The sequence below is a fragment of the Helianthus annuus genome, chromosome 15, assembly GCF_002127325.2.
Source record: "Helianthus annuus cultivar XRQ/B chromosome 15, HanXRQr2.0-SUNRISE, whole genome shotgun sequence".
NCBI lineage: Eukaryota > Viridiplantae > Streptophyta > Magnoliopsida > Asterales > Asteraceae > Helianthus > Helianthus annuus.
The window spans coordinates 23,737,149-23,864,324 of NC_035447.2; the positions used below are offsets into that span (position 1 = coordinate 23,737,149).

The 127,176-nt window shown below is 34.9% G+C and overlaps 8 protein-coding genes and 4 long non-coding RNA genes across 12 annotated transcripts; 5 read left to right on the plus strand and 7 right to left on the minus strand.

Moving 5' to 3' along the window:
* Positions 1-20,019: 20,019 nt before the first annotated feature.
* On the plus strand, positions 20,020-23,619 carry LOC110892503 (protein FAR1-RELATED SEQUENCE 5-like). The gene is made up of 7 exons (XM_035984273.1): positions 20,020-20,218; positions 20,387-20,467; positions 21,053-21,181; positions 21,754-21,853; positions 21,927-22,185; positions 22,276-22,845; positions 22,945-23,619. The coding sequence occupies exons 1-7, from the start codon at positions 20,020-20,022 to the stop codon at positions 23,617-23,619; spliced, it is 2,013 nt and encodes a 670-aa protein (XP_035840166.1).
* A 4,542-nt stretch (positions 23,620-28,161) lies between these two features.
* LOC110896426 lies at positions 28,162-30,375 on the minus strand. Its single transcript, XM_022143781.2, has 8 exons — positions 30,292-30,375; positions 30,093-30,173; positions 29,964-30,002; positions 29,684-29,867; positions 29,456-29,518; positions 29,180-29,360; positions 28,751-29,017; positions 28,162-28,659 (listed from the first exon to the last, which is right to left on the minus strand). The coding sequence occupies exons 2-8, from the start codon at positions 30,148-30,150 to the stop codon at positions 28,348-28,350; spliced, it is 1,104 nt and encodes a 367-aa protein (XP_021999473.2). The 5' UTR covers positions 30,151-30,173; positions 30,292-30,375; the 3' UTR covers positions 28,162-28,347.
* Positions 30,376-30,681: 306 nt separating this feature from the next.
* LOC110892504 lies at positions 30,682-32,766 on the minus strand. Its single transcript, XM_022139663.2, has 8 exons — positions 32,569-32,766; positions 32,264-32,473; positions 31,919-32,177; positions 31,775-31,822; positions 31,148-31,210; positions 31,007-31,069; positions 30,865-30,927; positions 30,682-30,785 (listed from the first exon to the last, which is right to left on the minus strand). Exons 1-8 carry the CDS (start codon positions 32,749-32,751, stop codon positions 30,682-30,684), a joined length of 993 nt encoding a protein of 330 aa, XP_021995355.1. The 5' UTR covers positions 32,752-32,766.
* A 1,257-nt stretch (positions 32,767-34,023) lies between these two features.
* On the minus strand, positions 34,024-34,474 carry LOC118487157. Its single transcript, XR_004880505.1, has 4 exons — positions 34,417-34,474; positions 34,283-34,339; positions 34,148-34,195; positions 34,024-34,066 (listed from the first exon to the last, which is right to left on the minus strand). It is a non-coding gene; the product is annotated as an uncharacterized LOC118487157 (long non-coding RNA).
* Positions 34,475-50,436: 15,962 nt separating this feature from the next.
* On the minus strand, positions 50,437-51,537 carry LOC110892505 (ATP-dependent DNA helicase pif1-like). Its single transcript, XM_022139664.1, has one exon. The coding sequence runs from the start codon at positions 51,535-51,537 to the stop codon at positions 50,437-50,439; it is 1,101 nt and encodes a 366-aa protein (XP_021995356.1).
* A 21-nt stretch (positions 51,538-51,558) lies between these two features.
* Positions 51,559-56,212, minus strand: LOC110892506. The gene is made up of 9 exons (XM_035984274.1): positions 55,972-56,212; positions 55,653-55,811; positions 55,417-55,566; positions 55,142-55,300; positions 54,804-55,046; positions 54,262-54,688; positions 53,205-54,145; positions 51,910-53,130; positions 51,559-51,785 (listed from the first exon to the last, which is right to left on the minus strand). Exons 1-9 carry the CDS (start codon positions 56,210-56,212, stop codon positions 51,559-51,561), a joined length of 3,768 nt encoding a protein of 1,255 aa, XP_035840167.1.
* Positions 56,213-66,407: 10,195 nt separating this feature from the next.
* Positions 66,408-67,475, minus strand: LOC110892507 (F-box/kelch-repeat protein At3g23880-like). The gene has a single exon (XM_022139666.2). It carries the CDS (start codon positions 67,473-67,475, stop codon positions 66,408-66,410), a length of 1,068 nt encoding a protein of 355 aa, XP_021995358.2.
* Positions 67,476-70,708: 3,233 nt separating this feature from the next.
* On the plus strand, positions 70,709-72,556 carry LOC110894247. The gene is made up of 4 exons (XR_002566225.2): positions 70,709-70,882; positions 70,972-71,093; positions 71,553-71,659; positions 71,757-72,556. It is a non-coding gene; the product is annotated as an uncharacterized LOC110894247 (long non-coding RNA).
* Positions 72,557-76,020: 3,464 nt separating this feature from the next.
* Positions 76,021-76,681, minus strand: LOC118487433. Its single transcript, XM_035984275.1, has 4 exons — positions 76,669-76,681; positions 76,458-76,560; positions 76,233-76,360; positions 76,021-76,139 (listed from the first exon to the last, which is right to left on the minus strand). Exons 1-4 carry the CDS (start codon positions 76,679-76,681, stop codon positions 76,021-76,023), a joined length of 363 nt encoding a protein of 120 aa, XP_035840168.1.
* Positions 76,682-82,919: 6,238 nt separating this feature from the next.
* On the plus strand, positions 82,920-96,964 carry LOC118487158 (wall-associated receptor kinase-like 14). Its single transcript, XM_035983715.1, has 3 exons — positions 82,920-83,790; positions 95,315-95,353; positions 95,436-96,964. The coding sequence occupies exons 1-3, from the start codon at positions 82,998-83,000 to the stop codon at positions 96,728-96,730; spliced, it is 2,127 nt and encodes a 708-aa protein (XP_035839608.1). The 5' UTR covers positions 82,920-82,997; the 3' UTR covers positions 96,731-96,964.
* Positions 96,965-98,113: 1,149 nt separating this feature from the next.
* LOC118487159 lies at positions 98,114-98,655 on the plus strand. Its single transcript, XR_004880506.1, has 2 exons — positions 98,114-98,319; positions 98,406-98,655. It is a non-coding gene; the product is annotated as an uncharacterized LOC118487159 (long non-coding RNA).
* Positions 98,656-104,923: 6,268 nt separating this feature from the next.
* LOC118487160 lies at positions 104,924-115,718 on the plus strand. Its single transcript, XR_004880507.1, has 3 exons — positions 104,924-105,110; positions 114,949-115,295; positions 115,461-115,718. It is a non-coding gene; the product is annotated as an uncharacterized LOC118487160 (long non-coding RNA).
* The last annotated feature ends 11,458 nt before the right edge of the window (positions 115,719-127,176 follow it).

Sequence of the window (127,176 nt, forward strand, 5' to 3'; positions counted from 1 at the left end):
TTCCATTATACATATTAATAAGTTGTGATGAATAGTGTTTCAAATTTTTTAAGTATTTAGTTTTTTATTTTTAGTAATATTTTATTTATTATTAATTTAATTTTTAGTAATAAATAGTAATTGATAATTCGCATTTGTTTTTTGTTTTTTGTTTTTTATTAGTAGTAAATCTAAAGTTGTGATGAATAGCGTTCCAAATTTTTTAAGTATTTGGTTTTTTATTTTTAGTAATATTTTATGTATTATTTATTTAATTTTTAGTAATAAATAGTAGTTGACAATTCTTAGGCATTTGTTTTTTGTTTTTTATTAGTAATATTTTATTTGGATTTCAATTTGATTTTTTAGTAATGACTACGATTGTAAAATTTTTAAAAATTCTAAATTTGCATCTATGTTTGTTTTTTTTTAATATACATATATTCTAATTCTAATTCTAATTAATATAAAGTTGTGATGAATAGTGTTCCAAATAGTATTTGGTCTTTTATTTTTTAGTAATAGTAATACTTTATATATTCCAATGATGTTGTAGTCTAGTGGTTGTAATGGAGGTGGGAAGGTTTACCACCTTGTGGGTTCCTGCCTGGGAGTGTTCAGGTTCGAATCCTACTTCAACCGAGCTTTGGTCATGTATAGCCCTGATCGAGATGCTGTTAAAAAAAGTAATACTTTATTTATTATTTATTTAATTTTTAGTAATAAATAGTAATTGATAATTCTTAGGTATTTGTTTTTTTTATTAGTAGTATTTCTTTTGGAATTCAATTTGATTTTTTAGTAATAACTACGATCGTAAAATTTTAAAAAATTCTAAATTTGCATCTATGTTTGTTTTTTTAATATTCAAAGTTATTTGACTGCGCAGTGTGATGGTACGTTATTGCGGGCATCGGATTGTTATCAGTTCGATTAATTATAGTATCGATATGATTTATGCAATCAGTATAGAAATCAACATTTATATTATATTATATTAATAGAAAGTTTTAATGAACAGTGATATGATTTTTGAAAATATATTTTTTTTTATTATAATTTTTGAGCATATACTTATTTCTTGATTTTATTTTTGGAGTATTTTTTTAGTAATATGTATTCATTATTTATTTTGACTTTTTTTAATAAGTTGCATTTATTAACATTAAAAAAAAAACTAACTTCACGACTACGTTTATTTGATATAAAATCTTTTTAAGTATTTGTTTATTTTTGGATTCTAATTTTAAACCTGCTTAGTTTTTCTTTTATAACTTTTAATATACGATATTTTATAAACTAGCATCGTTTACCTTCATTTATTATTTTAATAATATAGTATACTGCTTTATAAAACTTTAAATATACTGTTGTGACATGCTTATTTAATATGCATTTCGATAAAAGCTTTGTTTAAATTTGAATGAGTCAAATATAATTGATTTTTTTTTTGTTTATGACCGTGACAAATTGGACCGATATTGTCTAAACCCCTTTGGTTGCAGTACAAGGTACCTTTTATATCATAAGCTATAACCAGTGTCAGTGAAGAACAAAACTGATAGGTCTGAACAACATTGGTACTACGTCAATTTCAACCAAACATCGGTACCGGCATTTATACTTTTGAAACCTTTATCGGTATTTATTTATATAGTTTTTTATCCATGTAAATTTATACTTTTGAAACCTTTATCGGTATTTATTTTTATCGATGTAAAATATGTGTCGATATATTTTTGAGCATATCATGACTTTATTGTTTGGGTTTTATATTTCGGTCGCTATACAAAGTGTCGATTATGGTACCAATAATTTTCTGAATTGAACCGATACCAATTGACTTCCCGCCGCAACGCACGAGGGAAGTTCACTAGTTAACCCTTATTTGGGAGTACTTCATTCAAATAGCTTCATTGTTTAAAAAATAAACTTTTCTTTTGAGATATTTTTATTTTGATTATATATATATATAAGGGAAGGTTCTATGTAGAACACTAAATATTGCGAGAACACGCAGAACAAAATGAATCATCCATTTTTTTCAATCCTAAAAACCTAAAAAGTAAAGGGAAATGTTACAAATGGAAGATTTATTGTTTCTCACACTAGAATTTAAAAAAATATGAAAAATTTTCATTTTTTATATAGCCTACACATATGTGCATTCTGTGTAGGTTAAATTACCTACATGTATGTAGGCTAAGTATAGGTAAAAATAAAAGGTTTTCCATGCATATATAATATACATACGAATGTAGGAAATATAAAATTTAAAAATATGAACTTTAAATCATAAAATCTAGTGATTTAGAGTTGTTCTTTTTGTTCTCGCAATAATTAGTGTTCTATAATGATAAATATTGCGAGAACGTGAGAACGAATGAAAAACCAATCAAAACCAATTTTTTTTAATACAAACCTCATTGTAATTAAAATACAACATCAAAAAAAAAGAATTTACAAATGGCAAACTTAGACATGTGTAAATTTTTTTTATTTACGAATTCAAGTTAATTTAAACGTGTAAATTAAATTTCTAACATTGTATTCGAATAATAATGATAAGTGTAGAAATTTTTTTTAATTTGAATTATTTTTTACCAAGTTCTCCCGATTTTTTCATTTGTTCTCACGGTTCTCACAATATTTAGCGTTCTCATTTAAACCTTCCCTTATATATATATATATATATATATATATATATATATATATATAGGGTCACGATTTAGAGAAAACGGTGCAAAGTGTGAGAATGGTGAGAACGCTTATGAATCGTCCGATCAAAACAATCTATGGACTAGATTGGCGCAGTGGCGTTTTCGTAAATAACATCAATTTTATTACGTGGACGAGCTTCATTAAGGGTAAAAAAGTCTTTTGACTTTTCTACACAAAATGCCATCTCATGAAATAAAACGCCAAGCAAAAATCACACACCAGTCTAACTAAAAACGCCATTAGATATAAAAGGGCAAACTTAATTATAATAAAATCCCGCCTAAAAAACCGCCAAAAAAATCATAGGATTACAACATGTCAGACCTTCAATTAAAAACACACACAAAACTCCAAACGTCATATTTAATATATACCATTCGTCTTAGAAACGCCAAAAAACCCAAACAACAAATATCTTCTAAACCATCTAAACCAAAACGTTTATTTGAAATTCAGTTTGGTTGTGTGTAAGCTTTCGCTCAATGTAATCGACAAAATCCTTAAGTAAGGATATTGTCCATTTCATTGAGTAAAATTTTATTGATTTTATCCTTAACTTCCATCCAATTTTTAACGCCAAAGTATACAAAAACATTATTGAGGTTTGTTTGTCAATAAAGTTTAGCTATATATAGGGGTGTGAATTTCTAACACGATCCGAAAACATGACACGAACCTAACACGAAATTCGTAGGTTTAGGTTTAGTCTAAACGGGTTCAGGTCAGTTTCAGGTTGAACCCACGAACCCGTTTAGCTAAACGGGTCGGGTTCGGGTCAACCTGGTCGGATTGGTGGGTTGACCCGTTTAACCCCTTTATATTATATAATATTTCTTTACAATATCTTTTATGTTATAAATTAAATTGGGTATGTATTTTATGCTATAATTGTAACTTACAAAAAGAAATTCACATAAGATTTTATAATTTAAATGTAATTGTATTATATACATTTTTGTTTTTTAAGTAAACTTTAAATTTAATATATTAATTTGTGTAAAAGAATTAAAAAATAAAAGTTTTCGGGTTGAACGGGTCGTGTTCGGGTCAACCCATGAATATTCGGGCCGGGTTCGGGTTCATTGGTATGATACAATTTTCGGGTTCGGGTCGGGTTCGTATAAAATTTTCGGGTTCGGGTTGGGTTGAACCCGCCAACCCGCGAACACGACTCGTTTAGCACCCCTATCTGTATAGGATGGACAACATTGCCAGACATCTTTCTTAGCTGAGGATTACCAATGTTGTCATCACCATACAACAAAACATTATTGATTTCAGCATGATCAATTTTAGAGTTTTAAGGTGGTTTAATTAGTGGCGTTCTTTTTCTCGGTAAAACGCCAAAAAAGTTAAAAAATCAAACATCGTTCATTGGAAATTCAAGGATTGTTGGCTTAAAGGGTGTAAACTCAATAACATTTTGCTGCATGAGATGGACACATATTATAGAAAAAGAGGCTGATTTCAGACTTTGTGCTTCCACACGGCGACAAAAAACTACTTCGAAAAACAAAAATAAAAAAAATCATACGAAAGTCAAAACAGCCAGTGAAGATGCTTCAAAAGAAGAAAGAGACTGGTGACAGTGAAGATTTGAAAGATCAATATATATTTTTTTTAATTTTATTTTTCAGTTGATTGTTATATAATAACAACACCATATCTAATAAAAACGCCACACAGCCAAATGCTTATCAAAACGCCAACATGCCATAAAACGCCCCAAAAACTACCAAACCATAACAAAATTACTTTGGACAAGTATTATAAATAACCCAAAAAAATAAAAAAAAATAAATAAAAACCAAACTTGAAAATGTAACTAGAAACAGTAACTACAAATCAGTAAAACTCAAGAGAGGGAAAATTTATTATATTAGAATCTAAAACGCCAAACTTGAAAAATGGGATGTGTTACAGACTTCAGAGATAAAGCTTATCAAAAACAATAATTACAAACACTAACTGAAACAACGAATACTTTATTATAATAATACACCGCCTAACCTACGCACCAAAAAGACATCCTATAAAATGATACGTCTCAGCAACTTCCATTTGACCAAACCAAAAAAAACAAACGCCAATACTACTAAATACCACTCATTGTAAAACGCCAAAAAATTAAAAAATCAAAGATTGCTAATATGCTTTCTTGGATATTCAGTATTGTTCTTCGTGAAGTTTCACTGAATGAATTGTTAGCTGAGGGGAGTAACTCAGTAAGATTTTGCTGCAGGAGATGGACAAAAGTTCAAGAAAAAGATACTGATGACAGTCATATGTCATTTTGTATTCTTTGTTCTTGAAGAAGGCTTGGATGAGGAGAAGAGATCAATGACACTGAAGAGTGGGATGATTACAAAGATGAAGATCGAGATGAAGAAAAAGCGAAAAACCCACCCACACGTCATAGATCTATGTCCCAAACATCCACAAAAAGCCACTTCAACAAACGAGTAGGCAAAATAATCAAACCGATGGGTTTGTTAAGTTTTACATAAAACGCCATATATTTGGTGACAGTTCTTGTACTATTAAAGAAGAGAGAGACTGATGACAGTGAAGATTGTGAAGAGAGATCCGATTAGGATTTTTAATTTATTTTCCTCGCTTCTATTTTTTCCCTGTGGTTGTAATATAATCTTACAATTGTAAAACGACAAGACACCACAAACGCCAAAATATATATAAAAATAATAGAACAATGGGCCATCTTGTTTAAAACGACTTGAAAAACGCCATTAAGATAGATTTCCTGACCCCTGGGTTCCAACGACATACGATTTGCGTAAACGCCATAAACGCCAAAATGTTAATACAATGAAACCATTAAACACCATTAATTATTGAATTTGGTTAACGCCAAAATCTTAAACCCCAAAAATAAAACAATATTGTGAAAAGCAGAACTGGAAAAGCAGAAGATAAAAGGACAAAAAAGCCCCTCCGCCCTTCTCTATGCCGTGTGACACGTGTTAGGCCAGGATGCGTTCTCACCGTTCTCACACTTTTAAGCGTTTTTCCTGGTCCCGTATATATATATATATATATATATATATATATATAGTAGGAGTTGGGTGGAAAGTCTATTTTTCCTAGAAAGTCTAGGAAGGAATAAGAATTGGACATGTGTCATTGAGGGATTTTAAGTAGAAGGGCTATCATGTAATTTCACATTTTAATTTTATTTTTAGAATGTATCTTCATTAACTAAAATTCCATGATTTTCGTAATTTTTATTACTTTCGAATTCAAATCTGGAAGGCAATGTGTTCATTAACTAAAATTCCATGTCACATTACATCGCATATTCCATTATTTAGAAGATTACTGGAATTTATCAGCATGTTCTTGGTGCTGTGTTTTAACAGTTTACAGGGCTAAAGTCAATTTTTTATAGATCCCACAATATAAAGATGGTAAAACACAGTGTATGAATCTGATTGCTGTAAAAACACAACTGTATGAATCTGAATGCTAAAACACAACTGTATGAATCGGATTGCTGTTAAAACACAACTGTATGAATCTGAATGCTAAAACACAAGTGTATGAATCTGCTTGCTGTTAAAACACAACTGTATGAATCTGTTTGCTGTTAAAACACAACTGTATGAATCTGAATGCTAAAACACAACTGTATGAATCTGCTTGCTGTTAAAACACATCTGTATGAATCTGGATGCTAAAACACAACTGTATGAATCTGAATGCTAAAACACAACTGTATGAATCTGCTTGCTGTTAAAACACATTTGTATGAATCTGCTTGCTGTTAAAACACAACTGTATAAATCTGTTTGCTGTTAAAACACATCTGTATGAATCTGAATGCTAAAACACGACTGTATGAATCTGCTTGCTGTTAAAACACATCTGTATGAATCTGGATGCTAAACCATAACTATATGAATCTGCTTGCTGCTAAAACACAACTGTATTAATTTGCTTGCTGTTAAAACACATCGTCAAGAAACGGAGATGATAAGAACAATATTTGAATGGTGATGATGAACTCGGAGATGGTGGAGATGGAGAAGTGTTTTAATTTGATCCGGTGCTCTCCATCGTTTCTGAAGTTATCTTCTTCCATGATTGTAGTTATTTTTGGTAGGGATTGGGGTTTCCAAGATGGGTTTGGAGAGAGAGAGAGAGAGAGGGAAAATCGCTTGAATTTAGGAACTGGGCGGTTATCTAATTGATTTAAAACACGGCCATTGACAAAATTGCCCCTACTCATTTAAAACAATCAATTAATTAAACTCAAATATTACAAGATTGCCATTGATTTAATCTCAACCCTTAAACACACCAATTGGATGGACCAGATCACTTCCTAGACTTTCTAGGAAAAACACACTTTCCGTGCGAACCCTACTATATATATATATATATATATATATATATATATATATATATAGTCTTAGGATCCTGTAAAAAGGACATGTTTCGTGAGAAGTGTGAGAAGGCATAAGAATTGACATGTAGTCATCATGTTTTGGACTTGGGCATAATGTTTTGGGTTGTTTTAGCAAGAAAAACACCAAACATAACAATTTAAGACACGATGCAATGAATTCTAGGCTTAAAACTTAAAACACTATGCCAATAACGTTAAGTAGTGTGTTTTAAGTGTTAAGCAGTGTGTTTTAAATTTCACGCCCATAATACGTTGCGTTGTGTTTTAAATTGTTATGTTTGGTGTTTTTCTTGCCAAAACAACCCAAAACATCATGCCTAAGTGCAAAACATGATGCATACATGTCAATTTCTATGCCTTCTCACACTTCTCACGAAAAAGGTCATTTTTACAGGAACCTCACCCTATATATATATATAGAGAGAGAGAGAAAGAGAGAGAGCGAGAGAGAGAGAGGAAGTGTAGAATACAAATTCCCTAATCATACATTACGTATGCGATCATAATAGCCCTACATGTGTCCTAGATTCAGTTTTCCTACATAAGGGTATATTAGACAAACCATTCAATCAGCAGAGGGCAAATTAGACAATTCCTTCAATAAGCAGATCACGAGTTCGTTACACCACTATCCCGGTAATTATGAATCGTATCAACTTAATCGTTTGTTGTTTTCAATGGATCCATAGAGCAACATTGGACGAAATATAGATGTTGATTTTGAAGACGTTGAATTCGTCAGTGAGCATTCCAATAGAAATTAATTTCGCATGTTATTATTTAAACAAATCGCATGTTATGAAAAGCATGAAATACATTTTCGCATGTTATACAATTTCACATGTTTATAATGTCGCATGTTATACAATTTAGCATGTTATACAAGTTAGCATGTTATACAATGTACCATGTTATACAATTTAGCATGTTATACAATTTACCGTGTTATACAGTGTAGCATATTATACAATTTAGCATGTTATACAATTAATTTCGCATGTTATTTTTTAAACAAATTGCATGTTATGAAAAGCATGAAATACAATTTCGCATGTTATACAATTTCACATGTTTTAATGTCGCATGTTATACAATTTCACATGTTTATAATGTCGCATGTTATACAATTTAGCATGTTATACAATTTTGCATGTTATACAATTTAGCATGTTATACAATTTAGCATGTTATACGATGTAGCATATTATACAATTTAGCACGTTATACAATTTAGCACGTTATACAATTTAGCATGTTATACAATGTAGCATGTTATACAATTTAGCATGTTATACAATTTAGCATGTTATACAATTTCATGTTATACATTTTCGCATGTTGTTCGCATGTTATACAATTTTGTATGTTGTTATGGAAACCCAAATTCGCATGTTAGTTACATGTATTCACATGTTAGTCACAGATTCGCATGTTATACATTTTGTACGTTAGTTACAAGTATTCGCATGTTCGATTTGTGGTCAGTCGTTGTTTTTCTTGCTATGTTGCTCTCGCACAACTGACAAGAACAATCACATCAAAATTTTTATTATTCTAGTAAACATTGCTGTCGATTGGAGATATAATACCTCCCAAAGCTACTATAGTTGTCATAATCGTCGGATGAACAATCGATTGGATGAAATCGCACCGGCGGACGTCGATTGCAGAAGATTCGGTTGGAGAAGAAGAAGGTACTGAACGAAATTACCGGGATTTTGATAGAGGAATTGTCAATTTTATCCTTCGCGGTTGGTTTTATGTATATTAATTTGATTAATTTAATTATATAAATTAATTTCGCAATGTGCATTAGATAGAAGATCGGACGGCTGGGCTTATCGCGTACATAATGTAGGATAAGAGGTATTGTACGTTAACCGGCCTATATATCTATATATATAGGGTAAGGTTCATTTGAGAACCACCATTATTGCGAGAACCGCGAGAACCAATGTGAATACAAAAAAATACCTAAAAAATCCAAAAAACCCACAAATTTTTTTTTTAGTATTTCTCTAGTAAAAACCGCTATATTTTGTTACAAAAAAAACGTTATTTTTTTTCGAGTAACAGTTATGGATGCGCATGTGCATATGTATTATTTCTTAGACAAATTCCATAATATATTACCAGTAGTAGAAAAATGCACTTTCATTTACACTACCATATGTAATACACTACTTTTTACATTACTAATATTAGGAATGCACATGTGCATCTATATGTATCAACATGAAATAAGGTGTTTTGGTACAAAAAGTTTGTGATTTTAAATGATGAACTGGGCCCATATACATGTGTTTTGGTTAGTTATATCTAGTGGTTGATGGTTTGATTATATTTGTCACTTTTTGATGAAATATGTTGTTTGGATGGTATAAAGGGTGTTGATGTACATATAATAAAGTGAAATATTGGTAATAATATTGTATTATGGATGGTAAAAAGCAATGGTATTGCATTACAGATGGTATGAGGTAATGGTAGTGTAGTATGGATGGTATGATAGATGAAAGGGAATGTGTATTTAAAGTAGTGTACTAAAACACGTTATAACATGTTCATATATATAGATGCACATGTGCATTTCTAGTGTTGTTAATGTTATAACAAGTTTATACATATAGATGCACATGTGTATTTCTATTATTGTTAATGTAAAAAGTAGTATATTATGAATGGCAGTGTAAATGAAAGTGCAATTGTCAGATATTTGTAATGAATTACGGAATTTGTCAAATAAATGATACAAATGCACATGTGCATGGATAACTGTTACTCGATTTTTTTTTTTTGAAAATTTTTTTATTGACGAAATATAGCGATTTTTCCAAAAAAAAATACTAAATTTTTTTTTTTGATTTTTTTAGATTTTTTAGATATTTTTTGGTTGTATTCACATTGGTCTCGCGGTTTTCCCAATAAAGGGTGGTTCCTAACGGATCATTCTCCTATATATATATATATATATATATAGGGTCAGGATTTAGGGAAAACGGTGAAAAGTTTGAGAACAGTGAGAACGCTTATGGATCGTCAGATCAAAACAATCTATGGACAAGATTGGTGCGGTGGCGTTTTTGTAAATAACATCAATTTTATTACTTGGAACGTGCTTCATTAAGGGTAAAAGGGTAAACATCGTTTCTTACCTAAACACCATTAAATATAAAACGCCAACTAAATACAAAAAACCAAATAATAAAAAATATTTTTCATGCATAGTTTTTTCTATGTTTTAGTTAGTGTATTTTTATCATCTTGGCCTACAAAAACACCATTAAATACAAAACGCCAAATTTGAAAGATGAGATGTGTTATAGACTTAATAGATAAAGCTGAATAAAACAGTAAATACAAACAGTAACTGAAACGACGGTTACTTTATTAATTGCATTTATTATAATAATATCCCGCCTAAACTACGTGCCAAAGACATCTTATAAAGAGAAACGTCTCAGCACCTTGCATTGATCACACCAAAAAACAAACGCCATGTTTCCTAAATACCACTCACTGTAAAACGCCAAAAAAGTTAAAAAAAATCAAAGATGACAAACATCGTTTCTTGGATATTCAGTATAGTTCTGCGTGAAGTTTCACTGAATGGATTGTTACGTGAGGGGGTAACTCAATATGATTTTGCTGCATGAGATGGACAAATCTTCAAGAAAAAGAGACTGATGACAGTCATATGTCATTTTATGTTCTTTGTTCTTAAAGAAGGATTGGATGAGAAGAAGAGACCGATCCTAGTGTAAATGCTATTTTGGACTCCATGATGATAATGAAGATTATGAGCAAATATCATCCACCCACACGACGTCAATCTATGTCTCCAACATCCACAAAAGCCACTTCAACATCATCATCATACTTAGTAAATCCCACCAATAGCAAAGCTAAGGTAGGGTCTGAGGAGAGTAAGATGTAGACAGCCTTACCTCTACCCCATGGGAATAGAGAGGCTGCTTTCAGTGAGACCCCCCGGCTCGATGGTAGTTTACATCAAACCTTGGACATAAGGCACATAACACTCGGCAATTAAGACAAAGGCCAATTAGTGCAAGTACTCCCTTGTCTTTCGGCTATCAACGCCACCACATGATGCATGATTAACCATCCCCTCTATTAACATTATTTTCACGAAATTAGTAAAATAACGTTAAAATTAGTGCACTTTCACTTTTGCCCCCCGAGCGCCCACACATATATACATTATATGCGCATATCGCAGCCGGGGCGCAACAAAAGCCACTTCAACAACGAACAACAATAAAATCACGCCAAAAGGAAAACACCATGTATTTGTGACAGTTCTTGTAGTTTCAAAAGAAGAAAGAGACTGATGACAATGAAGATTTGGGAGATAAATTGGATTGGGATTTTTAATTTATTTTTTTTTTGCTTCTATTTTTTTCTGTGGTTTGTTATCTAATTTTCCGATAAAAAATACATTATTTCTCTACAAAAATGCTTGTAAAACGGCAAGATGCCACAAACGCCAAACTCCAAAACAATAATAAAATTACTTTGGACAAGTATTATTAAAAACTCCAAAAAAATGTATAAAACAATGTGCAAGAGAATAGAACATTGTGCCATCTTTATCTAAATGCCATTAAAAGTATAAAACGCCAAAATCTAAAAGATGGGACGTGTTACATCCATAACATATGAAGCTGAACAAACAGTGAACTGAAACGACGTAAACTTTATTACTACTACTACCTCCGTCCCATTAAATGTGTCTTATTTTTAATTTTCAAAGTCTTTATTTATAAACTTTGACTTTAATTATATATTTTTGTGTTATATAAAACTTGATGAAAATTAACCCGATAAAAACACTTGTAAAACACCCTCAAATCATATAACTTTCATCAAGTATTATCTAACACAAACAAAATTATTTAAGGTCAAAGTTTACAAATAAAGACTTTGAAAATTCAAAATAGGACACTTTTAATGGGACGGATGGAGTAACATTTATTATATTAAAAGCCACTATATGGGTACTTGAATTTATTTGTCTTTTCAAAACGCCATAATTACCTGTCATATTATAGGACTACATCCTACATGGCGGCAAAAAAAATCATTATATAAGTAGAACAGGGAAACAAAACTTAACATTCCACACATTCTCTAACACACCACACGTTGTCTAAAACGCCATACAACTTAAAAAAAGGGCTCAGGTTATTGCATGGAGGTTTGAGAGGTCGGAGAGACGTTTCGTCCTAAAGTTCTCTGATAGGAGAAGGATGAAGGTCAAGACAATCAAGGCCAAACTTAGTATGGATGAAGACGTTCAGAGTGATATTCTGGCTCTTGGGATTCCAAGGGCAGACGATTGTGAAAGGACTCGAAAGGTAACAAGAAGATTGAAGAGAAAATTTCCAGCAGATGATGATGATGATGATGATGATATTGACGATACTGCTCTACCAATAGTTACTAGTTGGGGTTTGGATGAACAAGCAAGAACGGTTAAAGTGACTTATCGACACGGGGTGGAATATTCATTGTCGATGGACGAAATGCTGAAGACAGAGAGACTACATCTTCTTGAACAAATCTGTGATTTAGCACCTTCGAACGATGCAAGATCCAGGGTTATGATGATATTTAAGTATAGGTTGCAGCAAAGACGAGACGAGATAATGGCGTTATACGCCAATGCACAACATGATGATGATGAATCTGAAGAAAGTGATGAACAAAGAGATGGGTACATCTCTGATGTAATCCCGTACACAGAAGACTATTAGTTTGTTTTAATTTCGTCTTGTTTTAATCTTTTAAATTATTAATGAATTATAATGAATTTTTAAGAACACCATGAACGCCAAAAAATTTACCTTTAGAACATATATGGGATTAATTCAAATGGTAAAATCTACAAAACGCCAAAAAAATTGTAAGGTTTGAATTGTTAAAGGTATATAATGAATTTGGTAACACCATAGACGCTAAGATGTTAGAATTATTAATTAATTTTAATGAATTTGGAAACGGCATAAACGCCAAAATATTATCCATGTGACACAAAAACGATTAATTCAACAAGACAGATCTAGAAAAGACTAATAAAATGCCAGATAGTTATTGAATCTAGCTAAATGCCAAAAAAATCTTAGACGCCAAAAATGAAGCAGTATTGTGACATACGCATTGGAAAAAAAGAAGATTAAAAAGACAAAAAAACCCCTCCGCCCTGATTATATCGCGCGTCACGTGTTCGAACAGGATCCGTTCTCACACTTTTAAGTGTTTTCTCCTGATCCTGTTTATATATATATATATATATATATATATATATATATATAGGGAGAAGATATATATATATAGGGAGAAGATCATGCGAGAACCACCTCTTATTGCGAGAACCGCGAGAACCAATGTGAACACAACCAAAAATGCCTAAAAATAGCTAAAAATCACACAATTTTTTTTAATATTTTTTATATAAAAATCGCTACTTTTCGAAGCCAAAAAAAAAAAATTTGGCCACTAAAACTAGCGATTTGAGCATAAAAAATATAAAAAAAATTTAGATTTTTTTTTTATTTTTTTAGATTTTTTAAAGATTTTTTTAGGTTTTTTGTGGGTTTAGTTTTTAGCATTTTAGCTTTGGGGGGGGGGGTTGGGAGGGGGGTTTAGGTTTTTTTTTTGGGTGGGGGGGGGGGTAAGATTTTTTTTAGGTTTTTTGGGGGTTTTAGTTTTTAGCATTTAGCTTTGGGGGGGGGGGGGTTAGGTTTTTTTTTTTTTTTTTTTTTTGGGGGGGGGGTGGGGGTTAGGGTTTTTTAGCTATTTTAGGTTGTGTTCACATTGGTTCTCAAGGTTCTCACAATAAGAATGGTTCTCGCATGAGCCCCTCCCTATATATACAAAACCAATGCTCAGGATAAGTTCATTTTGTTCAAAAATACATCATTGTTCACTCATGAACCCTATATATATATATATATATATATATATATATATATATATATATATATATATATATATATATAGGATTAGGTTCAAACGTGAACATTTTCTCCAGCGTGAACTGCGTGAACTTATCTGGGCCCTTAATTTTTATGATCTTAAGATTTTTAGTGAATGGCAAGATGGTAATTATTTGGTTATTTGTTACTATTTAATTAAGTGAATAAGGGTATATGTGTAATTTACTTTTTAACTTGATTGCATAAATCTCGTTTATCTACATATTTAGTTTTCAAAATCCCACGAAAATCTCACTCTCACATATCATTGACATAAAGAAAAGCAGAGGAGACAATCGATCCCTAAACAAAAAAACAAACCCTAAATCGATCCTCGCCGTCTGCCCAGGTTCTTTCTTCATCATCACAGCAGTTTTGCTGAACCGAGTTGAGCCTGGGCCCTGGTTCTTTCTTCATCATCACAACAGTCAACAGAGGAGTGTAAGGTCGAAATCGAGCGAGTAAACAAGCCGATATCATCATCATCATCAACGCAGGAGGACATTATCATCATTAAGGTAAAAAATTCTTGTTTTATTTTTTGGTTTTCGGCCTAGTAAACCTGGTATGTAATTTTCAATTGAACTAGAAAGCTTATTTTCATTTTTCATGATATGATTTCAAGCTTACTCCCTATAGGATAGGAGGATTTTGTTACTTACTGTAATCAGTAATCTCCAATTTCTTGGTAACTAATTGTTTCCTTCAAGGTGTTTGATGAAATGCCTCAGAGAATTTGAACTTTGAGAAACACACGTGAGTGTTTCCAATTGTGTCTTGTTGGGTAACTTGATTTTGGATATCTGGTTTGTACACACCCCTTTTACTATTTTGATTAAAATGTGAATAAAACATAGTTTTCCAAGGGTGAGCCACATAGCATAAATAATCAGTTTTCTTGCAGCAATTTTTCAGCTACTTCTCTCCGTCTAAATAATCAGGAATGAGCATTTTAGACGCACATCCAAACACTCCTTATGGCTGTATATATCAAACATATATAACATCTATTATATGCGAGCTATGTGACTAACGTTGTGGATATATGTAGATGCAAACACTGAATTAAAATTCATTGTTCATAGGATTTTATGGGTTGTTTATTCATTTATAATGTGTCAAATTTTTAACAAGAAAGTGGTTTGACTTCACCTATAAAATTACTCAGACACTAATATCAATTGCACACGGCTGACACCCCTGTTTCCAGACACATCCTTGATGCGCTACAGTTATCGTCCTCAAAATTACTCAGACACTAATATCAACTTTCATTTGTTGCAGGGTTGTAATGATTTCAGTTTCTTTTCAAGTCGAAACATTAAGGTTGCAATGCCTGTTGGGAACTATACTACATCGAGCATGAAATTCAGGTACTAGTCTATTTCTAACTAGAACTACAGTTTTGATGTGTTATTTGAATGGACTATAACTATACACCGTCATTATTAGATGTGTCATTAGTTTTTTCACTGCTTTAAGGTGATGTACACATGTGTATTCTGATTTTGCTTGTTTTTAAGGCGTTGTACACATGTGTATTCTGATTTTTGCTCTGGTTTTAAGGCGTTGTACACATGTGTATTCTGATTTTGCTCTGTTTTTAAGGCGTTGTACACATGTGTATTCTGATTTTTTGCTATGTTTTTAATGCGATGTACACATGTGTATAGCGTCTGTTTTTGTGATATCTCATATTTTTTTTGTATTGCATGTGTAAAGTTGTTGATGTACACTTGTGAATTATGCAAAGTACTAATTGCTGAGTTTTTTGTATTATTATAGGAGACGTCGTAAACGAGGAAAGTGGAGATGGAAGGTCGATAAGGATGATTCACGTATGAGGTCGATAAGGATGATTCACGTATGTTTGTTTGCTTGGTCGATAAGGATGATTCAGCATACAACACAGCGAATAGTTGTAAAAGACTATGTCTTTTTTATTTTTCCTATTATGTTGCGTTTATTGTTTTCACGAAACTGGAACTTGTAATTGTATGTTTTTTTTGTTTGGCAAACATTATGGAAATTGTTATTTGTTTAATATAAAATAGGTTTACAAGTTTTGTTTATATGTATGTAGTATGTAGCTAATTACACATATGTACCATGTTGAGTACACATGTGTACTGTTCAATTCATATCAAAGTACACATGTGTATACCGTTGAAATATGAAGGTTACGTGAATCTTAAAAATCATAATCCGAATTCTGGTGGTGAAATCTAAAAAATAAAAATGAAATAAAAGATAATGTGGATAATGAATTTAAAATAGGAAAGATGTAACTTAATTCAATTATTAAAATAATGATTTAAATCTAATTTTTTATATAATTACAATCATACCCTTAACAACTAAAAAAGAAATCAAAGGTCCAGATCAGTTCACACATGGGATTAGGTTCACGCTGGAACCCTACCCTATATATATATATATATATATATATATATATATATATATATATATATATATATATATATATATATATATATATATATATATATATATATATATATATAGGTTCATGAGTGAACAATGATGTATTTTTGATCAAAATGAACTTATCCTGAGCATTGGTTTTGTAGATATAGATTTTATCTTTAGTGACAAGATTGTAATTATCTTTTGTAACTTACATGTATTTTAATAGACACAAAGGTATAATTGTATTTTTCTCTCTTCATTTAATTAATCGATTTTTTTCTCTCTCCTGATTTTTCTTTCCAATTAAAAGAATATTTAATTACATTCTTTATACTTTTTCTCTCACAAATTACCTAACTTAATATTTGATAATTTAAAAAAAATACAAATATTATCAAATATTGTTCCATCTAGAACACGATTAAAAATATTTAATTACATTCTCTATACATATATGTATTAGTTGAATATTTGATGAAAAGATGCATAGTGGAAACAAGATGTAATAAAACACAGGTGTATAAGTCTGGTATATACCGACGTGTATGCACTATGCATTTGAATAATACACAGGTGTATACGTCTGGTATATACCGACCTGTATACAAATATGTACTTGAATAATACATAGGTGTATAAATCTTGTTTATACTGACCTGTGGGAACAAAATGTAAAAAACATAATTTAATTAGGTTTAATATTTAATTTTAAAAAGAACATAAGAGTTTATTTAAAAAGAACATTAGCCCTTCAATCTCTTATAATTAAAATAATAGAGAAATAATTAAAAGTGAGAAAGAAAGAGTTAAGAGGTGAGAAAATTAAGGTATTTTAATTAAAAGTACTTGACTAATATCAATCTTATATTTTTAATCTAAAAAAATGATCAAGGACGAAGATTAGTTCACTTAGTTCACTCTCAAGAAGTTGTTTATAAATAAACCTAATTCTATATTTAGGAACCACCTTTTATTGCGAGAACTGCGAAAATCAATGTGAACACAACCATAAATACCTAAAAAATGCTTAAAAACACACAAATTATTTTTTTAATATTTTTATTGAAAAATCGATGGTTTTCGTTAAAAAAAAAATTAGATTTGAAAAAGTAGCGATTTAAACATAAAAAATATTAAAAAAATTAATTTTTTTTGTGTGGTTTTTAGATTTTTTAAGATTGTTTTAGGTTTTTTGGGAGGTTTAGTTTTTAGCATTTAGCTTGGGGGGGGGGGGGGGGTTCGGTTTAGATTTTTTTTTTTTTGGTGGGGGGGGGGGGGGTTAGCTTTTAACATTTAGCTGGGGGTGGGGGGAGGTTAGGTTTTTTTTTGGGTTGTGGGGGGGGGGGTTAGCTTTTTTTAGGTTTTTGGTGGTGTAGTGGGTTTATTTTGTTGTGTTCACATTGGTTCTCGTGGTTATCGCAATAAAGGTGGTTCTCGCATGAACACTATATATATATATATATATATATATATATATAGGGAGGGGCTCATGCGAGAACTCCATTTATTGCGAGAACCGCGAGAACCAATGTGAACACAACCTAAAATAGCTAAAAAAACCTAAAAAAACGTAACCCCCCCCCCCCCAAAAAAAAACCTAACCCCCCCAAGCTAAATGCTAAAAACTAAAACCCCCAAAAAACCTAACCCCCCCCCCCCCACAAAAAAAAAACTTAAACCCTCCTTACCCACCCCCCAAAAACCTAAACCCCCCACCCCCAAAGCTAAAATGCTAAAAACTAAACCCCCAAAAAACCTAAAAAATCTAAAAAATCTAAATATTTTTTATGCCCAAATCGCTACTTTTTAGTGGCCAAAAAAATTTTTTTTTTTTAATTTTGTTTTTTTTTTGCTTCGAAAAGTAGCGATTTTTATATAAAAAATATTAAAAAAAAATTTGTGTGATTTTTAGCTATTTTTTGGCATTTTTGGTTGTGTTTACATTGGTTCTCGCAATAAGAGGTGGTTCTCGCATGATCTTCTCCCTATATATATATATATATATATATATATATATATATATATATATATATATATAGTGGAAGATTCAAATGAAAACCACTAGTTATTGTGAAAACTTGAAAACTAATTAAAAAAAGCCAAAAAAACATACAATTTTTTTTTTAATTTTTTTTTGCAATCCAAATTTCGCAGGTTTTTTAATATAAAAAAAAATTTTCAAAAAAAAAAAAATTTTTTTGTGTAGTGCACATGTGTAATACTGCACATATGTATGTGTACTACACATGTGTATTATTACACATGTGCACTACACAAATTTTTTTTTTTTTTGAAAAAAAGTTTTTTTTATATATAAAAACTAGCGATTTTTATAAAAAATTGAAAAAAATTTTTTTTTTTGTGTGTGTTTTAGGCTTTTTTTAGTTAGTTTTCGAGTTTTCACAATAAAAGTGGTTTTCATTTGAACCATCCCCTATATATATATATATATATATATATATATATATATATATATATATAGTGGAAGGTTCAAATGAGAAGAATTTTTTTGTAACAAGAAAAAAGAAGAAATTTCAACTAATAAGAATCCTTCATTTTATTTCATTCAATATTTGCATTTAATTTTACTATAAGGGTATATTGGTAAACTTACATAAATCATTTATTTATATTCTTCTCCTTTAATAACTAACTAAATTAAATTTATAACTCCATTTTAAAATATATACCTTTTAAAAATTAAAAAAACAACTTAATTTAAAGTGTAGAATAAATTAGTAGCTGCGTAGGATAAATTACGAGTTGTGTAGGATATATTTCGAGGTGTGTAGAATAAATTTCGATTGTGTAGAATAAAATTCTATAATGTGTAGGGTATATGTAGGAAAATTTTGATATGTGTAGGTTTTTTAGATTATATGTGGGATAATTAATGATTAGTTGACTAATTAATTAAAGAGAGAAAAATTAATGATATTAGTTATAAATGAAATAGTATTTTGCTAATATGCCCTTTCTTCTTTTTTCTTCTTAAATTAAATTTCTTCTCAAATGAACCTTCACCTATATATATATATATATATATATATATATATATATATATAGGCTAACTATAATGAGAAAACTCAGTCCAGTTGACTAAACCCTGAAAACTCTAATATGTGGCTAGGATTGATCCACGTTTAATTTGTTGTTTGAAGAAGGAGGGGCATGATAGTAATTTTGCATGTTTCACTTTTGACATCTATAGATGGCGATGGTGATGTCTGCACACGCAGACTTCTCTCCTTGTATCAAACCTTCATCTTGTCATGCTTTTAATAAATGCTTGTACTTGGAGACTTTCTTCTTCTCTCCTTTCTTAATATCACAACCTTCCAATATCATAAAGAATGTGTTAAAGAGAATCCTTTCTTCTCATCAGTTTCTTTCTCTTCATTTATTCACACCATAGAGAATGTGTTAAAGAGAATCCTTACTCACCATTGAAGAGACTTTGCATTTAACATGGCTGATCTGAACAACCAACAACATCTAACTGTTGCTGGCGGTACGGAGGTAGCCAACCTCAATGATGATCCCGGTTCACCATTAAATGTTGTCCCACATAATCTTTCACTTCATTTTGCATTTAATGAAGATGAAGATGCTTTGGTTGAGGGTAGAGTTTCTCTAGATCCTGAACCTATTTCTTCAGAGATTACACGTGAGTGATTTTTTTTTCTGTTTCATTAAATGTACAACTTTAAATGCTTGTGTAGATATTCGTTCGATTCATGTTGGTTCCTTTATTTTTTCTGTTGTGTAAAATAAGGATTTATTTGTTTAGTTGTACATTGGATTGTTGTTGCTTATTTTTTTTTTTTATGTGTAGCCTCAATTCTGAATCAAAATGGACTAGATGATGATGAAGATGGTGTTCAAGATTGTACTTTTACTCAGTTGTTATCAACAGGTCATTGTTTTTATCTATAGTTTAATTGTTGTTTGTAGTTTATTATTATTATTATTATTATTATTATTATTATTATTATTATTATTATTATTATTATTATTATTATTAAACAGATGATGTTTTGGGTAGTTTGGTTGAAAATGTGGTATTTTTTTTCCAAGGCAAAAAACAAGTGTAACCATTTTTTTTAAGAAACAAGCTTTTAGAAAACATGTCGTTAGACTTGTATTAAGTTTTTATATTTTTTTGGAAACAAAGGTATTGAACTTGGTACTATGGTTAGGTTATATATCATAGTATGTATTGAAAAGGTGACACTATCGCATACCATAATAATAATTTAGTAAGGATACGTTAACAAAGTATGACATATGGTCACCATTAAAAAAATGCAATAGCATCTACACTTTTTGGCGTCATCAATAAAATGTACTTCCACGTTTTATTTGATTTTTTTTTGGAAAAGGTATTAATGTTGTATTTTTGGAAACTATAGTATCAGTTTGTTATGTTTTCATGTTACAAGTAAATTTGTGTTTTAACCTATACGTGTTATGATTTATTTAATCAATACACTTTTTCTAGGTGTTCATGCGGACGAGGAATTTTATGTTCACCACACACCCAATGGGACTAGAATGTGGTGTCCTAATGTTCCTATTGTTTTAAAGCCTGTTGTTGGTTCTGTTTATGAAACGTGGAAGGATGTGTTCAGTATGTACAAGGATTATGCTGTGTATTCTGGGTTTTCTATTCGTAAGGGGCAAACCAAGAGATGGAAGGGGGTTGTCACTCACCAGTACATAAGGTGTACTAAATATTCAAAACCACGGATTAAGCGTAAAACTGATACTTTGGAGCATTCAAGCTTGACTATTAGGCAAAGTAATTTCACAGTGACAGATTGCAAGGCTAGTATACTGGTTAAGTTTTGTGAGGGCAACTCTACGTGCACAGTGGTAGGGTTCAATGAGCACCATAATCATCCGTTTGTTGAGCGTTTCAATCGTGACCTAAGTAGGACTTCAAGGAAACTACCATTTGCATCCAAATAGTTTATCCATAACATGAATTTGAACAGAATTGGTCCGATTGTTTCTCACAGAGTTTTAGTGTCCCTGATGGGTGGACATCACAATGTACGTGGCACGCCAACTGATTTTAAGAACTGGAGCCAGTCGGTTAGGCTTTATATTGGCGATCGTGATGCGCAACTTGTTATAGATCGTCTCAAAGAAAGATCCGAGAGCTTACCAGACTTTTACTATGAGTTTGTTGTTGAGAAGGGCAATTGAGATCGATTTTTTGGGCAGACGAAATATCCAAGATAAACTACGAGGTGTTTGGGGATGTGTTAGCTTTTGATGCGACTTATCACACTAACAAGTAAGGTTTTTGATAGTTGCACTTTTTTTCCCTTTAACATATTATTTAACTTTTTTTTTTCTTTGTTGCACAGGTACAACATGATTTTTGTTCCTTTCACAGGCGTTGATAATCATAAACAATGTGTGACATTCGGTGCTGGCTTGTTATTCAACGAAACCACTGAGTCTTACAAGTGGTTACTTGAATCATTTCTGAAGGCACACAAGAAGCAACCAAAGCTAGTTCTGACGGACCAGGATCCTTCAATGAAAGCTGCCATTTCAGAGGTTTTCACAGACTCTCGGCACCGCCTTTGCATGTGGCATATTATGAAGAAACTTCCCACCAAGGTTTTATTAATTTATGAATCTATTTTGAGAAGTTTTTTTTTTTTTTTTGTTTCATTTATTTTAACAGTTTTTGTGTTTTCATTTGTATAGATTGCTGGAGACTTGTTACAAAACTCTGAGCTAAGAGCATTGATGCATCGTTTGGTGTGGAGTATTCACATGAAGCCATCTACATTTGAGACGCGGTGGCAACTTTTGATGGAGGAATATGGGTTACAAGATCACGACTGGTTGAAGGACATGTACTCAATTAGGGACCAATGGGTACCTGCCTACTTCCGTGACATCCCAATGTGTTGTTTGATGAAGACTACATCAAGATGTGAAAGCTCTAACTCAAGCTTCAAGGTCAACTCTTCTAGCGCTAACACACTAGTTCAGTTCATGCTATGTTACGAGACTAGGATAGACAATCAGCGTTACAGGCAACGCGTTGCAGAGTTTAAAACTTCATCTAGTGTATTCATGGACAGTACTGGCCTAGCTATTGAGAAGCATGCTTTTGAGTTGTATACACATGCAATTTCTACGGAAGTAAGAAAAGAGATATACAAGGGGAAGCTGTTTTGTTACATTGTAAACACGGAGGATTGTGATGAAGGTTGTGTTTACTATGTGAATCAATTGGACAAACGTAACAATGCAACCAACACATTTACGGTAATTTTGATGTATCCTTATAGTTGCATTTTTTGTTTTAAGTTATTCATTATGCTTTTTTTCATAGAAGCTTAATTATGTGTTTTGGTGTTTTTATAGGTTATACTTGAGTTGAGTAACCAGTCGGTATCCTGTTCATGCAACAACTTCATCCGTATTGGATATTTGTGTAGGCACATTTTTTGTGTTTACCGGGTAAACAATATTGAAAGAATCCCGGCCCAGTATGTTGTTAAGCGTTGGTCTAGGGACGTGCTTCCTAAAAGTTTATTTTCTATTGAGAGTCGATATGGCGTTGACACTCGTCCACAAGCTGCTGCGAGAAGTCAGATCCTTGAGATCGTAACTGAATGTGTGGACGCATTAAGAAGCGATGTTGGAGGACTTTCCTCTTTCGCTGAGCAGATAAAGGAACTGAAATGCAAGTTACTAAATGGAGGACCAGTTGATGACGAAGCCAACAATGATAACTATGCTGCTGTTGAAGAATTGCTTGGTGTTTCTTTAGATGGGGACGTAACTCTCGACAACCCAGACGGGATCAGGAACAAAGGACGCGGCAAACGCCGGCGATTGTCTAGAGCACCTCAGGATGGAACGAGCAACTCTGCTGTCAAACCTCCCAAAACACCCAGGCTTTGCCGAACCTGTATGAAGTACGTGACTGGGCATGATTCAAGAAATTGCAAGAAAAAGAAGAACAAGAATAAGAATAAATCGGGTAACGAGGACGAGGACGAAGACTCAAGCTCTGCGAGCCAGGAGTCCACTTGAGTTGGTATTTTTATGTTGATGTGTGTGATGTGCGTGTTTTGAAAACTTTTATGACGCCAGCTTTTTGGTCTCCATTTTAGTGGAGCGCAAGTAAACTTTGATCACCCCTTTTGGACATGCACATGTTTGCATGTGTAGATTATCTGAAAGTCAATGCACATGCATATGTTTGCATGTTAGGATGTATGTGGTTTTGGTATGTCGTATGGTTTTAAGTTTAATGACTATGTTTTAACTGATCAGTTGCATTATGAAATGATATCCCTAATGTTTTGTGTTAGAAGTAAGTTGCATTGTTTGTTGAGATTAAGAAATGGGTGGTACTTAGTTGGATTTATCTTTTGTTAGTATGCTAATGATATTTTCGTTAGTATGTACCTGTTTATGCTATGTATTTTTTAGTTTTTTTTTACTATGTTACATTTTTTTTACCATGAGTATTTTTGTAGATTCTTTGCTGTGTTTGAATCTGAGATTTTTCAATCTTATGGATTTTTTTTTATACCATGTTACATATTTTGGTCGTTACATCCATTTTATGTATATAATTAGCTAGAAAATGTCCCTTTTCGTTACAAAAGCCAGTAACAAAAAAAAAAAAGATGTATCTTTTTGTTACTTTTTCCCTTTTTTACCTGGCGATGCATTTAATTTGTCATTTACTTTCATATCTAATCACCACCATCCTTTTTCATTATACATAAGTTTCAGCACCCCCCAATGTGTATATCCCCAAAGCATTGTTACCTACTTATCACACACAAAGCATAACAATGCACAAGAGGCCATGTTTGGTTTCCAAAGTTCCGGATGTTGAGGCGATCGATCTCAAGCCTGAAAAAAATGAGTTCATTAATGTTGGCAAGAGACTTCGAAAGTATGCATCGCATCCAGTCGGCGTTGGCGATATTCCTGAAACAACCCCTCTACCCGCTATGCCCATACGTACGCTTAGGGAGATTTTTACCAGTGATGGGCACCCCCGCGGGAAGAGAACTAGTTTTCCGACCCCCAAGGTTGAACCCGATGTGAAGCCTACGGCGCGAGCAATACCGAAAAACGAGCCTACTGTTAGCGCTACAGTCAAGATGGAGCCAAGAGTAGTGCCCAAGGGTGAGCCTACAACATTCCCAAAAAAAAGAGATGTTGAAGACCCCACAACCAGCGATTGGGTTGATGATGTCTCATGGATGAGTGAAATTGAGTGGGATTCATATTTCCCAATAAACATATCAGTTTCCCCTGTGCCAGCAAACCCTTGCAAGTGCAAAAAATGGTTCACATGAACAAGCTCAAGTAGAAATTAGGTGTTGTTGGTGTGTTTTATTAATTATGTTGTTTTTTAAGATGTATGTATGTTTTTAGGTTAATTAGAAATTAGGTGTAGTATCAGGTTATCAACATTATGTAAGGAGTAATTTATGTGTCTAATGTTTTTGTAATCTTTTGTGGTGTAATATGTAATGGAAAAAAAAAACTATCTACTTTGTGTGTTGTTACTTTATTTCTTGGGATGTATTATTATTTTTTGTATTATGTTTTTGGTTTATTCAAGTAGATATGTGGTAAACTTTTTCATAGGGGGGGGGGGTAAGCCCCATTTGTTAAAAAAAGTAATGGAAAGTTAAAAAAATAGGAAGTACATGGACGTGGGTAATGACAAAAGGATATATTTTACCATGGGACCCACAAATGGTTGGTTCATATCTTTATATTAGATCCATCATTTCAACTACAAGCTTCCAAATATCTCCATCTCCAACTACCCAAACTATATTCATCTATCTCTCAAAAAAGATGAAAAGGTGTTCATGTGGGAGGATTGCTGTTATTCGGACATCATGGACCGACGATAACCCAGGAAGAAGGTTCTATTCATGTCCATTTAAGGTAAAAGATTCAAACCCTGGTTTTATTAAGTAAACGTGTGTTCTAATCGTGTTTTTTGCCCTTTTTTTAATGTAGCCTAGCAACTGCCCTTTCATTGGTTGGGTCGACCCACCGATGTGCTTACGGTCAACTAGGATCATACCAGGTCTTTTGAGGAACATCAACAACCTGCAAGCTGAACTGTTTACCCGCGAACAAGAAACTCGGAAGAAGAATAGGGTTATATGGTTACTGATATTAGCGTTAGTGTTTGGCAGCTTACTTGTTAGCATTGTTTGTTATGATTAAGAATTAGTTAGTACTTAGTTGGATTATGCTTATTAGTATGTTTAATGACATTTTCTAGTATGTACTTGGTGATGTTTGGTTGAATCTGAGATTTTTCTATGTTATGGGGTTTTGGGTTTTGTTTTTACCATATTACATTTTTTTCCCACTAAGATTTTATGTAGACTTTTGATGTTTTGAATCTGAGAATTTTTTATGTTATGTTTTTTTGGTTCTTGTCTTTACCATGTTACATTTTTTTTTTGCCTATGATTTTTGTACATTTTTGGTGTATCCGAGATACATTTTTTTCAGCGAGATTTTTTTGTACATTTTTTGTTATATGTGTGTTTGATCATGTGCCTTTGAACCTTCCTTGAGTATTTTTTTTTCCCCAACAACATTGTATGTTTTTTTAGATTTGATCACGTGTCTCCTTTTTATTTATTTATTTTTTTTCCCTAAAGTGTGTAACCTATGTATGCCCTTTTTTTTTAAGATATCATTTTTTTTAAATCATATAATAATGACACGAATTATTGAATAAGATACACTGGAAAAAACATAGATTTATCTCAATAGTTGAGTACATAATAACTTCAACACTAGATATGGTAAACAACATAGGATAAGTAAAGTAGCCCCTATATTGCATGAGAGAGGGAAAATTGGGGCACATTTTTTTTCACACCGATAATAGCAACTTGATGTAAACACCACTATTTAGTCAAGAAACGATCTTGGTGTGCCATACTCAATTTCAGTGCTAAGTGGTTCTGGGCTAAGCTCACTCTCCCACGGGTTGTGGTTGGCCCACGAGATAAGGGTGTTTTGAGAGTAACAAGAGTAATCATCATCTATAGGATCATCTTCAGGATCATCGATAGTTTTTTGATCAACTGCCGGGGAGGTCTCCTGGGTGCCGTTGACTGGTTTTGCTTGGTCTTCGAGCACCACAGATGAAGTTTTTTTGACGGGGGTAACTTGTGTGTTGAAGTAAAATGATCCCCAGTCAACATCCAAAAGTTCATCATCTAGCGACATCTCATCATGTGTTGTTGCTTCAGCTTTAGTGTTAGTAAGGAGATCACTTATAAGTTTAGCATCGATATCCAGATTTTCTTCAACAGTGGGCGGCATTGACGGAATGCAAGGGGGTTTTTGTGATTTGAGAACACTCTGGGTTGCAATCCGATTTTGGAGTTTGGAGTTCGAATGAAAGAGTTCTCCGTAATCGTTTGGTAACCCGTTTTGAGTTCGCCGGTGATGATGGACTAGACATAGTAAGGTGTTTTTTTTAGTTCTTTTTTATGGTGAACAAGTGATGAAACTAAATTTTACATTTCACCTTATTTTTATAGACAATCAAATGATGTTAGGTGGAAAAATTAATTATATTGTTTACATCAGTTTACATCAACATTAAATGTACTACACTGAGCAACATAGGAGATAATTATTTTTTTGATTTAAGGAGTTACAATTTTCTTTAAAGATTTGGACTTTTGATTTTTGCATCGTTTTTTGTTTACCCAAATGCGACAGGTGTATATATATATTTTATATTTTTATTATTACACGCAAAGAGTCAATTTGGAATTTATTAGATGTGTGTACTGTAGTTACGAAATCATGACAGAGATACATTAACAATGAATATACTTAGAGATAGAAGTAGTGATTTATTCCTTTTTTTAATTGGACATAAGATAGAGCTAGAAGTACACATATTTTTTCCTTTTTATTATTTATGCCTTTTCATTGGTGTAAACATTAATAAGTGATAAGTTTCCTTTTTGTCCAATTTAGATTCCCCATATTGGGGCAATTAATGAGACTGTACTTTTATATATTTCTTGGATATAGTGTTCGATATGTATGTTCTTATGCAGATTAGTCACTTCCAAGTTGGCACAACTACTTTGTAAGACTTCACTTTTTTTTTCTTTATAAAAATACTATAATAGTATTTCAATTGAGTTAACATATAAGTTCAACGTTTCCCATAAGTACAATCTGAGAACTATCATGGCTTTTTGTCCATCTTAGATTCCCCATAACAACTACTTCATATATATTATTATAATAATGGGTACTATCATATATTTCTTGTATATGGTTTGGGGTACATGCGTGTACTTTTTTTTTGCAGATTTGACAATTCAAAGCTGGCATTTATGAAAATATATTATAATGAGTAGTTAGGTTTTGCATAGCAGGTAACTCGCCCCTCAATTTAATATATATTGTTACATTTTTTTTGGTACTGTTTGTTTGTACAAAGAAAGGTATTTTTTTGTAACAAAGCAATTCTGTAATGATAGTTATGGCCGCTTGACTAACGCTAATTATTATAGCAAAGAACACACATATTGATAGTTATGGTCGCTTGTCAAACTTTCCAGTAGTTTACTTATGCTTCACCAAAATGTTTAAGATGTCCGGATCAACGACAGACATTAATAGTTAGATACATATAGGCAACTGACAAAGTACGAGTTTAAATTGTTTAAGTTGTACACCATAGTCCCATCCACACAAAAACATAACATTACCATACGGAGCAGCAACTTACACTGATAATGCAGCATCACGAACCTTTCCCTTCATCACATTCACATCACAGAGTAGTATGCGTGTAGCGAATTTTTTTCGGAGGGTAAGAATCTGTTTTTGCTTTTGCTTCCAGTTGCTACTAAAACCACATTCAATGTGTTTACCAACGCCGTTAAAATTCTGCATGTGGTGCATAAGGAATACTGCACTATCCATTGGATGTGCACTTGTTGCCCAATGGATATCACACCTCTTAATCTTGGCTGGTGCAATTTTATCCTTTAACGGATGTTTGCAATGCTCCAAATAATTGTCCAGCATATGCTTCTGTAAAAAAAAAAAACGATAAACTAATCAGTTTTTGTATGAGTTCTTGTTTTTCATCCTAATGTTTTTATGGGAAAAGAAAATGACTAACCACTTTGTATGGTGTATCTTTTTTGTAGTAGTCTTGATGATCCCTAATGCCAGCTAAGGGTGTGCGATCAGGCTTGTGGTCTATGACGGTTATTTCACCGTTTTCCAGATCGAAAACAAGCATGTAATATTCATCATTCTCGAGGATTGGAAAGAAACCCATTTTGATCCCAATGAAATCATATGCGCCGCCTACGACCATCCTTTCGCCGAACGTTTGCATACGTTCATCATCATCACAAGTAGAATCCGTCAAAAGCCAGCTGTCCTGTTTTTTTTTCCAAAATAAGTTGTGTCAATAAGGTGGTGCAAGTCGCGAATCACCATAATTCAAAAGATGCATTTAGATAGACATACTTACAACGTTCCCAAAGACTTAATAAATCCAAAATCACAGTCAAAGATCAAGTAATATAGTATGAATACTTACTATCACAGTTGTGCTAAAATAAACCCGCGTTGGGCAGCCGTCGGTTCTGTCAAGTTCTTCATAATTCATCACATCTACCCAAGCATCAACTACATCAGAGCAGACCTTCACTTCCTCCCTCAAAGTGCGCATCAGCGTTTTTGTGAGTTCTAAGCCGTATATACTCTCGAAGATAACATCTCTGCGCAAGACAATGTTAGATATGTAGATTAGATTCTGGATATCAAGAAACTAGGCCTATTATGTTTTATGTATATCTTTTATAGGTGAACTTACCCAGCAGATTGACCAAATTTTTTTGTTACCCCGCTAGACAAGGAGATGACCATTCCATGTGTCCTGTTTTGCGAAAAATCATATGCAGTTATACATTTAAAACATAATAGACTATTTAAAAAAAAAACATACTATTTGGAGCAAAAACATTCCATAATCTATCAGAGGACCAAAGTTTTGCATAATGTAACAAGTAATATTTTTAATATTTTTAAAACTGAAGCTTACATTGAGTACTTCACATCGAATAGAAAATCCCAAATACGCTGTTCTTCCGTTGTAATGTCTATTCCCATTTCGTCTTCATGGTCATCACATGAGCGGGCGAACCTACCAACTGGTTTTCTTCGTCTTGATTCGAGTTCCTTTATCCAAGCATTACGTGTGATATCCTTTTCAGCCGTTCCCTTCCCTGCTCAATTTTAGTTTGTGTTTGTTAGTTTTTAATAAAAAAATGCCAAGTTTATTATAATCTTCGAAAGAAGTAAAAAAAACATGTAGAACTGACCTTCTTGATTTTTGTCATGCGTATCATCGACATCATCACCTGCAATTTTTTTTTCGTATTGATAAGTCGGGTTATCCGTTGTGTACAGAAATAAGACATGTTCATTTTTTTTGGGGAATTATGAGTCACCTAATTCGGTGTCTTGTGTGAGCAGGTGAAAGGTAGGCGCATCAAACAATCCTTGCATGTTTTGTGTTTCGTTGTTCTTGTCTTTTTATATTCATTCACATGTACACAGACACATACGTGTTAGTTTGTTTTGTGTGTGATTTGGTTTTCTTGACTTTTCTACACTTGTGACGGGTTATATGTAAGATGTAAAACTTACTTGTTGTAGTTATCGTCTCTTGATCTTTTGCCTCAATTTCTTTGTTGCCTATGTCTCCACATGTAGCATTTTTTTTGTAGTGGCATCTCCGCACCTTTCTCCATCTATCATCTCTGGTGTTTTGTCAGCCTTACCCCGATCTATTTATTTTAATGTGGCCACATACACACATGTTACGCTTAGTTTGCAATTTTAGGACATACATTTTGGTGGTTTACTACTTATAGTTAGTTAAACATTTTACATTTTTTCATCTGTAGAGAAATGTAACATTGATGTCATTAATTTTTTTTTATTTTTCTATCTACAATTACTGCACGTGTATGTTGTCGTGTAGGAAATTAAAGTGGAGTTTCTATTTCAAATAAAGAAATTAAAGTTAGCTTTTCCTCACATAACGTTTTTGTTAGGATTGTCATCACTAAAGTTACCTTTTGCCGACACATCATTCTTCATTTGCTTACCATCGCCATTCCCCTGATCATTGCCAGATGCTATATACGTTTAAAAAAATTAGTATCAGTTTATTATCACCCAAGACGTTTTTGTTAGGATTGTCATCAATAAAGTTACCTTTTGCCGACACATCATTCTTCATTCGCTTACCATCGCCATTCCCCCGATTATTGCCAGATGCTATATACGTTTAAAAAAAATAGTATCAGTTTATTATCACACAAGACGTTTTTGTTAGGATTGTCATCACTAAAGTTACCTTTTGCCGACACATCATTCTTCATTCGCTTACCATCGCCATCCCCCCGATCATTGCCAGATGCTATATACGTTAAAAAAAATAGTATCAGTTTATTATCACACAAGACGTTTTTGTTAGGATTGTCATCACTAAAGTTACCTTTTGCCGACACATCATTCTTCATTCGCTTACCATTGCCATTCCCCCGATCATTGCCAGACGCTATATATGTTTTAAAAAAATTGTATCAGTTTATTATCACACGTGCGTGTATTATACTTTTTTTTTGCACCTTACCTTTTTTCAGTAAATTATCAGTCGCTGCACTGCGTTTTTTATTTCGCACATCCACATGATTCGGTTTATTCGAATCTGTCAATTCTCATTATTTTTGTGTTAGAAATGAATGGGTTTAAAGAGTCAGTCCATGACCACGATACATTAAATGTACCCTAAGTTTTTGAACTACTATACATAGGCATTTCTAATGGCACTGTTATTTTTTTCGGGAAAATGTAATCAAAATGGAGCTTGTTAATCCATCTTTCAAATAAATTTTTAACGTGTAGGAGTAAATTGATTGTACGAAGAACGTAAAAAGCACTTTATGGCTCAACGAATCTGAACGAATTACGATAAGTATATTCTTGTTCCAGTAAGTCTTACCAAAAAAGTTATCTCGAACTCTATTTTTTTTGAGCTACAAATACATATGAATACATTTTTCGTGTAAACGATTATTTGCAAATAAAAAAAGATAAATATTTTTTGTAAAAAAGGTCATACCATTGATCTTTGCCACTGCAGCCGCGTTTGGCACATCATCTTCAGGGTCTGCATTTAAAAAAAAATATTCAAATTAGTAACAGCTTGTAGAAAAAACTGAGTACATATTCAATGAAGTGATACACATCCGTTTTCCCGTTGTACCTTCTGTGTAATCATTATCTGGGTTTTGGACTGTCTTGTTAAGAGACATGAGCACCCCAGCAATTTTTTCCCTTGGGGAATCAGGCCACAGCGATATCCTTGTTTTTTTTGAGTGTACAATTTTCTCAAATCGTTGTATCAATTTTTTAACTTGCTCGTTGTCTGGATGAGCATTGAACACTACTTCCAATTTTTTTTGCACCGTAACTCTTTTCGCCTCCATCACGTCCAAATGTTTTTCTATCAATGCAATCTCATTCTACAAACAAAGTTATAAAATACATTTTTAACCAATTTTCGAAAGAACATAATTATTTTGTAATTGGTTGTAATTATTAATCTTACACTCAGAACTTCATCATTAGCATGTAACTCTGTTTTTCTTGGATCCCGTCTAACCACACCAACTTCATGCAAATCCTCTCCACCAAAGCCACCTCTTTTTATCTCAAACCGTTCTCTTTTTTTCAGTTCGTATTTGCTCCAGAATACGATTGGGTATATTGTCCGGTCAACTGGAAATCCTGTGCATTTAACTCTGTCGACATATAGCAACTGTGTAACGGCGAAAAAAAAAACAAGCGGTAAGATAACAAAACAAATGTTGTATGCCTATATTGTTAGTAAGTTTTGTTAAACAGGACACTTACAGCCAAAAGTGTGAGTGGTCCAGAAAATGGAGATTCAGGATCACAACTCTTCCAGCCATCTTTACATGATTTGATTTGTTGGATCAGATAGGCACACCAATTGATTTTACTAAAATCCGTGTCTCCTCTAAAAGTTTTCAAAATCCACTCTTTCATTCGCCCATTTTTGTTACACTCAACCATGACGGTTAAGAATAACATCAGGAAGTCCAGTCGGAAATCAAAACTGTTGGCTTCATCACTTGTGAGTATAGATCGTGCCAGGTTCGTTGGTGCCACAAATCGTTTACGATATCGTTTTCTCCATGCTTCAAAACAGCAACATCAAGCTTTGAATATGTTCGTACATTTTGCATGTCTATGCCCTTCTTAGGAATCCCTAGAAGGTCATGGACAGACTGAACATCAACATCTATTGACCCACATGGCAATTCAATAGCCATTTCTTCTGGGTTAAAGTGGTCCACAACATAGTGGGCAATTTTTAGAGGTATCCCACTCATGGCCGGCCCTGGGGGTGGGCGGGGAGGACCACCGGCCAAGGCCCGATATTTCAAGGGGCACATTTTTTTAATGAAAAAAACCCAATATGTATATGTAAATTTTTTTTAATAGGGTACACCCATACAAACACCAACATAGGCCCCCCTTACAAAACTATTCTTATGGTTTAGATTAGTTATTAACCCCTTAGGTTTAGACCCTTAGTGAGCCCAATACCCAATTTCGTTAAGGCCTAGGGGCAAATTTTTTCGAGCTCGAACAGGGTACACGAATTCTCAGGGCCGGCCCTGATCCCACTGATGTTGAATGACAACATTTTTCCAAAACCCATCCTATTAACGTCTTCTTGTTGGTTCCCCGTTAGAGACTTGATGCATTTGAACAACTGCATAGGTGACGAACGTGTTTTTAATTTAGGCCACTTATGCGTCGTTTTTGCGTGTTTGCCACTTCGGGTTTCCACCCGATCATGTTTTGCTTTTTTTGTTTTTTTAACAGCAATTGCATCCTATTTTGGTAGAGCTGTATCTGCAGTCATCTGTGAGTCACCATCTGCTGAAACTAAGATAACAACTTTTGGTTAAGATTTACATATTTCATAAAGAAGGAAAGTAGTAGTGGGGTGTGTTTACGTACTTATTAGTTTCCTTTTGACATTTTTCTTTGGTTTGCTATCTTCACGCCATCGCTGAGCTGTAAATATACATTTTTTTGTAAATAATTAGCATTAAAGTACGTAAGCCAAGTATTGAAACATATATTCATTTTATTTAGACTCTCAAAGATCATGTCTAGCACAGTTTTGTACCTCCTCTTGTACGTGTTGCCGGCCCGTCCTGATCGCCCTCGCCTTACAAATGTTTTACAAAGTCATGTACACATAAATATTAGATTCAAGAAGAATGTAACCAAAGCTTCCATACATTAAAAAATGTACCTTTATTTCTTTTCTCAATGTTTTCCATCGGAGTGTCCAAGTCACTATCTGGTAAAACTGTGGCACCATATTTGTTTTATTATTTATATAAAGCATTACTATTAGACAATCGAAAGAAAAAAATGCTTTTTTACGTACTTATTAGCTTTCTCCTGCGTACCTTCTCCTCACAATGTGCATCCTTAACTACATTTTGTACAAGTTTTATATAGATCACGAACTAGTAACAACCTTTACCAAAATATTTATTAAAAAAAAAGACTAATTTTAAACCTTTTCTAGCCCCCCTTGTCCGCATTGCTGGTCCGCATGTATTAGTATCCGGTGTCACTGTTTTTTAGAAAGCTTATGGAAATTAGACATAACATGACAAACAAACATGTAATGAATAAAAAGTAGTTACGTACATATTTGTTGCCTGTTTTTGCGCTTCTCAACCACCGGGGTATCACGAACCTTTTTAGCTGCATTTTTTATTTGTAGTCAACATCAATAAATACAAAATGGTTTTTAATCTGTAAGCATAATTGATCATAGTTTATCTAATTTATAAGCACCTGTGGTCATTTTTTTTGTCGGATTTGTTTTGCTATTCTTAGCTGTTACAACGGATCCTGCAAAAGTATGAGATAAAGAGGCAGTCAATATATGGACCACATGACTTTTCTAACAGACACATATCACCACTAGATAACAAATATAGGACTCCAATCAAGAGTAGATCACTATGGCCCAGATCAGTTTATAGCAAGCAGAGTTTTGTTTCCTTAGAATGAACAAGTACACACTATCAGTTTTTTTTTCTCAATCAAAATTAACCCACAAACCACCCCCCACCACCCCCCACCCCAAATTGATCATGTGTTCATCCCGAAAAAGCCCTAATGTCACCCCTGTCATTTAACAGAAAACCAGATGTATGAAGTAACCGAGCACTTTGAAAACTGTTTAATAGTTTATACTCTTTATTTTCACACATCCCAGATCTGTATCTCTAAAAGAAAATTCATAACTACCTAAATTTTTCAACTTTCTTTTTTAACAAGTTAGATTATTTAAAACCAACAAAAACCCCTAATGGTACCTGTAATTAAGAAAAACCTAAATGGGTATAAAGCAATCCAGCATTTTCAAAAGTCTTAAAAAACCCTATAGGCCCAAACCATATAATCTCTGTTATAAAACACCCTAATTCTGAATAGCTAAAACAAAGTTGATGATTTTAGTCAACCAAGAGAGCGACGCACCTGAACCCCTCTCGTTTTTAGCCTGAATTTTTTCTTCCGGTGACCGTTGAAATTCTACGGTGATTTTCTGAATATCTTCGTCGATGAAGTTATACGCTTGATGAAGATGATGAGAGAGAGCGACTCTCCGGTGAAGATGATGAGAGAGAGTGACTCTCCGGTGATTTTTGGGGTTAATTTGAGAGCGGTTGTTGAAGAGTATGAGAGAGTTATGTGAGTCTGGTAATATTTTTGTGGTTTTTGAAATTGTAGAGTGATGTAGGGTTTTTAGGATTAGGGAGGTGTAATGATGCAGCTGTTTGATGTTTGATGTAAAGGTTCTTACACTCATGCAGAGTATATTAATCTTTTCCCATATTGCCCCTTTAGGTACATAATTTATATTAAAAAATAGTGAGAAAGGAATTCATATTTCACTAGTGACGAAAATGAATCTCAACCATCCATCAAGCTTAATCAATGGTGGTTAATGGGTTTTCAGGGTTTAGTCAACTCAACCGGGTTTTCGATTTATCCTTGCCCTATATATATATATATATATATATATATATATATATATATATATATATATATATATATATATATATATATATATATATATATATATATAGCGAGAGAGAGAGAGAGAGAGAGAAAGTCTTAGGTTCCTGTAAAAAGGAAACTTTTCGTGAGAAGTGTGAGAAGACATAAGAATTGACGTGTAGGCATCATGTTTTGGACTTACACATAATATTTTAGATTGTTTTGACAAGAAAAACACTAAAAATAACAATTTAAAACACAATACAATAAATTCTAAGATTATAAATTAAAACACTATCCTAGGAACGTGTATTTTAATATTAAATTAGCAAAAGAACCAACTAAATATTAGTTTCTGTAATTTCAGAGCATGCAAAAATGTTAACTTGGGTTGTTTTATTTATTTAATATATATATATATAATTTTGTGTTCTTTTATTACAGTAAATCAAGAACTATGTTTTAAAATTGTGGTGAGACTTTCTAACAAGTTCAAACGTGTTAGATTTATTTGATGTTATTTAACTAGAGTGACTATTACTATATTATTATTTTGAGCTAAAGTAATTATATTATAAACAGACTATTTTTTTTGGTATCGTACATTATAGCGAATACCAGTACGGTAACAGTATCGTAATGAATCAAATCGATACCGACTGAATAACATCGATACCAGCAGCTGTATCCTTTCTTTGGTTTTCGATCGATGTAAAATAAATGATAATATCCTCTTGAACATATCTTTTTCGGTTGCTATATCGAATATCGATACCATACCGAACTGATGTCGGTCGGAATTTCGCTGTAAAGCGCGAGTAATCTTAGTAGTTTTTAACAATGTTTTTTTTTTGAACGGCCAACGAATCCTCCAAATGGGCTACTGGCGAAATTCACCACATCGGGATACACTCGCCTTCCGAACCGGGGAAAACCCCCACCTAGGGCCGAAGCCCGTGAACACTCGCCCGAAGGCACGACAGTGCGGTGAGGTAAAACCCGCTCAGTTCAAGGATCGAACTAGCGATCGCCGCCTACTCGCCTAGTCTCCCATCATCACCAGGTGCCGCAGAAACTAAATGCTAGGGACAGGAATTGAACTTGAGTCACTTGGAACACAAGGTCTCTCCCTTACCATTCCACCACTAGCTCATTGGTAGTTTTTAACAATGTATAAGATGTTTTTGCAAATCTATTTGTTTAACTTTAAAAAAGAAATAAAATCAGAATTACCAAAAGATCATATTTATACACATCCCAACATAAAAAATATCCATCGATAACGAGATGATAGGTGTCTACTCGAAGGTCTGCAGATCACAGAAAGAAATCGTCATCAATTACGTTGGTTAATCATTTTAGTCTTCAAATTCAATATCTTTTCCGGGTATTCATTTACAGTTTTGAAAATGAAATTCAACGATGAAGCTTCCTTCTACATAATCTTACTCAGCGACTCAGAATACCTAGTGAGTTCCATCTTTTTAACCTTTTTACACACACAAATTAAACACGCCGTTTTTTATGATCTTATGCATATATTGCAGCCATTACCATCTGCTTTTGCCAAGAAGTATCTGGAAAAAGGTGACAACAAGAAGCAAACCATTGTCCTCAAAACACAATCTGGTGTCGAATGGAGAGTCAGATATATAAGGATTGAAGACAGGTATTACTTCAAGGGTGGATGGCTCAAGTTCATGAACAAAAATCGTCTTCAGTTTGGTGACTTTCTGGTCTTTTGGCTTCGGTCTTTTGATCCAAAACCAGTGTTTGAAGTCATTATCTATTCACCAAATGGATGTCTAAAAAACACACCCAATAGTTCAGACGATACATGTTTAGATAATAAGAAGAAACCCTCCGGTGATAGTGATTCGTTGGAAAACGTGGAGGGTTCGGTGAAATTGTCGAGGGTTGTCCGAAAATGCTACAGATATAGAATGGTAATTACGTTGGTGTATAAACGTTAAAGATTATCTGTTGTTATCCTAGAAGTTAAAGATTAAAGCTTTATTTATTCGTGTGGTTGGATTTATTGCAGCCGCTGACGAGGCGTTTCGTGAAAGCTGCTGGAATCGATGACTACGGTCCCCTGCGACTGGAGAACAGCCACGGAAAGATGTGGGATGCGAATTTAGAGATGTCTGGGCAGGACCAAAGCCTATTTATTGGAACAGGATGGTTAGATTTCGTTAAAGATAACAATGTGGAGGTAGGAAACAGGCGTGTTATTACTCATGTTCGAGATAACCTCTTTCGTGTTCATGTGACCAAGAAGAGAGGAAGACACAAAGGATGTGTCAAACACAGTTCAGATGATACAGGTTCAGGTAATAAGAAGAAACCCTTTGTTGAAGAAGCAATCAGTGATAGTGTTTTGGTGGAAAACGCGGAGGGGTCGGTGACATTGGCGAGGGTTGTCAGGAAATGCTACATATCTAGAATGGTAATTATGTTGTTATATATATACTTAGGGAATGCTATATGTGTTTTGCTTTCTAATCTCACACCGTTTTTAAATAACTGTTTGAGGTTGCACTAAACGGTTGTTTGAAAGTTTGGGCTTGCACCATAGCCCCCTACTTTTAACCGGTTGTTTGAGGATTTATTGTTGAAAGGCTGTTTGACGGTTAGTTGGGGGTGGGGTGGGAATAGCATGCCTCAAATCAACACTCAATTAAGTTTCCAATCCCGATCTGGTTTTAAAGAAACCAGTTTTAACTTCTGATAGAGTTGCAGAAACTAAACAAACAAACTACTAATATGAAAACAAAAAAGATCCCATTGGTGTTATATAAACAGTTCCATTAATTATATGATGTTATCCTAGAAGTTAAAGGTGATCATTTATGGAGTTGGATTTATTGCAGCCGCTGACGTTTGATTTCGTGAACGCTGCTGGAATTGATGACTACGGTCTCCTGCAGCTGGAGAACAACGATGGAAAGATGTGGGATGCGAAGTTAGGGAAGTCCGGGCAGCGCCAGACCCCAGTCATTGGATGGTTAGATTTCGTGAATGATAATAAGGTGAAGGTAGGAGACAGTTGTGTTTTTACTCATGTTCAAGACAACCTCCTCCGTGTTCATGTGATGAAGAAGAGAGGAAGACCCTATGGGTTGAAGTCAAAGGTCGGTTGATTGTTGGTCAAAGGCTGCGTTTTGCTTAGGTTGACTCTGCAGTCATGGTAGATGAATCGTTTTGATGTTATTAGATATGAAACTTTAGGTTTGGACCCAGAAGATCTTGTTAAACAAGCTTAAAAACTTTTTATTTTGTTTATTATGAAAATACTATGCTTACTCATATTATGTATTTTTTAGCTAGTTACTCTTGTTAACAATAAAATTTTAGAAAATATCAAATATAGGAATTTAATCTATTAATTAGATTTACATATTAGTTAATAATTTTGTTTCAAAAATATGTATGTACATATTTTAGGACATTAGGATAACGTTATCAATCAAAAGTCATGCTAAGTTGCACTGTATTGACAGGTAATTTTGTTTTTGATTTGTCTAAACGTACCCTCCTTCATTACTTAACATAGCCCTCCTTATGTGAGATGAAAAAATATTTTAATGGTGGGTCTCATGACACGTGGAATACGTTTAAAAACACCCTCGTTTAGGCTGGAGGGTGTGGTTGGAGGCCCCATAGGGGCTTTATCAGGCTACGTAAGTGACACGTGGGATCCACGTCAGCCAGGGGTTTTATCACGCTCCCTTTTAATTTGCAGGGTGTGGGATGGAGTCTCCTATTAAACAAAATTAAAAAAAAAAGATTTAATTGGATTAAATCAAGTGGACCTCACCTGTACATCTCATTCTTGGCGTTAACATGATGGAGCCCCCTCCTATAGCGCCCCTTGTTAACATGGTGGGTGTGGGTGTATGGCGCCCCTAGGCGCTATAGGTGATGAGGTGGCACGATAGAGCCCCCCACACCCTCCGACCTTATAAAGATAGGATTATGAGTGTTGTATAAGACAATGTGATTATTTTATAGCACATGCAAAACATTTTTTATTCTGTTGTTGTGGCTGTAAGGCCACAGGGTGTGTGTGGCTTAGCGTCACCCCGCCACCTCAACATCTATAGCATCCCGGAGTGCTATACACTATTATGTGGTAACAAATTATAGAGGGGCGCTATGGGTTCTTGTTGAAATTATTATTATATGTAATTCATACATTGAACAGAATCAGTTGTTCTTATTTTGAACTTGTGGTAACAAATTATAAAAGTTGTTACACTTATTGTTATATGGTTATGATATGTTGATAATTGACAAGGGTGTTATGTGTGCAGTTTATAATGTGAAAGGGGCTATATGAAACGTGTGGAAGGTGCAGGGTTTATATTGAAACATTATGAGGGCTAAAGTGAAATAAAGTCTTCAGTGATATAAAAAGACGAGAAAGAGATGAGCAGAACGCAGTTACTGAATTTTTTCAAAAGGTTTCAAATTGTTCTCTTTGTTCACTGTATTCTTCTGGTCTTGTTCATCTTGTACAGTTTCTTGTTGATTTGAGATGATCTCAGCATTTCTATAGTTGTATCACTGTAAATCGATCAACAGGTTGTATTGATCAGTTGAAGTTTGTCTCTGTATTTCATAGATCTCATTATTGTCAGATCTAGGGTTTGGTTGGGTGATTTTGGGGTTGGTTAACTAATAAAGCTTTACGTCGCTGTTTTGCAGCTACTTCCGTTGTTCTTCCGTCGTTCTATAATTTTGTACATGGTATCAGAGCCATGTTAGGCTCTTGTGTCTAGATCTGAGCTTCCGCTGCTCATATTTGGGTGTAAATCTTGTTATTGGAGGTTCGGAGGTTTCTCTTGTTGAATAATCTTCTGGATCGCTGGTCTTGGGAAGCGTGTCGATGTTGATCTTGTGCGATTGAAACGCTAGCTAGGGTTTGGTGTTTGTGCGAAAAGGACTCTCTCGTTTCCAGGGATAATACACTTGTGTTGGTCTCTAAAATCCAAGAAGATTTCAGGGCAAACTAACCAAGTGTTGTTGGTGTTTTCTGTTCTGTTCTTGGCAACCCTAGAAGGTTGCGAGACAGTTCTGCCGCTTGGAGGGAGTTAAACGCTTCTGTGAGATCTTTCCATTCTTTTTACTGTTTTCTGTTTTTTTTTTGTTCATTGCACTACATTGGTTGTGTCCTAGGCATTATTGTTTACCGGACTAGTCGGGCTGGCACTTGATCGAGTCTTTTGTGCTAATTGTTCCATTATTCTGTGTTTTTTTTAGTGATTGTTGCATTATTCTGTGATTTCTGGTTACTGTTCTTTCTGTTTATAGTTGTAGTGTGTCTATTGGTTGTTGTTTAGGTAGTGGCTCCTGAATAAAAGCTTGTCCAGGCACCATAGAGTGATGATCCTGGAATCTGGTCCCTGACTCAGCTTCGCCTGTTTTCTTTGTTTTTGTGATTGTATATTCTATGATTTGTTGTGAATATTTGTGATATTATTTGTTTCTGTTATCATGGGTGATGGTGAAGGTACTTCACAGTCTTTGATTAGTAAACTTGATATAGGAGACCCTCTGTACTTGTACCCTAGTGACTAGAGTAGCTTAACCATTGTTAATATAGAACGAAAAGGGATAGAAAACTATAAGGTATGGTCTAGTGCTATGAAATTAGGCTTAGAGGCTAAGAATAAGTTTGGTTTTATTAATGGGAAATGTATTAAAAATGAAGATGATGAGGTCCTAAGTAAAGAATGGGATAGGTGTAACTCAGTAGTATTAACTTGGTTATTAAACTCTGTGTCTGAGGAATTGTATTTGAGGCAAGTTTTTTCTAAACTTGCCTCAGAAGTGTGGACTGATTTGAAAGAGACCTACGATAAGGTAGATGGTTCTGTTGTGTATGATTTGTATAAAAAAATCAATTGTATTTCTCAAAACGGTAGCTTAGTTTCAGAATATTATCACAAGTTAAATACTACGTGGAAGCAGTTTGATGCTATGTTACAAATGCCTTCCTATTCTTGTAAAGCTGCTAAAGACTACAATGATTTTACTACTCTAATAAAATTGATGCAGTTTCTCACGGGTCTTGATGATATTTACCAACCTGTGAGAAAAAACATACTCACAAGAGAACCATTTCCATCTGTTAAGGTTGCTTTCTCTATCATTTCTAGGGATGAATCACACAGAATTGCTAGTAGTGGTCAGAAAAATGGGTCAAATGTGTCTTTCCTAACTAAAACGAATCAAGTTTTTGATCAAAAGAAAAAACCGTTTAGAGGACCTAAACCTAATTTGAAGTGTACACATTGTAATATGATTGGTCATACTATGGATGATGTTTCGAGTTGATTGGGTATCCTCAGGGGTTTAAAAGAAGGTCTAATGTTCAGAGTGGTAAGGGCACTAGTAGTAATAATGTGAATGTTAATAAGACTAATATGGTGTCTAGTTCTTCTATGCCTTTTAAAATGAGCAGATTTCAAAGCTGCTAAGTCTTGTGAGTGAAAAACCTGGAACTAGTCAACAAAGTTCAAATATGGGAGGTCAGTTTCTTAATCTTAATAATAATGTTAATTTGTCAGGTGTTTGTGGTAATTTTATTAGCTGCTCTAGTGCTGTGAGTTATGCTAATGATTATAACTGGGTCATAGATTCAGGTGCTAATCAACACATGGTAATGAATGATAAAGACATGTATAATTGTGTTGATGTATCTGAATTTGATTTAAAAGTCTGTCACCCTAATGGGACTAGTGCTAAAGTTACTAAAATTGGAGACGTTAAACTAGCTTCTGGTGTTGTGTTAAATGATGTTTTCTATGTACCTGGTTATAGTGTGAATCTTGTATCGGTTCATAAACTTGCTTAAGATAACAAGTTGTCTGTTGTGTTTGATGAATCTATGTGTGCTATTCAGGATTCGAAGTCAAGGAAAGTCCCGGGGACTGGTAGACAGGAAAATGGGTTATATTTTGTTAGTAAGAATGGCAATAATTTGTGTTTTAATAGTATGATTAAGTCTGATATTTGGCATAATAGACTGGGTCATCCCTTTGGTCAAGTTCTGTCTGTGTTAAAAGATAGGTTGAACTTAGGGTCTGGTGAAAAACATCCCTGTGAAATATGTCATAGGGCTAAGCAAGTTAGAGCTCCATTTCCTCTAAGTGATCATAAGTCTAAAAGTGTGGGCGAGTTAATTCATTTGGATTTGTGGGGTCCGTATAGGGTCACTAGTAGGGAAGGGTATAAGTATTTTTTGACTATTGTAGATGATTTTTCTAGAACTGTTTGGTGTTTTCTTTTAAAAAATAAGTATGACGTCTTTGAAAACCTTGTTAATTTTTATGAATTGTTGCAAACTCAGTTTGAAAAACGAATTAAGGTGTTTAGAAGTGACAATGGTACTAAGTTTGTCAATCAGCAAATGTCGAATTTTTGTAAACAAAAGGGAATTATTCACCAGACCTCATGCTCCTATACACCACAACAAAATGGTGTGGTGGAAAGGAAGCATCAACATCTTTTAAACATGGCTAGAGCTTTGTTATATCAGGGAGGGTTACCTTTAAGATTTTGGGCAGATTGTGTTTTAACTGCCGTGTATTTGATTAATAAGATTCCTTCTTCTGTGTTATTAGGTAAAAGTCCTTATGAACTTGTGTATGGTTTTGAACCCTCTCTTGAACATTTAAGGGTTTTTGGATGTTTGTGCTTTAGTATTGTTTTAAATGAGTTTGATAAACAATCTACTCGTGCTGAAAAATGTGTTTTAATACGGTATTCTAATTCAAAAAAGGGATACAAATTATGGAGTTTGGATAGTAAAAAAGAGTTATATTCAAGAGATGTGAAGTTTTATGAACATGTTTTTCCTTTTAAAACGCTTGAAAGGAATAACTCTGATGTTTTACAAGATCAAAGTTTAACTCATATAATTTTTTTTGATATGTTTGAATCACCTACATCCATTAATTCTGAAAATGTTTTGTTAACTCCCAATGATGAAGAGGGGGAACATGGTTCTCATGGGACTTTCAGTGAGGATCAGTAGCCAAGTGACTCTACCACGGCTGCCCCTAATAGTGTAGTTGACTGTAGTCACCCTATAGTCAGAGATGCAATAACTACGACTACTAGTAATAGTGAGAGTAGTAGAGGTGAGAGGCTGGGCAGGGTAGAGGACACTGAACTTCCACCTGATGAGACCAACCTGTCTGAGGGAAATAGAGTTGAGGTTAGGAGGTCATCTAGAACAAATGTTTTGCCTAAAAAGTTTAGTGATTATATTGTTGATGGAAAAGTAAAGTATGGTATTGAGAAATCTATTAATTACTCGAATATGTCTGTTGAAAATATGTCTTTTGTGTCGAGTCTTAACAAAACTGTTGAACCAACTAGTTATTTTGAGGTTGTTAAAGACCCTAGGTGGGTAGAAGCCATGAATAAAGAAATGAAAACTTTGTATCAAAATAAAACGTGGGTCCTTGTTGATTTACCTAAAGATAGGAAGCCTATAGGTTGTAAATGGATTTATAAGGTAAAGTATAAATCTAGTGGTTAGGTTGAAAGATTCAAAGCTAGACTTGTTGCTAAATGGTATAGTCAAAGGGAGGGGGCTGACTTTGGGGAAACCTTTTCTCCCGTGGTAAAAATGGTTACTATACGTTGTGTTTTGAGTTTGACTGTTGAAAATAATTGGTCTATCTTCCAACTTGATATTAATAATGACTTCCTATATGGTTCTATCACAGTAGATGTTTATATGTCATTACACCTGGGTATTTTCCAAATAATGAAACCAAAGTTTGTAAATTGGTTAAATCCTTGTATGGCCTTAAACATGCACCTAGGAAGTGGAATGAGAAGTTAACACATGTATTGGTTGATATGGGACTTGTTCAGAGTGTGTGTGATCATTCTATGTATACTTTGTCAAAAAATTCTGTGTTCATTGTGTTGTTAGTATATGTAGATGACATAATTGTTACTGGCAATTCTCAGTCTGAAATTGTTAATGTGAAGAAAATCCTAAGTGATAATTTTCAGATTAAAGATTTAGGAATTCTAAAATATTTTCTTGGGATTGAGGTCTTATATTCTGATACTGGTATGTGTTTGACTCAATGGAAGTATTGTCTCGAATTACTTAGTGAGTTTGGGTATTTAGGAGTCAAACCTGTTAATACTCCAATTGAGGCAAGTCATGTGTTAGTTAATAAGTTAGCTTAGAGTCAAGAAGTAGTTAAAGATGTCGCTAATTTTCAAAAGTTAGTCGGAAAACTCATTTACTTGTCTATAACCCGACCAGATATAAGTTATGCGGTGCAACTTTTAAGTCAATATATGCATGCTCCTTAAACTTGTCATTTTCAAGTTGCTTTTAGACTACTTAAGTACTTAAAGTTGTCTCCAGGAAAAGGAGTCATGTTTAAAAAATGTAATGGTTTTGGGCTAACTGGGTATGTTGACTCAGATTGGGCCAAGTGTTTGGCTACTAGAAAGTCCGTTACTGGGTTTGGTATTTTTCTAGGAAACTCGTTAGTTTCCTGGAAAAGCAAGAAACAAAGTGTTGTTTCCAGGTCTACGGCTGAAGCCGAATACAGAGCTATGTGCTCTGCGACATGTGAAATAATGTGGATATTAAACATTTTAAAAGAGTTAAAAGTTGAGTACAAATTGCCTGTTAAGTTGTTCTATGACAGTCAATCTGCTATATCTATTGCTCTAAATCCAGTCTTCCATGAGAGGACTAAGCACTTTGAAAATGATCTACATTTTTTGCGTGAAAAGATTGTTGATGGAATCGTATCTCCAGAAAAAATTGCTACTGAGTATCAGTTAGCAGATCTGTTCACAAAAGGGGTTGAACAGTGTTCAACATGAACAGTTGTGTGGAAAAGTGGGTTTAGTTGATATGTTCAGTGTATGAATTATGGGGGGGGGGATGTTGAAATTATTATTATTTGTAATTCATACATCGAACAGAATCAGTTGTTCTTATTGAACTTGTTGTAACAAATTATAAAAGTTGTTACACTTATGGTTATATGGTTATGATATGTTGATAATTGACAAGGGTGTTAAGTGTGCAGTTTATAATGTTAAAGGGGCTATATGAAACGTGTGGAAGCTGCAGGGTTTATATTGAAACATTATGCGGGCTAAAGTGAAATAAAGTCTTCAGTGATATAAAAAGGAAAGAGAGAGGAGCAGAACGCAGTTGCTGATTTTTTCCAAAAGGTTTCGAATTGTTCTCTTTGTTCACTGTATTCTTTTAGTCTTGCTCATCTTGTACAGTTTCTTGTTGATCTGAGATGTGATATCAGCATTTCTATAGTTGTAACACTGTAAATCGATCAACAGGTTGTGTTGATCGGTTGAAGTTTGTCTCTGTATTTCATAGATCTCATTATTGTGAGATCTAGGATTTGGTTGCGTGATTTTTGGGTTGGTTAACTAATAAAGCTTTACGTCGCCGTTTTGCCGCTACTTCTGTTGTTCTTCTGTCGTACTATAATTTTGTACAGTTCTCCGCCATGGTGCTAACGAGCGTTAAAGGTGTGTGCAGGTGGTGCCCACCTCTTTTCAACCAATAAATTTTTTTTTAATTTTGTTTAATAGGGGGCTTTAAACCATTGCATTCAAGTTAAAGGTAGTGACTTTAAAGCCCCCATATGACGTGGCGCCTATGTGAATCTGACGTGACGTGATAAAGCACCTAAGCTCTTTATACCACACCCTCCAGCCTAGCCTAAATGTTAAAACATGTAAACCTTAGTCTTTATAGTGGATGCAAAATCCGAAGGTTGAACGCCATATTTATTTTAATTTTAGTGTTTTTATCATTAAACTTTAATATTTAGTTATATTTTAAAAAAGTCTTATAGCCTAAGTAATATTATCAAATAGTTATAAACCTTAGGAAATTTAGTTAATCATTATATGGGTAATTGTATTGCTTCAAAGATCATAGATGAAGAAAAAGCCATTACGTATGGCCATGTGGACCAGGCAAGTCTAAGGGGAGATCATGCGGGAAATGGACTTACCTAGAGTATATAAACTAGTGTTATATCATTTCTAGAGTGAGCCTTCATGTTATAGAATTCCTAGAGAGAGCTAGAGAGAGGCGATTTGGTAGAGAGAACACTTGTACCAGACAGTTTTGCTTACTAAAGTAATAGAATCGTGTGCAAGTGTTGAAAGTGATTTCTTGTTTTTTTTTTGAATCTCACCAAGTTTGGATTTCGCCAATCCTTGGTAATCGTTTAATATCATTGTTTGATCCAGTTTTTGAAATTTACAACAATCAAATAACAATACATTAGTTTATAATACATTATAAAGCAAACTGATGGACAAATTTTAAGATTGAACATGAAAAAGCATAAACTAAATTTGCTACTCTCCATAATTTTGTTCTATCCCTACCCCTTCATATCAAATATGAGATAACATTATATTACATGAATAATTATGTTATTCACTATTATAATAGTTTTTATTGTCTTTGTTATTGATAGGATTTACTTTTAACTATATATTTACTATTATGCGTAGTCTTTTATTAACTAAACTAGTTTAAGTACCCGTGAATTTCACGGGATGCAAAAAGGAAATATCTTTAATATCAACGTTAACATAAATATTATAATTTGATACACGTTAAAACACGAACAAATATATAATATTTGAACCACATATTGAAATACATGAATAACCAACAATCACAAATCTTTGAAAATCTGTGTATACACGATGTTAGTTGTTTTATATCATATGTTGTGTATGGATTACGAATAAATGAATTGATTGATATAAAATTTAATAGGAAGAGTGTTTAAATATAAATATATGAATATGCAACAATCAGAAATCATCAAATGTTAGTCATTAATTAGAAGCAACGCAATACATTTATCAATTATAATTCGTTGAAAATCTCTTTATAAACAACATTACTTGTTTTATCTGTCGGTTTTCCATTGTTGTCAAGTATGAGTAGTTTGACCCCATCTCTTGTTTTCACCCTTGATAAAGCAACATACAATTGACCATGAGAGAAGACGGGTTGTTTCAGGTACAAACCAACTCTCGAAAGCGACTGGCCTTGACTTTTGTTTATTGTCATCGCAAAACATACGGAAAGTGGAAATTGCCTCCTTTGAAAAGCAAAAGGAATCTTTTTATCAGAAGGAATCAAATTAATTCGAGGTATATATGTAGAAGTACCAATATTTGCACCAGATATTATCTCTGTCACACCCCCAAAATCCACCTGCGGATAACACCCGCTTCGAGGGCGTGACTGACCAGGATCCAACCACCAATTATACTAAGCATTGGTTAATAGTAAAGTAAAATGTTATCTTGAGTAGTTTAGCAACATCTTAGCTTAAGTTGATAGTAAGTTTAAACAAAACAGTGGAAGCATAAACCAAATAGTTTTAAAAGATAGTTCATGGTTCAAGATAAATAAAACCCAACACACGGGTTTTGACGAACACTACACATCCCCAAGCAGCAGCTCCTCAGTCACTGGTTACCTGCAAAGCATGCAGTAAGGGGTCAACAATAATGCTGAGTGAGCTCACTAGTTGTCCAGTTTTAATTGCCAAAAACTTGTTTCACCAGTTAATTTATCCGTTTATACATGCCATGGGGAGCTACCCCAAAAGTTAGCGACTAAACTGTTTTTCCAATACCGAACACTAGGTAACCGTTTGCGTCTCCGCAGGATGCCCCGATGTCAATGTTCTATCATCATTGACGGATGCCTGAGTACATTAGTTCACGACCGATCCCATACAATGGCACGGTGTGAGGTTGGTAAGACCTAAATAGCGCTATTAACTAATAACCCGTTCGCCTGGCCCCGGCGACTAATCGGTATTATGTAGTAGGGACTTGAGTGATAGAGTTGCGTTTAGTGCCGTTTGGTTGCATTTCCGTATAAACAGTAATTAACTAAAAGGTTTCCCAATACAAGGGAAGGAAAAGTAAGTTTGTTCCCAGTAACTAGGGAAGGAAAGTGAATGGTATCCCCTTTACAAGGGGATAGGGTTGTTTTAGTCTCGTGTCCCAAACCACCGGGACGCATGCTTTTAAGTTGTGAACTCACCTTGGGTTGCTCGGTATGTATTTTACTTGGTCAAGTATGTTGGTCACCACGTCCTAGCATGGTTACCAAGTATGGGTCAAATTGGGTACAAATAAACACATAGCGAACACGTACGGCAAACACATATAGCAAACACGTATAACATGCGTAACAACAAACAGTTGGGTTATTGGGTCAGCCCTAAACATACAATCAGCAGCAACAACACGTAGCCCAGTCAACAGAAAGCCCAACAGTCAAAGCCCAATAACACCAAAATAGCCCAGTCGAAACAAGGGTGGTTGCGACTCGCAACCGAGGTTACGACTCGCAACCGAGGTCACGGTTCATCACGTTTTGGTTACGACTTAGCAGCAATGGTTACGACTCGCAACCGGATTCGACACGCGTTGATTGCGACTCGCAATTGGGAGGTCTCGACAAAGCTTGATGTGGTCTCGAGTCGCAACCAAAGGTTGCGACTCGCAACCGTGATTACGTGCACAGCAATCATCTAGAACCTGCAATATGTACTGACCAATAGGATTGTATTTTTGTGTGAGTTTGTACTATCCAATAATAATCCTTAAACATGTTTTCTTGTCTGTTTTGTGCACAATTCGGATCAAACTTAGCATATTTGAATGTTCATAAAATCTTCATACATGTTCTTCATTTATTCAAACATCCGAAACATGTATTTTACAACACTATCACGAGGACTTAACCAATCAATCATAACAAGCCGGGTAACACACAATTCATGAACATTCAACCCTAAATCATGCATAAATCCTCTAACCAAACCCTTATCATTACCCGGATAACCAAACCATTCAACATCACAACCATTCTTGCATTTAAAGCACACAAACAAGATATCAAAGCAACACTAACCGTTTACCCATATTACACCTTTTTGATTCACACAATGAAGCATCAATAAGCATACACAACAAACATCATAAAAACACTAACCAATAGAGATTCAAGGTGTGAGGGTATGATGGATCGATGAGTGAGCTTCCGGTTGGTGATTCCGAGCTAGAGCCGAGGTGTTCTTGTTGTTGGTTGATCCGAGAGGGAAAAGCAGAGGAGAGGGAGGTGATTCTTTGTGAGGGTTTTAGGGTTTTAGTGAGAGGTAGAGAGTGTGAGAGTGTGAGAGAAAATGTTGCAAAATGGTAAAATGGTGAGGGTTGGCCGGTATATATATATCGAGTGGGTCAAGGGCTCACAAATGTTGTCCTTGGTGGTCGGCCCAACCGGCCCAACTGTTACTGTTTACTCGAGACCGAGCATGGTCTCGAGTCGGGTCCGTAGTCTCGGTTCACTAGAAGTTATACACACATACATACACATATAAATATACCCATATACTTACATACACATAGCATGTATCAACGAATAGTTTCATGAATTTTTCATTTAATAAAATATACGTACACACACGTTACATCGAAAGATTGTCCGGGGAAACCCGAGGTGTCACATTATCCCCAAGTTTTAGGAACTTTCGTCCCGAAAGTTAAGGCAGCCACTGTCAAGCTAGTGTAAGTGAAAGCGTTTCAACGGGGTGTCACAATCTCGGCTTCTATTACACGGTTGTACAACTTTTTTACTTGTAGCCTTGTACCGTTGCACAAACCATTCCGTTGGTCAATATTTCGTAATAACATTACTGGAACACCAACTTTTAGCACCAACCTATGATTTGGTAAGCCAGAAATTTTAAGTCCATTGAGCACATCCGGAGAGTATATTCTTTGTTGTGTAGCATTTACATCTTCGGTCGGACAAAGACTGTCAGAGCTAAGATACTCTCTTTCTTCACCAGGAAACATTGATAGCAACCTGTCATTAATCTCATGCACAACATCATTCTTCGGTGCAAGTATAGCGCGCTCACTAAAATAATTATGGTTGTTGATGTTTTGCAAGATTGATGGATAAACAAAATCAATTAAACTTGCAATTGGGTCTGATTCATCAGTAATCAGAAGATCTTGTGGTATTTGAATAGTTGCTTCCCCATCATTTGGACCACCAACATTACCCTCACCCAAATCCAAACGCCATTTGGCAAAACTGTTTATTTCTTCAATTTCTTCCGTCGACCTTCCAACGGTTAACCTCATGTTTCTTGTTAATCTTAGCAATTTACATTTACTCCACAAGTAAGACAAACATAAGGAGGCATTAACAATCTCTTGTCTTCCACCGTTTGGAACGACAGGTAATATTTGTCTGAAATCGCCACCAAAAACAATTACCTTACCTCCAAACCTGATGTCTGAATTGAGAGATGGGTCGATGTTGAAAACGTCATTCATTGTTCTATCCAGCGCTTCGAATGCATGTTTGTGTACCATAGGTGCTTCATCCCAAATTATTAATTTCGTCTCATGAAGTAATTTAGACACGTCACTTTCTGGTTTTATATTACATACAGAGTCTTCAGTAAGATTCAAAGGTATGTGAAACCTGGAATGTGCAGTCCTGCCACCATCTAACAACAACGATGCAATTCCACTTGAAGCCACATTTAAGACGATTTGACCTTTTGATCTAATTGCAGCGGACAATGTCTTCCATAGAAATGTTTTACCTGTTCCACCATAGCCGTAAAGGAAAAAAATCCCACCGTTATCACCATTCACTGCTGCCATAATTTCTTCAAAGACAGAGCGTTATTCATCAGTTAACATTGTCAACTGACTATCGTAGAGATTTCCAAGGTGTGTTATATCATACGCCCGCTCCTCGAATATCAAACGACTATCAGAACTGCCTGAAGACGACATATCTGGAAATGGCATTGTTTGAAATCTTCGCAAGGATGAATTATTTCGCAGTAAAAACTTCTCAATCTCGCACAAAGCATAGTTTTTCAGTTGGTGCTCCGGAATTGATAACGCTGTGCAATACGAAAAATATATCAAACTCCTCATAATAACAAAACCGAGATTAAATAATATCTAAAACATTAAATAATGTATTTGATAATATAAATACTAACATTTATTGTAAACAAAACTTACCTGTAACTCGATGGTATTTCTGAAGTCTATATAAAAAATCGTCTGTCATGTATTTCCATGAACTTTCCCAAACAACCTCAGGTCTAGAAAGACTACTGGATAACAGCATGGTACAAAATAAATTACGAATATATGAAGCGCTTCCTGATAAACTTGCTTCCTTTATTGCCTCCACATACTCGGAGTCATCATCCAAAAGACCGAGCGCATAGCAAGCATCTCTATATGTATCGTAAACATGACCATTAACTGTTTTAATGTCATCAAACGATGTTGGTCCTCTGACCTTGTTAAGAAGAATTCTCAAAAAATAAGCTTCACCAAGTGAAGGAGGTACAAAATGAATCCTGCCAATAGCTGTTTTCCTTTGTCTAGGTTCCCATACTCGCTTATCAAGCTTCCAAACATAAAAATTGGGAAACTGAACATATGTAAGTGTACGCGCCAACGTGTCATTTGGGTCTTTATTACGTTCCATCCATGAGAGAAACATTGAAGATTTAACAGATGGTTTGTTTAGAACATAGTTAATATCCTCATCAGGACCGAAAACAACAGGTTGTTGGCCAGGTAGATGGAACGGAAGTCTCATAACAGAAGGTCGTCTATAATGCACTTCATTGGCAAATATCCTCCAAGATGCTTCGCAAGCTGATATATATCGACAATCGTAATACTCTTTTATCTCGTCTTGTACTTGTTCGTCAGATTGATTATCGCTTTGAACAACGGCTATAGTCGCTCGGTCAGGTCCTTTATTAATGTATTTAAACAAATACTTTATCGAAGCGGCCTGATTGCACCATTCAACATTTATATGAGCTTGATACCTTTTCAATAATTTTTTGTTGTATGGTACAACACTTCTGTTATCAAGGTCAATTTTATTTTTCACAACAAAAGCGCCATTGTTTCTCCTTCTGTATAAAGGAAACCCGTTTGAATCTAGTGTAGTATGATCTTGAAAGTCTTTGGGAAAGCCTTTTGAACACTTCCTATCAACCATACATGGAGAACTCAACCTAGCATTACCACATGGACCGTGTATCATATATTCTTTCACAAGCATGAATAATTCTGGATCTTGATTTCTGTCAGGTATTTCTGCGCATATAAATCCATCAACATGGTCCACCGTAGGTAATTTCGATTCAGGCTCCATGAATAAGCATAAATGGGCATGAGGCAAACCACGTTTTTGAAACTCGATTGTGTAAACAACTACAAAAACAACACAACTTTTTACACTTTACGGCATAAATATTAATCTGATTTGTATTTTAAACAAAATGTACCTGCTGAAGCTTTGCCAAATAGATGATTCTTTTTTAAATCTTTGCAAATTGAATCAAGCTTAATTTTGAACAATCTGGAAAGGATATCAGGCCTATCTTCCGGACTGAGATTGGTGTCTTTGAGAAAGCGTTGAACTTCTGGCCATTTGGGATTGCATGTTATGGTTATAAAAAAATCCGGATAACCAAAGCATTTACACAGAGCCATAGCGTCTAAATAGTTTTGCATCATATATCGTGCTCCACCAGTAAAAGAGGATGGCAAGAAGATACGTTTTCCAGCCTTAGATATATCATCTTGACCATGTGTTTTTAATTTACGGAGGCTTTCATATGTGTCAGACCTAAGATCTTTCTGTTGATATCGTATATAGCTAAGTCTCTCATTTTCTATCATAGTATAAGCATCAACCAAGAACTGCTGGAATAACCTCCTAGAATTCAAGATTAACGAAAACTGATTTATCCGATCCTGCATACGATAAGCAAAGAACTCTCTCATAGTACAATTTGGACGTTTCTTATTAACAACATCAATGACACCTCTGTGAGGGATATCAATTCGGTAGCCATCATCTCCGTATGGAAACAAAATCGGATACTGTAGTGCGAGATATGACGGGTGCAACTCACTAATTCTCTTCAGTGTACCAGTTTGAGTCTCAACAACAATATCTCTATTGTCAATTACATTTTCTATATCTCCAACAATGAGAGCGGCAATCTCACCCGCCGTTGGTAAGTTATACCTCCGACCATCTTTTTCTCTTGTTCCGATTAGGCGAAGCTTCAAATTTACATGAGGGCTGTCTTGAAGAGAATCCCTAGCTCTTCTGTAAGTTTTGACCAACTCATTGTCGTTATCTAAAACATCTTTTATATGTTCTATTAACTTACGATCAAGAGTAGCAGAATAAGAAGACGATGAATCCTCTGAACGACTGTTAACAAAAGTTATCAAATATTATTAAGATTGACATATAATAAAAAATGAATAATGTAAATAAGTATGCGAATGTTAATAATACCCAACGGAAGTTACCTAAATATCACTTGCCTGTTTGTAAGTTCGTTCTCAGTTTCATATATGTATAGTTGGCAAAATTTTGGTTGCGCTCCGTTGTTTGGCATAAGACTTCCGATTGAATGGTAATTTTCTCCACTAATTCTAAAGCAAAAAGGAGCATTGCCTCTATTAACCGTTGAATCAACCTTACCACCCATTGAAGTAAATGCAAACATGGAATTGTAACGGCGAATATTCTTCAAAAAATGCTTGCTTTCATTATTTTTTTTTTTACTAAATAGGATACGATAACTTCCTCTGGCATCTTTGTAATCTGGAAGCTCTACTATGCCGTAAGAACAACATAAGAAATAACACATTTTCCCATCCTTTCTTCTTCCTCTTCCTTTTTCTGCATCCCATAACTTTGCATTACATACTTCACAGGTGACGCATTGGTCACCATGATCCAAATAATCTGTATTGAAAATTATTAAAAAACAAATAAAATAGTGATTTAATAAGAAAAATACTATCTAATTGTAACAATTAATTCCATAAAGAGGTTATACTACATATAATTAGACATGTACCTTTTGAGAGACCCTTGAACGGATCTTGATCTACAATTTCCTCTGTATTGAAATCCATAATTGGTATTGGAGATGTAATTCGTGGTGTGCTAATTAACTTTCGTTTTCCGGATGACAACCTTTCCAAAGATGAATTTTGAAGCATAGTGGAGGTGCCGGTGAATGATGTCAGGTTAAAAGAAATATGACGTGGAGTACAGTTTGTTGGTTGAGTGACATTGTTAGTAATACAACTAACATTACCTAGTAAGATATACAAATATAGTTTATAAAAAAAAACTAAAGATATTAATTTAGATAAAGCACAGAAAAATATACAAAGGTTAATAAGTCCTTACTTGTTGGCATCAATGGTGTGGTTTCTGTAACATTAGAGATGACATTTGGAATTGACTCGGTTGGAGAAGAAGGCGGTAAATTTATATTAGTGAATGATATGATGTGTCTCGTATCAGATCTTTTACTATCCAAAATATCTACCCTTAATCGGCTGTTATCTATGTATTAAAATACAATCGAATGTGGGAAATAAAGAAAGCATGAAAAAAAAACAAACAATTCAGTAATCAAATCAAAATAGATACAGATAAGTATTTTGTATCAACGCGCGTACCATGAGTTGTTATCAAATCATTTGTTGTGGCATTATTACTGACATCTTCTGATGGACATCCATGTAATTTACACCTCTTGTTATCCAATAATAATTTCCTTATTTTCCGACTTTGTTTTGCCTCATCTTGACTAACAATGGGAATAACAGCTACAACACAACAAATAGAGATCACAATTAATAATTTAACACACAATGCATAACAGTTAAATGTAGCAAGGTTAATAAGTGCTTACTTCGTGGCCTGAATGGTCGGGTTGTCGTAACATTAGCAATGACCTTTGGAGTTGAATTGGATGGATAAGAAGTCGGTAAATTTATATTGGTGTCTGATATGATGGGTCTCGTATGAGATCTTTTATTATCCAAAATTAATTCCCTTAATCCGCTGTTATCTATGTATTCAAATACAACAGAAGGTGGGAGATAAAGAAAGCATAAAAATATAACATAACATTCAGTTAAAAGAAATATATTTATAAAAATTGAAAAAATGCAAGACTATTATTATATGTTATTATATAACAGCTATTAAAAAGATGCATAATAATTAACCTTCTGAGAAAACCGATACTTCTCTTGTAACAATACGCGAAACAGACGGAATTATTATCGAATCATCGGTTAGGACATTATTATTGATAGAACCTGATGAAGATCCAGCTAAATTAGATTTCTTCTTATCCAACAATAATTTCCTTATTTTACGACTCTGTTTCGCCTGATCTTGAGTAACAACGGGGATAACAGCTTCAACACCATCAACAGAGATCACAATTAATAATTCAACACACATAAGATTAACAATAATATTTTTAAAAAAAATTGTACCTAAATTGCAACATATCATTTTAATAGAAAGATGAAATTAAAGTTAAAAACACAACAACGTAAAACATATTGTTAAGTGGTACCGTTTGTAATGTTCGATAGTGGTCTTCTCCCTCGACGAACTGCATGACAATAAAAGGATGTTAACTTTTGAAAAAACAAACTAACTTTTAAGACATTGCTAATATTCATATTAGCAATCGTAGTATAATATATTAAATCTACTTTATTTCCTTTGGCCAATGGCAAAACTAATTTATGTAATAAGTTATAATACTTATAATTAAAAGATAACTTATATTATTGCGAAGTTAGAATCGTACCGGATGTAGTATTGGAGGATGGATTAGTAGGTACAAAAGATGTATCATCTGTAATAAAAATTATTATATAAAAGTTAAATATGTTCATAAACATATATTATAAAAAGCTGAATGAAGTGCTAAATTCACGACATTACCGTTTGAAATGTTTTCCTTTCCGGTGTTATTAGATAAAGATGAAGAGTTGAAATATTTTCTTTTAGACATTCCTGAAATTCTGCTAAGATGTAAGCATACAACATTCCAAATGTAAGTCCATTTAAATTGAAAATAAGGATCAGAATGTCGAAATTAAAGTTAAGATACTAATTCATACGTACGTTGTGTTATCTTAAATCCTAAAATACCACTATACAATGAAAGAATAGTAGCATGACAAAAGTTTGAAATAATATCATTCAATAAGAACAAACTGAAATATAAGCTAGAAATACATTTATTATGCATACGGAAAAAACCCCAAAAAATAAGAAGTTATTTTATCAATAGACATAAAAAATAAAATAAAATCAGATACTTGAAACAAATAATAAAGTTCTAGAACCAAAAGACAAAAAAGTATAAAATACAATCATAATTTATATTCGAATGGAGAAACAGTGGTCTCGATAAATAACGCCCCTTTCGGACCGTTGTAGTTGTCAACATGTTGGAGGTAGTTGAAAGCTTCATTGCACAAGTCAACTTCAACAAAATCACCCCAAATACTTGTTATCAACCACTTTTTGTCTTGAATTATATTTGTCCTTTGCATCCTTGCCTGATAATCAAGTATGTGAGGGTTATCGAAAGAAAAAACCTTGACCCAATCATCATGTTCTAATTTGTACAAATCAGCCTTTAGTTCATCAGCACGTCCAACGACAATCACATGCAGCTTGTTCGAAATGCTTAGAAAATGTCCTTGACAGGGATTGACTTCCATACGCTCGGGAAAACAAAGTACGCTGAAAGATTCAGAAATAACATCAAAAGTAACTATGTTCCTCTCCCTAGGAGGAAACCAATAATTTGAAACCATGAAATATATGGTTTTGCCGGAATAAGTTGCAGGAGACCATGAATAAGACGATGAAGCCAGTTCAGAACCGTTGAGGAAATCTATTTTTCTCCAAGAGTCAAGACGTCGTGAGTAAACACGGGCAGTACCAACGTTACGGCAACACTTTATGTGAAGCACTTTGAGATCGTCGAACTGGTCAAAGTACATTCCACCGGTATCAGAGTTACGATCAAAACGATGATTAAAGTAGTCGTTGGATATCAACTTAAAGCGGCCCGTTGTTGGGTTCCAAAGCATGAGCTCACATAAAATCCTTTCATTGCAAACCAACAACAGACCGTTAAAAGACGATATAATACGTAAGTAGGAAGGGTGGATATTGTATGGGAAAGTTATTGTTTTGCTCGTATCGAGTTCCAAATTCCCACCTACTATATCGTCGACGACTATCGACTCATATTTCAAGGACAGTAGTTTCTTTTTTAGTGAATTTCCAGCCCGGCGAGAATGCTTCAACTCAAAATTATGAGTTGATAGTTCCTTACGAAAATATTTGGAAAGAATTTTGAATCGATCTACAGCTTTTGCAGGGAGCCTTGAAAAAATTTCGTCGACAACCATTTCCATGCCAATCTTTTCCATTTTTACGATCTACTGTGTTAGAATATAAAACATAACAAATGAAATACAATTGATGTATATAGTTGTCTAGAAAAAAAAAATAAGTATTAATATAACTATATAAGAATATATCGGAAAAAAAAATACAGTTGGAATATTTAAAAAAATAAGATCACATAATCATGATAGCATACACATTCAGAGAAATTAACAATTGTAGTCAGATTAAAATCAATTTCATATTACACAATTACTTAACATTAAAAGGATACATATATTTAAATCTTAAGTTCATATTGAACAATAGGATGTAGCAGTAATAAATTGTATATATATTTGGATGAGATAGAACTATACATTGAGTATTTGTTCAATTTATATTTTAGAACATAAAAATTAACATCTTACTGATTTAAATAGCAACAACATTTATATTATTGTATAACAATGTAATAACTATCATGTAAAAGCTAACAACGTATAGTGTTCGTATAGTAAATTTAGAATAGGTGATTAAGAAAATTCATCATATCTACATCAACATATTGAAACAAAAGTAAGTGATGTTGAAATATATTTATTTCATACAAACCGATTACAAAACTATCAGTTAATTTAAAATCATATTAACATTAAATAAGATTAACATTTACACAGATGAAAATGCAAGTATGAAACAGAAAAGAATACAACTTTTTGTTATTATTACAACATAATACGCTAACAATGATGAAGAAAATTTTTTTTATTAATTAGACAACACTTCTAATGCTTCATTATAATAACATACGTAGGAAAACCATACCTCTGTGTGTGTGTCTATGAAAGAAGGTAAGAAGGTTTGATGTGTATGAATTAAAAGGTAGGAGAAGGATATTTATAATACATGAGGCAATGTAAGTTTGTAAATGATATAGCTAAATATAATGTTAATTTAGAAGTTTACTAAAATAGATTAATCTGCGAAAATAATTACTTGTGATTGAGACATTTCCATTTTTTGCATATAAATAATAAGTTGAAAAGTTACAAAGATTGCAAAATTAGGATCCTAATTGTAATTTTTAATGGGACGTTAATTATTAATTAATTACAATAAATAAATAATTGTAAGTAATTGGATGTGATTCTGCAATTACCATATAAACTATATCTTTTAAATTAAGAAAGATTCAAAAAATTTAAAGATAAAAATACAAAGTTTTATCTCATTAAATGTGTATGAAAATAGTTTGTTCCATTTAGGATGTTAGACAACAAAAGGAAAAAAGAATTATTGAAAACACATACCTTGTTAATCGTTACTCATTTCAAGACGGTGAGTTCGTTGAAAAAAGGGTATTCTTTGAAATTTATGTCAAAAGCACCTTATTAATCGTTTTTCTCTTTAGAAAATAAAGTCTTTAAAAAATTGGAATTGTATGATTTTAATATCAAAAGTAACTCACGATAATATATAAGTTATTAAAGTTGATCTATTTACAAATTCAATTTGTTGAAGATATAGATTCTTTGATTTAAAAGATTTATATGTACAAAATTTCATACACTAAAAAAGTATAACTAAGTTAAAATATTTTTTTGAAATTTGTTTCTTAACATGTCCATATGTATAGTATATGTATTAAATTATTTAACACTAATATGGATTTAATTTAATGTTTACTTTGATAAATAAGATACCGCATGAAATTAAGCAGCATACAAATGTCTATATATAAATTGACACTAAATATATTATCTTTAGTAATAAAGTAAACTGAAATTTTGAATTTCATTTTTACTTGTAGTAATATAGATTAACATTCACGTTGTACACAAAAGTTAAGTACCATACAAAAGTGTATTATTAATAAAGTCGATAAACGTACATGTTCAAAACATACTTAACAGAAGAAAAACCAAACAGTCGTTCAACATACAGCTTATAAACGATAGGTGCACTTTGGCTTAGTCAGCGCGGACATTTTTTAAGATGACGGTTTTTTTTGAAGTCACATAAGTGAAGTCAAGCATCACGCCATCATCCAAATTATTTTCCGCCATAAATATAGGCCAGTTTATTACTGAATAGCGTGATGCACTTCCATTTTTTTCTGGTTTGACTTCATAAATACTAACCTGCCCTTGCAGGTTTTCAAACTTCAGTGTATGCAGCTTCTTTGTAAACCCTGCGCGTTTTGATACCAGGACCGGAAGACGCTGCGTGAAACAACGTGAATTAAAAAGAATACATTTTAAACGATGAATAATAAATAAAAAAACAACCTATATTTAAAGATTGTTTAAGCACAAATCATACCAGTCTGTATTCCCCTCTACGTGTAAAGTTACAAAACTCAGGATCTTCAGGAATAGTGTGTTTTCCACATTTCTTAGCAGGTAAACGCTTCTTAGACTTGGAAGTACCAATAGAGCTTGCATTTTTCTTCACCTTTACGATGAAAAAAAAGTTGTTGTTTTAAAAAATATAACATATTAATGTGAACAAATTAATATTAATTGTATAACTTCATACACTTACATCTCTTGTGAGAGATGGGGAAACTTCATCTATAACCCCCTTGGAAGTGCAATAAACGTCATGTTGTTTAACATTACTTGGTTCTCCAAGTCCATCCTTTATGGTAATAGCATTCTGATCTTGAATGCAAAGATCCTGTTTCAATGACACATTTTTCATTAACATACCTAATGTTTATACTTACATCTGAATGTTGAAATTAATATGAATTTTATGTGTACATACACATATATATAAGTATACGTTTACCTGGTGGACATTTGGTTCTTCATGTGAGAAAATGAAGCCATAATCTTTACGTATGGCCTATAAAGGACAGTATGCAAAACATTAGTGATAGATAACTATTAAGGAATAATGTATATACAGATAACAGAAGATTACCTCGTCTAGTTTATGAAGGTACTCATCACGAGATACTTCAACAACCTCATCATCGGAATTGTCTCCCATTATGAACAAAAACAGCAATTGAACTACAACAACAGTTTACTGAAAGTGAACAATATCAATGTTCTTAAATATCGATACATATTCATCATATAAAAAAAAATTATTCAAATGAATAACTACAATCAAAGAAGCAGTTTATGGAACCGACATATTACAATAATAAAACCACTTTTTTATACTAAATAAGATTCAAACAGTAGAATCCGAATATCAAAAAATAATTTATAATTACTTATAAAAAACAATAAAAAATAATTCAAGACACTATAAAATCTGAAAATACTCATCAAACATCTAACATCTAACATCTCAAATAAAACAAAAATAATTCCGAGAGGATACTAAGCATGATAAAAAAAATACAGTTTCAAGTTATAACCCAGGTTTTAGAGTAAAGGTTAATGATATTTAAACATGTAGTTTATGAAACTTATCGCATACAAACTTCAAAATTACTTTCGTTAATAACCATAAATGCAAGAATACTCGAACATCTGCAAATGATACTATAATTCCAGATTAATCGTAATAATTCATTTTAGAAAAGTTCAACGAACTACATCCTTACATCCATACAGACATAAAAAAAAGTCATCTGAAAAATGATTAAATCAACTGTAATGTAAATAACTAAATACATCATAATTTTTAAGACAATATTAACTAAAAAGATATGTAGAACAAAACAATTTCAGATCAAATAACATGCATATATGTAGATGTAAATCAAAATACGGAAATCTTTATTAGCATTATGATTGAACAAATTATTACAAAGTTCCAGCCATACAAAATAAACGTATAAACATAGATTAAAAGCGGTTAACTTACCGGTTAGGATCTGATGAAACGAAATTATGATATCCCGGAACTTGATCTTGTGTAGATGACAATGGGTTTCTCCAAGAACTACCAAAATATTATTATGATAAAAATAAAAATAAAGAGTGAAATAGATGATTGAGATGATGGTTGAGGGGTAATGATGGCTTTAGGTTACCAATGTCTGATATTTTATTTTCATTATTTTTATCATATTTTATTTAGAAGGAAATTCTTATTATTACCATATATTAGTTTGCCGAAAATTGTGTATAATAACATTAGGTATATCTATTATTGAATAAGAAGGTAATTTTCATTACCATATTTCTTAAGGAAATTAGCAAGACTTTGTAAACGTTAAATATAGTCAATCCTTTAAAATCTTTTTGTTTATAAGGTTGTTAAATTTTATAAATTTAAATACAAATAACATATGTTTCCTACCTACCTAATTCAAATTTTAAAATTATGGAACGTTATAATTAACAATAATTAAGTTACGGTTAAATCTCATATCTTACATATTACATCTGATATAATACATTTATAAATAAAAATTTGTAGGTATAATTAGATACCAATCATGTATTTTAGCAATAAGGATTTGTGACCACAAATGATACATAAAAATAGAGGAAAACAAATATAAATAACAATTCGGATATAATAAATTCATCACATTTTATTTTATTAAGATAATGAAATAAAACAAAACACCGAACATTGTGCGCAATTAAAGAAAAGAAATAAGTGCGATTATCATCCATAAATAAAAATAAGAGTCCAACTCATATTATCAAATAAGTTAAGGATCCGGATTAATGCCTTCTTCAAGAAGTTCTTCCTGGTAAAAAAAAAAGGAAATATTTTTGACAATTACTATAATTAGTGTTAAATTTAAAAATAATTATAAATATCACTTTATATTTATTATTTTTTGCATACGACAAAAAAATATTACCAATCTATTACTAACGCGGGTCGAATGCTTAATGAGAAAGTCAAAACTTGTTAGTGCTTCATACCAATCTTTACATACAGTTCTGAACCGACCAACTGATTTGAGAGGGAGCCTAAAAAAAATTTCCATGAGCAACAAATCGAACGGGATATTATCCATGATACGAACAAACCTATCAAGAATATACACATATAATAATCGAATTAACAAAATTATTATTCATACATCAAAAGACAATGGGTATTAAAAAAAGCTATTTTGATAATACCTTCTTGAAGAAACACAAAAATAAGAAATAATTTTATATGTATTGGAGAGAAATGTTGTTGTTACTTATAGGAAAAATAAAATTATAAATGGAAGTAATATAAATCAGTGAGTATAATATATTAACAAATATGTATGAAATATAAATGGGTTTGATATATGATGGGAATATGTGATAACAAAATGGAAACGATAATTTCTTTTTTAGAAAGCTAAATCCGTTTATTTCTTTCAAATAAGAGTACAATATTCTGTTTGAAATTTAGATATTACTATATTAAATTTATACAAACAGATCATATTATTTGGTAATATATTTTATTTGGTAATATATACAAAATAAAACTTTTCGAAAGATCATAATTATTCTTAACGAATGAGTTAACATATAAATATAAATTAATAAATATAACAAATAATGCTTTTGAATGATCAATTTTTTTTTGAATGGATCTTAATCAATAATATTATTTGGTAATAAAGAATGAAAATTGATTAGGTTGATCATAATCAATTTCCATAGTTAAGAAGAATAACTTACCAAAATTAAAGACTTTAAAAAAGTGTGTACAATATCTTTTGAATGATAATTGAAATTGGCAGTTCTTGAGCATAAACCTTAACTTGGCAAGATACAATAAAACTAATATTATATAATAATGTTTACTAATTAAATGTAATTACAGGTATAAGTTAAAATTCGTAATTTAACCAAATGTTTATTAAATTTAATTTTAAGAAACACAGCAACACAAATGAAAAATTAGTTTTTGACCATCATGATTGAAATAAACAAATTACTAACGTTAAAGTATTTACAAAACATGATCAAGAAAGTTGGTTAACAAAGATACCAAAACATGTACATAACATGCAAAACTTAGTAAGCTAACATATCGTTGCTGAAACTAAAGCAGCGGACCAAGAAAAACAGTTACTGGTACTAAAATAACAATAAACCAAAGCATAATTCCACTGTTTCTAACCACCAAAATGTAAAGATCATTATACTGTTTTTTACCACCAACACATGCCATCTACCTTGACCGCCTCAATGGTAAATCAACATACCTTTACTTTTGACATAAACCATATGAAACTCAGAATCCCTTGCCAACTGTTTGTCTCGAACAAAATGATTCATACCAGTCACGTTGTAGCGCGGACATCCTTGAGAGTGCTCGACACCAATGGATACGTCCCAAGTCAAACCAGCGGAGTCCTTGATAATCAAATCCATCTTATCCAAACCGTGCAATTGTGCCCACTTCTTTTTCAGGCGCTACGAAAAAAAATACAACAATGTAATAAATTAATTGCTTAAACAGGGATGATCCAATTATAAGGAATACAAAAGACAACATACATTAGTATTATGAAAAGGAAAAAATCACAAACTTACATAATGATTGTCCACGCGAAATACAACCGGTACTTCGTCATCCGGATTTCCTTCAACACCAACTACATGAATCGGATTAGGCAAGTCATCATCAGAAACTTCAATCACCTCATCTGTATGTTCTTTTTTTATAGAGTGTAGTTCCGGTGGTAAAGTTAACAGCGCAGGTTTCCAACAGAAAACACTCATCTCATAGGTCCTCAAATCAACCATTTCAAAAACCACCAAATGATGATCAGTAATAGACATCTCAGATTTGATCCGACTCCAGCCAGTTGTAATATACAGTTCATCGTCAAAAACTTCCATACGGACGAACCATTTACGATTACCGGACGACCGTACCACAGCAGGATATCTCGGAAAAGTATTTAACATCTTGTGATGAACAAACATCCTATCCACATACTACACGTGATACGGAAACATATATCAGTACACTTTGAACATATATAAATTCAAATGTTAAACAAATATAAGTTAAAATTGATAGGTACCATGCAATTATCTCGATCCTTTGATCCTCCAGGTAGGTAGTAGAAATACTCAGACGGCGCAAGAGATATGTCTTGGTAAAAGTAGATAAGTCGAAAAGAAGATAAAGATTCTTCGAACTGGAAAACTAACCAGGAATTTGATGGTAACTTCAAAGAGGTGACCATATCAACCCACCCGTTATAAAGAAAATATGCGCCTGCAATCTTAATAATTTTTACTTTAAAAATCCTCCCATCAACAGTGCGGATGACAGCATTCTTGTCCGGGTAGTTGAATGTTTTAATCCACTCGTGATATAATTCGGGAAGTTTCTATAAACCAACACAGTAGGCAATGCCAATAGTAAGTATACGATAAGATGAATAATGACAGAGAAATTATTATAAAAAAATATTATTGTTGTCCATAATTGTTATAGAATTAATACTAACCAACGATGTTCTGACATTGTCACGGACACGAGCAACGAATCCATAAACCATTTCAGCTTTCAACGTATGCCTTGAACATGACACGAAAAGATTTATATTTAAACCATCAAAACATAAGAGTACAAATTTAGAAGCTCAAACAGGATCTTCAAATACGGAATAAAAAAATCAATTACTAAAATACAATTTTTATTCATACACCATAAAATTAACAGTCAACCTAATCAAAACAAAATGCATTACTAAAATCACCTTATCTTAGCATACCATTAGGTTTTGACCCAACAACATCCCCAATGTATATACGGACAATAAAAACCATGTATCCTTATCTAATCAGAAACATTCAAAAACAATCTCGAGAGTGTTTTAGGTTTACGGTTTAACCAGAATCAGAAACAAAAATAAAAAAAACATAAGATCCTTGTATAAGAATGAAGATATAGAAACAAAACCGGATACGGAATCGAAAATTTAAATTAAATTACATGAACAATATACACAACAAAGAGATGAGATATCAAAACCATAGAGATTACCTAAGAAGATTGTGATGAAGTTTGGATGAAGTTGTTGAAGATCAAGAGGGTTTCTTGGTTTACGTGTAGAAGAAATACAGACAACTAAGATTTTGTGTAGATTTTTCACAAAAATAGAATTATATACGGTCCATTTTTTTAAAGGGCGGGTCGGGTTCATTGAATTCGGATGCCGCGTGTTTGATTAAAAAAGTAGGAAATGAGTAAACATTAAAATATTTATATTCTTTGGAAAATTGGAAATGCAACCATTTACTCAACTGTTAATATAAATATTAAATAAAAAAATAAATGTAACATCAATTTATCAATACTAAATAGGTGAGACAACGGTCTCTTCAAACGATGCTACATTGTGTAGTCCTTTATATGTCACAACGTCTCCTAAGTATTGAGACTCCTTCATTCCAATTTGTATGTCCATAATACCACACCGATCGATCTCAACAGACCAAGTGTCACCTTTGTTCTCATCTAAATTGTTACGCCATGCCTCATATGAGAAAAATAACTTTACGTTTGAAAAAGACAACACTTCTGACCATAAGTCATCTTGAAATTTATATAGCTTCACGATTGTTTCAGGGGTCTCTAAAACAATAAACATATGAAGTGTGTTGCGGAGTTTGAGAAAACTTCTTTGGCGACCAATAACATTGGTAGATTGGGGTATTGGAAACTTCGAGAAAGTTTCAGATTCCACATCAAAAGCAATCGTATAACTTTTAGCAGGCGTCCAATAGTGTGCAGATGGAAAATATAAAACTTTATTGCAAAAAGCTCCGGAAGACAACCAATATAAGAAGAGTGAACCTAAATCCGGATCTTTCATGAAAGTTAAAGTTTTCCATTCACATGTCTTCCGAGAATAAACACGCGGTACAATATGATCCATACGACGTTGAAGAAGTAATATTTTAACATCGTTAGATGAATCAATATAAATCCCAACTGCATCTGTCTTAAAATCGAAAAAATGTTTGGGTTTCTTGTCACACAAATTCTTAAATTTGTTAGTTGTTGGATTCCAAAGAATCAATTCGTTCGGTAACCAATGGACGGAGATCAGCAAAAGACCATATTCAGATGCAAGAATTGTTAGATTTGAAAGACAGGTGTCAACAGGGAATGAAATAGTCTTCTTTGAAGAAATGTCTACATTTCCATTAATCAGGTTAAGAAGATCAATTGATGAGTTGGTCAGCGTGATAACCTTTGGATCTTCATATTTAGCCGTACGGTGATAATGAATAATCGCAAACAATTTTGACGACAATTCGTATCGCCATTGTCTGGAAACACATCTTAATCTACCAACACACTTTGTTGGTAACCTTGATAGGATTTCGTTAGCAAACATTTCAAATTCAAGACGTTGCATCCTACAAAATATGTGAAAAGAATCAATTGATAAGAATTATGTAATCAAATTTCGAATTATACAACCGATTTATATAACTTATTACTTATAAAATAATATAAATCGACAAATTATAAGAACATCCATACTACTGATACCTTTGTGTGAGTATGGATGAAAGAATGTGAGAAGTTTGGATGTGTATGAAACAAAAGGTAGGAGAATGCTATCTATTACTTATATTAAAACAAAACAATTTTGGCCACTTGGCATATCCTTAAACCATTTTTTGCCACCTGTCAAGTTAATAGTAGACAGATTTCTTCTTTGGGCGGCAATGGGTCGATTCACTTCCCTATTTCACTTTGATTGTACCCCCCGCTCCAATTGATTCAACATGGCGTAGCTAATAGGGCTTGGTTAAAGTTGGCTTCTCACATACGCTTTTCTATACTCTCTCTCTCTCTCTCTCTCTCATTCTCACATAATCGTTCATCATACTCCGAAACCCTAAATCGCTGATTCGCCTTCCTTCGCTCTGATTATATCCTGTGTGACGAGGTTTATTCAATCTTCAAATAGTCAATAGTGATCATCATCGATGGTAATGATCCTGATATCTTCTTCTTTTATGGTTGATTGAACGATTCATTAACGGTTTTGTTGTTTATTGATTCTATGTTTTTGATTCCATTTGTTGATGAATACATTGACCGTCGATACTCAATATTGAAAGTGAAACGCCGATTGATGTTGTTTTTGTTTACAGTTTGTTCATTAGGATTTGTAATAGACGATTATGATGTTTGGCGGATTATGTTTTTTTTAGGGTTTTAATTGTTGTCTTCGTGTAGTCTTATTTCTTGATTAGCAGCAGCCGTTTTTTGTTGTGTTTTAGGGTTTTAATTGCAATTATATGATTTCAAAGTCGAATAAGTTAATCATTTTTTGTTTTTATTACTAAGTTGGTGGTGTATGATTTGATACAGTTTTCATTAAGTTATGATGTTTGTTTTCCTATATTTGTGGTTTAAAGCTTATTTAGTTATCCGAAATTCAAAATCATAGTTTTGTCTAAGTGTCATAGTGTATCCGAAACCATTATCCATTCAGACATATATAATAATCGATTTATTGTTTTAGATAACTTGATCCTAAACTTGATCTGAAACCATTATCCATTCAAACAATACTATGCTTGGAAAATGGTTTAAAGAATGATGATTTTTCATCTAAAAATAGAACATATATGTGTCTACATTAGAAGATCTTAAAAACAGTAATGGAAATGTGAGAGACGTATAAAATTTTCTTTAGATAACTTGATCCTAAACTTGAAGTTGGAGATAACATGGCGTTTAAGGAGAAGCCTTTGGTGACAAACCAAAGGTCTATAGAGTTATTGAAAAAGACACTATAGAAAGTGATGTTTTGTCGAAAGAGAGACTCGAAAAGAAAGGTCCAACCATCTTTGTTAGTAGTGGGTCCAGTTGGCCCGGGCTTGCCTACAACAGAAAATGATGGGCCTGTTTCTGATACGGTGTTGTAACTTGGTTGCAGTAGTGAATGAAGATTGGGTTTGTTGGGATAGATGTGTGAAATGGAGGCTTTTACAAACTGGTGTAAATCCTAGCAGCCTTCCTTAGAAGTGGCTCTGTAGCATACTTGATATTTGAAACTACCATACTTTGCTATTTTGTTGCAATACTGGGTTTACACATATGTTGTAGATGACCTGGAGGTCGTAAAAAGGGTTGTGTACCACTTAAAATGGGATTGGGTGGAAAATACAGATTTTTATACGTGTTAAAGAAGAGCTGGCAGATTACCATGACAACAAATTCAAAGGTTTGTAGCTATCAGTTGTTTACTGTCCTGAGTGAAATGCTTGACCAATATCTTTGAATTAAGGAGTGTTTGATATTTAGCATCATGTATGCAATGCTTTTGTTACCGAAGAGATGCAGAAGCATAAGCTTATCAACTTCATTGTGCAACTGATGGAAGTAAGAATTTAGTCTACTTTATTTATTATTACCTTTTAGCTGAACTTTTTTAATTTTTAAACTGACTGTGAAAGGTAACCACGAACTGAACACCCCTACTTCAAAAGAACGGTTTACTTTGAGATATGACACAGAAAGTGGAGCGTTGCTAACTGAGTTCACATTTGGGTCTAACATGATGGTAAAGTTTTTAGATATGATTAACAACCTAGCATAATTTACTTTCTTTAATTTTTTTATGCTGTTGTAGTTGAAATTGTCATTACTTTTTAAGAGTTATTTGGTGTTTTGTATATTTGGCCATTATCCCGTTATCAAAATTTTCAGGCCAACAAGGATATAAAGATATAACTGCACAAATCATACAAGCAACCATTGTTGGAGATATTATTCTTGCATCAACTAATGCTAATACAAACTACGCCACAGGTTTATATTACTATTCTAATTACATGTTTAGAAATTTAAGCCTACTTAACTTTTTCTTATATTAATAGCTTATTGCACTGGGCTTTTATAGAATCCAACACTATATTCTATAAAAAAAATGGACACCCTATTAAAGGCTGGCTTAAAAGATGCAAATTAAAGGCTATTATGCACATACCAAACTTGGTCATGGCTCTAGATTAGTTGGTAATATGTAGGAGACTATTTATGTGACATGAAATAGATTCATACTAAAAAACATGTTTAACTTTTATTTGGTGTATCTATTCAAATTTATGTCTCCTCACTCATATTTTTTTTTTGTGTTTTGATGTTCTAACAGTTCGGTGGCTGACTTTGCGTCATGCGTTTATGCATATCGGTCGTTTGTTCCGTTCTTCTTTGCACATACTGCATTTTAATTTATGGGAGGGTGAAATTTAAAGGTGGCAAGAATTGGGTTTTGGTCTTCAGGTGGCAACGATTTGGGTGTTTTGGGTTGGTTGCTTCTGTTAGTTCTTGGTAGATACTTATTTTTTTTTTTGGCGGTTCTAAGATGTTGGGGGATACTGCGTTAGCTTTCAGCAGATATATTTTGAGGTTATGGGCTTCTATTAGGGGGTTAAGTTTTTCTAGCTTCTCTGGTCCATTGCTGGTGTACGGCAACCTCTTTATAGGCCCTGGTAGTTTTTTGTTATTTTGGTACCCTTATCAGGATTTTGGGCCACATAAGTTTGCCCACTTTCGTTCTCCCAAAAATTTAACTAACTATTACCACTAACGGGAATTAATATTAGGGGTTTAGCCTAAATTTTGGGTTTTGTGGAGCCTATTGTTGCGATCTGGCCATTTTCTTTTTTTGTTCTTAGGTGAACTTTGAGGAGGTTAAGAAAGATCTTAATCTGGTTCCATCGGTTCCTCAAAAGTCTCTTGCTCACCAGAAATATGAAAATATGCTGATGTGGTTAAAGCTTCTGTTAATGAACATATTAAGTGAGGTTCTATTTTTAGTTTTCTTTTTCATTTGATGATTGAAGTGTAGAGTACAGGTTTTTAGTGTTAATTAACGTAAATGTATGCAGTTGAACCCTATATCATTATAGTTGAGACTTGATTCATTCAATGGGTGCCAAACTCATCTATTTCCAATTCCACCAGAAAGCACCAGTTTGTATCAGCAGTTCAGCACCTTCACGGGCTTCAAGTATGTGTGTTCCTACACTTATTCTTACATTGTTTGTGTAATCATTTTCTATTCGTGGCTATCTGAAGTGCCTATTTTTTACTGAATATGTTTTTGTAAAGTTTATTTTTATGTATATATTTATTTCGTTGTACCTTTTATGATTGAGACGCTTTCGGACCCACCGTTGATTGAGATGTAACACATAGGAGGATAGAGTGCTCTAAGAGGTTCAAAAGCTTCAGAATGTGGGGGACCAATATATCACCCACTCTGAAGGCGAATATACATAAGAAAGGTGGGAGGTTTATTGGTACTCCAAGGACTGACACTACCACTCCCATGACAGATAAAAGTGGTAAAAGTCGGTGAGGGGATAACCATTGCTGACCTGCATAGGTTAAATAAAAAAAAATAAATCTGCTGTTAATGTGAAATGGTTGATGAAGTGTTTTATCTACTTCAGACAAGCAATTGCAGGGTGCGACGGGGGATGAAGATGAGTCTGTGGTACATATCACAAACAGAAAGCAAGCGGAAGTTGCACCCAAGAGAATATTCTTGAATGTTGCTAAACCAAGCTCCAAGTAAGTTCTATATTTTAATTTAATGTTTTTTAATCGATTTTGTGTTTAACCATTTTCAACTGGTTCATGTTTTATGTGGTAAAAATATGATATATAGGTTTGTCAACGAGCTGAGCTGCAATTGAGTTACTTGAGATTGGCCTTGAATCGAGCCGAGCATAGAACTCATGTAACCATTTTCATCACTTCATGACTTGCTTGGGTTATAGAATTTTAAGTTTTGAAGTTGCAATGCTCTTATCTAGCTCCAAGCTGTTCAAGTCCCATCATATTTCTATCTAATATAGGGTGATGACATTGAGATAACACCAGATTGGATATTTAACCAGAGTTTCGCTGCATCTAGGCCAGATGCTGCTACATCAAGTAGTGTGGATGCTAGATGATCTCATGGGGATGGAAGTTAGATTCTCATACTTACGAGTTTTTTCGTACTTTTGGAAACATTAGATGGGGAATATTAACATTGTTATGGTCAGACACGACTCATTGGGTTATTGAGTCACTATGTTTTTTAGCGATGATAAAGTGGTTTTATGTTGCACACGCGTACAAAGGAAGATGGATGATTTTTGACGATGATAAAGTGGGCGTATCTAAGAATCCTCCAAAAGACATTGCATACCTCTCCTTTATTGGATGATTCAAAGTTGAGTATTTTTATCTTATTCTATGACTTGGATCTTTCTTTTGTCCAAGGTCGATTTGTATACAGAAGAGGGAAACACAAAGATAGTGGAGGGCTCTACTGACTCAACTAGGATCTTATATTTTGTTATGTTAAAAACGGTTGATTGTTGAATGATGTTAACACATTTGTACTAATTTTCAAGATTGCTTGATTACATTTGTACTAATTTATTTGGTTCAATTCCATCACTCATATATGCTTAATCATGTATCATGTGGTGGCGTTGATAGCTGAAAAACAAGAGAGTACATGCACTAATTGGGCTTTGTCTTAGTTGTTGAGTGTTATGTGGCTTATATCTAAGGCTTGATGCAAAACGACTATCGAGTCGCGGGTCTCACCGGAAGCAACCTCCCTATTCCTACGGGGTAGAGGTAAGACTGTCTACGTCTTACCCTCCTTAGACCCTACCTAAGTTTTGCTATTGGTGGAATATACTGAGTATGATGACGATGATCATATCATTTCTCATAAACAAAATAATTGAGCTTTTTTTTAAAAGCCACGGAGACTTTGTTTAGATCGGCAACACTTTCATCGATTTGGCAGGTTGTTTTACAACATATTAATGGGGTGATTGTAACTTAAAGGACGTATGTTACTTGAATAACTTTGATTTCTTTGTTTGTTCGATAGGCTTAGACTTGAAGAACCATGTTATGGATTGATGGATTTGGTGACCACTTAAATAGAAAAAAGGCTATTCTTTTGTTATTAATGTATATTAGAACGTTTACATAAATATAATTTAATATAATTTTAATATTTACATAAATAATAGAACGTTTATTTCATTTCAATGTTTATGTTAACAGTGGCGTCTCTTAGAACTCATGTACCATGTTCGAGTTTGAAATAATATGCCCTTATGCCTTAACGATAAACAATGCAATTACTATAATAAAAAATGGGCTCACTAAACCTAATGCTAATAGACTAATTTTCAAACCATAAAAATTGATTTGTAAATCAGCCTATACTGAAATTGGTAAGAGTAAACTATTTAAAAAAAATTACTTTGAGTAACCCGTGTAACACACGGGTGCCTGGACTATTTATGTTAATATTTGAACGTATATATAATTAAATATTACACAAATTTGCATCATCATGTATCTCGAGATATTACATTATTTGTCTCATTGTAGTTTACTAATTGATTATTACTTGAACGTTTATTTAATTCAAACGATTACTTGAATAAATTATAGTTATTCATTTGTGTTTTAGTCCACCCGCGAACCTCGCGGGTTCTTAAACTAGTTTATAATATATGTGGTTATCTAAGTTTGGAAATGATGTATCTAATTACAATTCAAATTTCGAAATTTATTAACATAGATAAATTTCCATATTGTATGTGATTGACCAATTTCCATATTCACAAATCACAAATCTACTATAAAACATAAAATAAGAAAGTTTGGTACATGATGTAGGTAAATATATTTTAAAATTTATTAACATAGATAAATTCCATATTGTATGTGATTGACCAATTTCCATATTCACAAATCACATATCTATTATAAAACATAAAATAAGAAAGTTTGGTACATGATGTAAGTAAATATATTTTAAAATTTAACATTCATTAAATTAAAATAAATAAATATGTTATGTCCAGCTGTATATGTATAATAGATATTTTGTTAAATAAATTTTTCGGAATACTGGTTACTGATATCAATATATATATATATATATATATATATATATATAAATCGATAATGTGATAAAATAAATTATAACATTAACTAATTGTATAAATATATTTTTTGCCGGAGTTGATGATTAATGATACAATATTAATAAATATAGTCGACCTTCATTATAAAAAAAAAGTAAAATATAGATATATCGGAGTACCGTTTATACAAACAGTTTTTAACTAATATAGAGTACAATAATATGCATGATTTGTTTTTTGTTTTTTTAGGAATTAAACATGATTAATGTCATATATACAAAGTTATGACAATAAACCACAAATCATTTTAAAGAAATTAAAAATGCACAGGCTGATTAATAAAACCATCTCTTATTCATCAAACGAAAACAAACCACACAAGATACACCGAATGCATATTCGGTAACAAAGCAATGAAAACGAAATGTCAAAAAACAAAATGATAATGAAAACATAAGAGGAAAATTAAATTGTTCAAACACATTGAGATGATTATTATACTGTCCGCCTACTTCTCGATCTTGGGCTTCAAAAGCCCATCAATCACATTCGCGTCTTCCTCCATGCCGCTATCACTCTGACGCGGTTTAGTAGAGGACTGGGAAGAACAAAAATCAGCCTCATAAACCGCATCCAAATTGCGTTTAAGTTCCTTTTCCATCATCGAAACAGAACTACTTTTGACAGGAACGGATGGGGTGGTAAACATGCTCTCATTCAACTTAGAAATCGGAGTCTCATCCTCACCCGTACGGGAGACCGAATCCTGTCAATAATATATAAAAAGGTTAGAAGATGAAATAAAAAAATTACGCAACAAAATGTTCCAGCATTTATTAAATAAATGTAGATCAAAAACCTTAACAGGAACCTTCACAGTTGGATTAGAATCAGCGGAAACAACGTTTAACTGTTCCTCGTCAACAGGCTGTTTTTAATAACGTTTATAAGATATGAGTTAACATATAAATATAAGGTAGAATAGTTTATACCAATATAGTTTAAAGGTAGAAATAACCTGGATAGCATTAAAATGGTGATCAAGCTCAGACATTATTTCTGGATTTTCAGTCAACTTTGAAACAGAGTAGCCATCTGCTTTGTTTTTGAGGTTATAAGAACCTATGGCTATCTTGAAAGCAAACTTGCGATTTAGCAAAGCATTAAACTCTTTAGGAAATTTCCCTTCGCTAGCCAACTGCTAGTCAAATGTAAAAAAATTGATCATGAACAACGTTGACAGTGTTTATAACAACATAAGAAACGAAATACGTCATGTATAATACATTAGTAAATTTACCTCTATGTTGTTTTCTAATAGCTGATTTGCAGAAACACTGAGTAGTTTCACAACTTCACGTTCAAACAACGTCAAGGTGACAATCCCGGTACAATCCTGAACACGTATCGGAACTTTGATCCTGCAAATATTTCTCAGCGTTTTAGTTAACAGTAAAAATATAATATGAGGACAATAAAATAAATAAAGTGGTAAATTCACCTGGGAACTGAGATGACGGTCTTTTGATTACAACGATCAGTCTGGCATTCCAACACTGTTACTTCATCAAAACCTTCGCTTCCATCCTCCTTCTCCTTGCAAATAGTTGTTGTAAAAACCTTTTTGGTGCAAGATTTACAGGCATTGTAAAACCATGTGCTTTCTGATGCAAAGCTCTTGATTGTACCAAGGATAATAACAGCCTTTTTCTGTGCACAACAATGAGTAGTTAAACATACTTTTCACAAATTATTAAGATATAACTGGACTATAAAATAAATACAAAGTGTAAAACTAACCTCTGCGATTCCGCTTAAAGCTCCAATTGTACTGAATGTATAATCTTTGAGATATTCGTCAACGGGTGACTTTATAAGAGAGGAAGTCAACCCAGAATAACCGGAAGATGTTGAAGCAGAAATCTGAGCAAGAAAACTAATAACACACAACATAGTTAATGACATTAATTTGTAAATCAACTATAATATAGATAATTTTATTACGAAAACAAACCTTTTCTTAAAGTCAACAATCTCGGGAATGTCACTGTTGATGAACACTCGAGTTACAGTATACAAATTGGATACATTGACATGTCCTGTGTTTTAAATAACACGTAACTTAATTGACAACTTAAATAGATGTAAAAAAATTGGTAAAATAAAATTGACATTGAACAGATAGAATATACCTCCCCAAAACCGGTACTTCCCAAACTGAATAACGACCACAACATTCTTTTCCGCTGGATGGTTGCTTTCAAATGCTCGAATTTGATCAGCATAACCATCCCATAGTGTAACAAAAATCTGATGGTGCCTATAAAAAAGATTTAATTATTAACTTGTTATTTTCAGATAAAATTATAAAGTAAAATTACAAAAACAGATATAAATATATGCAAATTTATTCGTACTGCAGGTCTTCAAGAATAAAAGTAACTTTGTTTTCCTCTTTGCCGTTGTTACTATCACTCTTAACCTCAGCCGGAATGCTCTTCACAACAAACCCAATAACATCTAAAAATAAAAATAGTAGAAACTAAATAAGATATATACAGAAATTCAAAACTTTTAACAAATCAGCTTATCTATTTATATAATTTACCAATTGGACTTTTGAAAGACTTGAAGTCCTCATCTGGATCCTCCAGAATAGAATCAAATGGAGTGAAATCGAATCCCCACTCAGAACCAACATGCCCAGTGTACGCCTCAACAACAGTGTTCTCATTTAGATTGATCTTCAACGTACTATGAACGTATTTAACTTTCTGGCGATTCTCACCCATAGATGGGTTACGAATAGTTAAACACTGATTTTCTTTCAAAAGGTGCTCATAAACGGTAGCATTTCTTTGGAGTACAAATGCCTGCATTTTGGTGCCCTGCAACAGCACGGGTGATAATAATGTGTTAAGTTAAAATAATGTATTTATATATACATAAATATATATAAGTTATTAAAATATATATAAACAAACCTCTTGGTCCATGAAGATCATGTCTTAGCAGTAAATTTTTCGAGGATTGTTGAAGGCAGGTCTTGTCCATAATCTGACAACACGGACTCTGATTGTGTAATCATCAACATTAAGATCAACATTGTTGAGAAGTGTAATAGCAGGCTGTTCCATTTCTGCAATTGAATAATAGATAAAACATTATGGTTTAATCATCAAAGCAATATGTTAATCGAAAACATAAAAATATACTGAACTAGAATGAATAAAAAATGATAAAGATACATTGTTATGAAAGAAATGGTGTGAGTACGATGTGAATGACAATGTAATATGTCAAAAGATGTTATTTATAATAGGAGTTGGGAGGTTAATTATGGAAAAGAAATTTGTTATCATAATAAAAATTTGGAATGAATTCTTTATTAAAATATAAAATTCAGTTACATCTATTTTTAGATGATTGATAATTTCCATATAATAATCACGAATGAAGAGCATAGTTAAAAAATTGAAATGAAAAAATGCCAGTTCAAATCAAATAAAAATGCGATGATAATTAAAATGTGGTAAAATAAATAGGCAGAATAAATATTTCACATAATAAATAACGATGAATTCCTTAAAAAATAATTAAATATAATAGTTGATTAATACCTGAATGGTAGCAAACAGGGCAATAGCATACCTTGGTATCCAACCTCGAACAAAGTTTTTTTATCAAATTCATCATAACCGATACACGAACTCGGTAAAGATCGATCAAAATATAAGCTACAGTTCCATATAACGCAAATGCATGTATTGTAAGGTGTCTTTGTCAACATGATTATTAAAATTACCTTATGAACACCTAACAAAGGGCTCAGAATAGGTATTGTGGTTCTCACTGCTGCTTAACAGGTTGCAAAAAGAGAACGGAGCGCTAGCCATCCATGCTATGCAACATCGAACCATGTTTTTTTTTAACAAACTCATCACAGCCGTAAAATCATACTCGGGAAAGACAACATCAATATTATGAATTCCTTATGACATATTAACACAGGGATATGAATAGGTATTGTGGTTCGCATGGCTGCATAACAGGTTGCAAGAACAAAACAGCCCTCTCGCCATCCATGCTATGCAACATTTAACCAAGTTGTTTTTTTTTTACAAAAGTAATCACAGCCGGAATATTAACATAATAATTTGAGTCGGTTCCATATATATACAAAAATGAACTTTAATGCCTGCGTAATACACTAATGGTAGCAGACAGGGCAATATCCTTCCTTGATATCCAACTTTGAAGACAGTTTTTTTTTTTACAAAAAACATCACATATTAGAAAAATCAAATGTTATTACAAAATAAATTGTTATTATACACAATTTTCGGCAAAATGAAACATGGTAATGATAATTTCATTCAAATCTAAATATGATTAAATTAATGACAAAGAAAATATCAGACATTGGTAACCTAAATGCAACATTACCCCTGAACCATCGTCTCAAACATCTATTTTACTTATTTTTGTACAGAAGACATAACATTCGCAACCCGAACCCGGGACGGAACGATAAAATATAAGTTACAGTTTCATATACCGAAAATGCCAGTAGGTAGGGCGTCGTTGCCAACATAATTATTGAAAATAGCTTATGACAAAATAACAAAGGGCTCAGAATAAGTAGTGTGGTTCTCATGGTTGCATAACAGGTTGCAAGATTAAAATAGCGCACTCGCCATCCATGCTATGCAACATCGAACCAAGTTTTTTTTACCAAAGTCATCACAGCCTAATAGTAAATCAAACTCGGTAGGCAAACATCAATATTATGTAAAGCTTATGACACAATATGACAGGGTTCAGAATACGTATTGTGGTTCTCATGGATGCAAAACAGGTTGCAAGAAGAAAACAGTGCACTCGCAATCGATGGTATGCAACATCGAACCAACTTTAGATGATACAGTTTCACGTAACAAAAAGCAACCCTCTGTTGAAGAAGCAACCAGTGACAGATTTTTGATGGAATTATTATGAGGGGTCGGTGACATTGCCGAGGAGTATAAGAAAATGCTATCACTAAGCATATAATGACACTCCTTGACAACATCACCGACACATCCATGTTTCCAGCAGAAGTCTGTCACTGGTTGCTAATTCAACAGAGGGTTAATTCTTATTATGTTTAATGTATCATCTAAACAGTATAAACTGTGCACTTATGGATTTCTTTTTAACCGCAATTAAACTATCTGCAAAATAAAAAAAAAGGATTAGATAAAAAAACAGACAAAGAAATATGACTACAGAAATATGTTAATTGATGGAAACATGTTCAAGTATTAACCTATAGTGGATCTGTTCATGATAAGCAACAACCAAAATTTGTTTAGAAAAACGAACAACATCTTTCTTTATGTGTATTTGCAAACAAAAGTGTTAGACTTAACTAATGGATACGTCCCAAGTCAAACCAGCGGAGTCACATAAAGAAAACCGTCGATTCAAAACCATGAACATTCAACCTCTGCCAAACAAACAACCTAATTAATTATGTCAGTCACATAAAGGACTTCAATCAACAAATTTGGTAATTATATCAGCCCAAAAACCTTCTTCATAGATACACATAACAACAAAATTTATGTCGCAAACACTTGAAATCCGGTTTAAAACCATATTTCAAATCAAATCAACCAAACACGGATTCATATCATCATCATCATTATCATCATCCTCATATAAACTAAATAACGTTTAGGGTTACAGTGTATTTAATACAATGAAATTAAACATGTAAATACACACGATAAATCAAAACAGGATTCGAAGAGCAAGGTTTACTTTGAATCCCTAATTACTCATGTCAGTCATATAAGGACTTCAATCAACAAATTTGTTAATTATATCAGCCCAAAAACCTTCTTCATCGATACACAAAACAACAAAATTTAAATTGCAGACACTTGAAATCCGGTTTATAACCCTATTTCAAATCAAATCAATCAAACACGGATTCAAAACATCATCATCATATAAACTAAATAAGGATTAGGGTTACAGTGTATTTAAGACCATGAAATTAAACATGTAAATACACGCGATAAATCAAAACAGGATTCGAAGAGCAAGATTTAGTTTGAAGCCCTAATCCGGGACTACAGATCTATGAATGAAACATGAACTTTAAAAACTTACCAAAATGTGATTAATTAGATACAGATTTAAAGCGAAAGGATTGTAGAGGTGGATGATTAGCAACGAAATAAAATCTGCTCGTAGGAGATGGCGATATTTGAAGTCTGGTGTTCTCTACGTCGGTTTGATATAAGGATAAGAAAGACATTGAAAGAAATTGAAAGAATTGAATTGAAAGAATTGAAAGTTGAAAGAAGGAGAATAAAGATAATTGAAAGAAGGAGAGCGGAGATAATGAGGAGATTGGCCCTAGGAAATTGCCGCCCAAAGAACCAATTATCTCATCAAAGAGAGATGCCACCTCAATTAAAAATGGTTTAAGAATATGACATGTGGCATCAAGTGTATTTTTTTAGTATAATAGATAGATGAAATATTATTAAAGTCTTTATTTTCTATTTAGTGTTAGACCATCCGTAACGGTTAATGCTCCCTAAGGGATATTTTCCATCACATCGACATTATAACGTCACTTCAAAATGTGTAATTGTTAACACCCCTTGATGCACTTTCAATCATTACTTTTCTGTTTTTCCTCTCATTTGGCATTTATACTAGAAACACCCATCCTTCTTCACGCCCCTATAACGCCGCCCATGGAGCGGTGTTAGGGGTGTTATCAAGCCCCTAATACCATTATGCATCTTATTAGAGAGGTCAATTTCCTTATAACTCTATGCGTTTTCCTTCTAAACACATTTACCTAACTAGCATGCATCCTCTTACATATTTTACTGTTAGGTATTAAGTTCACTGAAAATGGAGTGGTATTTGCAACAGAACATCTTTTTTTGCTACTGTAAGTTGTATCGAGTGTTGGTTTTACACCGGTAGCGTGACGAACCGTACCAATACCGTTCGAACAACATCGCTATCGGTATTCGTTTTTATGGTTTTTGATCAATATAAAACACGTGTCAGTTGCTATACCAAGTGCCGTATCATATCGGTACTATAACGAACCAAACCGATATCGGCCAAAATCCCGTCATGTAGTGCACCACACCGCCGCAACATGTCAATACCCTTTTGGACATACTGCGCCTATATTTTTGCGTCGCTGTAAAGTCCTTTTTTCGCTGCAACGCACGTAGACATCGATCTGCTAGTAAATACAAGTCCATTTATCTTCGTTAATCTCTTTTCATTTACGTTAATTTATTTCTATTCATTTATGTTTATGTATCGACATAAACAAATCCTATTCATATTATTATTATTATTATTATTATTATTATTATTATTATTATTATTATTATTATTATTATTATTATTATTATTATTATTATTATTATTATTATTATTATTATTATTATTATTATTATTATTATTATTATTATTTATTATTATTATTATTATTATTATTATTATTATTATTATTATTATTATTATTATTATTATTATTATTATTATTATTATTATTATTATTATTATTATTATTATTATTATTATTATTATTATTATTATTATTATTATTATTATTATTATTATTATTATTATTATTATTATTATTATTATTATTATTATTATTATTATTATTATTATTATTATTATTATTATTATATTATTATTATTATTATTATTATTATTATTATTATTATTATTATTATTATTATTATTATTATTATTATTATTATTATTATTATTATTATTATTATTATTATTATTATTATTATTATTATTATTATTATTATTATTATTATTATTATTATTATTATTATTATTATTATTATTATTATTATTATTATTATATTATTATTATTATTATTATTATTATTATTATTATTATTATTATTATTATTATTATTATTATTATTATTATTATTATTATTATTATTATTATTATTATTATTATTATTATTATTATTATTATTATTATTATTATTATTATTATTATTATTATTATTATTATTATTATTATTATTATTATTATTATTATTATTATTATTATTATTATTATTATTATTATTATTATTATTATTATTATTATTATTATTATTATTATTATTATTATTATTATTATTATTATTATTATTATTATTATTATTATTATTATTATTATTATTATTATTATTATTATTATTATTATTATTATTATTATTATTATTATTATTATTATTATTATTATTATTATTATTATTATTATTATTATTATTATTATTATTATTATATTATTATTATTATTATTATTATTATTATTATTATTATTATTATTATTATTATTATTATTATTATTATTATTATTATTATTATATTATTATTATTATTATTATTATTATTATTATTATTATTATTATTATTATTATTATTATTATTATTATTATTATTATTATTATTATTATTATTATTATTATTATTATTATTATTATTATTATTATTATTATTATTATTATTATTATTATTATTATTATTATTATTATTATTATTATTATTATTATTATTATTATTATTATTATGAACGACAAATTTGGATCACTGACGGATCACTGGACCATTTCCACTAGGCATAATGCCTATACACCAATTCAGAAGGAAACCCAATAAATATGGAAAAACCTTCTTGTGGGAATCGAACCCAAGACCTATTGAGTCTTATCCCACCCGCAAAATGCCACATGCAAAGCGAATTTACTCTTTAATGACTTCCTTTTTTAATTTTGAATTGAATTTGCATCAAATCAGAAGTCAAATATCCTTACTTAAATGCCAATTTGCTACCATCTCTCTCCTCCAGCAGAAATCATCACATCTCTCTTGTGTATGATGTATCTAACCATTCATGAACAAATCAACAAATCATGAACTTGTCAACAATATCACCCACATGTTCACACTTCTTTAATAAAACACCAAACATGCTTCTCCATCTCCTCTTCTTTTCCGTTATCCTAACAATCACATCCCCATCACCAACGTCCGTCCAAACAAACTGCACTCGCGTTTGTTCAGACGGACGTGGGACAAACTCTGTCCCATACCCGTTTGGATTCTCCGACGGCTGTGAAATCCGTCTGGATTGCACTGCCGCCGGACAAACAAACGTTGGAACTTACAACGTCCAAAATATCACTAGTGATCACATGATGGTTAATTTTCCAGCAAACTGCGACCGCGAGTTTGAACAAATCCAGTTATTTAACAACAACTCAAACTTCGCCATCACATCGCGTAACGCTTTCCTGTTGGAAGACTGCAGCTCTAACTTAAACGACTGTGTTATATCGATTACTCGAATTGAGAATCGATTCAATTTACCACGGTGTAATAGAAGTAGCAGTATGAGTTGTTACTTGGAGGAAGATTCAGCTGGGGAAGATTTTTTAAGTTTGAAAAGATTGGAAACCGCGGGTTGTCGGGTTTTGTTCTCGTCTGTGATGGTTGGTTTGATCGGAAATAATTCACGGACTTTGCCGGTGACAATGGAGTTTCAATTGCTGGAGTTGGGTTGGTGGGTTCGTGGGGATTGCGGTTGCGATGGCAACGCGGTTTGCCGGAATGTGTCGGTTGAGAACCAGAGGGTCGGGTATCGGTGCTACTGTAATGAAGGATATGCCGGAGATGGATTCATTGCCGGAGATGGTTGTCGGAGAGGTTAGTTTCTCATATTCAACTTTGGGTTAATTATTATAATATATATTAAAATTATTTGTTTATATTCTTCTTATATAAGTTTATTAATAAAATAGACATTAATATTAATAATCTTCTAGAATTTATCAATGTAAAGCTACAGAAAATTTGTTAAAAGAGAACTTAGGTGGTTTGTTTTTTTTTAAAAATTTCTTTTTGTTCAATTATCTTTGTGTCACGCAGACTATGTGCAAATGTTTAGGTCTGTTGAGTGTTTGTTTTCTTAAAAACCTTTTATTAAAAACATTTGCGCGTCTTCTTTTTGGTGCAGATGTAAGAAAGGCTTTTCTTACCTCTTCTCCCTTTCTTTTTACTCTAATATCACAAAAACAGAGGTCCAAAACCCTAGTACACCTCTTTCTCCTCCTCCACCTCGTATGTCCATATCAACATAGAAGTAGTACTTCTATTGCGTCATGCAAATGTTGTTACACGTCTTGTTATTATTGGTTTCGTTATTGATAGGATTTAATTTTTCAAAAAGAAATTGAATTAAAAAGATGAGAATAAAATGTACTTTAGATGCATATGGTATATAATTTATTGATTCTTTAACAAGAAGAAATCGTTTTATATTTGGATACTTAATTTGCAAAAAGTCAAACCATCTGATTCCTGAATTAGTTAAATACTATTATTATTGTTCCATGTCAAATTTATTACTTGGTCAACAATGTTGGGTCAAAGGATAAAAGTCGTCATCTTGGAACGAGCAGGAATTAAATATATTCAAAGTGACATGTGCCAAGGTTCTTTTAATTGGCAACCATCTCCGTCGTTTACTAATTTTGCTTTATGATTGAGGATTTAATTTCTTTTGATTTTGAATCTCTCTTTTTTAATCTTTGAGAATAATCTTAACCGAACTATATCTTAAAAACGCGTTAGAGTCGCTACAAGGCAGAAGAACCCAGTTGAGGAGTATGGTAGGATAGAAGATCGACATATATGAGACGCGTACCTTCTAGCGCTTCTTTTGGGGGCACGTGTGAGATAGAAGACCCATAAGTCTTAGGGTGGAGGTTATGGTCAATCATCCTAGAGTGTTTGAGTGAAATCCTACCTAATAATATTATGCCATGTCAACTCCATATTCCACTCCTCATTTTGCACTCAATCAGGGGGTATGGTCAATCACCCTAGGGTGTTTGAGTAGGTTAAAAAATAAAAAAATTGTGATTGGTTAAAAGGGGTTAGGACCCACCATTTTCTCAATCCCTCTGTCTCACCCATTTTGGTAAACACTCACCGATTTCCAAACTCTCTCTCCAACTCACCGAACACTCTCATCCATTCGGTATAGTCACCGATCGGTGACCTCAAATCAAACACCCAACTCCCCGCTACTATACCCTGTACCCTTAGACACCTAATAGGCTAATAGAGACTCCGATGTTGCTTTTATGCTCATCTTTTAACCATAAGCTCATCATACATTAAGTTGTCACAACCTAACTTTTACAGACGATTATCGCCATGGCCGTATTCTTTGGTAAAGGTGGTAATCCACGAAAATCAGTCGTAAAAAAATATGACCATGTGTAATCTGGTTTGAGACAGACAACCGAGGAATTATATCGAGGTATTATTGACGGGCTATCAACGACGATTTACCGACAACTTTTGGAACGTGACTACATACATCTTTTCCAACACATTACTGTCAAATATATTAGTGACACATACCGGTAGACCCATTACAAATGGCAATATCAATCAATATGTTTAATTATCATAACTTATGCATAGAACCGAGTAACAACATAGAGGAACAAGCGAACAACACTATTAATCTAAATATATATAGGATAATGCTAGATAAAAAACACTAAAATTCTTAGAAAACTCTGGAAACCCAAATGGGAAGCCATTTTTACCCAACCTCCCGACATTTTTTTTTTTGAAAAAAATTACACATGTAATATACATGTTTTAGAGTGTTTTGGGCCAAAAAAAACAAAAAAGCGCCGAAGGGAATTTTTTAAAAAAAATAAACAAATTTCAGCTCCTAACACGTGTTAAGCAAAAAATCCATAATTTCGCTGAAAATTGCTGAAACTTGTTTTTTTTTTTAAAAAATATCCCTTCGGCGCTTTTTTGATTTTTTGGCCCAAAAGTCTTAAAAACATGTATATTACATGTGTTATTTTTTTCAAAAAAAAAAAATGTCGGGAGCTTGGGTTTTCTCGGGTTTTTTATATATATAGGGTTTTCTATCTAGCCCTACCCTATATATATATATATATATATATATATATATATATATATATATATATATATATATATATATAAAGTCAAAATTACAATACGTATTACAAATATGTAAAAGCAATGCATACTTTGTCAATATTTAGAGTCCCAAACACTAGTTGTTAAAAAATGATTATACATCATCAATTCATCTTTGCTTCCCGTATCGTCATATGTGCCTTCAAGTTCTTCTTCCTCTTCACTAGCATTCTCACCGGCATTAGTTTCGGCTTCCATGAACTATCCTATGACGACTAGAGAAATGGGTTGTTATTCTCATTCACTTTTGCAGATCTTGAATGGTTTACCGGTTCATTTATTCGGAAAATTGTTAATCATTGTTCGTTTATTCAATTGAATGTGAATCATCTATATTATCAAAGAATTACATTTAACACATGAATCTCACCTCAGAATATTCCCCCCACCAGTCCCACCTTTCACCTATTTTTCCTACAATGGTCCCCCGTTAAAAAAACTTAACGGAGTTAAGCTTTTTTCCAAATTATAAACAGATTTTTAGGGCTTTTGATTAGAACAACGATACGAGTCCATTGATGTAAAACTTGCCTCGAAACGGTTCTCTAAACGATGAAAACGACGCTTCAATTCGGGTGTTTAAATTTCCAATTAACCAGAATCAAGTCACTTGGAGCACCATTTCGAAGTAAGTTTTACATCAATGGACTCGTATCATCGTTCTTATCAAAAGCCCTAAAAAATCTGTTTGTAATTTGGAAAAAAAACTTAACTCCGTTAAGTTTTTTTAACGGGGGACCATTGTAGGAAAAATAGATGAAAGGTGGGACTAGTGGGAGGAATATTCTGAGGCGGGATTATTAATGGCCAATAAAGTCTAGGTAGGATTATTACAGGCCAATTTCCCTTTGTCCTAGTTTATTAGACACAATGCAGTTATGACTAGTTAAAAGGAGACATTATGTAAATATAGTTGGAGGCAATATTATGTACATGTGGTTAGTATATAACCTATCATCATTGTAAACCCTAATTCACATCAATTCAAATAATTGCAATTCACACACTTAAAGGTGTTTTAGCTTGGTATTGGAGCTAACCACTGACCGACCACCACATTCCGGTGACATCGGAGCTTGTTTTGTTGGTTCAGTTCTGTTTGTGCATGAAGGAAAACAATATAAATCATACCTGTCACAGCAGATAGTGCAGAGGAGAATCCTGTAAGGGAGTTCGACATGCCTGTCATCTTGATCTGGTTCCTCCTTAGGGTGCTAACTGATGATGGGGACTTAGAAACTGAAAAGGGTATCGGTTATGGAGAGGAGGTTTCGTGATGATGTTATGGCTAATGGGGTGTGTGAATTGTGTAACTGTGTAACCCCTAAACCTCCACATAACTCTCCTTATATAAGCACCCAAGAGGAAACCTAATTAGTTACTAAGGGTAATATGGTCCATCAACAATTACCAACTAATTAAATAATAGGTTCTAATATATTTTGATCTCTATAATGTAAATGATTAAGATGGCTATAGATTAAATATTAAACATAATATATTTAATCTTACATTCTCCCACTTAGCCGAGTAATCATTTACTATGAGTATTAGCTAAGCCTGATCAGGAGTTAACACTCATTTTAGCCTTAAACAAGTACTATAGCAGAAAAATACAGCCGTTGAATCATTATACGACTCAGGACCCCCATTAATCATACTATAGCCTTAATTTAAAACCTAATCGTCATGATCAAAATACGCGTAAGCCCTTTGTTTGATTTGTAACCTTTTATTTGTCTATATGCCATTATACCGGTTGAACATATTCTAATAGACATACAAAATCAAACTTTGAGGAAATCTCATTAAACATAAAACATAAGCTAGTACAATATGCTCAAATAAGGTCTTTACATAATCCCATATTCCGAACATGTTCTTCATAAACCTTAGGAGGGAGACCTTTAGTCATCGGATCCGCAAGCATATCCTTAGTACTAATATACTCGATACAAAGATTATTTTCCTCAACACGTTCACGTACAAATAGATATTTCGTATCGAGATATAAACCAGCTCCAGTCGAACTGTTACTGTTCGAGAAACTAACAGCAGCTGAATTATCACAGTAAAGCTTCAATGGTCTAGAAATGGAATTAACAATTTTGAGTCCAGTGACCAGATTTCTAATCAACATTCCATGACAGGTTGCGTTATAGACAGCAATGTACTCTGCCATCATTGTGGAAGTTGTGGTCAACTGTTGTTTATGACTCTTCCAAGAGATAGGGCCGCCTGCTAACATAAAGATATAGCCCGAAGTGGATTTCTTGTCATCTTTGCATTTGGCAAAGTCAGAATCAGAATAGCCCACCACTTCCAAATGATCACTTCTTCTATAAGTCAGCTTATAGTCTTTCGTCCCTTGCAGATATCGAAGTACCTTCTTAGCTGCTTTCCAGTGATCTAAGCCAGGATTAGTCTGATAACGGCCTAGCATTCCAGCAATATAAGCGATATCTGGACGAGTACAGACTTGAGCATACATCAAGCTCCCGACTACTGACGCATAAGGTATCTGGCTCATTTGCTCCTTCTCAACCTCTGTTGTCGGACACTGAAACGAACCGAAAACATCTCCCTTAACTACTGGAGCGATGGAGGGTTTGCACTGTTGCATGTTATATCGTGTAAGGACACGATCTATGTAGGCCCTTTGGGACAATCCTAAGATCCCTTTGTTTCTATCTCGGTGAATTTCGATGCCAATGACGTAAGATGCATCTCCGAGATCCTTCATGTCGAAGTTATGCGAGAGTAACCGCTTCGACTCATGCAACATGTCTAAACTATTACTTGCCAATAGAATGTCATCAACGTAAAGGACAAGTATAGTAAAGTTGCTCCCACTCATCTTGAGGTAGGTGCATTGATCCACTTGATTCTTCATAAAACCTTGCTTCTTCATGACTTCATCAAACTTGAGGTACCACTGACGTGATGCTTGTTTTAACCCGTAAATGGATTTCTTCAGCTTACAGACTAGATGCTCCTGACCTTCAGGCTCAAAGCCTTCAGGTTGCTTCATGTAAACATCTTCGTCCAAATCTCCGTTAAGGAAAGCGGTTTTAACGTCCATCTGATGCAGCTCTAAATCGAAATGAGCTACTAGGGCCATGACGATCCTTAATGAATCTTTACGAGAGACAGGTGAAAACGTCTCTTGATAATCAATTCCCTCTTTCTGAGTGTAGCCCTTTGCAACCAATCTCGCTTTGTAGCGTTCAACGTTACCATTCGGATCCAGTTTTGTTTTGAACACCCATTTGCATCCTACGGGTTTGACTCCGTTGGGTAATTCTACCAAATCCCAAACGTCATTTTTCTTCATGGATTCAAGCTCATCAATTATTGCTTTATTCCATTCAGAAGACTGATCACTGCTAATGGCTTCATTGTAAGAGATAGGATCATTGAGCTTTCCGGGATCCATTTCAGTCAGGTAGGTAACATAATCATCCCAATTAGGAGGCCTTCTTTGCCTGGATGACCTCCTGAGTGGATTATCGGGTTCAGCGTTGTCTTGATTTTGAGCGTTTGATGTGCCTTCGTCATGAGGTATAATGGGTTCTGATTGTAGAGGTAAATTTGCAGTTGGTGCAGTAGCTTCAGGAACAATAGTTGCATTGGGTACAAGAGGAGTAATCGGAGTAATGGTAAGCGACGAGTCTCTCCCCCCGCGTCTTGTACTTCTTGCAATTCTTCGTAAGGGTTGGTACTGCTCCCACTGACCTTGAAATCCTCCAGGAACGCGGCACGCTTGGTTTCAACAATACGGGTGACATGGGAAGGACAATAGAAACGATAACCCTTAGAGTTCTCAGGATACCCGATAAAGAAACAGGTAACTGTCTTAGGGTCAAGTTTCCTTAGGAAAGGATTGTAAAGTTTTGCTTCAGCAATGCAGCCCCATACTTTCATATATTTAAGACTCGGTTTCCTTCCTGTCCAAAGTTCATAAGGAGTTTTAGGGACAGACTTAGAAGGAACTCTATTGAGTATATGAACAGCTGCTTTTAACGCTTCAGTCCAGAGGAATAATGGTAAGTTAGTGTTGGCTAACATACTGCGCACCATGTTCATAAGGGTACGGTTTCTTCTTTCAGCGACACCGTTCTGCTGAGGTGTACCAGGCATGGTGTATTGGTTCACAATCCCCTGGCCCTTACAAAACTCATAAAATGGACCAGGAGCTTGACCCACATCAGTATGTCTTCCATAATACTCACCGCCTCTATCTGATCTCACAACTTTAATCTGACGATCTAATTGCTTTTCAACTTCAGCCTTATAATCTTTAAAAGTTGTTAGAGATTCAGATTTCTCCTTAATAAGATACAAGTACATGTAACGAGAATAATCATCAATAAAAGTGATAAATGAAGTATGTCCTGTTATGCCAGCGATTTGGTAGGGACCACTAATGTCAGTGTGAATGAGTTCTAATAAATTAGAACTCCTAGTGGCACCTTTCTTATTCGCTAATGTCATTTTACCTTTAAGACATTTGACACATGTTCCAAAGTCAGAGAAATCGAGAGGAGGTAAGACTTCATCCTTTACGAGACGATTTAATCGCTCTTTTGAAATGTGGCCTAAACGCTGATGCCACAACATGGATGAAGTCTCTAAGTCTCGTTTCTCTTCCATCTTTGTGAGTGATTCATTAATGTTATATGACAACAAAGATTTGGAAAAGCCATCATCTAGTTCTAATCTATAGAGACCTCCATCCAGAACACCAGTACCATAAAGAACAGAATCATAATGGATAGAGAGTTTGCGATGACCATGGGAAACAATAAAACCGTCCATGTCTAACTTTGGTCCTGATACAAGGTTCCGAGTTACCTCAGGAACATATAAGGTATCATAAAGTTTAATACATAAACCAGTTTTCATAACTAATTGTAATGTTCCAATGGCCTTCACTTCTAATTCTCGATCATCCCCAACCTTAAGCGTTCTTTGGTTTCTTTCCAGCTTCCGGATTGAAAGGAATCCCTGAGTAGAATTGGTAACATGAACCATAGAACCAGAATCAAACCACCAAGACTTAGCAGGAACACTTAAATTATAGGACTCAAGGATCATAAAATAATCGTTACCTTTCTTAGCCAGCCACTCCTTAAAGTCAGGGCATTCCTTCTGCATGTGTCCTGTCTTTTTACAGAACTTGCAGCGGATACTGCCTAAGGAGTTCTTAGAGCTGGAAGGTGCACTTGTATTAGGGTTAGGATTAGACTTATGGACTTTAGAAGCATCCTTCCTCTGATAATTGTGCTTCCTTTTCTTAGGATTGGAGGTAGTAAAGTTGGCAACATCAGTATGGCGATCCATCCTCATACGCTCCTCCTCCTGTACGCACATAGCGACCAGCTCACTCATCGTCCATTTTTCCTTCTGAGTGTTGTAGTTGATCTTGAATGCTTCAAAAGACGAAGGAAGCGAAGTAATGATGAAATGAACAAGGAAACCATCACTGATTTCCATTTCCAGCCCCTTCAGCTTATTGGCCATGTCATTCATCATCATGATGTGCTCGCGAATGCCGCTCCTCCCATCATACTTAGTTGTCACCAGCTTAAGAATAAGAGTACTAGCGTGCGCCTTAGACGTCCCTTTGAACTGAGCCTCCACATGTTCTAAGTAGGTTTTAGCATCTTCAGAATCAGGAATAGCTCCCCTGATTGCATTGCTTATGGATTGCTTCATAAACATGAGAGACATGCGGTTACACCTAGTCCACTTTTCATGAGTTAACTGCTCAGCAGCAGTACTTTGAGTGGTAAGGTCCGCTGGCTTTTTCTCTCTTAGAGCATAATCGAAATCAAGCAATCCGAGAGTAAGCATGAGAGCATCCTTCCATGCAGCAAAGTTATCACCAGTCGAAGGTGGAATCCCGCAGTTGGGTGCTGATAGTGGAAATAAGATGAGCAAGTTATGATACTAAGGAAGAAAAACTAATGTGATCTATGGGCACGTTAAACTAAGGCAGGCAAAATAATGACCATTTTACATAATGAAGCTGTGATAATGTCTATTACTAACATCAAAATAATAGACTTAACTAAAAAATTCTACTTAAACGAAAACAAAACAGCTTTGGCCAGAAGTGTAATCATTTAAGCATATGTGCAAAGTGGTTGTAACAAATCAGCTTTGGCCAGAAATTGAAACAATCACTTTAGTTATGCACTTGCTAAGTATGCCATCTATGAAAGAATTAAATCAGCTTTGGCCAGATATTAAAACATTCATGCTTATGATGCACACTTAACATAGCTTTCGTAATACTTGAATGATAAGTAGATGTATCAAGTCAGCTTTGGCCAGAAATGATATATCAAAAGCTCATTCAAGTTAAGCTATTTCTGGTTTTGTAAAACATTACATTATCTGATTCTGATTAATTAACTAAGTAAATTACAAAACCATTTATTTAATAGCAAACTACCCGTTAGCGCGGATCGCAACCACGATCTCGACTAATGACGTTATGGTTGCGAGTCGCAACTACGGTCTCGACTAATCACGTTATGGTTGCGAGTCGCAACTACAGTCTCGACTAATCACGTTATGGTTGCGAGTAGCAACCTCATGGTTGCGAGTGATGACGTTATGGTTGCGAGTAGCAACCTCATGGTTGCGAGTAGCAACCTCGCTAACAGCTGTTAATTGTGATATCATAACCGAAAATTCGAAATTTAAGGGATTAAGAGATATTCTTTCCTGTTTTAAGCTGATCTAATTTTGTCAACAGATTTCGAAATTGTAATCTCTTTATCCTTTTAACAGTTTTCCAAAAAACTTTAGAGGAAAAAATAGATCAAAACTAGGAAAAAACACTTAATAATCCGAATCATATTCCAAATCATAACAGAATACTTCGAATTTTCTCAAGAACATGATGAACCCTAAAACATAAAACATAAATTCTGGAACCCGAAACCTGAATTTTAATAGTCTTTTCTAAATAGATTTCGGCTAAACATAAACAAGTTAATTCCGAATGAACATATCATTAATCTTCTTCCGAAAATCATGATTTCGAGTCGATCTTCATGACTCGAAACCGGCTGTGACGGTTTTGTAAAATTATAAAGAAAATAATCCGTTTTCCAAGTTTCAATCCCAGAATTATGGATACGAAAACAGAATTGACTAATCAACATATGCTCTGATACCACATGTTGGTTCAGTTCTGTTTGTGCATGAAGGAAAACAATATAAATGATACCTGTCACAGCAGATAGTGCAGAGGAGAATCCTGTAAGGGAGTTCGACATGCCTGTCATCTTGATCTGGTTCCTCCTTAGGGTGCTAACTGATGATGGGGACTTAGAAACCGAAAAGGGTATCAGTTATGGAGAGGAGGTTTCGTGATGATGTTATGGCTAATGGGGTGTGTGAATTGTGTAACTGTGTAACCCCTAAACCTCTACATAACTCTCCTTATATAAGCACCCAAGAGGAAACCTAATTAGTTACTAAGGGTAATATGGTCCATCAACAATTACCAACTAATTAAATAATAGGTTCTAATATATTTTGATCTCTATAATGTAAATGATTAAGATGGCTATAGATTAAATATTAAACATAATATATTTAATCTTACATGTTTTTCAACCTAGATATTCATAAAGCTTTCTATTGGATTGTTTTTTACATCTGAGGTTGATATCTCACTCAAAAAGTGATTTTTGGACCTGGGTTTCTGTAGATCTGTTTTTTGCGACAACACTACAGGTGACATTCCCGCATAACTCTTTGCGACACTTTCTGTGACACTCTCACGAAACTCTCGCTTCTGAATGCAAGTTCAACTAGCAGCAACATTGCTATCGACACTTCCTGGTGACATTCCCAGTGACACTCTCGCGACACTCTCTTCGATACTCTCCATGAAACTCTCATGCGACACTCAGGAAACACCCTGTTACAACATACATACAATAGCCATATTAGGCTAGAGGGTATGGTGATGGTCCTCCAAGGAAGGATGATCCGCCACGTAGGCGCCACGTCATAGTTCTCCCAAGGATGGTCCATCTTACAAAACTAGAGGGTATGGGAGGATGATCCTACCCCACCATTTTTATATTTTTTTAATCTTTCCCTTTTATTGGTCCATCCCACAAACCTACCCCATATTTTTTGTCTTTTTGTGAGCGTGGCAATCGTCTAGTTGGTGCCGGAGAGGACGGGGACGGATGGGGGCGGGCTGGTGTGCCGGGCGTCGCCGAGGGAGGACGAAGCTGGCGACGGAACCATACCGTCCAGCCTTACTCCCTCTAACTCCACAAGAAAAATCTGCCACACAACTCGCACAAGTTTGCTTTCACCATGTCTCCTACAGATTATGAGTATTGGAAGACCATGATTGAACCTTTCTTGATCACGAACAACCTTTATGGTTACATTGACAACTCAATCCCTTGTTATGATATATCTATTGTCACTATTAATCCAACTTTCACAACATGGATTGCTAATGATGCTCATGTTCGCATGATCATCATTTCTACTATTTGATAAATACAATGGTCTCAAAACAAATTTTCTGACGCGTCCAATTTCCTTGCAATTTAATGAACTGTTTGGTCTATTCACAGACCATAACTACATGGTTACAAATCCTACACAACCCACTGTTGCTGCCTTTACAACCATGTTTAAAACACAACTCATCACATTTAATATTGTCCTAATGTGTATCCAAAGCTCATCGTTTTTTTTCTACTTGCCTCTGTAAAGAGTTCCTAGAAGACCACACATACATCTTGAAGTCTATTTCATGTAAATATGCGTAACTATTAAGTTCTCCTTTCATTCTGAAATTAAAAAACGTTGAAGATATTTAATACTAGACATTCCTTATGACCCAACATCTTTTCTGTCCACGAGCGATGTGAGAGTTACGCAGATTGTCACAACCACACTCTTTGTAACTCATCATTCTTGATGAGATTTGTCCATTATCTTAAATGGATAAGTGGCTCTAATATAATATGCAACATGTAATCAGTGTGGAGATCATATATTTGCTAGTGTATTAAGTAGATTGAAGCAATGAAGCTGTTTATTTAAAATCAATAACAACATTAAGGCTGCAATATTATAGACATCTTAACACGATTTGTGTTTGTATAAGACTGTTTTCTTTACTGATCCAATTAACTTGCAACAGTGAAGAACGTTGGAGCTAGAGCAGGCGTGCTTATCGGAGGTAACCTTTACAACTATGCATACACTACATTTTATCATCATACTATCAAGTTATAAACGATACAAACAATAATATTTTTCAGGAATCATCGGCGGAGCTTCTTTGATCTTAGCCGTGGCGCTCATTTGCTACTGCCATAGAAAACGAGCAGCTTCTATAAGAAACCAGCGACTCGTGAAACGCCAAATTTCAGAAGCCAGAAATAGCTTCAATGTCCCTTTTTACCACTATAGAGAAATCAAGAGAGCCACCAACTCATTCTCGGAGGAACAACGATTAGGCGTAGGCGCATATGGCACGGTCTATGCTGGAAAGCTAAGCAGCAACGAGTGGGTTGCTGTCAAGAAGCTACGAAACCGAGAGAATGATGGAACTGGACACAATCAAGTAATGGACGAGATCAAACTTATCTCAACAGTTAACCACCCTAACCTTGTTCGCCTTTTGGGCTGCTGCATTGAGCAAGGCGAACAGATTCTTGTTTATGAGTTCATGCCAAATGGAACACTTGCACAACATCTACAACGAGAAAGAAACACAGGTCTTCCATGGACCGTAAGGCTCGCGGTTGCAACCGAAACTGCACAAGCTATTGCTTATCTTCACTCCATGAACCCTCCCATATATCATAGAGATGTTAAGTCTAGTAATATACTTCTAGATTATAACTATAAGTCAAAAGTTGCGGATTTTGGTCTCTCTAGACTCGGGTTGTTAGACGATTCGCACATATCAACCGCCCCACAAGGGACACCGGGGTATGTGGACCCAGAGTACCACCAAAACTTCCATCTATCTGATAAAAGTGATGTTTATAGCTTCGGGGTGGTTCTTGTAGAAATAATAACCGCATTAAAGGTTGTTGATTTTTCGCGCCATCATAGTGAAATAAACTTGGCTGCTCTTGCTATAGACAAGATTGGAAAAGGGTGTGTGGATGATCTAATAGACCCGTTTTTAGAACCGAATCGCGATGCGTGGACGCTTTCATCAATTCACAAGGTTGCTGAGCTGGCATTTCGATGTTTGGCGTTCCATGGAGACGTGAGACCATCGATGGAAGAAGTAGCGGATGAGCTGGAACAGATTAGACTCTGCGGGTTAAACACGGGGGATGATAATGTAACCTTAGCAGCATCATCGGCTGCATCGGTTTCTTCATCACCGTGTAATGGTAGTGAGAAATCAATAGGTGAGTCCATACGAAAGAATGTGGTCGCGATTCGGAGCTGGAGGTTCGGTGTTCCTCATGTGAGACATGATTGTTTAAAGAATTCAGAAGAGAAGAAAGATGGTTCAAGTGCCTTTGTGCAGAATGTAAGGTTAAGTGAGCAGAGTTCACCCTCAGGCAACAGCTTGTTAGGCAATGTTGTTTAGTGAAAATGAAACTGATGATACTAATGGAATGGTAGCAATCTAAAGGAAACGGAAACTGATCGGTTGTAAATACACAGAAGAGTCGAATGCAATTCCCTTGGTGTGATTTGGTTTGGTTTGGTTCGGTTCGGTTCGATTCGGTTATTCTAACCGAATTATATAATTAAGTTTTTACAAATTGGCTTAACCTTTTGTTTTTTGTTTGGGTAGTTTTAATTCGGTTTTGTTGATTAATTTGGTTATGTTTGGTTATTTGTTTTTTCTGCTCACCAACGTAGATGATGCTTATGCCCGCATGTTGTTGAACCAAAACCGTATTGCTACACAACGGTAGCATTACAGTGGTAGCTCCTAAAATTGGGAGTTCAACTTTCACCTCTATTCAAGACACCATCATACCATGTTTCATTAAGGCCGCAATATTTATGAAATTTCTCTACGTACGTGAACTAATCTAAGAGTGACGCAGAATGAAAGCAAAAGAGAAATACGCAAGAGAGAAATTGATGTGTTAAATAAAGAGGAAGACATTATATCAAGGTTTTACACAGAATTCTAAATTTGCAAAATTAAAAATTGAAAAGTTAACTAGTGAAACTAATTAAAAACATAAATAATGTAAATTTAGGCAATTAATGATGAACATTTTTTTACACTAAAAATAGACTTTTTAGAAAATGTTAATATATTTGAAGGAAAACCTACTTGTTTTTGTTACTTTTAGGGTGAAAGGGGTGCACCCCGCATAAGATGGGGTAAATCTATTCTTCCGATATTCTCAACGAAATCATGTTTTAGTCTTCAATGCGTATCTTCATCCATAAACTCGTTTAAAATGAGTTGGGTTTATATAGTTTAAAATGGGTTGGTGTGAGTTTGTTTAAAATAGGTTGGGTTTATATAGTTTAAATTTATTAAAAAAAAGACTTTTTTTTTTAATTCAAACGGCTAAATAGCCATTACCTTCCAAGTTCCAACGGTCCAAAAGTCAAAGCAACGTTCACATGATTCAACATGGTGACAAGTCCCCGATTCCACTCCACCACACGCGGCAAAGGGGAACGGCGGCGGTGTTCCCCACACAGTAAAGGGGTTCACCGCCTCCCTTGATGCACCCGCCCCGTTCACCCTTATATTCACTAGCTCTAGGTTGCCTTTCTTGTTCGTTCAGTCTTATGTTAAATCATTGGTTTCCTAGGCATCTTATTATAATAATAATGGTGTACAGCAAATCATGTACATCTCCAATGAAAATCGTTATCTTCACCATTTACTAGACACCTTTTTGTCGATGGTAACAAAGTATTTGTATCCATTTATCTTCTATAAAAGTGGGAAATGGTTTAGAGGGGGCTACAAGCAACATTATATAACATTAACAATGTGTTTCAGGGTGGCTTGCAAGACATGTGGAAAATATGGTTGGGGAGGTTGTGGGGAACATCTTAAAACACTCTATGCTAGCATAGAGACGGGTAAGCATTGTATGTGTCGTTCATGGCCCGGCGTTGTCATCCCATCAAGTCATAACCCATCAGCCTCAACCACGACCACCACCACTGCCGCCACCACCACCACAGCCACTGCAGGTACTGAACGGTATCACTAATACTCATACCAGTATATCTATTTCTTTTCAAGATTTTAAATAAGGAATTGGACTTGGTATTGGCAGGTTAAGTTGAGCGTTATGGAATCTTGATGATCAGGGGCAGGTGGTATGTTAGTTTGGAAGCCTGTGTACTTTTCATAATAAAAGAATAATTGTTGTTGGATACCATCGTATCCTTTCCACAAACTATTGTTGGGAAAGTAGTTATGGATTGTAATAATGTTACATGTCTTGGGAACGTTTGCGTTAATTGGGTTATTTTTATACGCATGTTCTAGATAAATCAAAGGGAAAGAAGATAAGTTTTTGGCTATTTTTTATTTATTGTAAAAAATAAAAGTAAAAATGTTAAAACACACACGCACGTTACGAAGTGCTAACTCGTCAAATCCAGACCAAATATAAAACATTATCATGAAAAAGAATACCTAAATCAGAATAATAGCAAAACCAAAGTAAAAAAAATAAATAGAATAATAGAGTTTTTTTCCCAAACTAGTGTAGATGCAAAAAGTATTTACCTATTTGGGTACTTTGAAAAATATTTACCTATTTGGGTACTTTTCTATATCTCTTTAATTTTTAACCTAATTTATACATTTCTTTTATTTTTCTACCCAAAGTAAAATTAGATTACTCACAGAATTAGAATCAGCAAAAATATAAGTAATTATTTTTTGTAAAAAAATAAAAAAATCTGCAAATATTCAAAAAAAATCTGCAAAAATTCTACAAAAAAATCTGCGAAAAATCCACAAAAATATATTAAAAAAAAATTCTACAATAATTATGCAAAGTTAAAAAAAAACTGCAAAAAATATTATAAAAAAAACCATATAATCTACACTAGTTTGGAAAAAACTCCATTTCTTTTTCCGTTTTATTTTCTTTTTATAACCTGAAATTGTCTAGGCCCCGTTTAAACTAAGCTTATAAAAAAAATAAAACAATAAATTCACAAATTTACTCCCCTAAGTTATATCGATTAAGTGATAGTAATCTGGTGGAAAGTTTGATATTTCAAACAATTTTATTTAAACTCAAGCAATTTATAAAATAAAGTTACAAATTTCAAATTTCTTGAAATTTGAGTTTTGAGAAAAGATCCTAAATATTTTAATTATTTCAATTTTATTAATAGTGATTATTTCTCCAATATTATGTACGTATAAGTAGTTTGGTTTTTTTTTTATAGATATTAACCCCAACGAACTACACAATATGGACCATCAAATCCATCAACTATTACCCTATAGATATGGTTTTTTATAATATTTTTTGCAGATTTTTTTTTAATTTTGCAGAATTATTGTAGAATTTTTTAATATATTTTTGCAGATTTTTTGTGGATTTTTCGCAGATTTTTTTTGTAGAATTTTTGCAGATTTTTTTTGAATACTTGCAGAATTTTTTATTTCTTAAAAAAAATAATTACTCATATTTTTGCTGATTCTGATTCTGTGAGTAATCTAATTTTACTTTGGGTAGAAAAATAAAAAGAAATGTATAAATTAGGTAAAAAATTAAAGAGATATAGAAAAGTACCCAAATAGGTAAATATTTTTCAAAGTACCCAAATAGGTAAATACTTTTTGTATCTACACTAGTTACTCTAGAATAATATGTGTAATATAAAAATAAATAGAATAATATGTATAATAATTAGTTAAAAGTTACGAAAAAATAATGAAAGAAAGTAAACGTAATCATTTTTTCTTTTAGTCCATATTTGTGTGTTCGTTACTATGCGAATAGTTAGATGGTGTGTGTTGTATATGTTTGTATTAACGCATGTGTTTAATAAAACGCATGAGACACGCGTATTAGTGTTCTAACGCATGAGATATGCGTTTGAGGCTCCCAAATGCATATGTCATGCCCTATATATATACAGAGTCATGCGTTGGTTGTCATATGTTTTAGAATTAGGAGATCGAACACACTTGTTCTCTCTTTGAGCTTAAAGATGTTAACGCTTTCGGTATTAATGAAAACATGTGTTGACTAAACGTTATGCTGCCGAAATTGTTATAACTATCTAAAACTTCCATCAAGAACGTATTATATACACTATTCCGTAGGATTTCGATACTTAAATCACGTTTTTTTTCATTTGTATCAGAGCTACGGTACCAATCTAATCGATCTAACAGTTGATTCGATTACCTACGCTCTTGATTAGAGTCATTTTGTCACGTTTTTTGGTTCTTGACGTAAAAGGAAGGTTAAAACGAATGGGTCTTGTGTCACGAGTCATATGTTCAGAAAATGTCACGCATGAGACATTCGTTCTACATAGACATACGCCGATGAAATGTATTAAAATGCATTATTTGTTCGCAATTAGAAGACCAGTGTTCAAAAAAAAAATTGGTGATATATTTTTTTTAAAATTTTATATGAGTTTGGTCTTTAGCGTTAAATACGTATGTTCGAGAACGCGTTGGACTAATAGTAGATTGTTTGGGATAATGAAATCATAGAATAGTAAAGTAGTGGCGTAGTCATAGAGACCGGAGCAAATGTTTATCATGGTGAAGTGTACTATTATGGGCCAAAAAGTCATATATTCCGCATTTGTGTATGAAAAGGTTTATTAGAGATAAGAATTTGCCATGAATGAGGAGGAATACAAATTTTAGTGTTAAAATTTTGAATTGATTAATCTTGGAAATTCAGAAGATATGCAACAGTATCCGGGTAGTTCTGAGAAAAAAATGTTTGGTGATGCATAGTATCTCAAATTCTTCAGTTTCAGAAGAAACAAATTGAAGTTCTTGTTTTCGTGAGGCTGGTTTGCATATGATATCAAATTGTTTAATTTTCTAAACTTCTAGTTTTCATGGGAGTTTTCAACATCAGATCATTGGCAAGTCCGTGATAAGGGGTTGATCGTGATGGCTCTGCATGGAAAAGACTACAAATTAAATTTTCTGCATGATGATCTATCCACTGAACTATCCGTCATGTTTGAAGATCACATTGTTTACCAAATGTTGTTCATGGAGAAGACTACAAATTTGATGTTCGAAGAATGTTTATCTTTATACCTTGAATATCACAGTGTCTTACTGGATTATTGAGTTCCAATAGGTTTGCATAATGTGGAGATCATCGTTTACATTGACCAGGCATTGAAAGTTCTGACTCATAGTATTTTCTAGGTCATATTGTCCGAAAAAGCTACATGAATTGCATTGCTAACTCAATTAGGATTCAGAGATTTCAGAAAGATTTCATTAGTGATATCTATTATGAGTCTGACTATCCGAAAGAGGGCTCAAGTACGATTCAGAGACATTCGATCATTGATAAGCTGATACTTTTGGTTACAGAAAATGAGATTTCCTTTCCATTATAGCCAACCAGAGGATCGTGTAAGGAATTACGAATATGAATTGTCAGATTTTCTACAAGCTCGAAGCATCAGTCAATGGGAATCTGCAGATCATTGATTGAAGTTGCAGCATATTCAAGACGACTTTCAGGTTTGTCGTTCAAGATTCGATAACAACGGATCATCTGTTATAAGTGTAGAAATATTTTTTTCCTGGTTTATAATAACTATATCAAATTTCTGGTAAGTCAGATATTCAGTATCGTATTTTATGGTAATTGGTATAATTTCAAATTTTAACTTAAATGTGAAATATCTCTAAACTAATTTTTGTTAAGATCTATAATTTTAATTTTATGATTTAAAATCCTCCTATGTAATCCTCCTTTAATAACAAGTTTACTATTTAATTTAATAATATGTTTACATTATATATAAAACGTATAACTAAGTAAACACTCCTTAAAAAATCAATTTAAAAAATTCAATAAATTATGTTTTCATTTCACATTGTATCATTTATTCGGTCCCGGTGTATTCCCCTCATAATACACGAGTTAAAAAACCTTTTTCTCTCGTTGTATGTTTTACGATGACAATAAATAAAATTTAAGGACAATTCAAGAGTTGGTTTCTTTTTAAAACAACCAGTATTTTCACATGGTCTCTACATGACTTTTCCAAAGTTAAAAATAGAGATGGACTTAAATAGTTAATTGTTAATAAAAAGAGTAAACTGCCAAAATGGTCTCTGAGGTTTGATTACTTTTGTCACTTTAGTTCAAAACTTAAACCTTATGAATCTGGGTCCCTATAGTTTCAAGAGTTAAATGCTTGGTTGGTCCCTGTGGTTTGCAAAAATTGCAGACTTGGTCCTAGTGGTTTACTAATTACATGCGTGGTCCCAAAAGTTGTAAAAAATGCACTCGGTTGGTCCCCTGACCTAACCTCTGTTAATTTTTTCAGTTAACTCTGTGTGAAATGACTATATTATCCCTGAACAATTAAAAGAAATAAAAAAAATATATAAACCTTCTTCTCTTTTTCTCTAAGAAACACCCAAACGGACACTCCCTTAATGTGCGGCCACACCCTCTGTACCCCTCTCCTCCTCCGACGACCGGAGCCGTCACTCCGGCGACGTTCTCCGGCAAGCAAACCACACCCCAAACACAGCTCTCTTGTAGCACCATATTTTGCGGTTAATCGGAGTTCTATCAGAAACCCGATTCATTGCCGGAGCTTCCTCTAATCCACTCTCTCCGATTATGAGCCACAAAGGCTTTTCAAAGCTAACTAAATTACCCTGCTATTTTCATCGTTGTAGTAATAGTACGGCGGATGTTGTTTCGATGTTCTCTCCTCTTCGTATCGCCGGATCTCATCACCGTCGTCACGTCAGCGGCTCAACGAATCACAAGCACCTCAAAGAAAACGATGTCGTTCACGTCTATTCTTGCTCGTCTCCACACCGCACACCTTGCGGATGCCAGAGTTATCGGGTCTTTGAACTTAACGCCGCAACCTTCACCCACTTGCATTTCCAACCTTTTGAAATATCGGAGATATTATTACTGTTAGTTATTGTTATAACTAGTGTTCAGATTCAGAAGCCTAATAGATGTCTAGATTCAGATTAGATTGTTTATCTTCATGGAGATCTTGATCTAATGATTGTAGAAGCTCGATGTTTACCTAATACGGATCTGTTATCGGAGCGTATGCACCGGTGATGGTGGTTTCCGGTGAACTGTGTGAATTCGCCGGTGTCGGAGAAACAGAGGTAAAGTTGCAATTGTGTGTAAACAGTGTGGGTTTGGGTTTTTCTTAGAGTAAAGAGAGGAGGTTGATGTATTTTTTTTTATTTCTTTTAATTGGTTAGGGATAATATAGTTATTTCACACATAGTTAACTGAGAAATTTAACAAAGGTTAGGTCAGGGGACCAACCGAGTGCATTTTTGACAACTTTTAGGACCACGCGTGTAATTAGTAAACCACTAGGACCAAATCTGCAATTTTTGCAAACCACAGGGACCAACCAAGCATTTAACTCTAGTTTCAATTTTGTTTCCATTTTCATCCAAAAGCAAAATCTGTTAATATTTTTCAGTTAACATTCAATTTTTTTTGTCTTTTTCCTGCCATTTAATAAAGGGCAAAATGGTCAGATTTTTTTAATTTGTTATAATAACACGTTAAAAGACCAATTTGCCCTTCATTAAAAGGGAGAAAAAAAGATAAAAAAACTGGATGTTAACTGAAAAATCTGACCAGATTTTGATTTTAAATGAAAATGGCAATAAAATTGAAACCAAAAGGATCTAGATTCAAAAATATTGACTTTTGGACTAAAGTGACAAAAATCACCAAAAATCTCAGAGACCATTTTAACAGTTTACTCTAATAAAAATGGTAAGCTTCTGAAAAGGGCATCCAATGTTGTCTACAAAAAATTTTAAAAAGTTGTAATTGGTATTTGTATTAATAGGTTCATAAATTGTAAATCTAGCATTGGCTGGTAATTTTTCATTATTTTATATAATGTAATGTCTCATTATTTATTATAAATGTTTGTTTATTATACACTTGTTAATACCCAGTATACTACAGGGTCTACAAGCTAGTTCCATATATCTTTTTAGGCTAAATTATATTTTTCGTCCTTTATATTTATAGTAGGTTGCAATGGATAACTTTTAACTTCAATAATTACAGTCACAATCCTTTATTTGGAAAACGTATTAACCTTTCGTCCTTTAGTACTAAACAAGTTAAAATTTTCAATTATGTCTATCCACTTAAGGGTATTCTGGTCATTTCATGTTTTTATTTAAAATGTTCATTAATAAATAAACATCATATTCCCCAACTCTTACCTTAGGCTAGAGGGTATGGTGATGGTCCTTCAAGTGAGGATGATACGCCACGTAGGCGCCACGTCATAGTCCTTCTAAGGATAGTCCATCTCATAAAACTAGAGGGTATGAAGGATGGTCCTAGTCATAGTCCTCCCCACCAATTTTATGTTTTTTAATTTTTTAATCTTCTATTTTTTTAACGTTTAACTAATAAAAACAAAATATATAAATTGTTAAAAAAATTTAAACTTTAAACAAAAATTTTTAACTTTAAACAAACTCTTAAGAAAGAGATAAACTTTAAAAAAATTGCTACTATCATATTTGCCCTGTACGGCTGTACACTTTCCCTATCTTCAAAGATCTCCACCCCCCCCCCCCCCCCCCCTCTTCCCAATTTTGACCCAATTTCAATATTTTTAGGGTTTGTTCTTCACAAATCTCTCAAATTCTCTTCAATTTTTACAAATCTTGTAAAAAGATTTCTGGGTTTTGTTCCTTGTGGTGTTTAAGACCAGAAAGATCAAGAATTTGCAACAATCAACAGGAAAAATATCACCTTTTTTACCAGGTTAGTTCTGAATTTGAATTTTTTTTTTAACGGTCATCTAGTCAAACAGTCCCCACTGTTTTTTCTACAATTGTTGAATGTTTTTGTAACTTTAAACAAAGGGGCCCACCAGATTGGAACGTCGAGATCGTCTAGATAACGCCGGAGAGGACGGGGACGGAGGGGGGCGGGTTGGCTTGCCGGCGTCGCCGGAGCTCGACGGGGGTGGGGACGAACCCCATACCCCCTAGCCTTAGAATCTCCCCTCTTCATCTCTCTCTAACCAACCTCTACCACCACCACTTCCACAATACCACCACTCATTGTGAACCAATGAAAGCAAATATTTAAATAACGAAACAAAAAGACATTGAGTAAAAGAAGTGTTGCAAACCAATTTGTTAAAAAAAACAGTACAGCCTGTTTGCAGAAATCGATTATTGAATATTAGGACTCCTTTTTTTAGCTTGTTCAAAACAAACAAATGGTGTACACTATGTCAAGAATCCCTATGTATTTAATTCAAAGAAAGATTAAAGATTACACCCAATCGATTATAACAAGCCCACCTCCCAACCTGTCACTTTCACGTTATGCCTCCGAAAATATGGACTGGCCCTGACCCTGTTTTATAATTCACCCTATCAACGGTGATGGTGATGATGTCGGTGGTCGTTGGTGTTGGTGGCCTGATGATGGTTGTAGCAGTGGTCGTTGGTGTTGGTGGCCTGATGATGGTTGTAGCAGTGGTATGTATATATATATATATATATATATATATATATATATAGAGAGAGAGAGAGAGAGAGAGTACATGGGAGATGATGATGATGATGATGGGGGTTTAGGTTTATAAATTTTTATAAGATTCTAAATTTTGGCAATTTTTTGTATTAAAATACTATTTTGCCCTCACATGAGTTGCACATGACCTCATTTAACTGAAAGTTTTAACTAGATTAGGGTCAAAGAACCTAAGGTGTAACATGTTTTGCAAATAAAGGACTGTGACTGTAATTATTAAAGTTAAATGTCATCCATTGCAACACGCTACAACATAAAGAACGAAAAATGTAATTTACCCATCTTTTTATTAGAAACTATATTTGAGCCTTAATTAGTTAAGGGAAATTGGCCTGTAATAATCTCACCTATACTTTATTGGCCATTAATAATCACCCCTTAGAATATTCCCCCCACCAGTCTCACCTTTCACCTATTTTTCCTACAATGGTTCGCCGTTAAAAAAACTTAACGGAGTTGAGCTTTTTTCCAAATTACAAACATATTTTTTAGGACTTTTGATCAGAATGATGATATGAGTCCATTGATATAAAACTTACTTCGAAATGGTGCTCCAAATGACTTGATTTTGGTTAATTGGAAATTTAAACACCCGAATTGAAGCGTCGTTTTCATCGTTTGGAGCACCGTTTCGAGACAAGTTTTACATCAACGGACTCGTATAGTCGTTCTAATCAAAAGCCCTAAAAAATCTGTTTGTAATTTGGAAAAGAGTAAATTGCCATTTTAGTCCCTGAGGTTTGTCTCAAATTGCCATTTTAGTCCAAATAGTTTTTGTTTTCTCCTCTGGGTCCCTGACTTTTACAATTTGTTGCCATTTTGATCCAATGCCCTAACTCCATCTAAAAATCTCAGTTAAGTTAGGGGTATTTTCGTCACTTCACATTTATGTTTTATTTTTTCCATTTTCATCCATAATCCTTTTTACATTTATATTTTTTTAATCACTTATATTAAATATAAATACAATTATCATTATAACAATACATATATTGTGTAATTATATTATATTATATCATGATAATATGATTTAAAGTGGATTATCATCTCTCCTTTCCATCAATAAATATTACTTTCCTTAACAATAACTTCATCAGAGTAATATTCAGGCAACAAAATATTTATAAATCAAGATACATCCGATCCGTTGACAATTTCTGGAAAAACATTATCATTTCTGGAAAAGCATCCCCAACATCTGCCCCCTACACCACTGCTGAAATCTCTCAGATCTGAGCTTCTTCTTTGCTAACAATTCGGTCCTTTGATCATGAACATCAAATTGTGATCGATGATGATTTCTATTCAGTTATTAAATCAACACCTCTCAAACGCTATGTTGTTTCGCAAACCGCAACGAATTCGTTGTCAGAATCTGTTTATAACATCACTTCAAACGACCACCATTAGCCACTACAACCACCAACACTAGCCACCACCCTTCGCCGGAAAACCGAACACCACTTTTTCACCTAAAACCGACCACCACCCTTCTCACCTGAAACCGGTCTCAGATCTCGAGGAGAGGAATCAGATCCGGTGACTAAGGTGGGTGACATTGCTGAAGGTGGGTGGCTACCGGTGGTGGTCGTCACTGGTGAAGGGGGTCAGCTCGACGGGTGTGGAGGGTTCGTCTTGGTGTGGATTACTACTTTTAACGGATGGCTTGTGCAGGTTAAATGGAGGTTTGAAGATAATCGACCAATGATTTTGGGGGGTGGTGATTGGTCTGTGTTTATCTTCTGCAGAGAGTGAGAAAGAGATAGTGGGAAAAGAAAGAATGGCGGTGGGAGATAGGTTTTATAATTATTATTTTTGTTCTTTTGAGTAAATTTCCGTTTTGCTTTCTATGGTTTCGTCACTTTAACGGTTTTGTTTCAAACCTTTAAAAATAGCCATTTTGCTTCCTGATGTTTCGGTTTTTTTGTCAGTTTGCTCCCCGCCTCTAACTCCATCCAAATTGTTTGTGTTTCCATTTTGCTCCCTGTAGGGAGCAAATTGGCAACAAAACCAAAACATCAGGGAGTAAAATGGCTATTTTTAAAGGTTTGGGGCAAAATCGTTAAAGTGACCAAACCACAGGGAGCAAAATGGAAGTTTACTCTTAATTATAAATGAAATGAAAATAAAAGATTTACTGAAAGGTCAAATACAAATTGTAAAAGTCAGGGACTTAGAGGAGAAAAAAAAAACTATTTAGACTAAAATGGCAATTAGAGACAAACCTTAGGGACTAAAATGGCAATTTACTCTTTGGAAAAAAAACTTAACTCCGTTAAGTTTTTTTAACGGGGGAACCATTGTAGGAAAAATAGGTGAAAGGTGGGACTGGTGGAGGGAATATTCTGAGGTGAGATTATTAATGGCCAATAAGATCTATGTGGGATTATCATAGGCCAATTCCCCATTAGTTAATTACATTCCATCAACATCTTAACACCAAGATATATTACATTAAATTTTATCAATTAATTTATGTTAATTATACATCATAATATATGGTTGTTAAAGCTCTTTTAAAAAGAAAAGTACAATGACAAAAGAGATCATGTGGCTTTGAAGGATTATTCTGGTAATCTATTTTATTTGGTCGTATAAACCATATATTTAGTGTCCCTACATAGCAATATATTTGGTTGGATGTGCTTTGATTAGGCGGTCCTTTTCTTTTGGTTAAGTAGGTTTACTTGAGGTTTTAGTCGATTTGTAGGTGGTTTAGCACGTGGTTTCATGACAAACAATCTCCGGTGACCTTTGATATTAAATCGAATGGTGGGAATTAAAGTGTTTCATGTTGTGGATGCTACTTGGTCGTTGTACGATTTTGAGTATATGGCTTAAAAATAAGGTTTAAAGTTTGCTAACGATGAAACTTGTCGGTATGACGTAGCTGTTAAAGGCAGGGTCGACCCAGAGTAAGTGCCGGGTGGTGAAGGAGTATGGTCCCAGATCTCACGTCAGTATAACCGCGAGTGACCATCACCCTTATCAAAAACCCCCACCAGCAAGAACTTATCTGTGTCCGTGCGGGCACGCGCAAACACAGCAGTCAAATCTAATCTGTCAAGTGATTAGAAAATGAAGATAGGCATAAGTGATGCGGCCTGGCACCGCATCCTATGAACATCTCCTTACCTTGTGTATGAAAATGGGTGTACACATAGCGATGCGGCCTAGCACCGCATCCTATGAACATTTTCGTCACGACAAGGGATCTAGACAACAACAGCAGTCACCATAAGCGGCGATGCGGCCTAGCACCGCATCTCGCAGTCTTCGCCATACTGGGAACGCGGAAACAACAGCGGTTACCACAGGCAGCGATGCGGCGCGGCACTACATCCTGCCCACGAGGCAAGTGGGACTGACACTGCAGTGCAAGTGGCACCAATGACAGTCGCCTGTCAGCCCATACGTAAGCAACAGACTGACACCGCAGTAGGACGTGGCTTCACCTCCACAGCCGACAAGCCTAACACACCTGCATAAGGGCGGCGCGTCGTCAGTCTGTCAACTCAACCACCCTCCTTCACTCCTCAGCTATAAATACCCATCACAAACCAGGTTTGAGGTATCTCTTTACCACTCTCTCACTACTACTACTACTACTATCACACACTTTGCTTCTCAAGCAAATTACTGATTCTCACGCTGGAGAGTGGTAACAAGGAGCACCCCCCACCTTCTCCTCCTTGTTATAAGTCACGGTGTGTTTTCCTTGTGCAGGAGACAGCCCAGCTGACGGTCCAGCTACCGATCCTCGGAAAGAAGTGATTAACCCTACTTGACGAGACCAGTAAATTAACCTCTCTTGGTTAACCACTGTTTCATCATTGGCGCCCACTGCTACTCTTAACACTTTTTTCACATCTCTTTCTTTCTTGAGATCATGTCTGATCGTCCAAATAATGCTATCGGGGAAAGTCTAAACCCCGCAAACCACGGGTCTACGGGGACTGCTCCCCCAGCCCAAAACGTTGGCCACATAGGCACATCCGCAGTAGGGGGCACTCCCCCCGCATTCGCACCAGATTTTTCACAATATGCTACTGTGATACCTCCAGGCATGGACCTTCATACCTGGTATTTCCAACAACAAACTATGCTGGCCGCAGCATACAATAAAGCTTGCGCTGAAACGCAAATTCCTAGCGGTCCCACTCCCGCACCACACACACCTGCGGGTCGTATCTTGCAATACGACGGCAGGGTCCTCACACACCCAGAATCTCGCAGTAGGCACGAGGACCGGGGTTCCTCTTACTGCGACGTCCGCACGCTTGATGAGGACGATTCCTCATATGGGTCCCGCCGCAGGGACCCTATACAGAGCCGCCTAAGCCCTTATGGCGAAACTAGGCGGCAGTCTACAGCCCACCACGGCTCCGGCATCCACAGCCGCCTGAGACCAGTCCCACGACGAAGGGTATGGTCGTACCGACCCGGACGACCATACATATTGCGGGGAATCCCACGCAACTAACAACCGACCAGGAGGGCACAATTACATCCCTCCAACGGAATCCCGCACTACATACCTCAGCGCGGCTAAGCGCAATCAAACCCAGACCTACAGGCCAAAATTCCGCGGCCCAAAACTCTAAGTTTGTGCCGGAGATTGTCCACGCCGATGTCACAACGACTAAATTCCCACTAACAATTGGGAAGTATAATGGGTCGGCCGACCCAGACGACCATATGAACATTTTTACCGGCGTGGGGTGCAATGGCAAGTGGGATGAAGCCACTTGGTGTCATTTTTCCCCCAGACCCTCACGGGTCTGGCAAGAGCTTGGTTTGATTCTTTGCCAGTGGGATCACTGGCTTCATTTGAAGACCTGCCAGCATGATTCCTTGCACACTTCAGCCAGCAGCGACGTCACAAACGCGATTACATGGACGTCATAAACATCTGGCGCGGAGACAACGAAACTCTGGAGTCGTTTGTTGTCCGCTACAATAAAGAATGCCTCGAGATCGGCAGAGTGGCAGATCAAATGGCACGCAACCATTTCATTCGGGCCGTTAAGGACGATGAAATGGTTATGACCATCTCAGGCAAGGAGGGCTTGCCATAAAGGTGGGACGACGTCATGGCCGCGGTTAATACGTACGCCCAAACCCATCGATCACTTAAACCGCACACTGTTAAGGCACAGCCTCAAGCGGAAGGCCAATCCTCCCACCCAGACTCCAAGCGTAATAATAAGCGCAACCGAGACACATGGGATCGTGGCAACGATTCCAAACCATACATCCCACGGAATCACCAACCCGACGCAAGGGCAACAATTAACGCCCAACGCGATAACCGGGCAGGCAAGAAGGAATCTCGGGACCGTAACTGGACCGAGATCAATCAGTCGCCAAGTGACGTCCTCCTTACGGACGCACAATTTTTGCGACCGGCCCAACCTATGAAGTCCAAAAAGAACCAGGATCTCACACTTTACTGTGAGTATTACAAGGACTCGGGACACACAACCAATAAGTGCATTAGTCTCCGACTGGAGATTGAGCGAGCCCAGAAAGAGGGGAAGTTGCAACATCTGTTGCCAGCTGCGCAAAAACAAACCAAGGGCATCACTCCCCACAACGAGGGCACCTCCGTGGGTAAACGGACCATGTACGTGGCCTCAACCCACATGATCAATAGAAGACGTTTGAAGCCGCGCAAGGCGGCACGAAGACTGGACAATGACTGGAGAGATGAACAAGTCGTCTTTCCAAAAGTCTGAGGCAGACCGGGCGATAGGTGCGCCGTCGTCATTACAGACTACCTGGCTCATTCTTGTACGGAGCGATTATTCATCGACCCGGGCAGTACTTCCGACATTATATATGAGCAGTGCTTCAACCAGTTTGATCCAGAAGACAAAATTCAGTTGCAGCCGGTAGATTACCCTTTGGCCGGATTTGCGGGGGAAACCGTATTCCCCCTGGGCCAAATTACTTTCCCTGTGCGCCTCACCAACGGAAGGCACACACGAATAGAGGAGGTAAACTTCATGATCTTACCCCACACCTCCAGATACGATGTACTTCTTGGGCGAGAATCTCAAGACGATTTCAACATGATTACATCCGTCCCCCACTCTGCCATCTGTTTTCCAACCGAGACGGGGGTCGCGATAATCTATGCCCGCAGAGAGGTTATGACCACGGACGAGCTGTGTCCAACCAAGACGGCGAGGCTCACCCCTAACACGCAACCGTAAAAATGGTTTCTTAACGCAAGACACCTAGAGCAAACGGTCACGTTGGGACATGCCTTGTGCAACAACGTCAGATCGCGCCTGACGTTGGGACATGCCTTGTGCCATGCGAAGTCGCGCAACATTTCTTGAATACCTTGCCAGGTATCAAGCTGGTGATCCAAGGCTAACGCCACCTTGGGTCCGCAAAGAATGAGGCGATGAATGAGCAGGTCAAGGAACTGCTCTCCGCAGGCATCCTGCGGGAGGTGAAGTATCAGACTTGGTTATTCAACCCAGTCATGGTAGAAAAACCAGCTGGGGGCTGGCGCATGTGTGTCGATTATAAAGATCTCAACAAAGCCTGCCCCAAAGACTGCTACGCACTTCCCGAAATCGACGAGAAAGTCGATAACCTCGCCCCGTTTCGATGGAAGTGCTTCCTCGATTGCTACAAAGGCTATCATCAAGTACAAATGGCAATCGAGTACGAAGATAAAACGACATTCCACACACCTACCGGAAATTACTGTTATACAAGAATGCCGTTTGGGTTGCGAAACGCGGGCGCAACTTATCAAAAATTGATGAATGACACTTTTGGTGATCAAATCAGCAAAAGTGTCGAAATCTACATGCACGACTTAGTCGTCATGAGCATGGAGGAAGATACCATGCTCAACGATATTGGGAGAACATTCTAGACTCTGCGTAGCGTTAACATGAAACTCAATCCAGAGAAATGCTCGTTTGGAATGGAAGAAGGCAAGTTCCTTGGATTCATCGTCACCAAATATGGATTCAAGGTGAACCCGGAAAAAGTTTAGGCAATCGAGCGCATGCCATCGCCTTCCACAATGAAAGAAATGCAACGACTAGCTGGTCAGCTAGCCGCACTCAACAGATTTTTAGCCAATCACGCAGCTAAATCTTATCCTTTCATCAAAACTCTGTGGATCTGCTTAAAAAAGGAATAGTTCCAGTGGACCGCAGAGGCTGAAAACGCTTTCCGGGAGATGAAAGAGTGTTTGAAACAACTCCCAACTCTCACCGCACCATGCAAGAAAAAACCACTTATCCTGTACCTATCTTACGTAGACAACGCAGTAGGCGCAGTACTTATCGTAGAGCGGGAGGGAATTCAAACACCCATTTACTACATCAGCAAAATGCTCAACGACCCAGAGACAAGATACTCTATCATGGAGAAATTGGTACTTGCACTCGTCCACGCATCAAGACGGTTACGACGTTACTTTGCAAATCACGTCATCACCGTATTAACCAATTACAGGATCGGGCCGATCCTCTCTACACCCGACATCTCTGCAAGATTAGCAAAATGGGCCATTGAACTAGGCGCACACACATTGATCTACAAACCGCGCCCCGCGATCAAAGGCTATGTTCTAGCTGATTTTGTTGCCGAGTTACCGGCAAATCGCATCCAAGAATGCGAAGAATAACAAACCCCTACACCACCAGCATCCACAACGGATACTTGGGCACTATTTACCGACGGTGCATCCAACAAGGATGGTGCATGTGCGGGTCTGCGACTCGTCAGCCCCGACGGCCAAGAGCTCACCTATGCAATCCGCCTCGATTTCAAAAGCACAAATAATGAGGCAGAATATAAGGCTCTACTAGCAGGGCTGCGTCTGGCAATCAAACTCGGCGTCCAACACTTGGAGGCACACGTCGAGTCACTACTAGTTGCAGGACAGGTGCGCGGCGACTATGCCGCAAAAGGGGATATCATGATCCTCTATCTTGAACAAGCCCTGCAAATAAAATCAAAGTTCACCTCCTTCAATATTCGCCATATCAATAGGAGTGAAAACAAACCCGCGGATGCACTTTAAAAACTCGCGCCCACCAGCTTCCAACACCTGGCAAAGGAGATACGTATTGAGATTCTGCAAAATCCCTCAGTACCCCTACGCCAAGTCAACGTCATCCAGTACGGTACCACATCCTGGATGACACTAATCATTGCATACTTGCAATCAGGTGTTACTCCCGAAAGTAAAGCAGAGGCACGCAAGTTGCAGTACAAAGCGTGCCATTATCAAATGGGAGACGGTATTTTATACCGCAAATCATACTTGGGGCCACTCCTACGATGCGTCGACCCCCAAGATGCCACATATTTAGGGGCTGTTTGGTAGCCTCTTAATGGTTCCATTAAGAGGCTACCTCTTAATGAATAAGAATTAAGAGTGTTTGGTTCGTAAAATAATAACATCTTAATGATTCAGTAGCCTCTGACCGATTCAGTTTTAAAAAGTCGCTGAATGAAATATCAGGCATGTATACCCTTTGCTTGAATGAAAAATTAGCCACACCTTCTCTCAAACACATCTGACAACAAGATTTCCACCACCGCTCGATGAAAGATTTCAACCCTAATCGGTCGTCACTTGTCACTCGTCACCACCACTAGTCCGACGAAGCCACTCGCGCAGGTATTCACTCTTCTCCCAATCTTTGTTTTTGCCCTCAACGGTTTCAGCCCTAATCTCTATCATTCATTGTACCTAGGTTTTGTTTCTGATGCAAATTTGTATAAGTTTTGGTCTGATTAGCCCTAATATATTGATGATTGAACTTTATACCATGATTTTCAGTGTGAAAGTGATAAGTTAGGATGAAAATTGTTACATCAGTGCAAAATTGGCAGTTCTTGGTCTGGTTACATCAGTGCAATCTGAAATACATATAAAAAGAACTTGATTTCATCTGCACTAATTATGATACCACATGCTTATGTTTGATCTATGTGAAGAGTGTAATAAACTCTTGTGCTAGAAATACGGTTCAGGTTTTGATTTTATTATGATTACTATTTATGATTTAAGCTGTATTCGGACGCGTATGGAATGTATTCAGATCTTATGATGGCGAATAATGTTGGTTATGGATTGTCATTTGAGTGGTGAGTTGTTTGTAAATGATGGAGGTGTAGAAGATGTGAATTGGATGGATGCTGGTGGAGTTGTAGGTAGGAATTTGAGGAGAGAACAGAGAACTCGAGTAATTTCACTGGATTGCATCATCATCATCATCATGGGAATTTGAATAATGAAGGGAATGAAACACAGTATGGAAGTGAACCTGTTTATAGAGGGGATTCTTAGTTTGGATATGGGTCATATGGTGATGAAGAGGATGATACGACTGTTGTTTTGGGGCAACAAGTTTGGAGGTAAATTCATCTTCTAACCTTGGATTGTGTTTAAAATTAAGCAATCGCATATTGTGTAAACTTGACAAACTTCCTAGTTACTAAACACACAAACATGTCTCGACACTATTGTAATTTATAAATGCCTTATATTGTGAAGATGTGAAAAGTTGGTGTTTGTTACAGGTACTTTCAATTGCTAAAGAGTTGTGGTGTCAATACTGATATTTAAGAATCCAATGGGTTAACAAAGATGGTGGGATATTTGCTGATGATTGTGGGATTGGAATGTACAATGAAGTGAAGAAGAGGAGCACAAATAAATAGACGTCCAAGTTTTGTTTGTGAAGATTGTTTTGGCTTTATTCTTTCTGTTGTATCTTGTTTACCATTGTATATGAATCATGCCTTGAGTTGTTTAAGCTTATTATATTACATTTTTGTATGTAAATTAAGCATGTTTTTATCATTTGTGTTACTTCAAATTTTGTACAGAATGTGCAGTGATAAAACTTAGTTTTCTTTGTAGTGCATTTGTTGAGAATTAAAATGTAAATAGTGATTTTGTTAAGAACTAAATATAAAAAGTAAATATTAGGTATTGATTTGCCGATATTTGGACAATGACAAGAACACAGTGTTCTCTAAAATATAAGGCGGATAGTTTAGAGGGGTAAATAGTCATTCTGTATAGTCATTCAGAGGTCCAACCAAACAGCACTATTGACTCAGCACTTACTAGTTCAGAGCCTCTTACCCATTCAGACCTCTTACTGGTTCAGCACTTAATGATTCAGAGGTTGCCAAACAGCCCCTTAATCAGAGAGATACACGACGGAATATGTGGCATACACGCGGACCCACGCATGGTGGTGGGCAAAATCATGAATGTCGGGTACTACTGGCCTGGCATGCACCTGGACGCGGTCAAGATCTTGCGCAAGTGTTTCAATTGTCAGCAGCACGCTCCCAAAACCTCGCGCCCCAAGAACAACCTAATCCCCGTCACCATCGCATGGCCATTCCAAAAATGGGCAATTGATGTGGTGGGGCCATTTCCAGACGCACCAGGTGCGGTAAAGTTTATCATAGTGGTTGTTGACTATTTCACCAAATGGGTAGAAGCAAAACCGCTAGCCTCAACCTCCGCTATGATAACAAGGAAGTTCGTCTGGGAACATATCATCTGCCGTTTTGGTCTACCAATGTGCATCGTTACCGACAACGACACCAACTTCGCTGCCGAAGAATTTCAAAAATGGCTAAAGGAACTAAGCATTGAACACGTATTCTCCTCAGTGGCGCATCCGCAAGGGAACGACCAAGTAGAGAGTATCAATAAAAGTTTAGTTGAAGGCATCAAGGCACGATTGGGAACAACCAGACGCGGCTGGGTTGATGAACTCCCTAGTATCTTATAGGCTCACAGAACTAGCCCAAAGACAAGTAACGACGAGACACCCTTCAGCCTGGTCTATGGCTCTGAAGCGGTGATCCCTGATGAAATAGGTCTCCCTTCACCTCGAATGTTGGCTGTCAACAAAATTGACAACAATGACGAGCGCAAGCTTGACTTGGACCTCCTAGAGGAAAGGCGTGAAAACGCAGCAATCAACGAGGCCAAGTACAAAACCAAGCTGGAAAAGTACTACAATGCGCGTGTTCGCATTTGTACCTTCATCCCGGGAGACTACGTCCTTCGCGACAATGAGGCGTCTAGCGCAGAACGCCCAGGGAAACTTGCCCCCAAATGGGAAGGACCCTACCTCATCCAAGAGGTCCTAGGCAAAGGCGCGTATAGACTACAAACATTAGACGGTGAACCTATCGCACACACATGGAATGCACAGCAGCTTCGACGCTGTTACATGTAAGCCATGTTTTACATTTTCCATGTAATCTTTCGGGCCGCAGGCCATTTGCAAACAAATAAATGAACGATTCAATGCAAGATTGTTTATTTCCTTCTATTACAAATGCGTGTTCCACTTTACGGTATCTGCAAAAACAGATTGGCAAAATCTTCATTCGTGATACCCACACAAAGTGGTGACCACACAAAATTTTGTAATAAGCCAGCAAAGGCAAAACATTAAATGCCTATCCGGCTGGATACACACATACGGTTTTTACAAAACCTACACAATTCCTAAACGCTTATGGGATAAAAACTGGAGTTGACTAATACTCATACGACAAAGGTATAGAGTATACTCAACTGCGCTTTACAGCCAACAGAGTTCTCCAAGTATGCGCTCACCCAAAGACAAATTAAATACTTTTACTTACACACTTTGAGCCGCACATACTTGCATATCACCTAGATATGCAAAAGGCAAATTCAGAATTAATGTTATTCACTATAACATTAACTCATACAGATTCAAGAATGCAAGTAGTAAAAAGAACTTGTACAGATTGAACAAAAAGATTAACTTTGTATTCCAAAAAATTTCTACACCTACGCAGTGCACAAGAAATTACATAAAGTTTTCTAACATTTACATCAAAGAAGAAATCAAAAAGGGCACCAGGCCAACCTAGTCCTTCTTTGTACCACTGGTACCCGCATCACCCTTGCCACTGCCAGCGGTCTCTTCCTCCTCTTCCTCTTCAGTATCACCATACAACAACCGTAAGCGGTCCACATAATCGTCTGCCTCCAAGCAGTTATCAATATCATTAATGGCGGAAATGGACAGGTTGTTGTACGCCTCAATAGCTGCAGCATACCGCACTTCAGTATCTACGCCTTGGAGCCCAGACCTTTCATCAGTAAATTTGCTTTCGTACAAGGGGTTCATATGGCTAATGCATCGGTTGTAACCAGCCTTGAATCCCGCCTCCCGCGCGCGCTCATTAAGCTCGTTTACAGCAGCTGCGTTCTTGGGCGCATCAAGAATGGTTCCAACATTCTGCAAAACACAAGCAATAAGGTTAGCAAAAGCAAACTTAAAGATAGCGAAGGCACCGGATACTTACATGCCCGATACCGTGGTAACGCATCCAGTCACGGTCTGCCTTCAGCTGATCCAAAGAAGAAGTCAGGCTGTTGGACCGGTTTTGACTCCGAAACGATTGCGAAACGAACGTATGACGTGCGGAATCCGTACACGAACGCGACCTAACACACGATGTAATATAAACGTGATTCTATATAAGATTTGATAAAGTACAGCACCTTGAATCACTTTCTCTCTCAAGAATCTCTCTCTAGATCTAGAGCTCTCCTAAACACAAATGAGCCAAAAGTCTAAATTCTAATACTAAAGCCCCAATTTATAGGCCAAGGAGAATTAATGAGATTTCTCATTAATTACAGAACTGCCACCTTGCCTTTTGACTAGCTATCACTAATATTACATTATAAAGCTCGTTTTGAACTGTTTCTCGCTATGGCTCGGATTGACGAAGGCGATAGACATAAATGCACTAACAGACTCCCCCTTGGATATTGCCGCAGTCAATCTCGTAGTGCCTTGTCTTTCTCTCTCTGTTTGAATCTTCTTGAAGCTTTAACACGTTTTCATCAACGTAGACTCCCTCTTGCTCGAACAGAATTCCCGTGGATCTGTCTTCAGCTTCAGCTCCCCCTTTCTGTAGACTCTTTTCTTCATCAGGCTCACCCTTTCGTCAAGCTTCCGTGCTTTGGGATCGACACCTTGCTTTCCGTATACAAGCTCCTTTAGGATAGTTACATGGCTCCTTGAATCCACGCTTCCTTTTGCGTTGAGCTCGTCTTCAGACTCCCCTTAGACTCGGCTTTCGGGATTATAGTCTGGTATAACATCGGTTGTTTTAAATTAATGAACTTGTTTTATTTTCAGAAACCCAATCAGCTTACTTAGATTTTGAAACTCAGCATTTTAGACATCGGTTGTCGAAAATAAAGCAGAATCAAAAATCTTTTTGTATTTTTCTGAAAATATAAAGCAGTAAAGAAATATGTACAAACTTATTTACAGACAATATTTTTGTTTGAGTATGCGTCAGAGGATCATATCAGTTTTTTGACAAGTCACAAGTACCGTTGAGCTTAGTTACACATTAAGAATTAAACAATTCACTTAGATTGTCGATATACTGATCCACTTAAATTTTCACACAAATTTCAACTGATTCAGGATACGAATTAGGTGTTTTAAGAACTTAAACTCATTCATGTGTCCCACCTCTTGAATATACTCCGGTATCCAGATCCCAATATTCAGTCTTACAGGTGAATATACCTAGATAATATCTGTAAGGGGTTAGATGCGAAACCGTGAGAGCTCAGGTCAGAACTTCCGTTCAGCAGAGAGATGACGGTTCAACTTTAGGTGTGTCCCCTTTAGAGGATCTTTTCTTCAACAAAAATGATTATCAATTTTATTGTTTCTTCATTATCGCTGAGGGCGACGCTGTATTTCAAGCAATGCGAAAAGTATTATTCGGGGACTAGGTCAGAACTTCCATTCAGCAGAAGTCCCGGAATAATGCCCCAGATATCACTAAGCATAAAGACCTAGTATCTCAGAAAGAGGGGTCCTTCAAACGAGATTTCAGGGGTTACCTATATATCCAAGTAGTGTTCCCCACGAAATAAGCAAGTTTGAATTTAGGTTTATATCCCGAAAAAGTTTACTAAATGTATAAAAACCTATCCGCATATCATCAGTGAGACTGTTTAACACTATTTAATCATTACATTTCTTTAGCATACTGTAACTGTCTACTGATGTACTATCATTTCCTCTTTTTACACAAAAACTCAATTTTTTTCGAATTTTATCATGTTTTTGGCTTTTTCAAATTTTCTAATGTTTTTGCATTTTCCAACAATTCCCCCCCCCCCCCTAAAACGCAAAATCATTAAAAGAAAATTTGACAACCTGATACTGATAGCTTTGTCTCGCCATCCATTTTCTGCTTAATGTGCTCTGTTTTGCAGAAAATCTAATATAAAGTACCCCCATGATTTACAACCCATTGATTTTCGACAATTTGAAAACCGTTTTTCAATCTTGTGAAAGTAATCATGTTTGTTCCGCCGTGAGGGTTTCGGCATATTCAATCAACACATATTTTTGTAATTTTCTATTTTTGACAAATTTGAAAACAAACATATTTTTGGTTTTTCAAATTTTAACAAACTAAAAAACATATTTTTGGTTTTTTATTTTAAATTTTTTCAGTTTTTAGGGTTTTTGAAATATTGTTTATTTATGTACATAAAACAATCAAACTCCCTGTTTCAACCAACACAGGGTCCAGCAGCCTCCTCTCCTCGTTGTGTCAGGCTGCTCCAACTTCCATTGTCACAATCTGTGGTTTTGTTGAGCACCTGCACATTCAAATTACTCAATTACTTGAACAATTTTGCCCAGGTCTGTTTGACCTTAGGCATTTCAACACAATAAACTTCATTCAATGTCGGAAAGTCTTTGTCATCTTTTACAAAGACCTTATCACTTTTGACTTCAACTTTTTCATCTTTTACCAATGTTACTTGTTTCTTAGCTGACCATGTTTGACCTTTTGGAGTACCTCTTTTGTAAAAATGTGACTCTTTTTGAACATTTTGTTTTTGAACAACATTTGTTTTCCAAAACTGTTGGGGTTTTGTCATATCAACTGATGTTCTCCAACTTTGTGTTGTTCTGAATCTGGGTGTGTGAGAATTCCAAGTCTGTCTCGAATCGAACCTGCTTGGGTTTGATTTCCAATTTTGATTTGAAGCAAACTTGTTTGTATTGTACCTCCAAGTTTGTTTCGAATCAAATCTGGTTGACCTTTGTTTCACATCCTCAGATCTCTGTTTTCCACATTTTCAGACTTCTTTTTTTCAACATCAACAGGTTTCAGATTTGGACACTTGCGTGCAAGATGACCACTTTGATCACATTTGAAACATGTCCTTTTTGAGACATCTTTGACCTGTTGTTGTTGCTTTTTCTTTTGAGTATGAAACTCATCATTAGACTGTCGTCCAAATTTGAGTTCTTTCTCTTCTGCTAAACTCTTTCCTTGAGCAAAACTCATTTTTGCCTAAGAATTTGGCACTTCATTTTTCTTCCAATTTTGTTTCTTTTTATAACCCAACCCAGCCTTCATGTTTTTTCTTCTTGAAACCAGGTTTGTTATAAAAAGTTTTGTGACCTTTTCCAGCAAACTTTGAAATTTCAGATTTCTCAATCTCAACCATTTTGAAAACTTTATCAACTTTTTCCGAAATCACATTCTGAATCGGGAATACAACATCTAAGAACATTTTGTCCGATCCAATCATGGTATAAACCAATCCCTTTGAATCATCATTCAAATTTTTCTCGGATTTTGTGTTTTTCAGATATCCATCATGAAAATTACCTTCATTTTCATCCTGTGATTCAGAATTACCTGTATCAACTGACTCTTCTTTCAACACACTTTCAACGACTTTACCTACCACCTCTGAATCACTGGTATCATCAGATTTGGAATAGGTTACGTCAATGTTATCTGGCAATTAATCTACCATGTTGAAAGCTTTTTCGACCTTTTCATCATCATAAAATGCAAACTTTTCCGGTAGTGGAACTAGATGAAACTCTGAGCCAATACCCGTCGTGTTTTGCTCATAATCTTTCCCATCCGGTTTTATGTTGAAAATACGTTCAAGCACATATGACGACGCGTGATAACTTTTTAATTTGTTGTTATCCTGTTCTAAATCAGCAATCTGATGCTTAAGTTTAGCAACATCTTCAATATAATAATTCACAACTTGTTGTTTTATTTCATACATTCGTTTTAGTTCCTTTGATGTTTCAGAACAGTATTTCAATCTTGATTGAACAAGTTTCATTTCACTTTTTACTTTTTCATACGATTCCTGTGCAATGTGATAAGCCAATTTTATTGAATCATATTCCTTTTTCATTTCTTGGCAAATATTTTCTTTTTGAGAACATTCTTCTGTCATTTTAGAAACATTTTCTTTCAAAACTTCATTCTCTTTTTCTAACTTCTTACATTTTTCTGAAAGCGTTTCATTATTTTCTTTTAAAACTTTTTCATTTTCGAACATTTCTTTGCACTTGTGTTTGAAAACTTATTCGATTTTTGTGAATTCAAGATCTCTTATTCTGATCTTTTCGTCCTTTTCAGTACAAGCATTGCACGTTTCCATGCACTTCTTGCACTGTTCAACAGTTTCAGTCAAGATGTTAGAATCAGAATTTACCTTAGTGATTGGCACCTTGGTGTTTGCTTCTGTTTCTGTCTGATCAGCTTCACTCTTCTTATCTTCACCAGCACCAGCATCACCAACAACAACTGTTGAACTCTTAACCTTTACTTCGATCAAACTTTCCTTCTTCTTCTTGACTTCTTCAACTTGCTGTTCTTCAGTAACAGCTTCTTTCTCAACAATCTTCTCCTCAACTTTCTCAACTCCATCTTTCACTTCTTCTTCAAACTTGACCTCCTCAGCAGCTTTCTTCAAATCATCAACCAGATTCTCAATATTCTTTTTCATTCTTTCTTCATTCCTCTTCCTCAGTTTTGTTGTCATAGAATCCCTAATGATTTTATCCAGCCTTTTTACATATGTCTTGTCTTTTGCAACATTAGAATAATATTCGCTGGATCGAGGAATAACAAGGAGAACATCATCATGAACTATGTCACTTCTTGGAACAACCGGTTCACCTTGTTTGTTGACATAACATTCTTGTTTCTTATCCCATCTTTTGTTCGCAACAGCATTCTCATATTCTTCCTGCATTTTCTCCATTCTGCACCCCACAATGAATCTTTCTCTCCCAGTTTTCTCACTTAGAATCTCTTCTCGAGTTTTCTCTTTTATCTCTGTATCTTTTTCTTTGTTTTCTTCACGAATTTCAGCAACAAGAACATGACGCTGGGCTTTTGATGCTTTTCTGCCATGAGCTGTTACAGGACAATCTTCATCTGGAAGAATCTGACTCCAGTCAAAACCTTCATCGTCATGAATTACTGCATAAGCTCTGGACTTCTCTTTTGGAATATTTTCGATCATCTTTGGTTCTTCTTTACTACGATGATAAATCGCCTTTCGGTAATAGTCATCGTTGAAAGGTCTCTCAGATTCAGCAACTTCAGAATTTCTACATTCTCTTTTGAAATGACCCTTTTGCTTGCATCTGAAGCAGGTCACTTTGGATTTGTCGAATCCAAGCTTCGTTGACGGACCACCTAACGATTGCTTCCCGGTAATCTCCATATATCTTTGAGCTCTGCGAATGCAACTTGCTAAACACCAGCGAATGTCTATGAGCTCCATTTCTTCTGGATCAATCTGGTCGTAGTCTTCTTTGGTTAATTATGAGTTTCCAATTTTACCAGCTACAAGACCTTCATACGATTCCAGAACAGATGCTAGAAAACTCATTTGTTGTTTAGCTGCATTGATGCTCATCGACGGAGAATTCTTCAGCTTAAGAGCAATGTTGCACAGAATCTCCTCTGCTTCATCAGAACTTGATTTTGAAGATGAATGATATCCAGAATGATAACTTGATGAGGTTGTTTGTGGTTCCTTTATCTTCTCACCACTGAATGTTGTCTTTGGTGAACTGACAACTTTATCCGAAGGTACATTGCCTTTGTAGTATAGACCAACATTCTGATGATGCGATGAACCACTCATCTTGTTTTGCTTTTGTAGCTCCAGATCATGATTCTCAATCTTTTCTAACAACACATCAAGAGAAGTCGTATCATATAAAACATCATTTTTCAAAATAAAAACAAACGTTTGCCACTGATCAGCTCGTGGTAACGCTTCAGTTACTTTATCAACAACTTCTTCTCTAGTTTTCACAATTTTAAATCTTTCTAGTTCAATCTTTAAATGACAAAACCTCTCAATCATTTGCCTCACTGTCTCTCCTTTTAAACTATCAAATAAATCAAATTCTTTTTCAATAACGCAATTTTGTTTTTCTGAATTTGTTTACCCCCCTTAGCTTTCGCCTTCAAAGCTTTCCACACAGACTTCGATGACCCATCATGTTTTAACAATGAAAAAATGTCATCTCGAACTGATTGCTGGATCAAAGCAATCATCTTCTGTTCGTATGAACATTTCTTTTTGTCTTCCTCTGAAAAATCTTTGATCAGAATTTCTTCTCCTTTGTCATTTACTGGGCTATCATATCCAAACTTCAAACAAAACCAACTCTTATGAGCATATGCCTTTATCCAATTGACAAACCTCTCCTTCCACCAAACATAATCCTCAGTGTTATCCAGCTTCGGAGGTTTTGAATAGGTTCCATAAAAGTTGTCATGTTTGATGTTGTCCATGATCGTTTTAGTTATTGCTTAGGGTGTAACCTCTGAAGCATCCACTGTATCCGAGGTAAATGCGTTGTAGAAAGTATTGAAAAATTCTTCAGCCATGGTTTGAACTTCTTGAATTACCTTGAATATCTCGAATTACCTGAATCAAACAAAACAAACAAACACTTATCAGTTTAAACACTATCAAACAACTGAAACAAACTGATACTTGTGCAAACTGAAGGTTGACAAACTGCGTGGACTGCTATGACCCGGATCAAATTCAAACAACCTGACCCACTATGTGCAGACTGGGTTCACTCTCAATTGACCTAGTTCACAAAGACACGACCTGAACTGTTTCAAGTGATTTGACTGAACTGCTTTGAACCGTATGACCTTGATGCAATGAACCTTGACTTTCAATCCATCCAAACTGACATATCTCATGCACACACTAATCAATGCCAACAAAACGTGAATGGGATCTGTCAATTAATAAATGCTTACACACATTTCACAATATCACATGCAAACCGTCTAGATCTTGAATGATGAGCCGGTCGCTAGTTTTTATCAAATCATTTTATTGGGCCGATAATATGAATGGACACTTGTTCACATGTAATCCTTGAGCCAAACAATCAATTATAATATCCGACAATATTAAAACTCTTTGAGTGGACCAAAAATTTGTATAGTGGGCTGACAATTTTTTAAAAGATATTAAATCTCATTCGACCGTTACTTCAAATCACATGGGATCGATGATTTATGAGCAGATCACATGACACTAATTTGGCGGACACTTATCAATTTTCTATTTTCAATTTATGATTGGGCCGCTAATCTTCTAATAAATGGGTCGATGACAGTGCATGTGTATGATGATTGGGCCGCAACACTTTAAGTCACATGCAATTTGAATCTTATGTAATGAATCAACACTTTTTAAACTCTCAGTCTGACAATTATCGATTAACACTGCATTTAATTGGACCAAAACATTTATGGCCGCCAATCTTTTAGACCACTTAATTCTTATTGGACCGATTAATGGATCTGACTTATAATCACATGCAGCCGTTTTTTATTCAAACAAAATGATGACTGTTCAAGCGAAATCAGGCAATAATGTTCAAGCGGAATCTGATTTTTCAATCGGAAACAATTTTTGAAGCGGAATCTAATTCCGTATGAACTAACACATACAATTTCGGGCGGAATAAGGTCTGATTTCAAGCGGAATCAAGCTGATGACGCGAAAACGGACCTAAAAACTCAGATTTCTCCTAAACGACTTTGAATTAGGATTTGAAACTTTATAGGGTTGTAGATCAGGTGTTTTCGCACAACATATAAAAAAAACAGCTGATTTGGACCGTAAAAACCCATTCAATTTGACGAAAATCAGTTAAAAACGTGAAAAATATGAAGAAGATGAAGAAATAGATGAAATCCGGATCTAAAATCGATGAAATCACGAGCGGAAATGTGTGTTGGATCAGTGTAATCGAGCTCCTGCTCTGATACCACTTATAGGACCGGTTTTGACTCCGAAACAATTGCGAAACGAACGTATGACGTGCGGAATCCGTACACGAACGCGACCTAACACACACGATGTAAGATAAACGTGATTCTATATAATATTTGATAAAGTACAGCACCTTGAATCACTTTCTCTCTCTAGAATCTCTCTCTAGATCTAGAGCTCTCCTAAACACAAATGAGCCAAAAGTCTAAATTCTAATACTAAAGCCTCTATTTATAGGCCAAGGAGAATTAATGAGATTTCTCATTAATTACAGAACTGCCACCTTGCCTTTTGACTAGCTATATCTAATATTACAATATAAAGCTCGTTTGAACTGTTTCTCGCTACGGCTCGGATTGACGAAGGCGATAGACATAAATGCACTAACACAGGCTATCTCTAGCCTCAGCAGCCTCCCGTGCCCGCGCTTAAGTCTCAGTCGCGCGGGCAGTGACCTCCTCAATAATGGTCACCTGGTTCTGCATTTTAGCATTTCAAAAGCAAAGAAGAAACAAGTATAAGAAAGACAATCAGTCATACTTATGAGACAGACAAAAATTCAAGTGTAAACGCAACACATACCTTGAGATCCTCAACAACCTTGTTCAAACGGCTACGATCAGCATTCACCTCTTCAAATGCCTTGGCAGCGCGGGCCTCCGCCTGCTTGACCTCTTGGGCAACCGTCTCAGCCGCGGACTTCTCCTTTACCAAAGCAGAATTCGCCGCCTTGAGATTGGTCAGCTCCTGACGAACACGAAACAGCTTTTCATTCTGTTTTGCCCAAGATTCTTTCCAACTCTTGCTCTCAACAAAAAGCAATTTTGCCAGAGTACAAACCTGTTTAAGGCCAGCAGTTGCAGCCCATTCCTCAATCTACTTGTGCTTCTCAAAAGCAGCCTTCTCTCTTTCACGCTGCTCCGCACCCTCCCGAGCAGCTTTAACCAACGCCTCAGCCCGCAGGCGAGCAGTTTCCTCCTCCTTGCGTCCCAAAACCTTGTAGTCTTTTATAATAGCATTCGCCATTATGGAACTCCCAACAAGCATGGAGGAGAGTTGGTTTATCTGGTTTTCACGAGT

What these genes read in the sequence shown, in the direction of transcription:
- LOC110892503 (XM_035984273.1), top strand. Translation starts at nt 20,020, where the DNA reads ATGGCTGATCTGAACAACCAACAACATCTAACTGTTGCTGGCGGTACG. An exon ending in TACTCAGTTGTTATCAACAG is followed by an intron (nt 20,468 to 21,052) that starts GTCATTGTTTTT and finishes CACTTTTTCTAG; the next exon opens with GTGTTCATGCGGACGAGGAA. An exon ending in GCGACTTATCACACTAACAA is followed by an intron (nt 21,854 to 21,926) that starts GTAAGGTTTTTG and finishes TTTGTTGCACAG; the next exon opens with GTACAACATGATTTTTGTTC.
- LOC110896426 (XM_022143781.2), bottom strand. Translation starts at nt 30,150, where the DNA reads ATGCAAGGATTGTTTGATGCGCCTACCTTTCACCTGCTCACACAAGAC. An exon ending in TTCGATGTGAAGTACTCAAT is followed by an intron (nt 29,519 to 29,683) that starts GTAAGCTTCAGT and finishes TTCGCAAAACAG; the next exon opens with GACACATGGAATGGTCATCT. An exon ending in AAGATACACCATACAAAGTG is followed by an intron (nt 28,660 to 28,750) that starts GTTAGTCATTTT and finishes TTTTTTTTACAG; the next exon opens with AAGCATATGCTGGACAATTA.
- LOC110892504 (XM_022139663.2), bottom strand. Translation starts at nt 32,751, where the DNA reads ATGGTTGAGTGTAACAAAAATGGGCGAATGAAAGAGTGGATTTTGAAA. An exon ending in CTAATGATGAAGTTCTGAGT is followed by an intron (nt 32,178 to 32,263) that starts GTAAGATTAATA and finishes CTTTGTTTGTAG; the next exon opens with AATGAGATTGCATTGATAGA. An exon ending in AGATAATGATTACACAGAAG is followed by an intron (nt 31,823 to 31,918) that starts GTACAACGGGAA and finishes TTTTAAATGCAG; the next exon opens with ACCCTGAAGATGATGTGCCA.
- LOC110892505 (XM_022139664.1), bottom strand. Translation starts at nt 51,537, where the DNA reads ATGGCAGCAGTGAATGGTGATAACGGTGGGATTTTTTTCCTTTACGGC.
- LOC110892506 (XM_035984274.1), bottom strand. Translation starts at nt 56,212, where the DNA reads ATGTGTGTTGAATTATTAATTGTGATCTCTGTTGATGGTGTTGAAGCT. An exon ending in TGATTTGATAACAACTCATG is followed by an intron (nt 55,301 to 55,416) that starts GTACGCGCGTTG and finishes TTTAATACATAG; the next exon opens with ATAACAGCCGATTAAGGGTA. An exon ending in GAGAACGAACTTACAAACAG is followed by an intron (nt 54,146 to 54,261) that starts GCAAGTGATATT and finishes TTTTGTTAACAG; the next exon opens with TCGTTCAGAGGATTCATCGT.
- LOC110892507 (XM_022139666.2), bottom strand. Translation starts at nt 67,475, where the DNA reads ATGCAACGTCTTGAATTTGAAATGTTTGCTAACGAAATCCTATCAAGG.
- LOC118487433 (XM_035984275.1), bottom strand. An exon ending in TTTATTCTTGAAGACCTGCA is followed by an intron (nt 76,361 to 76,457) that starts GTACGAATAAAT and finishes TCTTTTTTATAG; the next exon opens with GCACCATCAGATTTTTGTTA. An exon ending in GAAGTACCGGTTTTGGGGAG is followed by an intron (nt 76,140 to 76,232) that starts GTATATTCTATC and finishes TTTAAAACACAG; the next exon opens with GACATGTCAATGTATCCAAT.
- LOC118487158 (XM_035983715.1), top strand. Translation starts at nt 82,998, where the DNA reads ATGAACTTGTCAACAATATCACCCACATGTTCACACTTCTTTAATAAA. An exon ending in CGGAGATGGTTGTCGGAGAG is followed by an intron (nt 83,791 to 95,314) that starts GTTAGTTTCTCA and finishes AACTTGCAACAG; the next exon opens with TGAAGAACGTTGGAGCTAGA. An exon ending in AGCAGGCGTGCTTATCGGAG is followed by an intron (nt 95,354 to 95,435) that starts GTAACCTTTACA and finishes AATATTTTTCAG; the next exon opens with GAATCATCGGCGGAGCTTCT.